The sequence below is a fragment of the Mobula hypostoma genome, chromosome 9, assembly GCF_963921235.1.
Source record: "Mobula hypostoma chromosome 9, sMobHyp1.1, whole genome shotgun sequence".
Classification (NCBI taxonomy): domain Eukaryota; kingdom Metazoa; phylum Chordata; class Chondrichthyes; order Myliobatiformes; family Myliobatidae; genus Mobula; species Mobula hypostoma.
In genome coordinates this window covers 113,418,466-113,541,462 of record NC_086105.1, presented here as the reverse complement: position 1 = coordinate 113,541,462, position 122,997 = coordinate 113,418,466, and the positions used below count along the sequence as shown (strand labels likewise).

The window sequence follows — 122,997 nt, the reverse complement described above, 5'->3', positions numbered from 1 at the left end:
TTTGTATTAGTGTTATTGGGCCTTTTATACTAAGGATAAAGCAACAGAGCTTTCTATTTATGACCTGGCAATCATCTGACCCAAAAAATGTTTTACCGGCTGAATCATAACTGTAACATGGTTGGGCCAATGGCCTGTCTCAACTTTGCACACTCTACATTATCGCACGTAAATTGATAACTAACATTATTATAACATCTGCTTTCTTATTTTCTCACTCCTAATATTTTTCCCTTCCACTCCCAGGATTTTTGGAACTGATTTCTTATTTGGGCTGGTGTTTACAGAGCCTCCTGTAAATGTTCTTTCATTTTTGACGCAAACAACAGGAATTCTGCAGATGCTGGAAATTCAAGCAACACACATCAAAGTTGCTGGTGAACGCAGCAGGCCAGGCAGCATCTGTAGGAAGAGGTGCAGTCGACGTTTCAGGCCGAGACCTGAAACGTCGACTGCACCTCTTCCTACAGATGCTGCCTGGCCTGCTGCGTTCACCAGCAACTTTGATGTGTGTTGCTTCATTTTTGACATTGTTTTTTTCATGTAAGTCACAGAGCAGAAATGAGAAAAACAATTAATAATATAACCAGCAGTGATAGTCAAGTGTCATAACGGATGAGTTGATGAACACATGTAAAATGTGACTCGTAATTGATACTCTCAGGTCAGAACATTGCCACACTAAATACAAAAACTAGGCAGATATTCTGTTGAGGTATTAAGAAGTGCTGCCGTGTTAAATGTTGAGATTTTAAAGCAAAATCCTGACTGTGATCACTGGTGGATGTAAATTTAGTATTGTAGCATTGTGATTAAGTTACCCGATAAGATACTAATGAAACAGTGGTGTGAATTTCAATCCCACAAGAGCTGCTAGAAAACTTACATTTAAGCAATTGAATAATTACTTGAAATCAAAGGTTGTATCACCAGTGCCGAACACAAAACAATTACAAATTCCAATAAATCCATCTGATGTCACTAATGCCCTTTGAGGAAATAAATCTGATGTCTTTACCTGGTCTCGCAAATGTGTGAATGCAATCCCATTTATGTGGTTGACTCTTAACTGGTCTCTGAAATGGTCAGTCAGGTCACTAAATTCACTGGGATTGCAAGAGGGAAAATAAATTCTGTTTTTTTAGGTGATGTCTGCATGCCATAAATACGGTAAATGAATACAAAGGTCGTAGGGCACTGTTCCAAGGTGATTAAGAGTGCTCTCCCCGAGGTCCATGCCAATATTTATCTCATGCCCAACAGTGGTTAAAAAAAATAATTTATTTCATCATTATCACTGCCCTCCTCCAGTTTCTCAATGGACTCTGTCTATATTTCTCACTACCTCAGTAAATCAGCCAGCATAATCAAAGACACCACCCATTCCAGACATTCTCTCTTCTCCCCTCTTCCATTGGGCAGAGGAAACAAAAACCTAAAAGCATGTACCACTAGTCTCAAGGACAGCTTCTATCCCTCTTATCAGACGTTTGAACACCTCTTGTACAATAAGATGTACTCGAGCTCACAATCTTACCTCGTTATGATCTTGCACTTGATTATTTACCAGCACTACACTTTCTCTTTTGCCTTTACGCTTTATTCTGCTTTATTATTGTTGTACCTTGTTCTTCCTCAATGCACAGGAATGATTTGATCTAAATGAACAGTTTTTAAGACAAACTTTTCACTGTGTTGTGGTATGTGTGAAAATAATAAAGTTAATAAAGTAATATCAATACCAATTCCTGTAGTATAATAGTAGCTCTCATTCCGAATACATTGGAGATGGCTTTCAGGAAAAAAACTAATTACTTTTCTGTAGTTTATGCCACTGATAATCATTGAAAATTGCTTGGGTAGATCTAACATGTGAAGACAGATCATTATCTGCTACATGTAATCCAAACACTGGTGATAAAAATCCTCTTCTTACTATGAATTCAAAGCAAAATGCAGGCATTAGCTAAATAGTCTACTCCAAAAACCAGTCTGGGCTGGCTTTATCTGTGGTGACAGCAGAGGAAGCATAGAACTATGCTAGTCTGAGTGCATTGGAACTGCTACATGGATCAGACTGATTGTCCACCACACTGCTATTCAAGTTGAATCAAACCCAAACAATTCAGAAGCCCGGTCTATTCCGCCAGTACAATCATGATGCAAATCAAAAGCTAATTAACAACAGGAAGGATGACTAAGCAACACGCACAAAGAGTACAGTCGATGTTTCAGGCTAAGACCCTCGATCAGGGCTGGAAAAAAATATGAGGAGACGAGTAAGAAAGTGGGGGAGGGGAGGAAGAAACACAAGGTGATAGGTGAAACTGTGGGGGGGGGGTTGAAATAAAGAGCTGGGAAGTTGATCGGTGAAAGAGATACAGAGCTGGAGAAGGGGGAATCTGATAGGAGAGGACAGAAGGTCATGGAAGAAAGAAAAGGGAGAGGAGCACCAGAGGGAGGTAATGGGCAGAAAAGGAAATAAGGTGAGAGAGGGAAATGGGAATGGTGAAGGGTGGGGAGGGGCATTACCAGAAGCTTGAGAAATCCCAGCTGGAATATAAGGTGTTGCTCGTCCAACCCGAGTGTGGCCTCATCGCGTCAGTAGAGGAGGCCATGGACTGCCATGTCGGAATGGGAACAGGAAGTGGAATTAAAATGGGCGGCTACTCGGAGATCCCACTCTTTCTGGCTGATGGAGCATAAGCGCTTGGTGAAGTGGTCTCCCAATCTGTGTTGGGTCTCACCGATATAAAGGAGGCCACACTGGGAGCAATGGATACAGTAGATGACCCCAACAGACTCACAGGTGAAATGTAACCTCACCTGGAAGGACTGTTTGGAGCCCCTGAATGGTAGTGAGGGAGGAGGTATAGGGGCATGTGTAGCCACTTGTTCCACTAGCAAAGATAGGCACCAGGAAGGAAATCAGTGAGGAGGGATGAAAGGACAAGTGAGTCACATAGGGAGCGATCCCTGCAGAAAGCAGAAAGTTGGTGGGGGCGGGGAGATGTGCTTGGTGGCAGGATCCTGCTGGAGATGGCGGAAGTCCCTCCCCACTGGAAAAGACATGTAGTAAGGGTAGTGATGCAGTTGTCATTGGAGACTTCAATATGCAAGGGGATTGGGAAAATCAAGTTGGTGTCAGATCACAAGAGAGGGAATTTGTTGAATGCCTATGAGATAGCTTTTTAGAGCAGCTTGTGCTTGAACCTACTCAGGGAAAGGCTATCTGAGATTGGATATTGTGTCATAACCCATTAGGGAGCTTGACGTAAAGGAACTCTTAGGATACAGTGATCATAATATGATTGATTTCATCCTACAATTTGAGAGGGAGAAGCATAAGTCATGTATCAGTATTGCAATGGAATAAAGGAATTACAGAAGCATGATTGAGGAGCTTGCCCAGGCAGATTGGAGGAGGATACTGGAAGGGATAATGGCAGAGCAGAAATGGCTTAAATTTCTGGAAATAGTTCACAAGGCACAGGATAGATATGTCCCACAGAGGAAGAAGTTCTCAAATAGCAGGGGTAGGCAACTGTAGCTGACAAAGGAAGTTTGGGACCTTCCAAAAGCCAAGGAAAGGGTAGCAAAAGTGAGTAGGAAGTTGGATAACTGGGAAGCTTTTAAAATCCAACAAAAGGCAACTGAGAAAGCTATAAGAAGGAAAAAGATGAAATATGAGGTCAGATTAGCCAATAATATAAAGCAGGATACCAAAAGTTTTTTCAATTATATAAAGAGTAAAAGGGAGGTGAGAGTTGATATTGGATCACTGGAAAATGATGCTGGTGAGGTGGTAACAGGGGATAAAGAAATAGCAGATGAATTTAATGGGTGCTATGCATCTGTCTTCACTGTGGAAGGCACTAGCAATGTGTCGAGAGCAGGAGTGAGTGCCATTGCTATTACAAAGGAAAAAGTGCTCAGCAAACTGAAAGGTCTTAAGGTGGATAGTCACCTGGGCCAGATGGACTACATCCCAGAGTCCTGAGAGAGGTTGCTGAAGAGATAATTGATGCATTGGTCATGATCTTTCAAGAATCACTTGATTCTGGCATGGTCCTGAAGGACTGGAAGATTGCAGATGTCACTCCAATCCTTAACAAGAGGGGAAGGCAAAATAAAGGAAATAACAGGCCAGCTAGCCTAATCTCACTGGTTGGGAAAGTGTTGGAGTCTATTATTAAGGATGAGGTTTCAAGGTACTTGGAGACTAATGATAAAATACGTCAAAGTCAGCATGGTTTCTGTGAAAGGAAATCTTGCCTGACAAATATGTTAGAGTTCTTCAAGGAAGTAACAAGCAGGTTGGACAAAGGAGAGGCAGTGGATATTATTTACTTGGAAGGCATTTGATAAGGTGCCACACATGAGGCTGCCTAACAAGATAAAATCTTATGGTGCTACAGGAAAGACACTGGCATGAATAGTGGAAAGGCTGACAGGCAGGAGGAAGCAAGTGAGAATAAAAGAGGCCTTTTCCAGTTGGCTGCCGGTAGCTAGTGGTGTTCCTCAGGGTCAGTATTGGGACCACTGCTTTTCATTTTGTTTGTCAATGACTTAGATAATGGAATTGATGGCCTTGTGGCAAAGTTTGCAGATGATGCGAAGATAGGTGGACAGGTAGGTAGTGGTGAGGAAGCAATGCGATTGCAGCACATCTTAGACAAATTGGAAGAATGGGCAAAAAAGTGGCAGATGGAATACAGTGTTGGGAAATGTATGATAATACATTTTGGTAAAAGGAACAACAGTGCAGACTATTATCTAAGTGGGAGAAGGTTCAAACATCAGAGGTGCGAGAGTCTTGGGAGTCCTTGTGCGTGGAGAGCATTCTGACCGGCTGCATCACTGTCTGGTAGGGAGGGGCTACTGCACAGGACCAAAAGAAGCTGCAGAAGGTTCTAAATCTAGTCAGCTCCATCTTGGGCACAAGCCTACAAAGTGCCTTGGACATCTTTGGGGAGCGGTGTCTCAGAAAGGCAACGTCCATTATTAAAGACCTCCAGCACCCAGGGCATGCACTTTTCTCACTGTTACCATCAGGTTGGAGATACAGAAGCCTGAAGGCACGCACTCAGTGATTCAGGAACAGCTTCTTCCCCTCTGCCATCCGATTCCGAAATGGACTTTGAAGCTTTGGACACTACCTCACTTTTTTAATATGTAGTATTTCTATTTTTGCACATTTTTAATAACCCACTCAATACTGTATACGTAATTGATTTACTTGTTTATTTATTATATTTTACTTTATTTTTTTTTCTTTCTGCTAGATCATGTATTGCATTGAACTGCTGCTGCTAAGTTAACAAATTTCATGTCACATGTTGGTGATAATAAACCTGATTCTGACTCCCAGAAGGTTAATTTACACTTTGAGACTGTGGTAAAGAAGGCAAATGTAATGTCGGTATTTATTTCAAGGGGAATAGCATATAAAAGCAAGGAGATAATACTGAGCCTTTATAAGACACTAGTCAGGCCACACTTAAGAGTATTGTCAACAGTTTTGGGCAACATATCTAAGAAAGAATGTGTTGTCATTGGAGAGAGTCCAGAGGATGATTCTGGGAATGAAAGTTTTAACATATGAGGAGCATTTGGCAGCTTTGGGCCTGTACCTACTGGAATTTAGAAGAATGCAGCGGGGGGTTGGGGGGTGGATGATCTCATTGAAACCTACCAAATGTTGAAAGGACTAGATAGGGTGGATGTGGTGAGGATGCTTCCTATGATAGGGGTATCCAGAACTAGAGGGCACAGCCTCAAAATTGAGGAGTAACCCTTTAGAACAGAGGTAAGGAGGAATTTTTTTAGCCAGAGAGTAGTAAATCTGTGGAATGCTCTGCCACAGACTACGATGGAAGGCAAGTCCGTGGGTATATTTAAGGTGCAAGTTGATTTTTTCCTGATTGGTCAGGGCATCAAAGGATATGGTGGGAAGGCAGGTGTATGAGGTTGAGTGGGATCTGGGATCAGCCATGATGGAATGGCGGTGCAAAGTCGATGGGCTGAATGGCCTAATTCTGTCTAATGGTTTTATGGTCCATGGTCTCCTCTACTGTTGCGATGAGGCCACACTCAGGCTGGAGGAACAACACCTTATTTTTTGCCTGGGTAGCCTCCAACCTGATGGCATGAACATGAAATTTTCAAACTTTCGGTAATGCCTATCTGCCTCTTCACCATTCACCATTACCATTTACCTCTCTCACCTTATCTCCTTATCACCTCCCTCTGGTGCTCCTCCCCCCTTTTCTTTCTTCCACGGTCTTCTGTCCTCTCCTATCAGATTCCCCTTTCTCCAGCCCTGTATCTCTTTCACCAATCAACTTCTTAGCTCTTTACTTATTCCTCCCCCAGCCTCCCAGTTTCACTTATCACCTTATGGTTCTTCCTCCCATCTCCCACATTTTCTTAGTCTGACTCCTCATCTTTCTTCCAGTCCTGATGAAGAGTTTCGGCCCAAAACGTCGACTTAGATTAGTCTTTCCATAGATGCTGCCTGGCCTACTGAGATCCTCCGGCATTTTGTGTGTGTTTCTTGGACGTCCAGCTTCTGCAGATTTTCTCTTGCTTGAGGAAGGATGACTATCTTGTTTATTGCACAACATCAATTTGCCTTAGAATGACCCAGAACCAGCACTATCTGAAAGCTTTACATTGGGAAGTAAAATAAATGCATGAAGCAGCATCATTTAGAAGCCATCAAATTAAGAATGAAGTCCATGCTCACCCACAGATAGTGCCTCCATTCTCACCTTATGTTTTCCAGTGTGCTCCCTCAGCATGGGAGCGTTCTGCTCATGCAAATTAAAAAAAAGTCACAGCTGAATGATACAGTCCCATGACAATGAACATTGATTGCTTGTACGTTCTTTCTGGTATCGTATAGCAGACGCCTGCAGAGTTGCAGGCATCAAAGGAAAGTGTAACCAGTAGAGAAAGGATCTAGAATGCTCTTTGCGTAGCCACGTTGCTACTGAAAAGTACTTGGTGTCGCATAGGATTTGCCTTGTGATAGTTTGTACTGCTGCTGCAACCACACTAACTGTGGCAGGTGCAACTTGCAGAGCTTAGCAGTGGGGTCAACAAGGATATTAGAGTGAGCAAACGGTTTCCTGCTAGGTGCAGGAGAAGTGGATGCCTCGTAGCATCCAAACTAACAACTCATCCAACTTGACCAGTCGGGTTTCAATATGGAGCAATGAGAGTACACTGCAGTAACTGGGATCTATGATTCTGGTGAGTGTCAGTCAATGCCACCATTTTTGGCCTATTCACTGCTTGAGGCCAGTTCCAGTATAGTTTGGGATCTTCCTGAGATCAGATTATGGGCTTTGCTGTGTACCACTGATGGAAAGAGAAAAAACTTTGGGTGGATTGGCAAAGAACAATGACTGCACTGCCTTGGTTATTAAGTGATTTAGGAGACCTGTTTCTTCTTGAAGGAACATCCCTTTGGGCTGAAAGTACTGTATATATTCTTCCCAAAGTATTACAAGCGTTAACTGAATGTTTTATAGGTACTCTAAGATACAATGACATAGTAATTCAATGTAAGTGTCATACTAGAAATACAACCTATCCTGGAAGGCTTGGTATGACCTTTGAGATTTTATACTTTTTAAAAATTCATTTATGAGATGTGGGTGTCACCATCTAAGCCAGCACTTATTGCCCATCCCTAGTTGCCCTTGAGAAGGTGGTGATGAGCTGCCTTCTTGAACTGCTGCCGTCCCTGAGATCCACAGTGCTGTTACGGAGGGAATTCCATGATTTTGACCTTGCGAGAATGAAGGAACGGTGATATGTTTCCAAGTCAGGATGGTGAGCAATTTGGAAGGGGATTTCCAAGTGGTGGTGTTCCGTGGTATCTGCTGTTCTCCTCCTAGGTGGTAGTGGTTGTGAGTCTGGAAGGTGCTGCCTTAGGACCTTTGGTGTGTTGTAGAAAGTACACACTGCTGCAACTGTTCATCGATGGTGGAGGTATTGAATGCTTGTGGAAGGGGTACCAATCAAGTGGCTGCCTTGTGCTGGATGGTGTCAAGCTTCTTGAGTGTTGATGGAGCTGCAGTCATCCAGGCAAGTGGTGAGTATTCCATTACACTCCTGACCTGAGTCTTGTAAATGATGGACAGGCTTTGGAGAGCCAGGAGGTGAATTACAGGCAGCAAAATTCCTAGCCTTTGACCTGTTCTGGTAGCCACGGTGTTTTTATGGCTAGACCAGTTCAGTTTCTTGTCAATGGTAACCCCCAGGATGTTGATAGTAAGGGATTCAGTGATGGTGATGCCACTGAATATCAAGGGACGATGGTTAGAGTCTCTCTTGTTGGAGATGGTCACTGCCTGGCACTTGCGTGGCTCGAATGTTATGCCATTTGTCAGCCCAAGCCTGGATATTGTCCAGGTCCTGCTGCAGGGCACCTTAACTAATTATACTTCTAAAACCAATTGGCTACACCAGTGATAATTTAGTGTGTCATATTAGAGGGGGTGAATACTTATGCAATTGATTATTTTGTGTTTTATATTTGTAATTAACTTAAATCACTGTGTAGAGATCTGTTTTTACTTTGATGCAAGTTTTTTTCTGTTGATCAGTGTCAAAAAAACCAAATTCATTATGATTCAATGTTGTAAAACAGTAAAACTTCTGGGGGGGGGGAGGGAGATACTTTTTTATAGGCACTGTAACTACAATGGATATGAAGACATGTTGAAGGTCATGAATGATGTGATGAGGAGGGCAGTTCTTTGTTTTCCATGGCCTCATTTAAGCAACAAAGACACAAAGACACTTAAGCATCTGCAGGCACAACTGAAGTAACATTGCAGAAAACTCCCTATTTCCTTCCGTGAATGAAGCTTTAAAGATATTAAAGGGATGAGGGGGTGCTAGTGCGCATGCCTATGGATTAGACACGTTTGGTTGGTGCTCCTCTCCAAGGCCTCGATAAAATTACTATTACACAGTGTTTTATTCATTCATAGGCCAACAGTGTATGTCTAAACTAAGTGTCTGGAAAAGTTTGACAATGCCGAAGGCAAATAAAGCCGGGACCGCCAACTGCCAAACTACCGAAGTTAGTGCTAACAATGGGTCGGTAAAGAACTTCTCCGTGTCTGAGATACTGCCGGATAAAACTTACGCCATGTGCAAGGAATTAGGTCAGGAGATATCAGAGTCAGTTCTGTGCGGCACTAACTACCGTTTTGATGTTTTTGAGACCAAGTTTGAGGCACTTGTGGCCTCCCAGGCTGACTTACAAGCCCGTGTGACTGATCAAGAACTAACCACCAGTGACCTTGAAGCATGCGTGCAAGAGCTTGAAGTTAAGTATTCAGAGCTAATGAGACAAAATAGCCAGCTTGAAGCTAAAGTGCATGACTTAGAGCAGCGGTCCCCAACCACCGGGCTGCAAATCATGTGCTACCGGGCCGTGATGAAACGATATGATTTGGCGATATGAAACAATATGAGTCAGCTGCACCTTTCCTCATTCCCTGTCATGCCCACTGTTGAACTTTAACGCACGCGAGGTCATCAGTGACGCAAGACGTGCAAAGGAATGGGTCCGTGACCCATTTGTGAATGTTTCCGGTGAATCTCCCATGTCAGCACGGGAAAAAGATCAACTCCTCGAGTTTGCAAATGATGGCGGGCTGAAAAGTATGTTTGACATAACATCTCTGCCGGCACTCTGGATCAAAGTCAAGGCTGAATATCCTGGGATAGCCACAAAAGCACTGAAAACGTTGCTTCCATTTCCAACATCATATCCCTGCGAAGCGAAGTTTTCTGCGATGAGTGCATCGAAAACTAAATTTTGGAATAGACTGGACATAAGGAACCCCCTTTGAGTATCACTGTCTCCCATCACCCCTCAATAGGACCATCTTGTTGCAGGGAAACAAGCCCAGGGCTCCCACTGATTCACCGATATTGGTGTGTTGCAATGGTTTTCTATGTTCATACGGGGAAAATATGCGCTGTGTGTTTAATATCCAAACGTTACTTAAAATGTTATGAAGCAATTGACTTATAAGTGACTTATAATACAGTGGTCCCCAACCTCCGGGCCACGAAGAATGCAGTGGTACAGCGGTAGCCAGAACGCACCCAGCACATCTTTAAGAAAAAAGCCGAAATAAACAAGCTAATTGATTAGGTTCCGCCCGGCACGTAAATGTCGGCCCAGATCAGAGGCGATTGCGCAGCCAGCTGCCGGCGGGAAACCGTGTACCATTTTGGCACGTATCCATCACTTTCAAGTGAAAGAGCTGATCCTGCGCCCCAGCAGACTACAACCCATGGAGTATAAGGGAAATAAGGTCTTGATCTTCCCGGATTATACTGAAGAAGTGATGACTCAATGTTGTGCCTTTTGTGATGTACTGCAAACTCTGCGTGATGGAGGAATCAAGTACACCCTGCGATATCCGGCTAGGCTGTATATTCATCATCAAGATGGAAGAGTGCCTAAAGTATACGACGACCCAATAGAAGCAGCACAATTCTTGGAAAGGAATAAATCACGAAAAAGGGAGTAGGTATATTGACACTGTTTATTCAGCTTATATTTGTGTCAGTTTCCATGTTGGAATATGGGGGGGGAACTGCTTGTTATACGTAATTTTGCAATGCTGTATGCCGCACTGGGATTTAATTGCAGAGAATGTTCTAAATATTTTTGTTATTATAAGGGTTAAATTTGAGTTGGTGTCATGAACGTTCAGCTTCAGGTGCGGACACTGGATAACTCTCCCCAGCCCTAATAGCATTTGTTTAATGGTATTATATAATTTATGTTATAAATTTTCTCGGAGAGGGGGTTTGATGATAATTGTGTAATGTTAGCTACCTGCCCAGCAGCTCCTTTTGGGATGGAAATGGGGAACTATGTGTCTGCTTTAGGGAGACAGGAAGGGGGGTGGGTTAGGGTGTGTGTTGTTTTTGTTAATAGCTCAGATATGCTTTTTTTGTGTACGTTGTGTTCTTATGAGGCTGCCAGTTATTTTGCATTGTTTGCTATGTTTGTGCTCAACTCTAATAATCTCTTTTTTATTCTCATATGCAGAGGCCTTGCGGTAGAACGCAGCTGGGGGGTAAAAATATTACAATAGTCTCGTGGAATGTTAAGGGCCTTAGTCATGTTGTTAAGAGGGATAAAGTTTTTAGACATCTCAAATCTCTATCTGCAGATGTGATTTTTCTACAGGAAACCTATATCAAATTAACTGAGCAATGCAGATTGAGGTCTAGCTGGATATCACAGGTTTACCAGTTACCATTTACTTTTCATGCCCGTGGTGTGGCTATCTTCTTTAGGAAAAATATTCCATTTCAACTCACTTCCATGACCACAGATCCTCTTGGCAGATTTATCATGATCTCTGGCACTATTAATTCATTTCCGCTAATCTTTCTTAATATTTGTGGTCCAAACACAGACGAGCCAAATTTTTTAAAGAAAGTTTTTGATTTTCTTCCGGATGCCAGTAATTCAAATATAATAATCGGCGGTGACTTGAATTGCTACCTGGATCCATATTTAGACAGATTGTCCTCCCGCCCGCCCTCAAATATCGTGTCAGTGCAGGTTCTAAATAATTTGATTAGATCTAGGCATTTAGCAGATATCTGCCACGTTCAACATCCCACCGACAAGGATTATTCTTATTATTCTCATGTACACAAATCTTATAGTAGAATAAACTATTTTTTGGTTGATTCTCATTTAATATGTCGTGTTACCAATACAAAATATCATAATAGATTAATTTCTGACCATAGCCCCTTGACAATATCCCTAAATCTCTCCCTTTCCAAACGAATCTATTCCTGGCATTTTAACCCCTCCCTACTCGCCGATAAGAAATTTATAGAATATATCACCACCAGATTAAAAGATTTTGTAGAAATTAACGATAATGGTGAGCTGTCAGATTCCACACTCTGGGAGACATTAAAAGTTGTAATTCATGGGTATATAATTTCATATGAATCCGCTGCCAAGAGGGAGAGAGAAGGGCAATTATTAGAGATTGAGAATACTCTCCCAACCCTCGAAGCGACATACCAGGCTTCAAAATCCTCTGAAGATTATAATAAAATAATGAAGCTTAAATATGAGTACAATTGTACCTTGGGTAGTCAAATAAATAACCTCCTCTTAAAATTAAGACAAAAGCATTTTGAAATGGGGGACAAGCCTGAGGGGCTCCTGGCGCGGCAGCTCAGGGGCTCCCAGGCCCTAAGGTCAATTCATTGCATTAGATCAAGGACAGGTACCCTGTTAACTAATCCCAAGGAGATAAATGACTGTTTTAAAGAATTTTACAGCGAACTCTACACCTCTAAATGCAATGCCACTCAATCTGATTTGAATTACTTCTTTGATTATTTTGTAATGCCGAAACTTAGTGACGCTGCTAGGGAGGACTTAGATTCTGACTTCACCTTGGAAGAATTAACTTCTGCCATTAAGTCATTTCCGTCCAGCAAGGCTGCTGGGCCTTATATAAGAAATTCTGTGATATCTTTGCCCCACTTCTCCTCAGAATGATATCTTGCTCTAAGAGAGATAAAGCCTTGCCTAGGACATTGCACGAGGCTAACATTTCCCTCATTTTAAAGAAAGATAAAGAGGAAACAGACCCGGTCAGCTATAGGCCTATTGCACTCCAGAATTTTGATAGAAAGGTAATTACTAAAATGCTGGCTAACCTACTAAATAAGCATTTGTCATCTATCATTCATCATGATCAGACAGGATTTGTCCCAGGTAGGTTCTCTTTTTTCAATGTCAGATGCCTCCTTAATACTATATATGCTGATCATGGGAAAGCTAATGGGGCAGCAATTTTATCCCTTGATGCACAAAAGGCTTTTGACCAGATTGAGTGGCCTTACATGTTTGAGTCACTGTACAGGTTTAGGTTTGGTGAGTCATTTGTGTCTTGGGTAAAACTGATATATGCCAGCCCAATGTGTTCTCTTATAACTAATGATGACAATTCAACTCTGTTTCCCCTATACCGTTCAGTCCAGCAGGGGTGCCCTCTCTCGCTGGCCCTTTTTGCCATTGCGGTTGAGCCCCTTGCCTTAAGAATAAGTCACCCAAATATTCTGGGTTTGATAGTGGGAAGATATTGAAACACTTATTAGTTTATGTGCTGACGATGTGATACTCTACTTACAAAACACAGAAAAGTCAGTCCCTCTTCTTCTAGATTTAATCACCTCTTTTGGCAGACTATCGGGATACTGAATCAATTGGACAAAAAGTGACTTTGTGCCCCTCTCCAACGACTACACACAGGGTTTTTTGGAAAGTGTCCCGTTCAAAGTAGTTAAAGATCACTTCACTTATCTCAGCTTGACAATCCCCAAAGATCCTAAATTAATATTCAAATTAAACTTTGCGGAGTTTATTTCAAAACTTAAACAGGATTTAGGAAGTTGGAAAACCCTACCTCTGTCCGTGATTGGTCATATAAATCAATTAAAATGGTTTCTCTATCTTTGTCAAAATCTCCCCATTTTTCTTACATCAGCTTTCTTTCAAGAGTTGGACTCCGTAATATTGTCTTATATCTGGAATTATAAGAATCACAGGATTTCGAAAATTCACTTACAAAAGCCCAAGTCTGAAGGAGGTCTGGTATTACCTGTATTTAGACACTGTTATTGGGCTGTCAATGCTTTAATGTGTTGGCAACAGGGGGCTCCGGATAACCTAGCCCCTGGGGCTCCCTTGTGGCTATGTATGGAGTCCAGCTCTGTTGTCAATTCCTCCTTGCCAGCCATGCTGTTCTCCAAGTTAGAGAAGCCTGGGACTTCAAAAAGTTTGAGTTTTGTTTTGAAAAATTCCATCAGAATTCTAAATCAGATTAGGAGCATTCTGAATTTATCAGAGACCTCTGTACAAACACCAATCTGTTTCAATCACTCCGTTCTACCCTCATGGTCAGATAAAACCTACCATGCTTGGAGGGAGAAGGGTCTAGTTTCTATTGAAGACCTGTACATAGAGGGATGGTTTGCAACATTTAGTCTGTTGAAAGATAAATTTAAGCTGGCTCATTCGCACTTTTTTCATTATTTACAAATTAGACACTACATTCAATCTAAGATTTGTAATTTTGAAATCCTTCCGGGAAACATATGTTTTTTTGATATTTTAAAGAACCCTCCTGACTCCAGGCATCTCATTTCTAAGTTTGTACGTTTGGTTGATAATTGCATTGTAGCATCTACTGTGAAGATTAGAGACGCCTGGAGAGAGAAGTTGGCCATTGAATTATCTGAAGCTGCCTGGGATAAGTGTTTGTCTATGATACAGGCTTGCTCTGTTAACAGCAGGCACCAACTGATCCAGTTTAAAGTTGTCCACCATCTCCATTACTCTAAAAATTGCACAGGATTTATCCTTCTGTCTCGCCAATGTGTGATAGATGCCAAGGGATGGAAGCCACGTTGTCGCACACCTTTTGGTTTTGCCCATTACTGACTGGATTTTGGTCCAAAATATTCGACTGGTACTCAAAGGCCTATGAAAGATCCTTCCCCTTGGAAGCTGGTCTTGCTATATTTGGCTGCTCGCAATTTACTATTTGTTTTCCTGCAGCCATACAACAGTCTCTGATGCTGGGGATGATTGTTGCCAAAAGACTTACCTTGATGGAATGGAAATCACCTTCTCTCCCTTCCTTTCGGAGATGGATGGCTGATTTGATCTCAGTCATACAGATGGAGAAACTTAGGTTCTTGAGAACCAATTCAACTAAAAACATTTCGGCTATCTGGGATCCATTTCTTGCCTACCTGGACGGGGCCGGGGGCAGATGAGCAATTTCCCCCCAGCTAATTTCTCACGGCCCTCATATGAGATTTAATGTTTAGTATTTTTGAGCACTTTGTACAATAGGCATCCCTCTAATTTTTTTTTTGCTTATTTCTTTTTTATACATGTCTGAGCTGGTATGTTTTTGTTGATTTCATTTTTTTTGAAAATTTTGAAAATAAAGTATTTAAAAAAAAGATATTAAAGGGATTTTTGTCTCATTCGTCAGAGAGCCACACCCATATGTACTCTGCTGCAATCCAAGAATGAAGTGTGTAGTACCTACCAAACAGGTAAAGGAAACTCATCAAAGCCTTTTCCCCACCACAAGGAAAAGTTGCAGTTGTTATTTGGGCATCCTAGCTGTATAAAATGACCCTTCAAGATTTGACAATATAATTTCCCCATTCGGTCTACTTATTCATTCAGTTTGTTGAATTTGCATCACCAAAGGAAATTTGGAGCTCCTCCACCACGAGCATTGCAGATCAGAAAGACTTTTCCATCCTGAGTAATAATTACAAATAAGTGTTAAATCTTGACTCTTTACAATGCTTACCTGTGGTACAAATGATAAAAGAGAAACAATATTGACACTGTTCTGTAAGCTATAGGAGCAGAATTAGGCCATTTGGCTCATCGAGTCTGCTTCACCATTTCATCATGGCTGATCTGTTTTCCCTCTAAACCCCAATCTCCTGCATACTCCCTGTATCCCTTCATGCCTTGACCAATCAAGAATCCTGTGTTGGTATCCCGGTAACTGATCATTCCTTCTGCACAAATAACAAAATACACAACCCGGCAAATGAGCTTGTCAAATATACAAGATCAAATTGCTTTAATATGCCTTCCGGATACCTCTGCATGGTCTAATCCTCTGATATTGTGCTCCCTTAATGATATAGTAAGACTAGTGCAAGGTTGTTTATTTTCATTGAAAGATGTTTCAGATCCCATGAAATGTAAATGAAAACTTACTGATCTTCTTGGCAATATTATAAAACTCTTGTTTTAATTTAATAATAAGGTTTACCTCTTTAGATAGCTACAAATGGATCATGTTCTTTGTTTAGATTTACTTCCAATGTTGGCCATTATTTATGTACCGTTACACGCTCTAAAGTAACCAGGCCATCTCTCATTGATATATAATTGGATTTATTTGTTCAAAATTCTAGATTCCAAATAATCTATTCATCTCTTGCAGAAAGAATGCAGATGAGGACTGCTCCATTTGCTGAAGAGTTTTAATAGGTGTCAATCAATGACTATCTTTGGTAAGAGCATGTTTAGCCACAAGCTCTTAACTTTCAATGGATTGCTGAGCCACCAGCATCTCAATATCTTTTGAGAGGGTCACCATTAACCAGCTGGATCAATCATACAAATACTGTGACTACAAATGATTTGGCAGTTGAATGTGCAGTTCTGGGGATGGGCTCCTTTGGCAAGTGATTTGCCACTCACCAGTCAGGGCGCCAAACGGTCACCATTCTGGTCTACAAAAATTCCTTCCGGGTGAAGAAATACTTCACCTGCAAGTCTGTCAGGGTCATCTACTGTAACTGATGTTCCCAGCATGGTATGCCTTACACCTCTGGATTGTTGCCTGTGCTATGCACCATTGAGGCTAAGAATAAGATGATTTGGTAGTTGAATGTGTGGCTGAAGAACTGGTGCAGAGGAAAGGGTTTCAGATTTGCAAATTATTGGGGTCCTTTCTGGGGAAGGTATAAACCTGTAAAAAAGGGACAGGTTACACCTGAACTTGAGGGGGACTAAAATCCTTGCAGGCAGGTTTAATAGTTTGTTAGGGGGATTGGAACAAGAGTGATGGTTCAGAGGATGGGCTAGTTGGCATAGAGGTAGATGCAGAATGAGAGAGGCTGTGAGGAAGGCCAGGCACGAGATGGGACATAGTTGCAGTCAGCAGCGGGAAGGGAGCAGCCTTTGGGGAGTATTTTGGTTAGTCCACACTCGGAGTATTGTGTTCTGTTCTGGTTGCCTCATTATAAGATGGATGTGGAAGCTTTAGAGAGGATGCAGCGGAGGTTTATCAGGTTGTTGCCTGGATAAGAGAGCATGTGCATGTCTTACAAGGAAAGGTTGAGTGAGTTAGGGCTTTTTCTCTTTGGACAAAAAGGTGACTTGATAGAGGTGTACAAGATGGTAAGACACATAGAGAGAGTGGACAGCCAGAGACTTTTTCCCAGGATGGAAATGGCTAATACAAAGGAGAATAAATTTAAGGTGATTGGAGGAAAGTATAAGGGATGTCAGAGGTAGTTTTTTACATAGGGAGTGGTGGGTGTGGAAAGTATTGCCAGGGATGGTGGTAGAGGCAGATACATTAGGCACATTTAAAAGACCCTTAGGTGGGAATGTGATTGAAAGAAAAATGGAGGGCTATGTGGGAGAGAAGTGTTAGTTTGATGTTAAAAGTTTGGCACAACATTGTGGGCTGAAGGGCCTGCACAGTTCGTTGTAACTGGATCTAAAACCAGGATCAACACCACAGTGAGAAAACCTTACCAGAAGGACTGCAATTGTTCAAAAGGGTGATTCGGTATCTATATTTCAAGGGCAATTGGGAATGGGAAGTAAATGATAGCTTTGCCAGGCAGGGCCATGATCCCAAATGTGAACATCTATTTCTCACCTGAGGAGCAAATTGGTAAAATGAATAGAGAAGAGAAGTCAGGTTCACTCAGAGTGGGATGGGGTCTGGAAACCACACACTGCCCAAAACGTGTTAGTGGCAAAAGCCTCCAATATACATAAATAATGAATAGACATACAGTAGTAATTAAAGAGTTGTGATTTGCAGGCATATTGATGTAATGTTAGAATCCGTGTAGCTTTGAATTACCTCCTCGTGCTTCATAATTCAATCACAGGGAACAGAATGTGGGTGGGGGGGTCGTTACGGGTTTGTACAGCTTTAAACCTGTTGTGTAACTGCTGTGTTGATGTCAATGTTGATGCTGTTTTGGTGAGGAGAGGAAGGCGGGGGGGAAGAGAAAAGGGAGCAGCGGCGCATGCGCAGTGCGGATGCTGTTGAACCAGCACCATGATGACGGCGGCTGCGATGTGCGAGATGCGGCGACTGGATCGTTAAGGAAACACAACAAAGCTCGGGACGATTAGAACTGGGACAACAGGAGAGAACCGAGTGGATTGGGCCGCCCTCCCTCCCTCCTTCCCGCCCCCCCGCTCTCCCCTCGGGGGGGAGCGAACAACTCGGACCGATGAACCTGGCCAGCCAGAGCGGGGAGGGTGGCAGCAGCCAGCTCCTCTTCGCCAACTTCAACCAGGACACCACGTAAGGAAGCCCCGAGGCCGGGAGCAGAGGCGGCGTGGAGGGAGCGCGGTTTTGGGAAGGCCCGGGATGTGCGGCCTGGGCTGCAGTGGAGTGCGGATAGGGGCCCTCTGCCGATCATGTCGCCGCGTCTGGTCACTTTTATAAGTTTGTCTTCTTCAAAATTTGTTCAAAAAAATTAGATTTGTTAAATGTCAATCCCTTGGTATGCGTTTTAAAAGCAGGCGCATCAGGGAAAAATGTTGAGCTTATTATGGAGTTCATAGATTTTGATGTGCATTGTCTAAGTGGATACTACCTTTTTTGAAATCATCTTTGGTTCTGCTGTGGTACAGTATTATGGAACGCAGGTGTTATGTTTGTGTTGACAACAGTTTACTGTTACTCCAAAAAATAAGTACAGATAGGGTCTTGATATTATGCTAATTTGTATTTCATCCAGTCAAATTACTTTGATTCAGGAATTAAAATCGAAATTAGGTTTAATGCTACTGGCATATGTTTGTGTAATCTGATGTTTTGCAGCAGCAGTACATTGCAATACATAATTTAAAAAACTAAAATTACAATATGTATATATAAAAAATTAAGTTAAATAGTGCACAAAGAGAGGAAAAATAGTGAGTAAGTGTTCATGGATTCATTGTATATTCAGAAAGGGAAGAGTCTGTTCCTGAAACGTTAAGTGTGTGTCTTCAGGCTCTTGTACCACCTCTTTGTTGGTAGCAAGGAGAAGAGGTTATGTCTTGGGTGGTAGATGACGTGTTTTTGAAACATTGCCTTTTGAAGGTGTCCTCGATGCTGGGGAGGCTAGTGCTCCTGATGGAGCTGGATGAGTTTACAACTTTCTTCAGCTTTTTCCGATCCTGTGCAATAGCCACCTCCATACCTGACAGTGATGCAGCCAGTTAGAATGCTCTCCGCGTACATCTGTAGAAATTTGCAAGAAACTGATGAAATATAGCCGCTGTTGTGCCTTCTTTGTAATTGCATCGATATGTTGGGCCCAGGATAGATCTTCAGAGATAGTGATAACTAGGAACTTGGAACTGCTCCCTGTTTCCACTGCTATCCTTCGATGACAACAGGTGTGTGTTCTCTTAACTTCCCCTTTCTGAAGTCCATAATCAGCTCCTTGGTCTTACTGATGTTGAGGCACGGTGGTGGTTATGACACCAATCAACCAGTTTATCTCTCTCTCTCCTGTATGCCTCCTCGTCGCTATTTGAAATTCTGCTAACAATAGTTGTCTTGTCTGCAGATTTATAGATGGCATTTGAGCTGTGCCTAGCCACACATAATTGTGGATGTAGAGAGAGTAGAGCAGTGGACTAAGCACCACTCTTGAACTGTGCTAGTGTTGATTGTCAGTGAGGAGATAATATTTTTGATCTGCACTGACTGTGGTCTCTCGGTAAGGAAGTCAGTGATCCAGTTGCAGAGGGAGGTACAGATGTTCAGATTTTCAGCTTGTTGATAGAACTTAGATTAAATGCTGAGCTGTGATCATAAACAACAGCCTGACATAGGTATTGCTATTGTCCAGGTGATCCATGGCCAACTGGAGAGCCAATGAGATTGTGGTGCAGGCAAATTGCAGCAGATCCAGGTCCTTACTTGGGCAGGAGTTGATTCTAGTCATGACCAACCTCTCAAAGTACTTCATCACAGTAGAAGTGAGAGCCACTGGACAATAGTTGAGGCAGCTCACCCTGCTTTTCATCCTCGGCACTGGTAAGATTGTTGCCCTTTTGAAGCAGGAGGGAACCCCGGACAGCAGCAGTGAGAGTTTGAAGATGACCTTGAACACTCCTGCCAGTTGGTTGGCATGGGTTTTGGAGCCCTATCAGGTACACCATTAAGGCCTGATGACTTGCGAGGGCTCACCCTCTTGAAGGATGTTCTGATGTCAGCCTCTGAGACAAAGGTCGCAGGTGCTGCAGGGATTTGCACAGGTGTAGTTTTATCCTCCCTTTCGAAGTGTGTGTAAGAGGCATTGAGCTCATCTTGGGAGTTTTCATTTCAGGAAGTAACCCTGATAGAGCTGTCGTGCACCTAATTCAGTCTGTAACCTCAGTTTGAATTGTTTTTTCATTCTTAAAAATAGCCTTCCAAAGATCATAACCTGGACTTCTTGTATAGTTCTAGATCACCAGTCGTGAATGCTACAGATCTAGTCCTCAGCACAATATGAATCTTCTGGTTCATCCACTGCTTTTGGTTTCGGTATGTCTGGTACGTCCTCAAAGGAACACACTCATTCACACACAAGTTGGTGATAACTGTGGCATATTCATTCATATTCATTGATGATTCCCTGAATATTGTCCAGTTGACCAACTGAAAGCAGTCCTGTAAGCTGCCCCTGACCATGCTTTCATGGTCCTCAGCATTAGTGCTACGGTTTTTAGTGTCTGTCTATATGCTGGGAATATAATTACAACTGAGTGATCAGACTTTTCAAAGTGTGGGCATGGGATGGCACGGTAAGCATTCCTAATGGTGGTATAGTAGTCATCAAAAGTATTGGCTGCTCTGACTCAAAAGAGGGGAAAAAAATCTGTGATGTATTTTCATTGTGGACATTCTTCCAAATGGACTGGTTTGTTTAGTACCTGTTCGAATGTCTGATATTTTATTTTCATTGAGAGCTACATTTGAGGCCTCTGCTTGTGTTATTAGATTATCCCATCAAAGGGTTTGATTGGTGTAACTGCCTTGGATTCAACACCTCAAGCATGAAGCATTTTTTGATTTAGGCCTGTTGTAATGAATCTAACCCAGATGCACTTGCAACCATGAGGTACATACCCAGTGATTAATTTGTTCCCGGAGACATTCTGGGGTAGTGGTGAATTTAATACAATTTCTTGCCAAAGGGCCCAAGTTTTGCTTTACATTTGTTTAAAACTGTTTGAATAGGGGAGGGCTTTGTTCTGAATATGCTCAAAGTTGAGTGATTATCATCAGCTGGGTGAGGTTTTAATATAGCTCACCCAGCTGATGATAATCACACAATTTTAATATGGCTCTGGAGGATACAGTATTCATCAAGAAACAAAGGCTAAAGTGCCTGTGCTTGTGTGGTATGCATCTTGATAGACTGCCACTTGAGGATTTTTTTTGTTATTTCTCATGGTGTATTCTCTAGTGACACCGTAGCTAAGTGTTAGTGGTGCTGACAGTATTTATGTGGAACTTGATGTAGGTAATGAAGGATAACAGTATTGATCTGCCTCCTTCTACACTTGGACTGTAGTAGCCCAAGGTTGGAGCCTCAGTAGGACTCGAGAAATTTGGCCTCCAGATCTGCCATGAATAGAAATGGAAACCCATTACTTTGCACTTGTGGAGCAAACACCCAGTGAGAAATTTTCTTTGGTCTTGTGTGTAAGTTGGGAGCCTTGTTTTTTTTTAGTTTTGTATATAATTCAAAGCAGACAATTTACAATCTCTTTCTGGCCTTTGGTTCAATCAAACCAGTGCTTTGCATGCCCTACCAGAATGGTTGTGGTGGAGTTGAGGGTGGGGAGTGAGTTGATGGTGGAATCACACAGGGATGTGGATATGGTCCCTGGTATTCAAATAAGAATCTTTCTGTTAAGTTTTGTTCAGTTATGGTCCTTGGAGAAGGTTACACCAGTCTCACTGTCAGTTAATTTCTAAATGAAGTATCAAGGGATTTATCCAGTTGTACAAAGAATTTATTGCAAGTCGGATTGAAACAGATTCAAAATTTATTTTCCTTCCACCTTTTGGGTGCCTAAATATTACTGGTAATTGCATTCTACCTACCAAAAATAATGTTGCTTTAAGTGTGCATGTTTAATTAATTATGAGTATAGTGTATTCTTTTGAATTAAAGAACCGTTATCATGAACTGTTTATGATCATGACAAACATTTTATTGTAACTTTAGGTTCATAGCATTGGCAAAGAGCAAATATAGCAAAAAGTCACTGAAATACTCTACATAAATAATATTGGAATTCGATGATATTAATTTGCTTAGAAGTTTTAAAGATATCTTGGTGAGGAGAAAGCTGAACAATATAAGGACTCTAAAGCTACCAATGGTGAAGTGATATATATGGTGGATGAGCAGCTCATGGATTATTGTCATATCTAATTGCACAGGTGAGTGGCATCTGGTTATGTTGTAGTGATTTGCGTCATATACAGTAGATTCTGGTTAATTGGGCCATTAGTTACTCAGGGCTGCCGCTTATTTGGGACAACTTTAAAAGAACAGAAACTAATTGAGAAACTAGCCAGGATTCCCGTTGTTTATTTGGAACATTATACAGTTTAATTGGTACATAAGAATTTTGATGAACAGTTTCTAACTGGCATCAGTCATGTGCACTTGCATGGCTGTTAAACATTACGCTGTGCTTCGAACAAAGTTTTTAAATACTGTCCATTGCATGTGTTTGTGTTCAAAAAGTAACTTTCTTTTGTCACTGATCATTCGCAAGAAGTATAGGCAGTAAGACATTTCAGAATTGTTTTGCTTGCTGCGGTTTCAAGCATTCAGGCTTGGAGATGGCAGAAACAGCCAGGCCTAAAAATGAATTGGTTTCATTACTTCAAGTTAGGAACTATGAAGAATTTGAAGGTATCAACAATCATTTTAAATGTTACAATGAAAATTAAGATTTGGAATATGCAGTTGTTGAAAACATTGTATGAAGGCGGTACATTATCTGCAGTAGGTGTCTGCGCTGATTTTGTTCATTTATAGTCAATCAAAAGAATGCAGCAGCATACACTGAATTCCTTTATCAATAACTATTACAAACTAATACAGTTTTATAGTACTGTAGTAGTATTGGTAGTAACTAGCTTGTTCTGTATTTCATTTAAATGCACAATTTGTTACTTAGTTAAATGGTAGTTTGTCTGTTTTATACCCTGTTAACTATTTTCATTAAACCGGCAAATTGGGGAAGCCGCTTAATTGGGCTAAAATGTACTGAGGTCAGTGACCAATGGTGTTCAGCAGAGATCTGTTCTGGGACCCCTGCTGTTTGTGATTTTTACACATGACCAGGTTGAAGAAGTAGAAGGGTGGGTTAGTAAGTTTGCTGATGACGCAAAGGTTGGGGGTGTTGTGGATAGTCTGGAGGGTTGTCAGAGGTTACAGTGGGACATCGATAGGATGCAGAACTGGGCTGAGAAGTGGCAAATGGACTTCAATGCAGATAAGTGTGAAGTGGTTCATTTGGGTAGGTCCAATTTGAAGACAATATATTAATGGTAAGACACTTGGCATTGTGGAGGATCTGAGAGACCTGGGGTCCGTCTCAATAGGACACTCAAAGTTGCTGCGCAGGTTGACAGTGCTATTAAGAAGCCATATGGTGTGTTAGCGTTCATCAACCATGGAATTGAGTTCAAGAGCCATGAGGTAATGTTACAGCTATACAAGACCTTGGTCGGACCCTACTTGGAGTACTGTGTTCATTTCTGGTTACCTCTCTACAGGAAGGATGTGGATAGTACAGGAAGGATGAAGAGAGTGCAGAGGAGATTTTCAAGGATGTTGCCTGGATTGGAGGGCATACCTTATGAAAATAGGTTGAGTGAACTTGACCTTTTCTCTTTGGAGTGACAGAGGATGAAAGGTGACCTGATAGAGGTGTATAAGATGATGAGGGGCATTGATTGTGTGGATAGCCAGAGGCTTTTTCCCAAGGCTGAAATGGCTAACATGAGGGGGCATGGTTTTAAGGTGCTTGGAAATGGGTACTGAGGGGATGTCAGAGGTAAGTTTTTCCACAGAGAGCTGGGGGTGTGTGGAATGCAGTGCCAGCGGCAGTGGAAGCGGATACAATAGGGTCTTTTAAGAGCCTCTTAGGTAGGTACATGGAGCTTAGAAAACTAGAGGGCTATGCACTAGGGAAATTCTAGACAGTTTCTAGAGTAGGTTACATGGTTGGCACAACATTGTGGGCCGAAGGGCCTGTAATGTGCTGTAGATTTCTATGTTCTATAACTTGGGGTAAAAAGCACATTTCTGAAAGTGTTCAGGGGCAAAGGCACCAGGGTATACTATATCTGCATAAATTCTTAAATGGCTTTGTTAGTTGAGAAAATGATTAAAAAAATGGAGAATATAGTTATGATAAACTTGTATAAAGTACTGGTTAGTTCAGAACTGGAATTTGATATCCAAATCAGGTCGTCACATTTTGGGAAGAACCTAGAGGGTGCAGAAAAGGTGTACTTAAAGGTTTCTAAGGATATTAAGTTTCAGCTGTAAGATTAGACTGGAAAATTTGCATATGTGTTTCTTGAAATGGAAAGGTTGAGGAAATTTTGGTCCACAAGATCGTGTTTGGTTTAGTTAGTTAACAGGATAGAGACAATATTGTTATTAGTGGATGATCTGGGACTGGAGGGGCATGTTATTAAAATTTTGGATAAGCGGAAAATTTCTACATGACTAGTTCCAATCTGTAAGTTTCTGTCTATGGAATCGTTCACCAGCAACTTTGATGTGTGTTACTGTACTGTGTGTGTGTGTTTGTGTGTATGGGAGTCAAATGCCTCCTTTTGTGTCATGATACTGTATTAGCATTCACTTACTTTTGATCTGCCTCTATTTTCTCAATAAGTTGTTTGCCTTTTCTGTTTTATCACACTTTTGCCTTGTGCATTGTGATTCCAAGGAACTGTGGCATTCTGTTCACTTGTGTTTTATTTGCTTGGAGAAGGAAAACTCGGATTTTTAAACCTCTGCTGCCTTGCAGCCATACCCACCCATGGGAAAGGCTTCCGGGGTAAACCCTGAGGAAGAAATCCAGAGTCGGGGTCACTAAGGCAGTTTGATGTTGTTTACAACTTTACTCTGGCAAACTCTGCGATGACGCTGGTGCCAAGCTGTTCCCTTGGACTACATCAGTGATGTGGAGAGGGGGAACCTGCTGCATGGGCAACAGCTGGTTCTTCAAATCTTCCCACCCAGGCTTGCACTCTGGAGAGGACACAGTCCACCAGAGGCACAAACCCGTGATCCCTGGGATCGATAGCTGTATACTATTTGCACTTCCTGTTCACGGGGGAGGCAGTTTTTCTTTTCCTTATGAACATTTTAACTTAAATTTTGGAGGGCAGGATGGTTATTTTGCATGTAAAATATAAGGTTATTATTGTTCATGTTCTCCTCTGCCAGATTTGTGCAGTGTTACGTTGCAAGGACAGAAATAATAAGGCAAAAATTTGTGTATGTGTAGCCCATTAGTCTTTCCAATGTGTTTTACAAGCAAAAAGATACCTTTGAGTTGGGTAAAGTATCAACTACTTTTCACACAGTGAGGTACCACAGACTGCACTGAAGCTGGGGAGTGGTGAAGGAGGGGATGGAGGTGGGAGAGGTATCAGTTAATCTGCTTTTGCTACAATCATGGCAGAAAAATGCAGTTTTGAAGCAGTTATTCGGATCATGCATGTTTGGGTGGAAAAAGGAAAAACTGGAAAAGTATCATTTTCCTATACAGAGTAGTAAATACTTGTAAGATTGCATGGAAATTTAGCCGGGTTTCCAAAATGTGGAGCAACTGCAAGTCCAGTTGATCATACTGGGTTTTAGTCAAATTTATTGTCATTCAACCATGCACGTCACCAAACGGAACAATGTACTTCCAGACCAAAGTGCACAGCAAAGTACATATAATTTACATACATAACACAATTTATTTGTGGTAATATTACTTTAGCAAATAATAAGGTGCATATACGATCCAAGTTAAAAAGTAAACAATAAAACATTACTGGTGCTTCATACGTGATGAGATCAGGGAGGTGGCAGGGAGTTCAATAGTCTTACAGCCTTGGGGAAGAAGCTGTTTCTCATCCTAACAGTTTTTGCCCTAATGCTACGGTACCTCCTCCCTGATGGGAGGGGGTCAAAGAGATTGTTGGATGGATGGGAGGGATCCCTGAAAATGCTAAGGGCCCTGTGTACGCAGTACACCTGATAACTATCTCTGATGGGTGGATGATCCCTGATGATCTCTCAGCAGTCCTCGCTGTTCATTGTATTTCCCATACCAGATGGAGATGTAGCTGTGCATAGCTTTCCACGATTTTGTAGATGTTGTCCTTTACCATCATGAAAATTCATCACAGAAATTTCTATGTGCCCAAGTTGCATTTTGACTGGAACTTCCTTAATTTCATGAAACAAACTAAACCTATTTCAGCAGAACTGGTGTGAAAACTGTTGATGTTTTCTGGAAATAATTTCAGTCATGCCTATTGATATGTTAGTTTGGTTTCATTCAAACATAAACCAAACTTCAAATTTCCTTTTGGTTTGGTTTATAAAATAGAATTTTGACCCAGACTTTATATCTGATCAAAACATGTTCACCTTCTTACTCCTTATAAGGACTTGTTCTAAATAATACATGTCCAATATCGCTTAGTGAATGTCTCGACCTGAAATGTCGACTCTTTATTCCTTTCCATAGATGCTGCCTGATCTGATGAGTTCCTCCAGCATTTTGTGTGTGTTATTCTGGATTTCCAGCATCTGCAGAATCTTGTGCTTAGACTTGGTGAATTTTCTGCTTTCAATATGCTTACTAAGTAGTCAACAAAATGATTTTGTTTGAAACTCAAATTGAATAATAATTAAGATTTTATTATTGCAGTTACTTGTACGCATTTACCGAAGTGTTGTATGTGTTCATATTATGGGCTGGAATTTGATGGGCAGTTCTGGTGTTTACCCCAACTAAAAGTTGAGGTTCAGGACAGGTAAAGTGACCCAGAAATGTTATTATAATATTCCATTTGATTTGGTCACTTCTCAGTCATGCTGAAAGTAAAGTATGATATTCAAATGAATTTCTAGCTTGTAAACTTTCATTACTAGGTTGTTCGTTAGGGAGTTGCAGATCTTCTCTTCCATACTTCCGGAATGAATGAAAGTTGGACAGCAGCTAATACTTTTTTCCTCTTGCCTTTTACCTTGTAGCAGCAACCCTTTAATCTTTTGTGTATTCCATTGACTGGACATGTCTCCGTATTTTCCAGTTCTGATGAAGGTTTAGAATTCTGGAGTGTTTTGTTTCTGTCTCAGCAGATGTTGCCTGTCAAATTGAGTAGATGCATCTGTGTTTGGTTTCAGCATACCAGCTCTGCAGTTCTTCACATTTGCGGGGGGAGAAAAGATCTTCCCTATTTCACGTGCTTTTTTTTTTACTATGTTTTGGAAGAAGGAATACGCAGATTTCAATAACATCAGAAGCAATAATTCTGGTTAGCAATATTTCATATTCTATATCTTTCAATCTAATTAAAGTCTATACATTTTACAGCAGCAACTGTTATTAGCACCACAACAGCATGTAAAGTCAAATGTATCAGTATTACAGTGGACTAAAGGGAATTACAGAGGCATGAGAGAGGAGTTGGCCAGAATTGATTGGAAAAGAACACTGACAGGGATGATGGCAGAGCAACAATGGCTGGAATTTCTGGAAGCAATTTGGAAGGCACAGGACATATACATTAGAGGAGTAAGTATTCTAAAGGAAAGATGACATAACAATGGCTAACAAGAGAAGTCAAAGCCACCATTAAAGCCAAAGAGAGGGCATATAATACAGGTTTCCCCTGCCATCCGAAGGTAGAGCGTTCCTACGGAAGGGTTGGTAAGCCAGAATGTCGTAAAGTGAAAAAGCAATCCCCATTTATTTATATGGGGAAAATTTGTGAGTGTTCGCAGACTCAAAAAATAACCTACCAAATCATGCCAAATAACACACACAACCTACAATGACAGTAACATATAGTAACAGCAGGAATGATATGATAAATACACAGCCTATATAAAGCAGAAATTCTTTTCTACAATCATTGCTGCACTGTTCTCTGTAGCGAAAATCTCGTGCAAGCGCTCTCGGCAGAAACACTCTCTCCAGTAACCTTTATGCTATGAAGCTGCCGAATCGTACCAAATAACACATAGAAATACAGCCTATATAAAGTAGAAATAACATATGTACAGTGTAGTATCACTTACTGGAATTGAAAAGTCAGTGCCAAGCACACTGATGATGGTGTGTTTGGCTGAGTCGTTGGAGGCTAGGGTGGTGCAGTGGTCCCCAACCTCCAAGTCGCCGACTGATACCGATCCGCAAAGAATGCAGCGGTAGCAGGGACGCACCCAGCACATCTTTAAGAAAAAAGCCGAAATAAACAAGGTAATTAATTAGGTGCCGCCCGGCACGTAAATGTCAGCCCAGATCAGAGGCAACGCAATTGGCAATCACCTCTGATCTGGGCTAACATTTACGTGCTAGGTGGCACCAAATTAATTAGCATGTTTATTTCGGCTTTTTTCTTAAAGGTGTGTTGGGTGTGTTCTGGCTACCACTGCATTCTCTGCGGCAATGTATCGGTCCGCGGTCTGGGGGTTGGGGTGGTGGGACACTGGGGTATCATCTCATCGTCGTCTGTTTCCATCAGGGTAGGCAGGTCATCTTCTTCTATGTCTGCCTGCCTTGATGTCGAAGGTCAAGGTTCGTCGTCTGCTATGGCTGATGTAGAAGGCTTGAAAAACAACAGTATGCTTGACTGCTTAGCCTCGTGCATTTTTCTATCATACAGTTCTTTGTAAGCACTCAAACCATCCTGCAAATATGCCCTAAGCCTGCATACCCTTTCAAGATTAAAGTCGTACTTTTCTGCAATCATTGTTGTCAACTGCAGTGAAAATCTCACAGAGTTGCTTCACGTTCAGTTCCTGGACGACTTCACTTTCGGTCTGTTTGCTACTGCATTCGGTTTCGATTGTTATCCTTTCCTCTTCCAATTGCATCAGCTCTTCATCTATCAGTTCTTGGTCATGGGATGCCAAAACCTCTTCAACATCATCTTCATCAGCTTCCACAGGCCAAACTCACTTCGTCCTTACTTTGTTCACCACGATCAAAACACTTAATTATGTCTAGTTTTACGCTAAGCGTAACACCCTTACGAACTGTTTTTAAGGCTTTTCTGATACCTTAGAACTCATCTTGCTAACGGCTGCTCACAGGCACGTGTTTAAGCAATGCCGGCTAGAATGCAGTTCTGGGGGAGGAGCTTGGCTGCTTGGGGCGTGCGCTGCCTTTTTTCGTAACAGTGAAAACACCTGTTAGCGAAATGGGTAACTAATGTAGGTGTTTCGTAACAGCGAGGTTTCGTAAAGCGAACGTTTGAAAAGCGGGGGACACCTGTAGAGCAAAAATTAGTGCGAAGTTAGAGGATTGGGAAGCTTTCAAAAACCAACAGAAAGGCAACAAAAAATTCATTAAGAATGTAAAGATGGAATATGAAAATAAGATAGCTAATATTAAAAATTATATCAAACATTTTTTAAGTTACATAAAGTGTAAAAGGGAGGTGAGCGTGGATATAGGACCGCTGGAAAATGATGCTAGAGACTTAGTAATAGGGGGAAGGAAATTGCAGGTGAACTGAATAAGTATTTTGTATCTGTCTTCACTGAGGATGACACGAGCAGTATGGTGGAAGTTTCAGGTATCAGGGGTCATGAATTGTGTGAAGTTACCATAACTAGAGAGAAGATTCTTGGGAAACTGAAAGGTCTGAAGGTAGGTAAGTCAACTGGACCAAATGGTGTACACCCCAGAGTTCTGAATGTGGTGGCTGAAAAGATTGTGGAGGAATTGGTAATGATCTTTCAAGAATCACTAGATTCTGGAATGGTTCTGGAAGACTGGAAAATTGCAAATATCACTCCACTCTTTAAGAAGGGAGAGGGGCAGAACAAAGGAAACCATAGGCCAGCTAGTCTGACATTGGTGTTTGGGAAGATGTTGGAGTCACTTATTTAGGATAAGGTCTCAGGGCACTTGGAGGCACATGATAAAATAGGCTGTAGTCAGCATGGCTTTCTCAAGGGAATATCTTGTCTAACAGACTGTTAGAATTCTTTGAAGAAATATAGAAGGACTTAGATTAGCATAATGGGCAAAACAGCGGCAGATGGAATGCAGTGTCGGGAAGTGCAGAGTCATGCACTTCGGTGGAAGAAATGAAAGGGTTGACTGTTTTCTAAATGGAGAGAAAATATGAAAAACAGGTGCAAAGGGACTCGGGCCCTTGTGCAGGATTCTTCAAAGGTTAATGTACAGTTGAATCTGTGGTGAGGAAGGCAAGTGCAATGTTAGCACTCATTTCAAGAGGATTAGAATATAGAAGTGAGGATGTAATGTTGAAACTTTATAAAGCACTGGTGAGGCCTCACTTGGAATATTGTGAGCAAGTTTGGGCCTCTTATCTTAGAAAGGATATGCTGAAACTGGAGGAAGTTCATGAAAATGATTGCAGGATTGAAAGGCTTGTCATACTAAGGGCATTTGATTGCTCTGGGTCTGGTATTCATTAAAATTATAAAGAATGAGGGGTTACCTAATTGAAACCCATCGGATGCTGGAAGGCCTTGATAGAGTGGATGTGGTGAATATGTTTCCTATGGTAGGAGAGTCCAGGACCAGAGGACGGAGCCTCAGAATAGAGGGACATCCTTTTAGAATGGAGATGAGGAGGAATTTCTTCAGTCCGAGAATGGTGAATCTGTGGAATTATTTGCCACAGGCAGCTGAGGAGCCAAAGTTTTTATGTATAGTTAAGGCCGAGTTTGATAGTTTCTTGATTGCTCATGGCACGAACAGATACAGGAAGAAGGTAGGGGATTGGGTATAAGAGGGAAAATTGCATCAGCCATGATAAAATGGCGGAGCAAATTCGATGGGCCAGATGGCCTAAATGGCCTAATTCTGCTGCTATATCTTATGGTCTTGTATTTGAAAGTTCTGATATATTCATATATTCAGTGCAAAGGAGGACAATCAATTGTGAATGATAGATTCAGAATTTTCAATGACATGAGACAGGGTTTCTAAAGTTTTGTGCACAGCTCTGAAATACAGTGGATTCTGGTTAATTTGGACATAAAGGAATGACTAGATTTTAGCCCAAATATGCTGTGGTACCAATTAGGCAAAGTTTCATGGAAATAACTAAAAATGCATTAAAAAGTCAAATTGTTGTTTAACTGAGTAACAAATGATGTATTGAACTGAAATACAAAACAAATTAAAACACTGCTGATGCTAATACAGTATTAGTTCCTAATTGTGTGTATGAGTTCCTAATTGTTATTGTTAGAGGAATTCATCCAGTGTATCTCTACACTGCCATGAGCTTTTGATTGACTGTAAATGACAGTCACCTAATGCAGATAATAGTCTGCCTTCATGCAATCCTAATGACAATTGCATCCTCTAAATCTTCATTTTCATTGTAACATTCAAGATGATTGTCAATTATGTAATTAAATGATATACGGAAATTAGAACACCACCAATACTTTTATAGTATTATAAAACTGTATTAGTTTATAATAGCTCTGATGGAAGAGTTTGTCCAGTGGAGGTGGCTGTGTTCCTTTGACTGTACATGAATATAATCAGCTCAGACTCCAGGTGCAGATAGTGGACTGCCTTCATACAATGCTTTCAATGATTGCATCCTTCAAATCTTCATTTTCATTGTAACATTCAAGACAATTGTCAATACCTTCAAATTTTTTGTTGTTCCAAACTTGAAGTAGTGAAATCGGTTAGTTTTCACTCCTGGCTGTTTCTGGCAGCTCCCAAGCCTGAATGCTTGAAACCGCAGTAAGCAAAGCAATTCTGAATTGTCTTGCTGTTTGATACTTGCCAACTATCAGTGAGAAAAATCACTGCTTTTTGAATACAAGCACTCAAGTGATATTATTTAAAAGATGTTCCCTCTAAGCATGGTGTAGTAGAAACTGTTTGGCAACAATCTCCTGTTCTAGTTGGCAGCATACTGTCCCAAATGAAGGGGAATCCTGACTATTTTCTCTATTAATTTTTGTTCTTTAAGAGTTGTCCAAAATAAGCAGCTGCCTGAATTGACCGATGGCCCAATTAATCGGAATCCACTGTACTGCTATTGAGGAAGGTGGATGTATTTTCTTATCTGCAGTTTTGTTGAGGCTGCCAGTACTCATTGAGATTGGGTTTGGGCTGGACTAATCTGTTGTCATCTGATAAAGCTATTGCGTTACTGATGCTAGTTTAAGAACCCTCAAGTCAAATATTATTTGTGAAAGAAGGATGTGGGTTGGAAACACTTTGGAAAAACTACTTGCACTGAATTTTGCCAGTAGGTAAGTAAGATCTCTTTAAAAATGTTTACAGTTATACACAATAGCTAGTCAAATTTGAAATGCTGTTTAAGTTTTAATGCTGTTTAATGGCAATGCAATGAGTCAGTTTTACAAAAGATTAGATTAGATTATGAGAACACAGTCCTCGTTTATTGTCATTTAGAAATGCATGCATTAAAGATTGATACAATGTTCCTCCAGAAAGATATCACAGAAACACAGGACAAACCAAGACTAAAACTGACAAAACCACATAATTATAACATAGTTACAACAGTGCAAAGCAATACTGTAATTTGATAAAGAACAGACCATGGGCACGGTAAAAAAAAAGTCTCAAGTCCCGATAGCCCCATCATTTCACACAGACAGTAGAAGGGAGAAACTCTCCCTACCATGAACTTGAAGCGCCGCAAACTTGCTGATGCATTGGAAACACCTGACCGCAGCCGACTCTGAGTCTGTATGAAAACTTCGAGCCTCCAACCAGCCCTCCGGCACCGAGCACCATCTCTGCCAAGCGCTTCGACCCCGCCCTGGCCGCTGAGCAACAAGCAAAGCCGAGGACTCGGGACCTTCCCCTCCGGAGATTCTGGATCGCACAGTAGCAGCGGCGGCGAAACAGGCATTTCAGAAGTTTCACCAGATGTTTCTCTGTGCTCTCATGTCTGTCTCCATCGAATCAGGATTGTGCACGGCACCCTACTTGACAGATAACAGATATCATTCAGCAGAGTGGCCGCTGCGAGCTGCATCGCGTGGCTACCTTCTGCTCCTCCACAAATTAAAAAATTTGTGATTTTTAAAAAAAAAAGTTGTGCTGGGATCAGTTGCAATGTTTCAGAAGTGAGTTCAATCTTAAAGTAATTTGTAACATTCATAGTCATACTTTATTAATCCCGGGGGAAATTGGTTTTCGTTACAGTTGCATCATAAATAATTAAATAGTAATAAAACCGTAAATAATTGAATAGTAATATGCAAATTATGCCAGGAAATAAGTCCAGGAATAGCCTATTGGCTCAGGGTGTCTGACCCTCCAAGGGAGGAGTTGTAAAGTTTGATGGCCACAGGCAGGAATGACTTCCTATGATGCTCTGTGTTGCATCTCGGTGGAATGAGTCTTTGGCTGAATGTACTCCTGTGCCCCACCAGTACATTATGTAGTGGATGGGAGACATTGTCCAAGATGGCATGCAACTTGGACAGCATCCTCTTTTCAGACACCACCGTCAGAGAGTCCAATTCACTCCCCACAACATCACTGGCCTTACGAATGAGTTTGTTGATTCTGTTGGTGTCTGCTACCCTCAGCCTGCTGCCCCAGCACACAACAGCAAACATGATCGCACTGGCCACTACAGACTCGTAGAACATCCTCAGCATCATCCAGCAGATGTTAAAGGACCTCAGTCTCCTCAGGAAATCAAGATGGCTCTGATCCTTCTTGTAGACAGCCTCAGTGTTCTTTGACCAGTCCAGTTTATTGTCAATTCGTATCCCCAGGTATTTGTAATCCTCCACCATGTCCACACTGACCCCCTGGATGGAAACAGGGGTCACTGGTACCTTAGCTCTCCTCAGGTCTACCACCAGCTCCTTAGTCTTTTCCACATTAAGCTGCAGATAATTCCGCTCACACCATGTGACAAAGTTTCCTACTGTAGCCCTGTACTCAACCTCATCTCCCTTGCTGATGCATCCAACTATGGCAGAGTCATCAGAAAACATCTGAAGATGACAAGACTCTGTGCAGTAGTTGAAGTCCGAGGTGTAAATGGTGAAGAGAAAGGGAGACAAGACAGTCCCCTGTGGAGCCTCAGTGCTGCTGATCACTCTGTCGGACACACAGTGTTGCAAGCTCACGTACTGTGGTCTGCCAGTCGGGTAATCAAGAATCCATGACACCAGGAAAGCATCCACCTGCATAGGACTTGATCTCAGATTTTTCATTATATGTAGCTAGTAGTATAAACTTAGACAACCCGGTGACCTGTTGGGGCACCCTTTGAGAGAAAGGTAGTGCAGTCTGATGTGATGTGATGTGCTTTGGAAATTAAAGAAGAAAAACTCATTAAAGAAGAAAGACGCGTAGCAAGACAAATATAGCTCCTCTTTGTTTAACAAAGGATACTTTTGATGACAATATTTCTGGTTGATCTGCCACCCTTCAAGAATACTCTAATGTTTTCATTTCTTTTTCCCCGGCTTAAAGCCACATACAGCTGACCATGCGGGAATACCGGTTGCTCCAGATAAATCAACACATTCTCCATGGTTTGGCCTTGGGCCTTATGTATAGTCATAGCAAAGCATGACGGTATCCGGAACTGGCTCCGCTGAAGAGGGACATCTTCCCCTTCTGATAAACTGAGAGTAATTCTTGGGATCATGACAATGTCTTTTTTGAACGCACCAATGTTTATCTTTGCTGCAATTAGATTGTTGTGCAGTTCTTCCACCATCATTCGCGTTCCATTGCAAAGCCTTGGTGGATCCAAGTTCCTCATTGAAATGATAGGAGATCCCCTCTTCAATTCCAGTTTATGTGGTGGCAATGCAGAGGGTTTGACCAAATCAAGGAATTCTGTAGGAAAATGAGTGGTGTTAGCTCCTTCACTTACGGCATTGAAGGAACAGTATTCCTTCATGATTCCGGGGAAGTGTGCATGTGTCGTGGTGTCGCTTCGCGGTTTCCCTGTAGGTGGAATCGGCTCAGTGAGCATCGTGAGGTGCTGCTGAGGCTGGCCGTGCGCATGCGCCGTGGTGTTGCGTTGCGGTTTCCATTAAAGCTGGAATCGGTTCGGGTTGTGGAAAGCGGGGCCTGTTGATTGACGAGTGAGCAATTTTATACGAATATATAACCCTGAATTTTGCATGCATTCTGTAAGTTAGCGCATTTTAAGTCGATTTAGTCAAAAAAAGTGTTGTTGTAATGCACTGTTTTGGCTAATTGGAGGTCACAGACAGATAGACAGACAAACAGAGCATGAGAATTTTAGTAGTATATAGATGTGAACCTACACTGTGGAATGAATACATGCAGATGACCTTTCATGAGAACTGGCAAGTTTGAGATAGAGGTTTTAACTTGAGGAAAGGTGAGATGAAGAAAAGCCTCTGATGTGGAATGCAGAAAAAAATAGCCTAATGAAAGGAATGCTGCTGCAAGTCAAAATATTTTCCGTTGTGCATTATTATGGACCCCTTTATTAGTTAACAAAAGTTTGTGTGCATGAATGAACAGGTTGTGTTGAGGTGGTAAGTGGATTACATCTTGTAATTCTTATCTAACTGGTTAAAATATGGAATTTACTAAACTTATGGATTGTTGCACTGAACAGTATAAATGCAGTTAAATGCAACTGGAAAGCAATAGGAGATTTAAGACCATAAGACATAGGAGCGGAATTGGATCATTCGGCCTTTGAGTCCAATCCACTATTCCATCATGGATGATTTATTATCCTTCTCAACCCTTTTCTCTGTAACCTTTGACACCTTTACTAATTAAGAACCTATCAACCTCCGGTTCAATATACCCAATAACTTGGCCTTCACAGCCACCTGTGGCAGTGAATTCCACAGATTCACCATTCTCTTAAAAAAAAATTCCTCCTCATCTCTGTTCTAAAGGAACATCCTCGTATTGTGAGGCTGTGCCATCTGGCTCTAGATTCCATCACAGATTCACCACCCTCTGGCTAAATATATTGTGTGTTAGATTAAGTAGATTGAGAAGAACTTTGAGGAGCATAAATGTTGTATTAATTGGGCTAAATGATTTCCTTCTGTAGCAACATACACAGACTGCTGGAGGAACTCAGCAGGTCAGGCAGCATCTGTGTAATTGAATAAACAGTCGACAATTCGGGCTGAAACCCTTCTTCAGGACTGGAAAGGAAAGGGAAAGATGCCAAAATAAAAAGTTGGGTTGAGTGGACAGAGGCTAGCTGGAAGGTGATGGGCGAAGCCAGGTGGGTGGGAAAAGTAAAGGGCTGGAGAAGAAGGAATTTGATAGGAGAGGAGAGTGGACCATAGGAGAAAGGGAAGGCTGTGGTAGAGGATCTGGGTGAGTACCTGGTTGAAGAGTCAGAGGGCAGCAGAGATCACAGAGAGGGACCAGTGAGACGGTTTTATTGAACTCCTGTTGAAGAGAAAATTTAAACTTCTTCAGGGTAAGCATCCCCTCGAAGAGACCTCGCAGTAGAGCAGCAAGTCATGAAGAACAGTGTTAACTGTTTCACACTGTTGTTGCAGTCCCTGCAGTAATATGTAGTACTTACGTAATTTTGAGGTAAGCCCTTCCTGTTGACAATAGTTTTGTGTTCATGTTTATTCATGGTTTCTAAATTGTGATTGGGCTCAGGAAATTCAGGTTTGGCCAAAGTACAGGGAAAGATAAGACAATGAAGAACTTTGGCATCCTGCCCTTCAATTGTCTTACTACGTTATAGCACTCATTTTCTATTTAAAGTTCAGTTTTCCAGCAAAATATGCGACTGAGTTCGCCTCAAGGCTGCTGTACCGTCCGAATGCATGATTTTTTAAATCATAATTACTCTAATGCATTGTCTGTCATTACAAATTAACCCTACACACATTTGGTAGTATAAAGTTGATCAGTGTAGGAGTAATTTCCTGTTGTTGGCACCAAAATGTCCTCATTTGAATATCATTGTTTAGAGATCTTCCCCACCTAATTGAATGCAGTAAACAGAAGTTAATTTTAAATAAAGTACTCCAAATGCACAGTAGGTCAGGCGGCAGCAGCAATGGAGAAAGAAACAGAAATAATATTTCAGGTTCATTACTTTTCATCTGATTTAATTTTGTTTATTATCATATTGGAATTGGTTTATTATTGTCATTACTGAGTTTCAGTGAAAACGTGTTTCGCACCCAGTTCATACAGATCAAATCTTGTTGTTCGTCTATCGTTGACGTCGATGAAGACTTCGACACCACAGTGATGGTGTCAAGACTAGCGCTTGATTTGGATTTAAATGAGGGAGAATTGCACAGTGTCAGCCTCACTCTCTCTTCTCAATTCCCATCTGTATCCAGTGGCAAGACAAAAGTCGAGAGGGCTGGAATCAAATCAAATCTTACGTGGTGCATTAAGACATAACAAGTTTAAACAATAATCATTATAAAGTGTAACAGCAATAGAGGAAATACAGATAGACAATAATGTGGAAAGTTGAGGTACACTAGGGTACAATGAAATTCTTTGCTCACTTTGAGCTCACTGAGTAAGAAGTATTCATGGTGACAATTATGAGTGCCAAGCAGCTGACTAGTGAAAAGGTTGTACTGCAGATCTGTATGGTGCAAAAAGAAATGATAAAGTGACAATAACAGAATAACTGAGAGGTGAACCTATGAGTATGCTGTATAATATGGCAACAGTAGAAGGCATTCTGAAGGTAATCAATGGTTCAGAAGACTGAAAGCAGCATAAAAGACTTTGACTTGAAACATTAACTCGATTTCTCTCATTTAAATGTAAGATGTTACACTTTGGGAGTTAATGGAGGAGGAGAAGATGGCGGCGCGATGGCAGCGCATGCGGCCACTTCGGTGGTGATGTCTGTTATCTGTCAAGTAGGGGACCGTACAGAATTCTGATTTGATGGAGACAGACGTGAGAGTACGGAGGAACATCTGGAAAACTTCTGAAATGCCCGCTTTGCTGCTGCTGCTACTGTGTGGTAACTGGAAGCTGCAGACCAGAAGGCCCCGAAATCCTTGGCTTTATGTGTTTCAGTGGCCGGGGTGAGGTCGAAGGTGCTCGGCAGAGGATGGCACTCGGGAGGCTGTATCGGAGGGGCTGGTCGGTAGCTCGAAGTTTTTGGACGGATGGACTCAGTGTCGACTGTGGTCGGCTGCTTCCAAGGCATCGGCAAGTTGATGGTGCCTGGAGGTTTATGGCAGGGAGTTTCTCCCTTTTACCTCCTGCTGTCAGGAACTCGAGAGTTGATCGACTCGGGGACTTCTGAGACTTTATTTACTGTGCCCATGGTTTGTTCTTCATCAAATTACGGTATTGCTTTGCACTGCTGTAACTATATGTTATAATTATGTGGTTCTGTCAGTGTTAGTCTTTGGTTTGTCCTGTTTTCTGTGATATCACTCCGGAGAAGCATTGTATCATTTCTTAATGCATGTATGCATTTCTAAATGACAATAAAAGAGGACTGAGTGTTCTCATAATCTAATCTAATCTAATGTGAAAAGGACAATACACTGTTAACAGCAAGACCTTAGCTGTGTGATATAAACAGAGATCTTGAGCTCCGTCGATATCTCCCTGAAAGTAGCTGCATGGTTGATAGGGTAGTAAAGAAGATCTATGGCATGCTTGCCTTTGTTAGTCGGCACTGAGTTCTACATTAGGTAGTTAGGATTCAGCTTTATGAAATTCTAGATGGGCTGTCTTTAGAGTTTTACATTCAGTTTTGGTCACCCCATTATAGGAAGGATGTGGAAGTTTTAGAGAAGAACTTTTTGTGTTGTACTGCTCCATGTTCTCACTCAAATGCTGCCTGACTTCTTCAATGTTTCTAGCATGGCCTCCGGACCTTCAGAAGGCCATCTTATATGCAAAATAACGATTCTGGACTACACTTGAATCACAGAGTAATGCTCGACAACTGTAGCAAAGCTTTAATGCCATCACTTCCTAGAAAACAAAACCAAGCTACGTAAATGGCAACATACATCAAAGTTGCTGGTGAACGCAGCAGGCCAGGCAGCATCTCTAGGAAGAGGTACAGTCGACGTTTCAGGCCGAGATCCTTCGTCAGGACTAACTGAAGGAAGAGTGAGTAAGAGATTTGAAAGGGGGAGGGGGAGATCCAAAATGATAGGAGAAGACAGGAGAGGGAGGGATGGAGCCAAGAGCTGGACAGGTGATTGGCAAAGGGGATATGAGAGGATCATGGGACAGGAGGCCCAGGGAGAAAGATGGGGTGGGGGGAACCCAGAGGATGGGCAAGGGGTATAGTCAGAGGGAGAAAAAGGAGAGTGCTTTTGGCTCCCAGATCAGCTCAATGTCTTTTGTGCTTGCTTTGATGAATAGAATTCAGAGGCTCCTTTACAAGCCCCTTAGTCCTTGAGACTGATATGAGTACATTCTTCAAGAGGGTGAACCCACGTTAAGAATCTGTCTCAAACAGTGTACCTGGCTGAGTACTGAAGACCTGTGCTAATCAACTGGCTGGAGCCTTTATGTACGTCTTCAGCTTCTTGCTTTGGCAGTCTGAGGTATCCACCAACTTCAAGCAGGCTTCAATCACACCAGTGCTCAAGAAGAGCTTGATAACCTGCCTCAATGACTTTTGTTCATTAGCTCTTAAATCCACCATGATGAAGTGCTTCATGATACTGATCATCACGCATATCAACTCCTTCCTGAGAGTAACATGGATGCACTCCAATTTGCCTATTGTCACAAGAGGTCAACAGCAGGGACCATTTCATTGGCTCTTCACTGAGCTCTGGAACATCTCGACAATAAAGATCCATACGTCAAGATGCTCCATTAACTACAACTCAGCATTCAACCCTATCATCCACTCAAGACCTCTCTGTGCAACTGGTTTCTCGATTTTTCTCACTGGCAGACCCAGTCAGTCAGATCCTGTGTAAGTTTGAATGACAACTTAACTTGAACTTGAACTCCACACATCATCAATACAGGTTCAATCAAGTGTATTTGTCACCATGTACAACCCTGAGATTCGTTTTCTTGCAGAAATAATAAATCCAATAACCATTATAAAATTAATGGAAGTCTGTACCAACTGGGTGGACAACCAGTGTGCAAAAGACAAAAAAACTGTGTAACTACAAAAGCTAATAATAATAATAGTAATAATAAATAAGTGAGTCGATAGTTTGTGGGAACAGTTCAGTGATGGAGCAAGTGAAGTTGAGTGGTTATCCCCTCTTGTTCAACTGTCTGATGGTTGGAGGGTAATAACTGTCCTGAAATTCGTGTGAGACCTGAAGCTCCGGTACTACCTTCCTGATGGCAGCAGTGAGAAGAGAGCATTACCTGGGTGGTTGGGCTCCCTGATGATGGGTGCTGCTTTTCTGTGACAACGCTGTGTGTAGATGTGCTCTGTGGTGTAGAGGGCTTTACCCATGATGGACTGGGCTATATCCACTTCTTTTTGTAGGATTTTCCTTTCAAGGGCATTGGTCTTTCCGTATCAGGCTGTGATGCAGTCAATCAATATACTGTCCACCATATGTCTGTAGAAGTTTGTCAAAAGTTAGATGTCATGCAGAATCTTCGCATACTCTTGAGGAAGTAGAGGCGCTGCTGTGCTTTCTTTGTAATTGCACTTGTATGCTTGGCCCAGGACAGGCCCTCTGAAATGATGACCAAAGGGCTACGTCCTTAGTTCCTGCTCTACTCTATACTTTGTGGTTAAGTTCAGCTCCAAAGGCGTATTTAAGTTTGCTGACAACACCACTGTTGGTGAAATCAAAGATGGTGTTGAATTGGCATATAGGAGGGCAATTCAAAAACAATCTTGTGTGCCACAACAACAACAACAAACTCTTTCATCATCAGCAAAACCAAAGAACTGATTATTGGCTGCAGAAGGAAGAAGCTGGTGGTCCATGTGCCAGTCTTTATTAGAGGAATGGAGTTGGAGAAGGTTAGTAGTTGTAAATTCTTCGGCATTGATATATCAGGGGATTGGTCCTGGGGTAATGTGTCATTATAATGAAGGAGTAACAGTGCCTCTACGTTCTGAGATGCTTGTGTAGATTTGGCATATCACCAAAAACTTTGATAAACTTTAATGGATGCACATTGGGGAGTATCGTGACTGGTTGTATCGTGGCCTGTTATAGGGGGAGAAAACAATACCCAGGGACAGAAAAATGGTAGATACAGCCTAGTCCATCAGAGGCAAAACCCATCCTGCCATTCAGAACATGATCCTCCTTTGAACATGGTTGGCAGAATCTCAGATGGTGATGAGAGTGCATTCAGGAGCGAGATATATCAGCTCATTGAGTGGTGTTGCAGCAACAGCCTTACAGCCTTGCACTCAGTGTCAGTAAAACCACAGAACTGACTGTGGACTTCAGAAAGCATAAGATGAGGGAACACACACCAGTCCTCATAAAGGGATCAGAAGTGGAAGGAGTGAGCAATTTCAAGATCCTGGGTGTCAATGTATCTCAGGACCTAACCTGGACTCAACTTATCAATGCAGCTATAAAGAAGGCAAGACGGTGAATGTATTTCATTTGGAGCTTGAGGAGATGTGGTATTACCAAAAACACTTCCAAATTTCTACAGGTGTACCATGAAGAGCATTCTAACTGGCTGCATCACCGTCTGTTACGGGGGGGGGCGGGGGGGCGGGGGCACTACTACGCAGGATCAAAGTAAGCTGCAGAGAGTTGTAAAGTTAATTAGTTCCATCATGAGAACTAGTCTCCATAGCATCGAGGACATCTTCAAGGAGCGGTGCCTCAAAAAGGCGGCGTCCATCATTAGGGAAGCCCATCACCCAGGACATGCCCTCTCCTTTCTACCACAGGAAGGTACAGAAAAGCCTGAAGGCGAGTGCACACACACTCAAGGATTCAGAAACAGCTTCTGCTCTGCCATCCAATATCCGAATGGACTTTGAACTAATGAACATGATCTCACTTTTTGCACTACTTGTTTAATTTAACTATTTTATTTTTATATTGTAATTCATAGTTTTTTTCCCTCTATCATTGTATAATGCATTGTACTGATGCTGCAAAGGTAACAAGTTTTATGACATATGCCGGTGATGTTAAACCTGGATTCTGGGTTTTATTTATATTTTCTCTGATCTCATGTCTTGTATTATGATTTTATCTCTGTGGCTTTCTGATAGGTAATGATTCTTTTACAGAGATGTAAAAATTTACCAACATGGTCTTTTGCTTGTGTTCTGCTTATGCTGGATCATCAGTATTTTGATCTGTTTCTTTAAATGTTATTTTCCCCATCCTGATGATCCCTTGATTTTTAAATAATTAAATAAACATTTTAAACATAATGGAATATTTTTTCATTATTAAAAGAAGTGGTAAGAAAAGGAACTTAGGAAATGTGTACTCTCAAATAATTTTGTGTTTGCTGGTAGACAGATTATAAACTCATTTTTCTGTTAATATGAGGATAGTAGAGTGGAGCAATAAGTTTTTGAACACTTTCAGGAATATAGTGTTCAGCGTTGAATATCGTGTCCTTTGCCATGGTTTGAAGTGTCCCTGGTCTTGAGCAGTAATGTAGGCTCTTATGTTTAAGCTCATGTTGCATTCCTGATAATTGAATTTGGGAATCTGAGCATGTAGTCTGTAATATTGTGTATAACCATGCCTTATGTGAACCTAAATTATTCCAAGCAATTTCCTAAAGGAACCTATAGAACTTTAATTCTAAAAGCACATGTTTTGTCAGTGTGTGGTCAGAGATATTCTTAGCAGAGTTTCTGCAATGTATTTCTAAATAAACACAACAGGTGTCAATTAATAAATACTTAGCTAGCAATTTGTATTAAGTAACCAAGCTATTACAGCTGCTGAACTGTTGCTAAATTTCCTGGTTGTAATCTGCTAGATTTAGAATGTAAGATTATTTCACTCTTGATGAATGGAATAAAATGCATGTACACTAGTGTGCATATAAAAAAACTGAGTGATCTTTTCTGCTTTTCATATTTATTTGGAGAGATTATTTGTGTCCAGTATAAAAGTAATCCACTAATCTTTTTTATATTTGTATTATAATCTTTATAATAGCTGTATTGATTTGACTTGGTGCTTATTTGCAGGGTTTGGAATTAGGCCCATGTTTGATTGCAACTGATGACATCTTTTGTATACAACAGGAATTCTGCAGATGCTGGAAATTCAAGCAACACACATCAAAGTTGCTGGTGAATGCAGCAGGCCAGGCAGCATCTGTAGGAAGAGGTGCAGTCGACGTTTCAGGCCGAGACCCTTCGTCAGGACTAACTGAAGGAAGAGTGAGTAAGGGATTTGAAAGTTGGAGGGGGAGGGGGAGATCAAGCTCTTGGCTCTATCCCTCCCCCTCCTGTCTTCTCCTATCATTTTGGATCTCCCCCTCCCCCTCCAACTTTCAAATCCCTTACTCACTCTTCCTTCAGTTAGTCCTGACGAAGGGTCTCGGCCTGAAACGTCGACTGCACCTCATCCTACATCTTGTGTATGTCTGATTATGCAACAGGTGAAAGAGCATAACTTCTCGATTTTTCTCTTGTGGGGAATGGGCCACTCTTGCATAATTCCAACTATATGCTATGGAATTGAGTGCCTTTTCTTCCAGCTATCAAATATGAAATAATATTAAGGTTATACCTATCAGCTAGTTTCAGGCCTAGAAATCAAGAAATAGACCAGCATCTACAGTAGGCTGGCTGGGAAATAGTTTCCAATTTTTCTTAGAAGCCAGGTGTTCAATTTTGTTTTGTTTATCGAATATGTAGAATGACACCTTTTCAAACTCACTTTTTTATGTTGTCTAAAAACTCTTGCACTCTTTCTCGAACTCAAAGGTGTAGCTAGGAGTACTGATGTGGGCCATAAATCTGTGGGTAATGACTACACCTGTCTTCATTTCATTCCTATTCAGCCCTCTCCCTTTCTTCTTCATTTGCATTAATGATTGTATTAGTGCTGTTTTCTACTGTCACACTTGTGTGTTCACTGTCACTCTTCCCTTTGATGTATTTAGGAGATGAGTTAGCTACCACTGCCCATTATAAGCCCAACTATTCCTCCAGCTATCCCTTCAGCTATCTTGACTACACCTCCCATATAGAGTTCTTGCAAGAAACTGGATTCCCTTTTCTCGGTTTCTCCATCTTTGTTGGATACACTATTGACTGCAATTCTAAAACCAGTGTTTTAAGATGGTTTTTCTTCTTTCTTCTCTGTGGCTTTTCTCTACCATAGCTGATGGGATTCTCGATAATGCCTTGCCTACTTCTTGCATATATGCTTAAACTCACTCACTCCTCTCAGGCAGCAATAGGGTTTCCCTTGACCTCAGCTTCTAGACCTCCATACTTTCTGTTACTTCTTAGGGGATTTCCACCATTGGTCATGTGTTCATTTCCATTCTGTTTTTAGCATTCTAAAGGGGCTTTACCTTTCTTGACCTTGATCCACTCTTGCATCTCATGGCACATTCCAGTGCAAATGCAGGATTTGCTGCACCTGCCCTTTTCCCTCTTCCTTCTCCACCATTCTGGGATGGCTGTTCCTGGAGAAGCACTGATTCAGCCTGCAAAGGTAATCCCAAGCTTCTTGATATTTAATTTTCCACCCCTCTCTGTCGTCTCGTGACTGTGTCATTCCAGTGATGTTCAATGTAAACCCAAGATAAAATAACCTTGTCTTCTGTCGAGATAAGTTACAACCCTTAATGTTGAGTTGGACTATTTTTTAATCTTCGCCGCCCCTCAATGCGTGGCTATATCTTCAACTGGTTATGTTTCAAACTGTTTCTGTATGATTTTTTGTTCCATTTCTAGTTTTTAAAGTAATTGTTATCTTAACAAATTTGACTGGCAATTTCTTAGAGATATTCCCTCTGTACTTTCTAAATTGCCCTCTGTACGACTTAAATTGCCCATGTTTTCTGATTTCCTTTTTTCAGTTCTGATGCAGGGCCCTTGATCTGAAACATCTGTTCTTGCCTCAGTGATGCTGGGTGCTTCCAGCATTCTCTTTTTGTTTTGGATCTCTAACATCTGCATCTTTTTTCTTTCTGTCCAGTTTCATTCTTGTTTCGAAATTGTATCAGTGTTTTGGTTTTTCCTTCTCTAAATTCCAATTACCCTGTTACTGTGCTATGTACCATATGCACCAATTGCTATCTCTCCATTACAGCTTATTAGCGTGTACATTGAGAGCAATTGTTGGTAAGCTGACTGTGGAGATATCCAACCTTGTGATTGTTGAGTATCTAAATAACTGCAGAGCTGTCTCTGGAGATGGAAATCATCTTATTATTTATGTTGGTCCTTCCCACTTATACTTTAAAATCAATTATTAGGCTTCTGTTATAGTAGGTGGCATCTGCTTGTTCAGTGCTTGTGTTTTCCAGTTTGCGTTGTTGAACACAGTAAATCATGTTGGCTTTGGCAAGCAATGTTGAAGAGAACAATCAGGATGATTAGGTCTTTGTATCTGTTACATGTTATGGGTACAGGAAGAACACAGTTATGTTGCGGTGGATGGGGTGGAAGTTGGAGAGTACCTGCAGACAGCAGGCTGCATGAAGTGTGATTCAGACCAATACTTTGTTAGGCCTTTATGAATAAACTATAGTGGAGGAGGAATTTCAAAACTTGAAGCTATTACTTTTAGTTTTACAATACTTTCGTTTTTGAGCATGTGACGAAATCAAAGAAATAGTCCCCTTTTAGCCTTGGAGGTATTTTTATTCAGACAATGCTTGATATAATAAACAACCAATTCATTCTCTGGAATGAATCTACTGAACATAGCTTGCACTGACTGCAAGACAAGTATATCTTCCCTTGGGTTCAGACAATAAAACTGCATAGGGGTTAATTTCCTTAAAATAAAGGTCCAGATACCATTTTCCTTACGTTGTACTTCCATTTTAACTTTATTTGTCTGGATCTGCACACTACGATCTTTCTGTATACAAAAATCACCAATGTTTGTGAATTGAATTGACTTTACTTCTTATGTCCTTCACATACAAGAGGAGTAAAAATCTTTACATTATGTCTCTGTCTAAATGTGCAATGTGTAATCATAGTAATTGCTAATAATTCATAATATAAGTAGAACAGTCAATGTAATATCGAAATACACTCAAATCAGCGTGAGTTAATATTGCAAATGTGAGCAATTGCATGCAAATTCAGATTTGGGATTTGTGTGGTAATGTTGGACAATTTTTTTTCCATTCCAGGAAGACCTCCTAACTTCTGGGATGATATTCATAGAGCTCAATTTGGGGTTGTTTAGTGGAGATTCAACTTGAAGATTGCTAAAGAGAGACCTCAGTGTAGTATATACCCTCAGTAACCTCTTTATTAGGTACCTCCACCTCATAAAATGGCCACTGAGTGTAAATTTGTGGTCTTCTGCTGCTGTAGCTTCAAGCTTTGATGTGTTGTGCATTCAGAGATGCTCTTCCGCACACAACTGTTGTAACACATGGTTGTTTGAGTTACTGTTGCCTTCCTGTCAGCTAGGGCCAGTCTGGCCATTGTCCTCTGATCTCTGTCATTACCAGAGCATTTTCACCTGCCGCTCACTGGATTTTTTTTCTCTAAGAATGGTATGAAGCAGAAAATCTGGAATCTGGTGTGTGTGTGGGAAAAACAACAACACCACCCCCCCCCCCCAACACCAACAGTTTCTGCCACACTCAAACCACCTCATCTGGCACCAACAATCATTCCATGATCAGAATCACTTAAATCACATTTTGTCCCCATTCTGATGTTTAGTCTGAACAACAACTGAACCTTTTGACCATGTTTTTAAGCATTGAGTTTCTGCCACATGATTGGCTGATGAGGTATTTGCATTAGTAAGCAAGTGTACAGGCATACCTAATAAAGTAGCCACTGAGTTTCCAGCTTGCCTATTAGAATGGAAGTTGTGCATACTTGTGTTACTTGGGGAGGAGAATTTTGGTCATTTACCTTGAGACCTTTTATATTTAACATTCAATTAACTGAATAGAAATATTTAACTCTTACCTATTACCACGGGAGAAGGCCTGTGGTACCAACAGAGCAATCCCTAATCCCATTCTCCCCTCCCCCCCTTATTTCCCTGTAGCCCTACAACTTGTAGTGTACTCTCCCATGCCCATCTTAGTGAGATAAATATAAGAACCTCAGGAATGGGAGCAGAAATAGGCCATGCCGCTCGTCAAGCTAGCACTGCCTTTGGGTAAGATCTTGAATAATTCTTTATTTTGTCCATTTTCCTAATCAGTTCTTTTGTCATGATTCTTGTGAAAATTCAACTGTGCCAGCCATTCACAACTTCATACAGAGAATTCTAGAGCCAGCTCCTTCTCCTGAGACTGTACGACTTAATCCTAGACTTTACAGTAGTGGTCACCAACCTTTTTAAGCCCAAGATCCCCTACCTCGACCTTGGTGAAAGGCAAGATCTACCTACTAAATCATTTAGAGAAAAAACAGCTCAGATTGTACTGCCAATTTGAGGCTTTTTATTTGGGCTAGCTGTATTTGAATTGCACAAAATACTTTTGTCAAACTTTCAAATTAATTCAAACAAGAAAACTACTAACTAGCATATCTTTAAGAATATTACAATACTTCACACCTTTAATTCTAAGATTCATTATTTAATTTTATTTCAACACAAAAATAAATGAATAAAAATTGACTGTGCACTCAGTGTGATGACTGGGGCTGAATACTTATTGCTAGTTCCCTGAAATTTGGCTCATAACTACAGACAGCCAGTCTAAGACAGTCTGTGAGGTGTCTGTCAGTAAGACAGCTCCTGTACTTAGATTTAATAATTTTTCATCTGTGAAAATGCAATTTCACATAGATAAGTTGACCCGAAGTAGGCACTGACTCTTGATGCTATAAAACCAATGCACACACTGCGCATTGCTGGGGCCCCATCAGTAGTAATTGCCACCAGTTTATGAATGGGGTTGTCATTTTCACGGGCATTTTTTTAAAACTCATTGTAAATATCCTCACCTCTCATTCTCTCCTTTAATTGCAAATGAGTAAGGAAGTCCTCCTTTGTTGTAAAATCCTGGAAAGCCATTCTGACAAATACAACAAACTGAGCTGTTTGCATTACATCCAGGGATTCATCGAATTGTAGTGAAAAATATCCACGTCCTCTGACAGTGACTCTACCCTCCTTGTCACTGTTGCAGGGCCAAGCGGTATATTATGTATTGCAGTTGTGATGTAGTTTTTGTTTTTAAAGTCATTGAAAACAGTCTCTGTGGTAATGGCCATTGCTTCCTTGAATAAATCGCCATCTGTAAAAGGCTTCTTGTGTTTAGCCAAAAGGTGACTTACACGAAATGATGCTTCAATAGCAGCCTTATTTTGAGCAGCATGTTTTATGAAAAACGATTGCTGGGCATTCAACCCTGATTTCAGCTCCTCAACTTTCCTGGCACGAATTGCGCTCTTTGGGGGGGTAGGTGTCTTTAAATTTCTGGTGGTTCTTTTAGTCAGTGCTTGTGTTTGGTGGCACAACATACATACACACTTGTCTTTCACCAAGGTAAATAGAAATTCCTGTTCCCATTCTGGATGGAATTTGTATGTTTTCACCTTCTTTTGTGGAGCCTCCACCATGCTATCAGGATATCACAAGCAAGTGATATTTGATGTTTGCGACAGTCTGTATTCTTATCCAGTGGTCCCCGACCTCCGGGCCGCGAAGAATGCAGCAGTACGGTGGTGGCCGGAATGCACCCAGCACATCTTTAAGAAAAAAGCCGAAATAAACAAGCTAATTAATTAGGTGCTGCCTGGCACATAAATGTCAGCCCAGATCAGAAGCGATCGCCAATTGTGGCGCCTCTGATCTGGGCTGCCCTTCTCAGCCGGAAACGTCGACTGTACCTCTTCCTAGAGATGCTGCCTGGCCTGCTGCGTTCACCAGCAACTTTGATGTGTGTTACCTAATTAATTAGCTTGTTTATTTCGGCTTTTTTCTTAAAGATGTGCTGGGTGCATTACGACTACTGCTGTACCGCTGCATTCTTTGCGGCCCGGAGGTTGGGGACCACTGCGTATCTAATTTTCCACGAGCTACCCTGAAAACGCAGTTCATGGCAGGGTGCTACACACATGTGCACTGGGCAGAAAGAACAGAACTAAAACCCCGCAACCCGGAAACAATCTCTCTTTGCAAACAGCTTTGTAGCAAAAGTATTGCTATATTACCATTATCCTAATTAGTGTTACTTATTTTTATAATGCTCACATTACAACTGTATTTGTGTATTTATTTTTGATTTTTTTCGGGATCTACTAGGAAAGTCTCAAAGATCGACCGGTCAATCGCGATCGACGGGTTGGTGACCCCTACTTTACAGTCAAAGGGTATATCTATCCATCTGTCCTCTCAATGACATTATCTCACTCAAATTTTTAAGGATTATTGGTTAGTTTTACTACATTTTATCTCCTAGCATTGTCCCCTCAATGCAAGAAATTAATCTAGTGTATGTAGTATGCACCAAAATAGTAATCTTCTTTTGGGTATAGAGACCAAAGCTCCTGTTAGAATGCTTGCTGGAATTATGTGCATTTGTAATGCAAATCCTTAATTGTAAATGGCAATCAAAAATCTAAGTATTAGAAATCTGAGATAAGAACAGAAAATGCTGGAGATACTTGGGTCAGCTAGCATTTGTGGAGAGTGAAATAATGTTTTCATATCAAGTTGATGAGGAAAAGGGGGCAACAAAAAACAATGTTAGAGCTTTGAGACCTTGTACACTCCTGTTGAAATAAAAGAAAATGGTGAAAGTGTTCAGCAGACCATACAGCATCTCTGGAGTGAGAAAAACAGATGACCTTTAATCGAACCTGACAAACTGGTTTTCTGAAATTGTTCTGCAGAGCAATCACGCAAACTGAATTTGGCTTCACTGGTTTATGGAACCTATGAACAGTGAAAGTAATTCACTGAATTGGAAGATAAACATGAATCACTAACTCATTTGGAAGGAATGTTTGGGTCCCCAAAGAGTAGATCATTCAGGAGGCAGAGGCAGTAATAGATCAGAGTTTCAGGGAGACAGTCACCCCTAAAATTCAGGAGACAGGTAACTGGGTGACTGTCAGGAGAGGGAAGGGGAATAGACAGAAAGAGCAGAGCACCCCTGTGGCCGTTCCCATCAACAATAAGTATACTGTTTTAGATATTGTTGGTGGGAACGACCTACCATGGACAAGTTGTAGTGGTTGTGCCTCTGGCACCGAGACTGGACCCTCAGCTCAGAAAGGAAGGAGGGAAAAGAGGAGAGCAGTAGTGATAGGGGATTCGATAGTTAGGGAGACAGATGAAGTTCTGTGGGAGAGATCGAGAATCCCAGATGGTCTGTTGCCTCCCTGGTTCCAGGGTCTGTGATATCTCGGATCAAGTTCTTGGTATTCTCAGGAGAGAGGGTGTGCAGCCAGATGTCGTGGTCCACGTGGGGACAAATGACATTGATAGGAGTAGGGATAAGGTCCTGAAGAAGGAATATAGGGAGTTAGGAAAGAAGATTAAAAAGCAGGACCTCAAGGGTGGTAATCTCAGGATTGCTGCCTGTGCCATGAGACAGAGAGGGTAGCAACAGGAAGTTATGGCAGATGAATGCGTGGCTGAAGAGTTGGTGCAGAGGGCAGGGGTTCAGATTTCTGGATCATTGGGATCTGTTCTGGGGAAGGTCTGACCTGTACAAAAAGGATGGGCTGCACCTGAACTGGAAAGGGAGCAATATCCTGGCGGGCAGGTTGGCTAGAGCCGTTGGGGAGGATTTAAACTAGTTTGGCAGGGGGTTGGGAATCAGAATGTGAGTGCAGAGATTAGGGTGGAAGGACAAGGGCATGATGTTATGTGTTCTGAGTTGATGAGAAAGGACAGGCAGGGGACAAAACATAATTGTACCCAGTTAGAGGGGTTGAAATGTGTCTATTTCAACACTAGGAGTATTAGGAATAAAGGGGATGAACTTAGAGCATGGATCAGTACGTGGAACTACAGTGTTGTGGCCGTTACTGAAACTTGGCTGGAGGAAGGGCAGGATTGCCTGATGCAGGTACCGGGGTTTAGGTGTTTTAAAGGGAATAGGATGGGAGGTAGAAAGGGGGGGGAGGGAGAGTAGCATTACTGGTCAGGGATAGTATCACGGCTGTAGGAAGGGAGGACACTGCAGAGGGAGTGTCCACTGATTCAGTGTGGGTGGAAGTCAGAAATAGGAAGGGATCAATCACTGTGCTGGGAGTAGTCCATAGGCCCCTAAATAGCCCTCAGGATACGGAGGAGCAGATAAGCAGGCAGATTTTAGAATGGTGCAGGAAATACAGGGTTGTAGTTATAGGTGATTTCAACTTCCCTCATATTGACTGGTACCTCCTGACTGCAAGGGGGATAGATGGGGCTGAATTTGTCAGGTGTGTTCAAGAAGGATTCCTGACATAGTATGTGGACTGGCCGACGAGAGGAGAGGCCATACTGGACCTAGTTCTGGGTAATGAACCTGGTCAGGTGGCAGACCTCTTGGTGGGGGAGCATTTTGATGAGAGTGACCACAACTCCCTTAGCTTCAGCATAGCTATGGAAAAGGATAAAAACAGACAAAATGGGAAAGTGTTTAACTGGGGAAGGGCTAACTATGAAGAGATGAGGCAGGAACTAACAAGAGTAAATTGGAAACAGATGTTCAAGAGTGAAAGCACAGAAGTAATGTGGAGGAAGTTTAGGGGCCACTTGTGCTGGGTTCAGGATAGGTTTGTCCCACTGAGACAAGGAAAAAATAGTAGGAAAAGGGAACCGTAGCTGACAAAACACGTGAGACAACTCGTCAAGAGGAAGAAGGAAGCATATGTTAGATATTAGAAGCATGAAGCAGGAGGGGCTCATGAGAAGTATAGGGTAACCAGGAAGGAACATAAGAAAGGACTTAGGAGAGCTTGAAGGGGGCGTGAGAAGGCTTTGGCATGTCATATTAAGGAGAACCCCAAGGCATTCTATGCATATGTGAAGAACAGAAGGATGAGAAGAATGAAGGTGGGGCTGCTAAAGGATAAAAAAGGCAACATGTACCTGGAGGTGGAGGAGGTTGGGGAGGCCCTAAATGAATACTTTGCTTCTGTATTCACAAGTGAAAAGGACCTTGATCAGGGTGAGGTCAAAGTAGAACAGGCCTGTGTGCTGGACAATGTGGAGATTAAGGAAGAAGTGTTGGATGATCTTAAAAACATCAAGATTGATAAGTCCCCAGGGCCGGATGTGATATACCCCAGGTTGCTGTGGGAAGTGAGAGAAGAGATCGCTGGAGCTGTAGCTGTGATCTTTGAATCCTCTTTTGCTGCAGAGGAGGTGTTGGAGGATTGGAGAATGGTAAATGTAGTTCCCTTGTTTAAAAAAGGTAATAGGGAGAATCCTGGGAACTATAGACCGGTGAGTCTTACATTGGTGGTCTGCAAACTATTGGATTCTTAAGGATAGGATCTACAAGCATTTGGAGAAGTACAGTCTACTCAAGGATAGTCAACATGGCTTTGTGAAGGGAAGGCCGTGCCTCACGAGCCTAATTGAGTTTTTTGAAGAGGTAACAAAAGAAATTGATGAGGGTAGGGTGATAGATGTGGTCCACATGGATTTTAGCAAGCTATTTGACAAGGTCCCTCACGAGAGACTCATCCAGAAAGTCATGAGGCATGGGATCAGTGGAACCTTGGCTGTTTGGATAAAAAAATTGGCTTAAAGGAAGAAAGCAGAAGGTAGTAGTGGAAGGAAAGTATTCTGCCTGGAGGTCAGTGACTAGTGGAGTGCCACAAGAATCTGTCCTGGGACCCCTGCTCTTCATGGTTTTTAAATAAATGACTTGGATGAAGAGGTGGAAGGATGGATGAGTAGATTTGTGGATGACACAAAGATTGGAGGAGTTGTGGATGGAGCTGTAGGTTGTCGAAGGTTACAAGAGGATATAGATAGGGTGCAGAGTTGGGCAGAAAAATGGCAGATGGAGTTCGGTCCGGATAAGTGTGAGGTGATGCATTTTGGAAGGACAAACCAGAAGGCGGAGTACAGAATGGTCAGTTACTTAAGAGTGTGGATGAACAGAGGGATGGGGTTCAAATCCATACATCCCTCAAGGTTGCTGCACAGGTTGATAGGATAGTTAAGAAGGCCTATGGGATGCTAGGCTTCATTAATAGGGGAATTGAGTTCAAGAGTAGAGAGGTCATGTTGCAAATCTACAGCTTTCTGGTGAGACCACACTTTGTATTGTGTTCAGTTCTGGTCACCTCATTATAGGAAGGATGTGGAAGCTATGGAGAGGGTGCAGAGGAGATTTACCAGGATGTTGCCTGGATTGGAAAACAAGTCTTATGAGGCAAGGTTGGCAGAGCTGGAACTTTTCTCTTTGGAGTGTAGAAGGGTGAGAGGGGACTTGACGGAGGTCTACAAGATTATGAGAGGCATAGATAGGGTGGATAGCCAGTACCTGTTTCCCGGGGCACAAATAGCAAACACCAGAGGGCATATGTACAAAGTTAAGGGAGGGAAGTTTAGGGGAGACATATGGGGTAAGTTTTTTACACAGAGGGTTGTGGGTGCCTGGAATGACTTGCCAGGGATGGTGGTGGAGGCTAAAACATTAGGGGTATTTAAGAGCCTCTTGGACAGGCACATGGATGAAAGAAAAATAGAGGGTTACGGGGTAGTGTGGGTTTAGTACTTTTTATTTAGGAATATAAGGATCGGCACAACATCGAGGGCTGAAGGGCCTGTACTGTGCTGTAGTATTCTAGTGTCTAGAAGACGTAAGGACAAGTATTAGAAGAAAAGGGGTTGTTAGCAGAAATGGAAAAGAGAATCAGAGAGGCAACAATTCCTTTGAAATAACAGAAGGTGAAGATGAGCATGGTGGTGGCATTGGGTTGAAAGTGGTGAAATTAAATAGGATGGTTCTGTTACGTGTTGTGGCAGGTAGGATAGGATGTTAGGATAGGAGGAAACCAGCACCTGGAGTCAGAGGAGGTAGGAGAGGTCCTTAATTAATACTTTGCTTTAGTATTCACCAGTGAGAGGGACCTTGACTAATGTAAAGAGCAAGCTAAAGTGCTGGAACTTGTCAAAGTTAAGAAAGAAGCTGTATTGGAACTTCTGAAAAACATTAGACTAGAGTAGTCCCTAGGCTAGACGAGATATTCCCCAGGTTACTTTGGGAAGTGAGGGATGAGATTGCAGGGGCACTGATAAGTGGTCAAGAGGAGGGAGAAAAATTGGTGGGACTAATGGTAAAGTTCTTAGCAGTGCAGAGGAACAGAGGGATTTTGAAGTCCATGTCCATAGGTCTTTCAAATTTGCTGCACAAGTTGATAGAATGGTTAAGAAGGTGGATGGTGTTTTGATCTTCATTAGTGGGGGGGGATTGAATTCAAGAGCCATAGATGATGATGTAGCTGTATGAATCTGGTTAGTTCACACTTGGAGTATTGTGTTCAGTTCTAGTCACGTCATTATAGGAAGGATGTGGAAGCTTTAGAGTGTTGGGCATGTATGTGGTCAAATGGTTAAGGCGCTCATCTAGTGATCTCAAGGTCGCTAGTTCGAGCCTCAGCTGTGGCAGCATGTTTGTGCCCTTGAGCAAGGCACTTAATCACACATTGCTCTAGTCTGTGCGAGGAGTGACGCCCCACACAGACTTCCAATCTGTGCCTTGTAAGGCATGAAAATGCCCAACGCAGGCCTCTCATGGTCTGAGTCGATGTTCCCCTAGAGGGGTGCCGCTGGGATTTACCAGGATTCTGCCTGGATTAGTGATTATGCTTTATAAAAACAGTTTGAGTGAACTAGGCCTTTTCACTTTGAAGTGAAGGAGGATGAGATGTGACTTGATAGAGATGTACAAGAATCTCAGATGAGTGGACAGCTTTTTTCCCAGTGCAGCAAGAAGGCTGTCAGAGGTAGTTTTTACACAGTGATGGTTGCATGGAAAGTACTGCTGGGGTTGGCAGATACATTAGTGATATTTAAGAGAATCTTAGATAGGCACATGGATGGAAGCAAAATGGAAGGCTATGTGGGAGTGAAGGGTTAGCTTTATGCTAGTATATGTTAGAAGATTGGTACAACATTATGGACTGAAGGGCTTGTATTGTGCTGTATTGTTCTGTATTCTACATCTGATTTAATAAGTCTTCAGTACCTCCTCTTCACTGCCCTGTCATTCATTCTGTTTGTCTCCATCCTATCATAGACATTTCCTTCTTTCTTGACACTTCTCTGAAACTGAAAAAAAGTTGGATTTCTAAATTTTTCTTTCTTTTTAAATCTTTTTATTGAGTAAGTATACAAAAAAGGTAAGCCATATAAACATTAATACAATGTTAAAGTATAATAAAATTCCAAAAGATAACAATACCAAAAAGAAAATACTACAAACAATGTAATTTAAGCATAAGAAACCAAGATAACATAATAGTATACTAAATTTTATATATATCAATGGAAAAAAAAGAAAAAAAAAACCCAAAAAAAAACCCACCGTGCAGCTAACTAAAAGCAAGGCAAAGCAATGGGCTAACTTGAAACCAAACAGAGTTAAACTTAAAATCACGTCCTCAATCCCGACCTCCATTAAAAACAGTGAAAAAAAAAACAAGAAGGGTAAATATTACATTAAATGAAAATATCGAATAAAAGGTCCCCAAATCTGTTCAAATTTAAATGAAGAATCATAAAGGTTAGTTCTAATTTTCTCCAAATTCAAACATAAAATCGTCTGAGAAAACCAAAAAAAGGTAGTTGGAGCATTAAGCTCTTTCCAATGTTGTAAAATACATCTTTTCGCCATTAAAGTAAGAAATGCAATCATTCTACGGGCTGAAGGGGAAAGATTACTAGAAATTTTAGGTAGTCCAAAGATAGCAGTAATAGGGTGAGGAGAGATATCTATATTTAATACCTTAAAAATAATATTGAAAATATCTCTCCAAAAAGTTTCCAAAGTAGGGCAAGACCAAAACATATGAGTTAAAGAGGCTATCTGCCCCGAACATCTATCACAGAAAGGATTAATATGCGAGTAAAAATGCGCTAACTTATCTTTGGACATATGTGCTCTATGAACCACTTTAAATTGAATTAGGGAATGTTTAGCACAAATAGAGGAAGTATTAACTAATTGTAAAATCTGCCCCCAATCATCCACAGAAATGGTAAGCCCCAATTCCTGTTCCCAATCTACCCTAATCTTATCAAATGAAGCTTTCCTAAGTTTCATAATAATATTATAAATCATAGCCGATGCACCTTTCTGACATGGATTAAGGTTAATTATCGAATCTAAAATATATATAGGAGGAAGCATTGGAAAGGAAGAAAGTATAGTACTTAGGAAATTTCTAACTTGTAAATATCTAAAAAAATGTATTCTTGATAAGTTATATTTATTAGATAATTGTTCAAAAGACATAAGGGAACCATCTAAAAATAAATCCAAAAACCGTAAAATACCCTTAGTCTTCCAAGTTTGAAAAGCGCGATCCGTAAAAGAGGGAGGAAAAAATATGTTACCTAAAATAGGAATCGCTAACCCGAATTGATTAAGATCAAAAAATTTTCTGAATTGAAACCAAATGCGCAAAGCATATTTAACTATCGGGTTAGAGACCTGCTTAAGGCGTTTCGAATCAAAAGGAAGAGAGGAACCTAAAATAGAACCAAGTGTATAACCCTGAACAGATTGTAATTCCAATGCTACCCATTTAGGAATAGATAGTATGTCCCGGTCAAGTAACCAAAATTTCATATGTCGAATATTAATAGCCCAATAATAAAATCTAAAGTTAGGTAATGCTAAACCTCCATCTCTCTTAGCTTTCTGTAAATGTATTTTACCCAGTCTCGGATTCTTATTCTGCCAAATAAATGAAGAAATTTTAGAGTCAACTTTATCAAAAAAAGATTTAGGAACGAAAATTGGTAATGCCTGAAACACATATAAAAATTTTGGCAAAAAAAACATCTTAACTGCATTAATACGACCAATCAAAGTTAAATATAAGGGAAACCATTTAGATGAAAGTTGAGTAATATGGTCTATTAATGGTAAAAAGTTAGTCTTAAATAAATCTTTATGTTTACAAGTAATTTTAATCCCAAGATATGAAAAGTAATTATTAATCAATTTAAATGGAAATTTATAATATAAGGGAAGATGTTTATTAATCGGAAAAAGTTCACTCTTACTAAGATTTAATTTATAACCTGAGAAAAGACCAAATTGTGCTAATAACTCTAAAACAGCAGGAATGGATCTCTCAGGATTAGAAATATATAAAAGTAAATCATCAGCATAGAGTGATAATTTATGGGACTTTAATCCCCGAGTTATCCCAGTAATATTTGAAGATTCTCGAATAGCAATTGCAAGAGGTTCTAATGCAATATCAAATAATAGGGGACTAAGAGGACAGCCTTGTCGAGTACCACGAAAGAGAGGAAAAAAAGGTGAGTTTAAAGAGTTAGTACGAACCGAGGCTACAGGGGAGTGATATAACAGTTTAATCCAGGATATAAATTTCAAGCTAAAATTAAACATTTCAAGCACCTTAAATAAATAAGGCCATTCTACTCTATCAAAAGCTTTCTCGGCATCTAAAGAAATAACACACTCAGGAACATTTTGTGAGGGAGTATAAACGATATTTAACAATGTACGAATATTATAAAAAGAGTAACGACCTTTAATAAAACCCGTTTGGTCTTCCGAAATAATAGAAGGAAGTACTTTTTCTAGTCTATTTGCTAATAACTTAGAAAAAACTTTAGAATCAACATTTAATAAAGATATTGGTCTATAAGATGCACATTGAGCAGGGTCTTTATCCTTCTTTAGTATTAGAGAAATTGATGCTCTATTAAAAGATTCCGGAAGTTTACCAAGTTTCAAAGAAGCCTCAAAAACCTTATAGAGCCAAGGAATCAATAAAGAAGCAAAACATTTATAAAATTCAACGGTAAACCCATCAGGGCCAGGAGCTTTCCCCAGATTCATAGAAAAAATAACATTCTTAATCTCATCCATTGTAATGCAAGTATCTAATAAAGAAGACATATCCTGTGAAATCTGAGGGAAGTCTAACTTATCTAAAAAATCATTCATATATTTAGAATCTCGAGGAGACTCTGATTGATATAAAGAAGAATAAAAATCACAAAAGGTTTGATTAATCCCCACATGATCCAATATCAATCGATCATTTTGGTTATAAATCTGATTGATTTGAGATTTAACATAATTAGATTTCAATTGATTAGCCAGCAGCTTGCCAATTTTATCACTGTGAACATAAAAATCACTTCTTGTTTTCTTTAATTGGTTTACAATCGAGGACGAGAGTAGTAAACTGTGTTCCATTTGAAGTTCAGTTCTTTGTTTGTATAACTCCTCAGAAGGAGCCATAACATATTTCTTATCAATTTCTTTAATCTTGTCCACAATTGCCATCTCCTCCTGCTTCTGTTTCTTCCTCAAAGCAACGGAATACGAAATAATCTGACCCCGAATATAGGCTTTAAAAGTGTCCCAAAGAGTGTTAACCGAAATATCTTCTGTATGGTTAATTGTAAAAAAAAGCTCAATCTGTTCATTCATAAAATTAACAAAGTCCGAGTCCTGAAGCAACAGCGAATTAAAACGCCATTGTCTATTGTTTGGTATATTGGCCATAATTTTAATAGAAAGCTTAAGTGGAGCATGATCCGAAATGGTTATAGAATCATAATCACATTTAATCACTGAAGGAATGAGACGAGAATCAATGAAAAAATAATCAATTCTTGAATAGGAATGATGAACATGTGAAAAGAAGGAAAAATCTTTTTCCTGAGGATGCAGAAAACGCCAAATGTCCGTCGACCCAGAATCAGAAAGGAAAAAATTAATCAAATTTGCAGATTTATTAGGTAAAGTCCGTAAAGGAGCCGAACGGTCCAAAGCTGGAGATAAACAGGTATTAAGATCTCCGCCCCAAATCAATGAAAACTCGTTCAAATTCGGAAACTGATCAAACAATGATTTATAAAATTCCGGACAATCCATATTAGGAGCATAAACATTAACCAAAACTACTTTTTTATTAAATAGTAAACCACTAACCAATAAAAATCTACCATTCGGATCAGAGATAATATCCTGTTGTGTAAAAGTAACTGAGGAATCTATAAAAATAGAGACGCCTCGAATCTTAGCATTGGAGTTCGAATGAAATTGTTGTCCCTTCCAGAATTTGAAAAAACGTAGTCTGTCCCCCCTCTGTACATGGGTCTCTTGTAAAAATAAAATTTGTGCTTTAAGTCTCCAGAACACTTTAAAAACTTTTTTCCTTTTAATAGGATGATTAAGACCATTAGTATTCCAGGAGACAAAATTAATAATAGACTCCATAAATCCTAAAGTCAACCCACAACAAGGAGGATTGACGATAGGCGCGACCCACAAACCCGGAGAGGAAACAGAACATACAAAAGATACCGGGGAAAAGGACGCAACCAGTACTTCAATAATGTATATAGCCCAAACAGAAACAAACTAAAACGTGAAGCCCCTCCCACCACCCCCCGCCCCAAGACCCCAAGGCAAAATCTAAAGCAGACCCGCCAGAAAGAAGCAAGCGCTAAAACTACCCCCATGACTTCCGGTATACGCTCCCTAAAAAAAAGGTATAAATATGAAAAGGATCAGCTAATTGTAAAACAGTAAAAAAATAAGTAAAAAAAAAGTTAACTCAATTAAAATACACACAGAACAGAACAAAAGCCGGAAAATATATATTAAAAAAAAACCCACAATAAACCTCAAACTCATGAATAGACACAGCAACAAAAAAAAATAGGATTATTAACATAAAGTGATTATAAAAAGCAAAACAGAATAAAATTTTAAAAAAACTACAAAATTTAAGGCCACACAGGAAATACGTAAGATGACAAAAGGGAAGTAACCACCCAGAATCCCCTGGGAAAAGAAAGAAATGACGCAGTTAAAAAGAAAGTTTAGCAGCCATATTAAGAAATCAAAAATAAACTTTTCTGCCCTGATAGGGCACAGAAAAGTTAAAACCAACCAATTCACAGCCTCCGATCAACGGAGATAATTAAAAAAAGGCAATTAAGATGTTGAAGATGAAAGTTGATCCAGATAACTCTGGGCATCCGATGGAGAATCAAAAAAACGAAGGGCTCCATCTAACATGCGAATCCTTAGACGTGCAGGGTACAGCAGCGCTGGTCTTAAATCCATCTTATAGAATTCCGACATCACGGATCTGTAACGGACCCGTTGGTCCCAGATTGGTTTACTGAAATCTTCCACGAATCGGAACTTAAGATCCGAAAAATCAATGAAACCTTTAGATCGAGCGAATCGAAACAGTCTCTCCTTGTCTTGAAAATAATGAAAACGTAAAATAACATGCCTAGGTCTATCTGACCTAGACAGGATTTCTAAATTTTTCTACGTCTGATCAAGGGTCATTTGCTTGAGAGTTTAAATCTGTTTCTGCACAGATGCTGGCTGATATCCAGCATTTTCTGTTTTATCTCCTTACTATAAAAGCCAAGTTAACATTTCTTTTCCTACTAACTTGTATATGTATATTGTCTTCTCACATCTGATGAAGCAATACACCAACATGCTTACATATACCAAAGATCACTAATTTCCCACCATTTAAAAATTGCTTTGTTTTTCTATTCATTCTATTAAAGTGAACAATTGCTAATTTTCTCACTTTATACACCATCTGCCACCTTTTTGGCCTTTTGCTTTCCTCTGTTTCCTTCCTTCATTTTTTTTGCACCCTCCCTTTTTCAACTAACTAAATCATAAAACTTCAAATTTTTTGAACTCTTTTCAGAATAGACTTCCCATTCTGACATGTCTATCCACGGCCTCCTCTACTGTAAAGATGAAGCCACACTCAGCTTGGAGGAACAACACCTTATATTCCGTCTGGTTAGCCTCCAACCTGATGGCATGAACATTGACTTCTCTAACTTCCGCTAATGCCCCACCTCCCCACCTCCCCCTCGTACCCCATCCGTTATTTATTTTTATACACACATTCTTTCTCTCACTTTCCTTTTTCTCCCTCTGTCCCTCTGACTATACCCCTTGCCCATCCTCTGGGTTTCCCCCCCTCCCCGCCCCCATCTTTCTCCTTGGGCCTCCTGTCCCATGATTCTCTCATATCCCCTTTGCCAATCACCTGTCCAGCTCTTGGCTCCATCCCTCCCCCTCCTGTCTTCTCCCATCATTTTGGATCTCCCCCTCCCCCTCCCACTTTCAAATCTCTTACTAACTCTTCCTTCAGTTAGTCCTGACGAAGGGTCTCGGCCTAAAACGTCGACTGTACCTCTTCCTAGAGATGCTGCCTGGCCTGCTGCGTTCACCAGCAACTTTGTGTGTTGCAATCTTCTCCTCCTTGTTTTCTGTCCTTTTAACCAATCTTATAAACATGCTGCCCCAACACCGTGAGCCTTTTGTAACAGTTTCTGGGTGATTCTTTGATCAAATGCCACTTGATAATCGAAATGAAAGAGGTAGCTGAAGAGATTGTGAAGTTCTTAGTAATGATAGTTCAAGAATCACTAGATTCGGAATGCTTCCAGAGGACTGAAAAATTTGCAAATGTTACCCCAGTCTTTAAGAAGGGAGTGAGGCATATTAAAGGAAGATGCAGGAGTTCATTATTAAAAATGAGGTTTCGGGGTACATGGAGGCATGTTAAAATATGCCAAAGTCAGTATGGTTTTCTTTAGGGGAAATCTTGCCTGACAAATCTCTTGGCATTCATTGAGGAAATAACAGGCAGGATAGACAAAGGAGAGTCAGTAGATCTTGTTTACTTGGATTTTCAGAAGCCCTTTGACAAGGTGCTGCACATGAGCCTGCTTAACAAGGTAAGAGCCCATGGTATTACAAGACAGGTACTGGAATGGAGAGAAGATTGGCTGGCCGACAGTAGGCATAGAGTGGGAATAAAGGGGGCCTTTTCTAGTTGGCTGCTGGTGACTGGTGATGTTCTGCAGTATTGGGGCTGCTCTTTTCATGTTATTTGGATGACAGAATTGACGGCTTTGTGGTCAGGTTTGCAGATAATACGAAGATAGATGGAGGGACAGGTAGTGTTGAAGCAGGGAGTGTGCAGAAGGATTGGATAGATTGGGGAAATGGGCAAAGAAGTGGTAGATGGAATATAGTGCAGGGAAGTGTATGATTGTGTACTTTAGAAGGAATAAAGATGTAAACTATTTTCTAAATGGGGAGAGAATTCAAAATTCAGAGGTGCAAAGGGACTTGGGAGGCCTTTTGCAGGGATTCCCTGAAGGTTATCTTAGGTGAGTCAATGGCAAGGATGGCAAACACAATGTCAACATTCTTTTCAAGAGGACTAGAAAATAAGAACAGGGATGTGATGCTGAGACTTTATAAGGCATTGGTCAGACTGCACTTGGAGTATTGTGAGCCGTGTTGGACCTCTTATGTAAGAAAAGATGTGCAGGCATTGGAGAGCATTCAGTGGAAGTTCACAAGAATGATTCTGGAAATGAAAGGGTAAATGAGTGTTTGGCTCTGGCACCTGCTGGAATTTAGAACAATGAGGAGGAATTTCATTGAAACCTATGGAATATTGAAAGGCCTAGATAGAGTGGATTTGGACAGGATGGTTCCTACAGTGGGTGAGTCTAGGACCAGAGTGCACTGCCTCAGAATAGAGGGACTTCTATTTAGAACAGAGATGAAAAGGAGTTTCATTGGCTAAAAGATGGAATTTATTGCCACAGACAGGCCAAATCACTGAGTATATTTAAAGCAGAAGTCGACAGATTCTTTGTTGATCAGGTGTCAGAGGTATCGGTGAGAAGGCAGGAGAATGGGGTTGAGAGGGATAATTAATCATTGTGATGGAATGGTGCAGCAGACTTGATGGGCTGAATGGTCTCATTCTACTTCTGTGTCTTATGGCCTTGTATTTGACAACAATTAGTTCTGCTAATGTATACTATTTGTTACATTTTGGAAGAACTTTCTTCTTAGAAACGTAGAAAATCTACAGCACAATACAGGCCCTTTGGCCCACAATGCTGTACCGAACATGTACTTTAGAAATTACCTCTGGTTACCCATAGCCCTCTATTTTTCTAAGCTCCATGTACCTATCCAGGAGTCTCTTAAAAGACCCTATTGTATCTGCCTCCACCACTGCCCCCGGCAGCCTATTCCAAGCACTCACCACTCTCTGCGTTTATATAAAAAAAATTACCTGTGACATTTCCTCTGTACCTACTTCCAAGCTACTTCCACCTCTCGTGTTAGCCATTCCAGCCCTGGGGCAAAACTTCTGACTATCCATGCGATCAGTGCCACTCACCATCTTATACACCTCTGTCAGGTCACCTCTCATCCTCTGTCACTCCAAGGAGAAAAGGCCAAGTTCACTTAATCTATTCTTGTAAGGCATGCTCCCCAATCCAGACAACAATCTATTCTGCACCCTTTCTATAGTTTCCATATCCTTCCTGTAGTGAGGCGACCAGAACTGATCACAGTACTCGAAGTGGGGCCTGCCCAGGGTCCCATATTGCTGTAACATTACCTCTTGGCTCTTAAACTCTATCTCACGGTTGATGAAGGCCAATGCACTGTATGCTGCCTTAACCACAGAGTCAACCTGCGCAGCAGCTTTGAGTGTTCTGTGGACTTAGACCCATTGGTCCCTCTGATCCTCCACACTGCCAAGAGTCTTCCCATTAATACTATATTCTGTCATCATATTTGACCTACCAAAGTGAACCACTTCACACTTACCTTGAACTCCATCTACCACCTCTCAGCCCAGTTTTGCATCCTATCGATGTCCTGCTGTACCCTCTGACCGCCCTCTACACTATCCACAACACCCCCAACCTTTGTGTCATCAGCAAATTTACTAACCCACCCCTCCGTTTCCTCATCCAGGTCATTTATAAAAATCGTGAAGAGAAGGGGTCCCAGAACAGATCCCTGAGGCACACCACTGGTCACTGACCTCAATGCAGAATATGACCCGTCTACAGCCACTCTTTGCCTTCTGTGGGCAATCCAGTTCTGGATTCACAAAGCAAGGTTCCCTTGGATCCCATGCCTCCTTACTTTTTCAGTAAGCCTTGCATGGGGTACCTTATCAAATGCCTTGTGAAATCTATATACACTATACCTACTGCTCTACCTTCATCAATGTGTTTAGTCACATCCTCAAAAAAAAATCCAATCAGGCTCGTAAGGCACGGTCTGCCTTTAACAAAGCCATGCTGATAAATCCTGCCTCTCAGGATCTTTTCCATGAATTTACCAACCACTGAAGTAAGACTCACTGGTCTATAATCTCCCTTTCTTGAATAAGAGAACAACATCTGCAACCCTCCAATCCTCCAGAACCTCCCCCATCACCATTGACGATGCAGTGATCATTGCCAGAGGCTCAGCAATCTCTTCCCTCGCCTCCCACAGTAGCCAGGGATACATATCGTCTGGTCCTGGAGACTTATACAACTTGATGCATTCCAAAAGCTCCAGCACATCCTCTTTCTGAATGTCTATATGTTCAAGTTTTTTCAAGCTGCTGTAAGTCGTCCCTACAATCGCCAAGATCCTTTTCCGTAGTGAATACTGAAGCAAAGTATTCATTAAGTACCTCAGCTAGCTCCTCCGGTTCTATACACACTTTTCCACAGCCACCCTTGATTAGTCCTATTCTCTCACTTCTTATCCTCTTGCTCTTCACATACTTGTAGAATGCCTTGGGGTTTTCTTTAATCCTGCTCGCCAAGGCCTTCTCATGGCCCCTCTGGGTCTCCTAATTTCTTCCTAAGCTCCTTCCTGCTAGCCTTATAATCTTCTAGATCTCTATCATTACCTAGTTTTTTGAACCTATCGTAAGCTTTTCTTTTCTTTTTGACTAGATTTTCAATAGCCTTTGTACACCACGGTTCCTGTACCCTACCATCCTTTCCCTGTCTCGTTGGAGCATACCTATGCAGAGCACCACACAAATATCTCTGGAACATTTGCCACTTTTCTGCTGTACATTTCCCTGAGAGCATCTGTTCCCAATTTATACTTCCAAGTTCCTGCCTGATGGCTTCTATTTCCCCTTACTCCAATTAAACGCTTTCCTAACTGCAGCTGTGGCAGTATCTCTGATGAGCAGTGCCACGCCCCCACCTCTTTTGCCTCCCTCCCTGTCCTTTCTGAAACATCTAAAGCCTGGCATTCTAAGGAACCATTCCTGCCTCTGAGCCATCCATGGCTCTGTAATGGCCACAACATCATAGCTCCAAGTACTGATCCATGGTCTAAGCTCATCCACTTGGTTCATGATGCTTCTTGCATTAAAATAGACTTATCTCAAGCCATGGGTCTGAGCATATCCCTTCTCTATCACCTGCCTGTCCTCCCTCTTGCACTGTCTCCAAGCTTTCTCTATATGTGAGCCAACCGCCCCTTCCTCCATCTCTTCAGTTTGGTTCCCACGCCCCCCCAGCAATTCTAGTTTAAACTCTCCTCAATACTCCTAGCAAACCTCCCTGCCAGGATATTGGTCCCCCTCGGATTCAAGTGCAACCCGACCTTTTTGTACAGGTCACGCCTGCACCAAAAGAGGACCCAGTGATCTAGAAATTTGAATCCCTGCTCCCTGCTCCAATCCCTCAGCCACACATTTATCCTCCACCTCACTCTATTCGTATACTCACTGTCGTGTGGCACAGGCAGTAATCCTGAGATTACTACCTTTGAGTTCCTGCTTCTCTAACTTCCTTCCTATCTCCCTGCAGTCCGTTTTCAGGACCTCCCTTTTCCTACCTATGTCGTTGGTACCAGTATGTTACACAGCCTCTGGCTGTTCACCTTCCCACTCCAGGATATCGTGGACACGATCAGAAACATCCTGAACCCTGGCACCTGGGAGGCAAACTACCATTAGTGTTTCTTTCTTACATCCACTGAATCACCTGTCTGACCCCCTAACTGTAGAGTCCCCTATTACTGCTGCCTTCCTTTCCCTACCCTTCTGAGTTACAGGGCCAGACTCTGTGCCAGAGGTGCAGCCACTGGTGCTTCCCCCAGGTAGGCCGTTCCCCCCCCCCACCCCCCAATAGTACTCAAACAGGAGTACTTATTGTTAAGGGGGCAGCCACAGGGGTACTCTCTAGTGTCAGACTCCTGCCCTTCCCCCTCCTGACTGTTACACTTATCTGCCTCCTGAGGCTTCAGTGTGACTACTTGCCTATAGCTCCTCTCTATCACCTCCTCACTTTCCCTGACCAGATTAAGGTCATTGAGCTGCATCTCTAGTTCCCTAACGCGGTTCCAAAGGAGCTGCAGCTCAACACACCTGAGCGCAGATGTCGCCGTCCGGGAGGCTGGGATTCTCCTGGACTTCCCACGTCTGACACCCAGCTCTTCTTGCGCAGTTGCTTAGAATTGAGGATGATTTGTGGACATCTGTGGTTTCTGAGTTGTCTGAGCCCAATGCGGCACCTGTAGATTGTTCCACTTCTCTTTCATTTGTGATTCCGATTACTAAATTTCATCACTTAGTTTCATGTCCGGTAATTGTTTTTTTTATTAGGTAAGATATGACGTACTGTTGCATCTTTTAACAAAGTAGGATGAGAAATTTATGAAGGCAAAGGATACCTTCAGAAACTGAAATAATCTCAGTGGCCACTATGAGAGTGAACTAAGATTGGAGTTGTGCATAATTTGTAGCAAAGACTATTATGTAACTGAAGTCCTCCTCATCTCAATTAATTTAAAACAGTTGTGTTTTTTTGTTTATGACGTTCATTGAAATTGACCGAGTCTTTATTCTCTATTTTGAAAGTAATCCTTTTTATTTTTATTTTTCATATAGGTCCCTTGCAGTTGGCACCAAATCTGGCTACAAGTTTTTTTCCCTTTCTTCGGTGGATAAATTAGAACAGATTTATGAATGCAGTAAGTTTCCCTATTTGAACTGCACCTCTACAAAGAGTTCTTTTGTGTTATATATGACTGTGGGACAGAAAATTAAATCCTTATATCCATTGTGTTTGTCAGCTTGTCTACCTCTATTCAGCAAAGCTTTGTTAACATTTGTCCTGATAACGTTTGTCATATTTGCCCATCTGCTTACTGTTCTACTCAACATTATCCAAATCCTTGTTCTCATCTTTATGAAAGAGACTGGATTTGAATATCTTTTAATTGTAACTTCAGTATCGTATTTCCTTGTAACCCAAGGGTTCCCAACCTTTTTTTATGCCATGGAGCCGTACCATAAATTGAGGGGTCCACAGACCCCAAGTTGGGAATCCCTGTATTAGCCTATTCTTGCCTACATGCATATTATCATCCCTGCTTCTCCTACCACATCAGGTGATTATTAACCAACTGCCCTATATGTGCTGCTGTTGTGACTCCCGTCTCCCCTTCCCCCACCACCACTCCGCAGCCCCGTCTTCCTCAGATCCCACCGTCAACTCCTGGGCCCTCAGAGGCTCCATCTTCCTCTCACCCCAACCCTCCCCTCTCCACTGACACCCCCAGCCTCCCCCCTCCCCCCCTGATCCCAGCTCTCATCCGTGCCAGGTCTTTACCATCCCCTCCGACCTTCAACTGTCGGAGGCAGAACGCTCTGTTCTCAGTAAGGGCCTCACCTTTGTCCCCCTTCGCCCACACCTCAGCGAGTTCTGTGTTCGCCATGATGCGGAACTTTTCTTCCGCCGTCTCCGTCTCCGAGCCTACTTCTTCGGCAAGGACTCTTCCACCCCCACCGATGACCCCTTCTCCCGTCTTCAACCCTCCTCTTCTTCATGGACACCCCGCTCTGGTCTTCTGCCTGCTCTGGATCTCTTTATTGCCAACTGCCGACGGGACATCAGCCGTCTCGACTTCACCGCACCTTGTCCCCATTCCAACCTCACTCCTTCGGAACGCTCTGCTCTCCACTCCCTCCGCACTAATCCTAACATTATTATTAAACCCGCTGATAAAGGGGGTGCTGTTGTAGTCTGGCGTACTGACCTCTACCTTGCCGAGGCACAGCGACAACTCGCGGATACCTCCTCTTATTTACCCCTCGATCGTGACCCCACTAAGGAGCACCAGGCCATTGTCTCCCACACTATCAACGACTTTATCCGCTCAGGGGATCTCCCATCCACTGCTACCAACCTTATAGTTCCCACACCCCGCACTTCCCGTTTCTACCTCCTACCCAAGATCCACAAACCTGCCTGTCCTGGCCGACCTATTGTCTCAGCTTGCTCCTGCCCCACCGAACTCGTTTCTGCATACCTCGACACTGTTTTATCACCCCTTGTTCAATCCCTTCCGACCTATGTTGGTGACACTTCTCACGCTCTTAAACTTTTCGATGATTTTAAGTTCCCTGGCCCCCACCGCTTTATTTTCACCATGGATGTCCAGTCCCTATATACTTCCATCCCCCATCAGGAAGGTCTCAAAGCTCTACGCTTCTTTTTGGATTCCAGACCTAATCAGTTCCCCTCTACCACCACTCTGCTCCGTCTAGCAGAATTAGTCCTTACTCTTAATAATTTCTCCTTTTGCTCCTCCCATTTCCTCCAAACTAAAGGTGTAGCTATGGGCACCCGTATGGGTCCTAGCTATGCCTGCCTTTTTGTTGGGTTTGTGGAACAATCTATGTTCCGTACCTATTCTGGTATCTGTCCCCCACTTTTCCTTCGCTACATCGACGACTGCATTGGCGCTGCTTCCTGCACGCATGCAGAACTCGTTGACTTTATTAACTTTGCCTCCAACTTTCACCCTGCCCTCAAGTTTACCTGGTCCATTTCCGACACCTCCCTCCCCTTTCTAGATCTTTCTGTCTCTGTCTCTGGAGACAGCTTATCCACTGATGTCTACTATAAGCCTACTGACTCTCACAGCTATCTGGACTATTCCTCTTCTCACCCTGTCTCTTGCAAAAACGCCATCCCCTTCTCGCAATTCCTCCGTCTCCGCCGCATCTGCTCTCAGGATGAGGCTTTTCATTCTAGGACGAGGGAGATGTCTTCATTTTTTAAAGAAAGGGGCTTCCCTTCCTCCACTATCAACTCTGCTCTTAAACGCATCTCCCCCATTTCACGTACATCTGCTCTCACTCCATCCTCCCACCACCTCACTAGGAATAGGGTTCCCCTGGTCCTCACCTACCACCCCACCAGCCTCCGGGTCCAACATATTATTCTCCGTAACTTTCGCCACCTCCAACGGGATCCCACCACTAAGCATACCTTTCCCTCCCCCCCCTCTCTGCATTCCGCAGGGATCGCTCCCTACACAACTCCCTTGTCCATTCGTCCCCTCCATTCCTCCCCACTGATCTCCCTCCTGGCACTTATCCGTGTAAGCGGAACAAGTGCTACACATGCCCTTACACTTCCTCCCTTACCACCATTCAGGGCCCCAAACAGTCCTTCCAGATGAGGCATCACTTCACCTGTGAGTCGACTGGGGTGATATACTGCGTCCGGTGCTCCCGATGTGGCCTTTTATATATTGGTGAGACCCGACGCAGACTGGGAGATCGCTTTGCTGAACATCTACGCTCTGTCCGCCAGAGAAAGCAGGATCTCCCAGTGGCCACACATTTTAATTCCACATCCCATTCCCATTCTGACATGTCTATCCACGGCTTCCTCTACTGTAAAGATGAAGCCACACTCAGGTTGGAGGAACAACACCTTATATTCCGTATGGGTAGCCTCCAACCTGATGGCATGAACATTGACTTCTCTAACTTCCGCTAGGCCCCACCTCCCCCTCGTACCCCATCTGTTACTCTTTTTTTATGCACACATTCTTTCTCTCACTCTCCTTTTTCTCCCTCTGTCCCTCTGAATATACCTCTTGCCCATCCTCTGGGTCACCCCCCCCCCCGTCTTTCTTCCCGGACCTCCTGTCCCATGATCCTCTGGTATCCCCTTCTGCCTATCACCTGTCCAGCTCTCGGCTCCATCCCTCCCCCTCCTGTCTTCTCCTATCATTTTGCATCTCCCCCTCCCCCTCCAGCTTTCAAATCCCTTACTCACTCTTCCTTCAGTTAGTCCTGACGAAGGTTCTCGGCCTGAAACGTCGACTGCGCCTCTTCCTATAGATGCTGCCTGGCCTGCTGCGTTCACCAGCAACTTTGATGTGTGTTGCTTGAATTTCCAGCATCTGCAGAATTCCTGTTGTTTGCCCTATATGTCTTTGGATGTGGGAGGAAGAGGTCTCCTTGGGGAAGCCCGTTTTGTCAAGGGCAGATGTGTAAAATTCATATTTACAAGGCAACCCAGGTACAATCTTGACTATATATGTCTTACACACGGAGCACCATAGTCAAGATTGAAGTTGCTGAAACTGTGAGGCAATAGCCATACATTTTGCAACACTGTCTTGCCCGGTCGTCGTTGCTTTGGAATCTTCCTATCTCACCAATTAAATATACAACTAAAGCAAAAAATTCTTCCACCTTTAGTGCAAGATGTCTAGCAATCCTTCACAGAGCAAAATCAGATAGAACTTGATGCTGGGCTACATCAGAAAGTGAGAAGAGAGGAACTGAAGAGCTTGATTAAAGAGAGAAGTATCCACGTATCAATTTGAGAGCTTTGAAACTTTGGCAGAAATTGAAGTAAAACAAATTGTAATATATGACGGATTAGATTTGGATGAATATAGAGATACAAGGATCGTAGTGCTGAAGAAGGTTATGTGAATGTGGAGAATAGCAGCACCAGATCAGAATTGAATACAAAGATGAGAAATTTTTAAATTTGAGGAAGTAACTGGGCCAGGAGCTGGTGGAGATCAGTGAGCATAAAGATGATGGACTCATGTCATTTTGTCTAAATGAAGATGCCATAAATATGATACGGTGAGAGCAAGTAGAGATGAGCAGATTATGAGAATGAGAAGATTGGCTGACTGGCAGGAGGCAAAGAGTGGGAATAAAGGGCGCCTTTTCTGGTTGGCTGTCGGTGACTAGTGGTGTTCAGGGATTATATGTCAGTGATTTGGATGACAGAATTGATGGCTTTTGGCCAAGTTTACGGATGGTTTGAAAGTAGGTGGAGGGGCAAGTAGTTGTGAGGAAGCAGGGAGTCTGCAGAAGAATTTAGATTAGGAGAATTGACAAAGAAGTTGCAGATGGAAAATAGTGCAGAGAAGTGTATGGTCCTACACTTTGGCAGAAGTAGTAAAGGTATAGAGTATTTTCTAAATGGGGAGAAAATTCAAAAATCAGAGGTGTACAAGGTCTTAGGAGTCCTTGTGCAGGGTTCACAAAAGATTAACTTGCAGGTTCAGTTGGTGGTAAGGAAGGCAAAGCAACATTAGCATTATATTTTGAGAGGACTGGAATATTAAAGCAAGGATGTAATGATGAGGCTGTGTAAGGCATTCGTCAGACCACACTTGGAGTATTGAGTAGTTTTGGACCCCTAATTTAAGAAAGGACATGCTAACGCTGGAGAGGGAATAGAGGGAGGTGCATAAGAATGATTCTGGAGATGAAAGGTTTAATGTATGTGGAGTGTTCAATGGCTCTGGACCTGTACTGGCTGGAGGTTAGAATAATGAGGTGGTGGGGGATCTCATTGAAAACAATTGCATATTGAAAGGCCTAGATAGGGTGGATGTGGAGAGGATGTTTCTTATAATGGGGGAGTCTAGGACCAGATGACACAACCTCAGAATAGAGGGACATCCATTTAGAATGTTGAGGCCAAGTCATTGGGTACATTTAAAACAGAGGTTAATAGTTTCCTGATAAGTAAGCATGTCAAATGTTACAGGAAGAAGGCAGGAGAATGGGGTTGAGAGGGATAATAAATTAGCCATGATGGAGCAGACTCAATGGGCTGAATAGCCTAATTCTGCTCTTATGTCTTATAGTATTCTATCACAACACTGTTTTAGATAACATAATTGAAAACAGTTTTTTTTTCTCTAAAAATAAAGGATATACCTAGTCTGCCAGGCATTTTCTTTCTGCTGAGTTTTGCATTTATGCTTACAATAGATTTCCCTCTGGCCTGTTAATTTAAATCTGAAAAGCATGAAAAGTTTGTGGATGCCACTCTGAACTTGGGTGTGCTTCTAACTATAATCTCCTAATTTACCTTAGAATGTTGAATATTGCAAATGCAGCATGGGAACCTTTGTAATAAATTCCCAGTATGTTAGAGCTCTAGAGAATAACTTGTGGGCACATGGCCAAGTGGTTATGTCATTGGACTAGCGACCTGAAGGTCGTGAGTTCGAGTCCCAGCCGAGGTAATGTGTTGTGTCCTTGAGCAAGGCACTTAATCACACATCGCTCTGCGACGACACCAGTGCCAAGCTGTATGAGTCCTAATGCCCTTCCCTTGGACAACATTGGTGTCGTGGAGAGGGGAGACTTGCAGCATGGGCAACTGCTGGTCTTCCATACAACCTTGCCCAGGCCTGTACCCTGGAGAGTGAAGACTTTCCAGGCGCAGATCCATGGTCTCGCAAGACTAACGGATGCCTTTACTTTTAGAGAATGACTTGCATTCAGTTGATAATCTGGCCTAGGCCTTTTATGATATTTAAGGTCTTGTGAAAATTCTTCAGATATTCGGAATCAGAATAAACATATCGATGTAGTTATAAAGAAGGCAAGATAGCGGCTATTGTGGAGTTATTAGGAGTTTGAAGAGATTTGGCATGTCAACAAATACACTCAAAAACTTATATTATTGTATTGTGGTGAGCGTTCTGACAGGCTGCATCACTGTCTGGTATGGAGAAGCTACTGCACAGGACCGAAAGAAGCCGCAGAAGGTTGTAAATCTAGTCAGCTCCATCTTGGGCACTAGCCCACAAAGTATCCAGGATATCTTTAGGGAGTGGTGTTTCAGAAAGGCAGCGTCCATTATTAAGGACTTCCAGCACCCAGGGCATGCCCTTTTCTCACTGTTACCATCAGGTAGGAGGTACAGAAGCCTGAAGGCACACACTCAGCGATTCAGGAATAGCTTCTTCCCCTCTACCATCCAATTCCTAAATGGACATTTGAAGCTTTGGACACTACCTCACTTTTTAAAAATATACGGTATTTTTTGCATGTTTTTTAAATCATTCAATATACATAATTGATTTACTTGTTAATTTATTATTATTGTTTTATTTTATTTATTATTATTTTTTCTCTCTCTGCTAGATTATGTATTGCATTGAACTGCTGCTGCTAAGTTAACAAATTTCACGTCACATGCCAGTGATGATAAATCTGATTCTGAAAGAAAATTGAGATGAACACATATTCAGAATAATAGGCAGCTTAATGTAAACCCGTGGTTTCAATGACCTGTATCAATTGTAATTGCCCAATAATAGTGACTATGCTAAAGATCTCCTGTCTCAGACTTTATTCTTGTGTGATAAAAGGCAAAAGTATGAGATGAGCCTGAGGTATTTGACTGTATTCTTCATCACTAAATGTACTTTTCCACTGTACAGTACTGTGCAAAAGTCTAAAGCACCCTCGTTTTTTTAATATAAATTTTGCTTTAGATGTTTATATTTTGTCTTCTGCATTAGTATGTAAGTAGGAAAGGACAAATTTTAGATTCCAAACATTCATTTTCCAGAAATTAAATCTTTCAGAGAAAGTTCAGTATTACATTAAAGAAAGTGACATATTAAGTAATAGACCACTTTTCTAATAGAACTTGATTATTTTGTAGGTGTATAGCCCAGTGTATAATTAAACAAAGATAACAAATAGGTGCTACTGATCAATGACAAAATGAGTGGAATGAACTAAATGGATAACCTAAAACAGAAACGGGTGTAGAAGGAATCAAACTGGGCGAAGGACAACCAAAAGAAAATGTGAGGGTGTGGCACATGTTGACAGTTTAACCATTAAATCATCAATTCGTACACCTTGACAAGAGTGGTCATAAAAACAAGGCACAAGATGGTGATCCTGCATCAGCAAAGTCTCTGTCAAACAGAAATTTCACGGCAGACAGGAATTTCAGCATATGCTGTCCAAGCTCTTCTGTACACTCATTTGAACGAGATCATGAGTTCAATGGAAAAAGGCAAGAGCTTGATCACTTAAATTATTTAATTGTTATTATTTTACTGTAATTTCAATTACATTTGTTTTGCTTTAAGAACTTTAAATCTTAAAACTTAAATTGAATTATGTTTAAATCTCTGTGATTGAAAACTCAATGTTCAACAATTTTTTGATTGTGGGTGGGCTGTCAAAGGCTATGATGATGGATGGGACTTTGGGATGTGATGCCCAAGGTTGACCGTTTGGAGCTTTGCTGGATGCCTCTTGGATGTGGAGGCTTGGCTTTTCTGGATTTGCACATCCAGGAAAATGGCAAATGATCGGGTCTTCAGGCAGCAAGTCAGGTAATGGCCGAGATCCTGGATGATCTGTAAGGTTCATAGAATGAACTTGGGCTGGGTTTCAGTATATTCCTCGAGCACTTGTTTTAACTGATTGGTTAAAACAAGTATGCCCCAATAAATAAAATACTTAGGATAGTGAGTCATGGAAAAGATTGTTATTTCATGAAAGCTGCTTGAGTTGCACTTAAATTGACCGAGTTGGATGTTTAATTTATTGGAAATTGTTAACTTGTTTTTCCCTGTTGTTTATAAACAGCTGACACAGAAGATGTATGTATTGTGGAACGACTGTTTTCCAGCAGTCTAGTAGCTATTGTGAGCCTTAAAGCACCCAGAAAATTGAAGGTCTGTCACTTTAAAAAAGGAACGGAGATCTGCAACTACAGTTACTCTAATACTATTCTGGCAGTCAAGCTAAACAGACAGGTGAGAAATGGCGGCATAGTGATTTATCTTCTCTCCAATTCCTCACAGACCTTTTCCTCAGATACCTGGGGACTATTTTCACTGTGATTCAGTGATGACCCTCCTCCCCTGTGCCTGCAGCACAAGATGTGCTCTCACATTATTGAGTTTGCCTTGGATTCTTATAATTATTATAGCTAGAAGTTTGTTCATAACACTTTTTATCACTCTGTCATAGCCTGCAGTTGATTCCTGATCTGTCCTCTGCAGCTGATTACTGTCACTTTTTCTTCCCCTATGGATTTTCCTGCATAATGGACTGATACTATGTATTAAGTTCCTGCCAGTGAATTGGGTCTTGATTTGTGGATATTGTAGAGAGGTTTAAGGTTATGATCTTGTGGAACTATCATCATGCAAAATAAGAATTAGAATAGTATTTTTTAAATCTGATTTCAATTAATGACAATAGTGTTTCCGGGATTTTTAAGGTTCTTTTTACTGTCAGTAGTAGTCCGAGTTCCACAGTACAGAAATGGGCTTGTAGGCATACTGCATCCTTTTTGCCCATCTACACTTTCAGTCAAAACGTCTCCTAAGTGCAGTGATTGCATTGATTCCACCACCTCTTTTGGCAGTGAGTTCTAGATATTAACCACATTTTGTGCTTTGTAAAGGAAAACATTTACCTTTTAAGACTCCTTCCTCTCACCTCCAACCTGTGCCCTCTTGCTTTTTGATACTCCTGCTCACGAGGAAAAATATTGACTATCTGTACCTCTTCATACTATATACTTCTAACACTTTGCCTCCTTCACTCCCAGGGAAACAAACACGGCCTATTCAATCTCTCTCTCTCTAACTAAGGTTTTCCCACTCCAAACAACATCCTCTTAAATCTCTTCTGCAACTGTAATTTAACTAGACTTTTGCACTAATGATCCAGATAATGTTTGGATATTGATAATGTCTACCTGACATTAATTTACTACATTTCTGTTGTTTGTCGAAAGTTGTTAAAAATTTGGTAAAGGGATTCAGTGCTGGTGTCACCTCAAAGTTGCTAGGTTTAGAGACCTGTAAAATGACACTGTCATGCTATCATTATTTATACAAAACTGCCAGTAGAGATTATTTTCTAATAAAAAATGTATTCTGTGGGACATTTATTGGATAATTATTTAGCTTTGGTAAAATTTGGCAGTGGTGTATTTAGTATTTTGGCTTTTAAAATGGTTAGTAGGAGAACACTATGCTGTATCCAAAATATTTTGTGGTTTCAAGGTTTTTAATACAAACAAGTAGTTTTTTTTTCATTTTCATTTATAGCATTGTATTATTCTGGTCTTCTAAGGTTAAAATTGACTTTCTTCCATACATGTAGAGATTGATAGTGTGCCTGGAAGAGAGTTTGTACATTCACAATATCCGAGATATGAAAGTACTGCATACCATCCGGGAAACACCACCAAACCCCACAGGTAAATCCTAATATTATCTCCTGCAATAAACACCAGCTATGGTGTGAAGTGATTATGAAGTGTTTTTTGTACAAGATTTTTCATAAGATAATCAGTGAATATTTTTGATTAATTAAAAATTGTGTCCAGAATGTACCTACAAAGTGTGGGGAGTTTATCCATTTTAACTGATTATTTTACAGGCAAAGTGCTACAAATCAGCAGCTCCAGACAGTACAGAAACTTGTATAAAACATGAGTGTGCATAATTTCAACTGCTCCTTTCATTGCACATTTTGATCTGAAGTATTATGACAATTGATTAACTTCAGTTATCTTCTTTTCAGGGTTGTGTGCACTTTCCATTAATAATGATAATTGCTATCTTGCTTACCCTGGTAGTGCAACCATTGGGGAAGTACAGGTGTTCGATACTATCAACCTGGTAAGAAGTTATCTGTTGAGTACAGAAATACTGTACAAAATGATAGTGCTTTACCTTTAACATTTGTGAGTATTTCAGATATTTGAATAAATGCATTACTTATTCTCAATTAACCAAAAATTTACCTTTGAAGAACCTAAACAAATATCCCAACATTATTTTGATTGCATCTGTCACAGGGAGAGCATGCAAACTCTTTATAGGGGCGGCACCTTTCCCTGTCAGCGGCACCTTTCCTCATTCCCTGCCGGGCCGCGAGGAAACCTTTCCTCATTCCCTGTTGCGGCCACTGTTGAGCCATTATGCATGCGAGGTCATTACCCACGAGTCATCCATGTCAGCATGGGAAGGAGATCAGCTCCTCAAGCTTGCAAATGACGGTGGGCTGAAAAGTATGTTTGACATAATATCTCTGCCGGTATTCTGGATCAAAGTCAAGGCTAAATATCCTGAGATAGCCACGAAAGCACTGAAAACGTTGCTTCCATTTCCAACATTTTTCTGCAAAGCAGAGTTTTCTGCAATGATTGCAATGAAAACTAAATTGCGGAATAGACTGGACATAAGGAACCCCCTTCGAGTATCACTGTCTCCAATCACCCCTCGATAGGACTGTCTTGTTGCGGGGAAACAAGCCCAGGGCTCCCACTGATTCAGCGATATTGGTGTGTTGCAATGATTTTATATGTTCATACGGGGAAAATATGTGCTGTGTGTTTAATGTCCAAACGTTACTTAAAATGTTATGATGCTATTGACTTACTTATATAACCATATAACAATTACAGCACGGAAACAGGCCATCTCGGCCCTTCTAGTCTGTGCCAAACGCTACTCTCACCTAGTCCCACCGACCTGCACTCAGCCCATAACCCTCCATTCCTTTCCTGTCCATATACCTATCCAATTTTTCTTTAAATGATAATATCGAACCTGCCTCTACCACTTCTACTGGAAGTTCGTTCAACACTTACTTCAAGCTCCCCTGTCCTCCCCTGATAATTGACTTATCACTATATTCATGCGAGGAAAATATGCGCTGTGTGTTTAATATTAAATTCGTTAGATAAACCCTTTTACAAATGAAATTGAGTGTATTAGCCACTCCTCACCTATATTCTGGTCGTGAATAACAACCCCCCACCTCCCCGAGCAGAATCGCCAAAAACGATTTGCAAGGGAAAAATCGGCAAGTACACACATGGGCAGGTCACGCATGCGCACTGGTGCCCGTGCAAGGCTTCATGGTCATTGTAGTCTTTCTCTGGGTAAACGCAACGTATTTGACTGCTACCCTTGTCCGTTGGCAACCCTACACTACCCACCCCCCCCCCCCACCCGGGTCAGCCGGTCTGCAAGAATATTGCCAGTATTAAACCGGTCCGCAGTGCAAAAAAGGTTGGGGACGCCTGGCTTAGGTCATTTATCATTGAATTAGTGAGTAATGAATCAGCATATTGGAGGGAGATAGAAAATCTAGCCGAGTAGTGTCCTAACAACCACCTGTTACTCAATGACAGCAAGTCCAAAGGGCTGATTATTGACTTCAGGAGAAGGAAACCAGAGGTCCATGGCCAATCCTCACTGGAAGATCAGAGGTGGAGAGGTTTAGCAACTTTAAATTCCTGGATATTATTATTTCAGAATACCTGTCCTCGACCCAGCACGTAAGTGCAATTACAAAAAAAGTGCAGCAGTGCCTCTATTTCCTTACGAGCTTGTGGAGATTCAGCATGACATCTAAAACTTTGACAAACTTCTGTAGATGTCTAGTGGAGAGTATATTGACTGGCTGCATCACAGCCTAGTATGGAGACACAAATGCGCTTGAATGGAAAATACTCCAAAATTGGTGGATATGGTCCAGTCCACACAGGCAAAGCCCTCCCAACCATTGAGCCCATCTAAATGAAGCACTGTCGCAGGAAACCAACATCCATCATCAGGAACCCCCACCACCACCACCACTTTCTTCTCGCTGCTTACATCAGGATGAAGATACAGAAGCCTCGGGACTCGCATCACCAGGTTCAGAAACAGTTACTACACCTCAGCCATCAGGCTCTCGAACCAAATGGGACAAGTTCACTCAATTTCACTTGCCCCATCATTGAAATGTTCCCACAACCAGTGGATTCACTTTCAAGGACTCTTCATATCATGTTCTTGATATTTATTGCTTATTTATTATTACTATTTCTTCTTCCATTTGCAGTTTGTTGTCTTCTGCTCTCTGGTTGAGTACTCTAGTTGGGCAGTCTTTTATTGATTCTGCTATGAATCTCAGGGTTGCATATGGTGCCTATAAAAAGTATCACCACCCCTCCACCCCCAGAGTTTTTAATGTTTTGTTTTACAACATTGAATCACAGTGGATTTAATTCAGCTATTTTTGATGCTGATCAACAGAAAAAGACACTTTTGTGTCAACATGAAACAGATCACTATAAAGTGATCTACATTAATTACAAATATAAATCACAAAATAATTGATTGAATAAGTATTCATCCCCCTTAATATGACACACCAAATCATCACTGGTGCAGCTAGTTGGTTTTGGAAGTTGCATAATTAGTTAAATGGAGATCACCTGTGCAGTCAAGTTGTTTCAATTGCGGTACTGCACCATTAAGCTGGATGCCAACCGCCGTAAAACAAGATATAGTTGTTTCAATTGATGGTAGTAAAAAATGCAGCTGTATCTGGAAGGTCCAACTGCTGCTGAGACAGTATCCTGGCAAAAACTACACCATAAAGACAAAAGAACACTCCAAAATTTCTAAGTCACTGCATATCCCATGGAGTACAGTTAAGTCAATCATCAAAAAATGAAAAGAATATGGCACAGCAGTGAAACTGCCTTGAGCAGGCTGTCCTCAAAAACTGAGTGACTGTTCAAGAAAGGGACTAGTGAGGGAGGCCACCAAGAGAACTTATGACATCTCTGGAGGAGTTACAAACTTCAGTGACTGAGATGGGAGAGACTGTGCAAGCAACTGTTGCCCACGAAATTCACATGAAATTTCTGTCGGAGTTTGCCAGAAGGCATGTGGGAGACTCTGAAGTCAGCTGGAAGAAGGTTCTATGGTTTTATGAACCCAAAATGGAGCTTTTTGGCCTTCAGACTAAACACTGTTTGGTGTAAGCCAAACACTGTACATCATCAAAAGCACGCCATTCCTACCATGAAGCATGGTGGTGGCTGCATCATGCTGTGGGGATGCTTCACTGTAGCAGGCTCTGGAAGGCTTGTGATGGTAGAAGGTAAAATGAATGCAGCAAAATACAGGGAAATCTTGGAAGAAAACCTGATGCAGTCTGCAAGAGAACTGTGACATAGGAGAAGATTTGTTTTCCAGCAAGACAATGACACCAAGAATAAAGCCAAAGCTGCACAGTAATGGCTTAAAAACAACAAAGTTAATGTCCTGGAGTGGTCAAGTCAGAGTCCAGACATCAATCCAATTGAGAATTTGTGGCTGGACTTGAAAAGGGCTGTTCACTCATGATCCCCATGCAATCTGACAGAGCTTGAGCAGTTTTGTAAAGAAGAATGGGGAAAAATTGCAGGGTCCAGATGTGCAAAGCTGACAGAGACCTATTCACAGTTTCAAGACTGTAATTGCTGCCAAAGGTGCGTCTGCTAAGTACTGATTTGAAGGGGGTGAATACTCATGCAATCAATTATTTTGTTTTTTTTTTATTTGTTATTAATTTAGATAACTTTGTGGCGATCGTTTTTCACTTTGACACAAAAGAGTCCTTTTCTGTTGATCGGTGTCAAAAAAAGCGAAATTAAATCCGTGTTTCAATGTCGTAAAACAATAAAACATGAAAACTTCCAAAGAGCGGTGAATACCTTTTATAGGCACTGTATATGTACTTCAATAATAAAATTTACTTCGAACTTTGTAGCATCTAATATACATTTCCAGTACTTTGTATAGTGGTAGTTGTGTAACTGTGGGACCAGGAGAAAAGCATGACCTGTACTAGTAATTAGGCAAAACACTAATCAAGAGGGTTTATTTATTTATTTATTTATTGAGATGCAGCATGGAATTAGCCCTTCGAGCCATGCCACCGAGCAATCCCCCGATTTAATCCGAGTCTAACTATGGGACAATTTACAATGACCAATTAACGTAGCAACTGGTATGATATAAGATTGTGGGAGGAAATCAAAGCACCGGGAAGAAATCCACACGATCATAAGACAACGTACAAATTCTTTACAGGCAGTGATGGGAATTGAACCCAGACCATCTGTACTGTAAAGCAGTGGTCCCCAACCTCCGGGCCGCGGACCGATACATTGCCACGAAGAATTCAGCGGTGCAGCAGTAGCCGTAACGCACCCAGCACATCTTTAAGAAAAAAGCCAAAATAAACAAGCTAATTAATTAGGTGCCGCCCGGCACGTAAATGTCGTCCCAGATCAGAGGCAACGCAATTGGCAATCGCCTCTGGCAACTGACCAGAAAAGGTCCCCTTTATTCCCACTCGCTGCCTCCCGCCTGTGAGCCATTCCTCTATCCATTGCCAGTATACTTTCTGTAACGCCATAGGATTTTATCTTGTAAACAGCCTCATGTGAGGCACCTTATCAGATGCCTTCTTAAAATCTAAATAAATGACATCCCTTGCCTCTCCTTTGTCCACCCAACTTGTTACTTCCTCGAAGAATTCTAACAGATTTGTCAGGCAAGGTTTCCCTTTACAGAAACCATGCTGTCTTTGACTTGTTTTGTTATTAGTTTCCAAGTGCCCTGAAACCTTGTCCTTCGTAATGGACTCCAACCCTTCCCCAACCATTGAGGTTAGGCCCTCTGGTCTATAATTTCCTCTCTTTTGTCTTCCTCCCTTCTTAAAGAGTGAACTCACATTTGCAATTTTCCGGTCCTCCAGGACCGTGCCAGAATCAAGTGATTCTTGAAAGATCATGACCAATGCATCCGTTAGCTCTCAGCAACCTCTCTCAGGACTCTGGGAAGTAGTCCATCTGGTTCAGTTTACTTATCCACCTTAAGACCTATCAGTTTGCCTTGCAGTTTTTCCTTTGTAATAGCAATAGCACTCACTTCTGTTCCCTGACACTCACGGACCTCTGGCATACAGCTGGTATCTTTGACAGTAAAGACTGAAGCAAAGTTACTTATTAAGTTCATCTGCCATTTCATTGACCCCCATTACCACCTCACCAGGATCATTTTCCAGTGGTCCAATATCAACTCTCACCTCCCTTTAACTCGTTTTAGAAATGAAAAATCTTTTGAGTATCCTGCTTTACATTTTTGGCTAGTTTAATAGAAGTTAATAGACTGGTGACAAGTGATTGTAACAGGAGGGGTCAAAGGATATAACTATAATGGTACAGCATAATAGTACAAGGTTTCAGGGAAGCCTTGCATAAAAATGATTATATCTACAGCTCACAGTACGTTTTGCATGATCAGTAAGTTGTAGATATAATAATCCAAAAATAATTGTCAGTGTTCATTTGAGAAGAAAATTAATTTTTAGCCATGTTTCTAGGAATAAAACTGGTAGTTAAGCTTAGCTTACCTTTCTTGAAATTAATCTCTTTCTTTCCCTTTCATAAATTTTAAAAACTCATAAGGTAAACATATTAACTTACTGTTAAATAACTGAAGTTGGGGGAGGTAGTTTGTGAGGGTGAGGCTGACATCACAGCCCAAGTTGGGCAGTCTAGTTAATGCTTGGAAAAACGCTCTTCACGCTCCTCATCAGCTTACCGTTCTTTTGTCCGTGCAATATAGTGCTCACCAATTATCAACGGTCTCCCCTGTCTTGCGTCAAAAACTGAGAATGGACTCAAAAATAAACACAATCCTGTTGTGCACTGCTACACTGGGCTGAGAGACCTCAAACGAGATTGCTGACAGGGCTGCTTGGTCACTGCCCACCAATGCAAGCCCTGGCAATTTCACAGTGCTGCTCCTAAAGCTTTTAGCAACTAGATAATGAATGCTAGCTGGCAAGAATTGAAGACCAATCTCACGGAAGTTTTCGATAAGGTACCTAACTGAAAGAAGTGAACAGTGGAATTCTCCTGAAATTTGTATTACGACGGTTTTTTTTTCTAATTGAAATGTCTCAGCCCAGTGTTCCTGAATCCAGTGTTCCTGGATACAGTTGCTGCATGTGTGATAGAGGTACAGATAGGTGAGGAGGGAGTGTTCCGTTTTTCATAAAGAAGCACACAACAGCAGTGCTTAGATGAGATTCTTGGGGGATGATTCAGTGAAGCCATAGGGGTAGAACTTAGAAACAGGAGGAGGGTGCCACTCTGGTGGGACTGTGTTATAGTTTCCTACCTTCACTCTGCCATGGTTAATGGGAACTTGAGGAACAAGTGTGTAGAAAAATTGCTCATGGTTGTAAGAATGAGTGGGATATCTTAATTTCCATGGAATTGACTTGGCTATCCAGAGTGTTTGGTGCCTTGATGGGGTGGAATTTGAAATGTGTCCAGTAAAGTCAATATACAGGGGGCCTTTCTCTGGAGGATGGAATACTGGACCTCCTGTTGGGGAACAAGGCAGAGCAAATAACTGAAGTGGCAGTCAGGGACCACATTGGCTTTGGTGACTGTAATTCCAGTAGTTTTAAGATAGTTCTGGAAAAGGATAGAAAGGTCCATAGGTTAGGGTCATAATTTTGGGGGGGGGGGTGATATTAGACAGATCTAGCAGAGTTCATGTGGGTGAACATGTTAGAAGGGGAACAAATAGCAAGTGGGAGGCTTTTAAGAGTGTGATATTAAAAGTCCAGGAGCAGCATGTTCTTGTTGGGGTAGAGGCTACAAATCTGGTAAATTTAGGGAATCCTAGTTGATGAGAGATATTGAGGATCTGATCAAGGAAAAGGAAGAATGCATTCAGTTTAGAACATCAGGGTTGTGAATCCTTTGACTTATAAAGAATAAGATAAAAATCCAGAGGAGTGAGTGTATGCAAAAAACTGCTATAGGATGCAGTTCAGGCAAGTACAGTAGTATTATTTAAGAAGCACTTGAATCAGTACATGGAAGTACAGGGCTTGGAGGGATATGTGCTGAACACAAGAAATTGGGACTAGATGGCTGGGCAGCATAGTCAGTATGGACTCACTGGGCTACAGGGCCTGTATTTGTGCTCTATTACTTTATGACTCTTATCTAAAATTAATATTACCAGGGAAAAAGTAATAGGTAAAGTTGTTGACAGAAGGATTAGCAAGTATGCTGGAACTGATGGCTGGATAAAATTTTTATGAGAAGTGGCTATCGAGAAGCTTCATTAATTTTGAAAACCATCTGGATTCTGCAAAATATGAGAAGTAGCATTACAGTTCAAATGAAGGAAAAGAGAAAATGGGGAGCTGTGGTTCATCAGAAGTCAACTAAGTGATAAAGGTGTACTCAGAAACTCAGAACATAATTAGAATGAATCAATGTAACCTTGTGGGAGGAAAAATATATTGCTTAACTAATGAGTCCTTTGTGAATATCAGCCTTGCTTGCAAGCCTTTGTTTTATACATCGAGTTCAAGATAATGGTTAGGCCATACTTAAGAATTTAAATGTGGTCTAAGTGTTGACTAACCAACCTAAGCATTGCTTAGGCCACGCTTCAGGAAAAAAATAGATAAGGAGGAGTAGAAAATATTTACAAGAATGTTGCTTGGATTGGAGGTTAAGTTTGGAATAAACATTCTCTTCAGTTACTTTTACCTTACACTACATATTTTTAAGGACAATATGTGTTATAATAGTTTGTGTGGAGTTTAAAGATCTCTTAAGTTCTTGTAATATGCTTGCAATTACTAATCTAAGCAAATGCTTGCTATTGATTTTATATCCATTAAGTGTTCGATTTTAGCAGTACGAAATTTTGGATTATTTCCTTCCTTTGTAAATATTTGATTTTAAGCCATCATATTTTGTATAACATACCCAAAAAAGATAGATTGATAGTGATCAATAAATAGAGTGAATATTTAAAGTATTTTTACTTTTGTTGTAAAGAGAGCTGCCAACATGATCCCAGCCCATGACAGTCCTCTTGCTGCTTTGGCATTTGATTCAAGTGGTACAAAACTGGCAACAGCCTCTGAAAAGGTAAGCTATTTGAGGCAGATGTATAATTCTTTATTATGTGTTTTGTAATTTGAATACAATCAAAATTATAAATACAAGTATCTCTCTGTCTGATGGGCTAAACATTCATCATGATCATCAATAATAGTACGTATAATGTAAAATTCCCCAATGCACTTTGCAGAAAAGTTACTAGATAAAATTTGGCATGAAGCCTCAAGAAGGTTATTGAATAGCTTATCAAAGGTTAAGCCAAAAAGGCAAATTTAAGAAGTATTATTAGAGAAGAGGGAGAGGAGGGTATTTAAGTTTCAGGAGCTTTGGACCTAGGTAGCCAAAATCACACAGTAAGAGACCAGAAATGGAAGAGTATTGAAATCTTGAAGGGTTGCAGAGAGTATGTATATTTCTTTATGCATTGCCTAATTTTAGTTAACAAAGGTAGAGGCAAGTCAGTTTATCCAAGTTGTATCAGGCTGGTTATGTTGTGTCGAATGTTTTGCTGGATACATTGGTTGATTTTCCACCCGAAATATTCTCAGTGACATATACGTTGTAATATGTTCATCAAATAACACTGTTCTATATCAACATATTAGCTTAAAATCAATTCAGGTTCTAGAAATTGCTGAACTAATTCCAATAAAAGCATAAAATACAATTGTCACCCGGCCCATCATTCCTTTTGACGGTTATTTATCTTTGGTGCATCTGTAACAGGAGATGAACAATGACCATAGACTGTAAATTAATTAAAAGGAGCATTCTTGTCTTACTAGCATACTGGATTTATTGCCTCTCACCAAGATGCTAATAAGGCCACAAGATAGAGGAGCAGTATCAGGCCATTCAGCCCATCAATTCTGCTCCGCCATTCAAATATAGCTGATTTATTTTCTCCCCCCCCCACCCCCATTCTCCTGCACTCTCCCTTTGACACCCTTACTAATCAAAAACCCATCATCTCCACTTTAAACATACCCAATGACTTGGCCTCCACAGCCATCTGTGACAATGAATTCTCTCTCTGTCTCTCATTCACTAGCTTCCCTTCATGTTTCATCTTCTCTGTCCTTTTTTCTTTTTTAATTGCCTCCCTTGGTTTTTAATCCCAATCTTATAGCTTCCCACTAATTTTTGTTATTTTGTATGCCCTTTCTTTTGCTTTTATGCTGCCTTTGACTTCCCTTATTAACCATGATTGCCTTGTCCACCCTTTAGAATGCTTCTTTGTCTTTGCGATGAATCGATCTTGAGCGCCTTCCCTGCTAATGCTCCTTCCTGTTAACTTTGGCCAGCTTCACTTCCATGCCTCTATTCTTTAGTTGCCTTTTCTCCACTGTAATAACAATGCATCTTTTGTTTTAAGCTTCTTCCTCACAAACTGCAGAGTGAATTCTCATAATATGATTGCAGTCTTCTAAGGGTTCCTTTATCTTAAACTCCCTAATGTAATCTGGTTAATTACACAACACCAAATCTAGAAATAACATTTCTGTAGTGGGCCCAACCACAAGTTGCTCTAAAAAGCCATCTCGCAGGCATTCTACAAAATCCTTCTCTTGGGATGCAGCACTAACCTGATTTTCCCAGTCTACCAGCATATTGAAATCCTGCATGTCCATCGTAACATTGCCTTTTTCACATGCCTTTTCCATCTCCATCTCCTGTTATAATTTGTGCCCCACATCCTGCCTTCTGTTCAGAGGCATATATATCCATATATCCCAACTCGATCTTTTTATCTTTTGAGGTGTATTAAACACTACCTACAAGGATTCTACATCTGATCCTATGTCACTCTTCCAAAGGATTTGATTGCATATTTTTTTTTAACCAGTAAATCCACCCCCCTCTGTCCACCTTCCTGTCCTTTCGATACGATGTGTATCCTTGGATATTAAGCTCCCAGATGTGATTATCTTTCTACCACAACTCATCGATCCCCACAATGTCATATCTGCCAATTTCTAACTACGTTACAAGATCATCTACTATATATTTTCTCAAATTTTGTCAATATTCTTTATAATAGAGACCTCTGTAACCTTCTCTGCATTCTTTTTCCTTTACTTTATTCATACTTTTCCAGACTTTGGTAACTGCCTCCCTGCTATCTAGTTTAAAGCCGTAGTCCTAATTATGCAGTTTGCTTGGACCCTGGACTCAACATGGTTCAGGTGGAGCCCATTGCATTGAAACAGCTCTGTCTTGCCCCACTACGGGTATCCTTGCCAAAGACTCTTGAGCCAAAGCCTCAGTTCTCAGGCTCTTTGACACATGCCCACTCACATAATGGCATGTCCAAAATGGCCTCCGGGACCCTGGCCTCTACCTCTTCTCCCCAAAGCCCCTCGAGGCAAAGCGTCAGTTGCCCACTCTGGCAACTCTAACCATGGCTGCTCCCACAATGGCCACTCCATTTACAACTGACTTTTTATTGCCCCAAGTGATATTCACACACAACAAGACTTTTACTTTGGAATGATGGTTCCTACTCTTGCATAGATCTTGCTTTCGCTGCTGCCGATTACTTTAGTAAATGTTTTCCTAAGTAAGTGGGCAACTTCCTGGACCTTTTCAGGGAATATTGGAAGTTGACCACGTATTATAGATAACAAGTTTTGTGTAGATTCTTAGGCTATCTTGGTGTTTTTTTTTATGGCCATTAATAAAGTAGATAGATTCCTGTAGATGTTAATCAGCTTTACTTGATTTGTTTAATCTTGTTTCATGGCACAGAAGGATGAAATTACAGTTTCAACTTCAGGGTTTGCTATGTTACTAAATGGTTGTACCAGCACCTGGAATTGTCTTGCTATTCTTTGGCCTAAAGATCTGGTTGTGAGGAATTATGTGATTTATGGGAGTGGCCTGTTATTGTTCTGCCAGTAAACTTCCCTTCCTTTTGGAAAAGTACTGTACCTTGCCTTTTTACAGCTTCAAGGCATAGAAGTTACCACAAATAATTGTAATTGCATGCTGATAGGGTGCCACTTTGCAATGCATTGCTGCATCAGCTTGTGGTCCAAGCACAAGGTAATCACACTATTAATGAAACCTGTGCTTTTAACATTGTTTTGCTCTTCATCTATTTATAAATACTACACAATAATCATTTCCTGATCTCAATTGTTATTGCTCAGAGTAACTTCTGATTTTATGCTTCATTCTTTGATTTTGATTCTACAGGGAACAGTAATCAGAGTATTTTCCATTCCCGAGGGGCAGAAACTCTTCGAATTCCGGAGGGGTGTTAAAAGGTAAATGAACGGGCAGAGTTAAACTTATGTATTTGTTACTAAAAGAACAGGGACAAACTGTCACTGATGACTTAGAAAAGCACAATCTAGTCTGAGGTCTGCCAGACTTCTGTAAGAAGTTTACAATTCACTTTGACTATAGTCTTTTACAAAGCATTTCATAAAATTGAATATAAGCAACAATAAACTATTAAAGCTGTAAGGCTTTGAGGTAAATACTGTACATTGATTTAAAAAAATTAAAATAAAGTTATTTCTTAAAAGAAGAATAATTTTGAGTTGTGAAGAGTCATTTTATAAACATTCTTAATGGGTAAGTGTATTTTTTTTCCCTAATGCAAACTAGAAAGGTCAGTGCATTGGAGGAAGAAAGCTCAAATTATTTAATTGGAGAAGTGTATTCGGTGATGTATATACTTAACGAAAAGTATTAAAGTTAAGGTGGAAAGTGAAAAATACTCATTAGTCTCAATAGATCAATTCTCAGCGTGCCCAAAGAATCAAATAGCCAAAACATTAGACTGCAGATCATATAGCTGTGATTCAGTTCTATATAGCCAAAGAAGTATTATCAAAGTGTATTGATTGCATTATAGAAATTGCAGCAATGCACAAAATGCTTGAGGAGCTCAGCAGGTTAGGCAGCATTTCTGGAAATGAAAGTTGATGTTTTGGGCTGAGACCCTTCTTTGGGACTGAAAAGGAAGGGGAAGATGCCAGAAATAAAAGGTGGTGGGGGGGAGGGGGAGCAGGATAGCGAACATGATAGATGAAGCCAGGTGGATTCGAAAGATAAAGAGCTGGAGAAGAAGGAATCTGATAGGAGAGGAGAGTGGACCATGGGAGAAAGGGATGGAGGAGGGGATCCAGGGGGAGGTGATCGGCAACAGAGAAGAAGTAAGAGACCAGAGTGGGGACTAGAAGAAGAGAGAAGGGGGAGGAAAAACTTTTTATACTGGAAGGAGAAATTGATATTCATGCCATCAGGTTGGAGGCTATCCAGACGGAATATAAGGTGTTGCTCCTCCACCCTGAGGGTGGCCTGATCTTGGCATAAGAGGAGGCCTTAAATTGACATGTTGGAATGGGAATGAGAGTTGGAATTAAAATGTTTTGCCACTGGGAAGTTCCACTTTTGGCAGATGGAGTGGAGGTGCTCGACGAAGCAGTATCCCAATTTACAACGGGTCTCACCAATAAAGAGGACCCTGCATGGAACACAATAGATGACCTCAGCAGACTTGCAAGTGGAGTGTTGCCTCACCTGGAAGGGCTGTTTGGAGCCCAGAATAGAGGTGAGGGAGGAGGTGAATGGGCAGGTATAGCACTTAGGTCACTTACAGGGATAAGTGCTGGGAGGGAGATAAGTGTGGAGGGATGAATGGAAGTGCAGCAGCTAATTTAAGCGTAGCAAACTCCCACAGGCAGCAGTGTTTTATGATTTTAATGGAGGCACACAAATTGATTGTAAAAACACCGTAAAACATAGAACAGTACAGCACAGGAACAGGCTCTTTGACCCACAATGTTGCACTGAACCAAATAGGTCATCAGTAAAACAGCCAACTAAGCTAGTACCTTATGCCTATACAATATCCATCGCCTTCATTTTCTTCACATTCATGTGCCTATCTAAATGTCTCTTAGAAGTCCCTAATGTATCTGCCTCTACCACCACTCCTGGTAGTGCATTCTGAGCACCCATTACTCTCTGTATTTAAAAAAAAACTTGCCTTTCCCACTTCCTTTAAAATTATTCCCTCTCACATTAAATGCCTGCCTGCTAGTATTAGACATTTCAACCCTGGGAAAAAGATAGTGTCTGTCTACTCTATCTGTGCCTCTCATAATCTGAGAAACTTCTATTAGATCTCCCCTCAGCTTCTGCCACTTCAGAGAAACCAACCCTAGTTTGTCCAACCTCTCATTATAGCACATGCCTTCTAATCCAGGCAGCATCCTCTTCTACACCTTCTCTGAAGCCTCAACGTCCTTCCTGTAATGGGGCGACCAGAACTGTATGTAATATTCCAGATACGGCCTAACTAGCATTTTCTAAAACTGCAACATAACTCATAGACCTTTGAATTCAATGCCTGGAATAATAAAGGCAAGCATACATATGCCTTCTTAACCACCCTATCAACCTGTTTAGCCACTTTCAGGGAGGTATGAACTTGGACCCCAAGATCGCTCTTACACTGTTAAGTGTCTTGCCCCTAACACTGCACTGTCTCTTTGCATTTTACCTAGTAAGGTGCAACACTTCACATTTGTTCTGGTTAAACTCCACCTGCCATTTCTCTGTCCATACCTGCATCTGATGTTATCCTTGTGTATTCTTTGCCAGTCCTTTTGCTAGCCACACCACCACCAAACTTGGCATCATCTGCAAACTTATTAAGCTACCTGTGTATGTTTTCATCCAGATCATTTATATACATCGCAAGCAGGTTCCAGTATAGATCCCCAGGGAACACCACTAATCACGGACCTCCAGCTAAAATAAGTCCCTTTGACCACCACTCTGTCTTCTATGGGCAAGCCAAACAGCCAATTCATCGTAAATCCCATGTATCATAATCTTCTGCATAGTTATCCTCATGTCTTCTGATGTATGTGTAGAATGTCTTGGGATTCTCTTTAATCCAACTTGCAAAGGACTTTCCTGACTTTCCTAATTCCCTTGTTAACTTTTCTGGCTTTATACTCCTCAAAGGCTCTGTTTGATTCTAGCTTCCTAAGATTTGCTTACTTTTTTTTGACTAAGTACATTACCTCGCTTGACATCCAAGGTTCTCTTACCTTGTCATTTTTGTGTTTCCATCTGACTGGAATGTACCTGTCTTGTATTCTGTGCAGTTGGTCTTTAAACATCCTCCACAAGTCGGACATGGACTTGCCCTAAAACCACTATTCCTAATTAACTCTCCCTAGTTTCTGCCCAATGCTCTTTTAATTTTCCCTGCTCCAATTTAATACTCTTCCCACAAGGTCTGCACTTATGCTTATCTAACATCGTTGTCGTTATGTGCCGCGAAATGCTTGCCTTTGGCTACCTTAGTACTTAAAGACCTGTGGTCACTCTTCCCTAACTGTTCACCCACTGGAAGGTCAGTCATTTGGCCAGGCTCATTACCCAACAGCAGATCCACTGCAGCCTTGTTGGAATATCTACATATTGATTTAAGAAGCCCTCCTGGATGTATCCAACAAATTCTGCCCCATCTAACCACTTGCACTAAGAAGGTCCCAGTTGATATTACGGTAGTTGAAGTCCCCCATCATAACACCCCTATTGTTTTTACACCTTTCCTTAATCTGCCAGTATATCTGTTCCTCAGTGTCCTGGTGGCTTTTGGTGGGGGTGGGGCGGCAGTTTGTAGTACTATCCCATCGAAGTTATTGCACCCTTTCTATTTCTATCATACAGATAGATGTGGAGGACAAGCCTTCCATTATGTCCCATCGAGTGCAACAGTGATATTGTCCCTGTTTAGTAGTGCAACCCCCCCACCTTCCTCTCTATCAAAAGGTCGAAAACCTGGGACATTAAGGACATATTCCAGTATGTGTGTGTGTGTGTGTATATATACATACACACACACACACACACACACACACACACACACACACACCTCCCTCTCCCTCCCACCCACAAAAGAAACAAGTTGCTGCAATGGCCACAATATCATAATTCCCTGTACTGATCTGTGCTCTTCAGTTCATTCCATTTACCCATAATATTCCCAGCATTAAATTACATACACTCAGTCAAACTATCTGTCCTATTGTACCTATTACTTTGCTCATAACTGCCTTCCTTTCCATCCCTCCACTTTCTGACGTGGTGCTCTGGTTCCCGTCCCCCTGTCAAACTAGTTTAAACCCTTTCGAGTAACACCAGCGAACGTCCCAGCCAGGATGCTGGCTCCCCTCCAGTTAGGTGCAGTCCACCCCTCTTATACAGGTCATCTCTGCCCCAGAAGAGTTTCCAGTGATCCAAGAACCTCAACCCTGCTCCCTACAGCAGTTTCTCAGCCAGTCATTTATCTGTGCTGTGATCCTATTTCTTAGGACTGGGAGTAATCCAGAGATCCTGCTCTTCAACCTTGTTCCTTACTCGCCTTTTCTCTCAGGTATTCTTCCCTCCTTTCCATCTATGCCAATGTGCCAAACCTTTTCTGCTTTTCCTCAAAATGTTGTAGCATCTTTCAGGACTCCCTGAGGAAGGAGATAGATGGGGGCTTTAAAGCAAGAGTCATTTGAAAGGCATCACTTTCTTAGCAATATATAGGAATGTTAATCTTGATTTTGCTATAATGGGACTTGAATCCACAACCCTCTGACTCGGAGGCTAGGAACTAGCAATTGCGCCAGCGCATGACTACATCATCACTAAGGTTGTATAAAGTTAAATTAACAAACGGAATTAAGTTACAGACAACTTTTCCTCTATCGTAATGGAAAAGGAATTTAGCAATTTCCTGTATTTAATGAATTGTTTTTGTTTCTTAATTGATAGTAATTTTGAGTCTTGCTGAGTGAGTTGAATAATCAGATTTTTTACCCATTTTCTTAGTAGGACTTGTTTCTTGTCATTTTAGGTGTGTGAGTATCTGTTCACTAGCATTCAGTATGGACGGAATGTTTCTGTCGGCCTCCAGTAACACAGAGACGGTACATATCTTCAAACTGGAGACACAAAAAGAAAAGTAGGTTAACACTGTAATAATTCTCAACAGGTAAAATTGATAAGCCTTCTAATCAAAAAATTCTCATGAAATACCTTCATAATAGCAATGTTCTGTTCTGCATACTACTTAAAAAAAGAACCCTTTTCCAACACATTCATAAATTATGCTTGTCTGAACAATTTTATCTGTGGTACTTATTTCTATGATCTGTAAGGCCTGCGTGCTTACGTGAACCACCTTGGTGCAGGAAATGAGGCTTGTACAGTGTTAAAACTGGGCAGATGTCCCACCCTGCAGTTTACCTTGTAGCAACTGATTTTGAAAATGCTTTGATATCATTTTGCCTATCTGACTCAGTTTGCACATGTGGAATGTTACAGGAAATTAATATATTTTTAATCAAAAGCAAAGCATGTTGCTGTGGGATTTGGAAGAAGGCTTTGTGCAGCAACACAGTCCTGAAAGGCGTGAGAAAGAGGGGACCAAGGAGGAGAATGATTCAATTGCTTTTTTATCTTTAAACATTTTGCTTTGTTCAGACCACAGGAAGAACCAACCACGTGGACTGGGTACTTTGGGAAAGTGCTCATGGCTTCCACTAGCTATCTGCCTTCACAGGTCACAGAAATGTTTAATCAGGGCAGGGCATTTGCAACAGTCAGATTGCCCTTCTCAGGACACAGAAACATCTGTGCGTTGGCAACGTGAGTATCCTGTTGATAAAAACTAAATACACCAGGAATTGTTTTACTTTTTAAAAAAAAAAATGGTGCACAGCAATATTGGACAGGCAAGCTAAATATTTAACTTTAAAATATTCAAGGTTCTAGTACACTGAATAAAGAATAAACTGTAACTTTTGACTGTTACTGTTTAATATCACCTTTCCATTATAGAAACATAGAAAACCTACAGCACAATTCAGGCCCTTCGACCCATGAAGTTGTGCTGAACATTTCCCTACCTTAGAAATTACTAGGCTTACCCAAAGCGCTGTATTTTTCTAAGCTCCATGTACCTATCGAAAAGTCTCTTAAAAGACCCTATTGTATCTGCCTCCACCACCGTTGCCGGCAGATATGACCCATCTACAACCACTCATTGCCTTCTGTGGGCAAGCCAGTTCTGGATCCACAAAGCAATGTCCACTTGGATCCCATGCCCCCTTACTTTCTCAATAAGCCTTGCATGGGGTACATTATCAGATGTCTTGCTGAAATCCATGTACAGGTTTCCCCCGCCATCCGATGGTAGAGTGTTCCTATGAAACGGTTCGTAAGCCGGAATGTTGTAAAGCGAAGAAGCAATTACCATTTATTTATATGGGAAAATTTTGTGAGCGTTCGCAGACCCAAAAATAACCTACCAAATCATGCCAATAATATATAAGACCTAAAATAACAGTAACATATAGTAAAAGCAGGAATGATATGATAAATACACGGCCTATATAAAGTAGAAATACTTTTCCACAATCATTGCTGCACTGTTCTCCGTAGCGAAAATCTCACGCAAGCGCTGTCGGCAGAAAATCTCACGCAAGCGCTGTTGGCAAAAATACTCTCTCAAGTAACCTTTAAGCTATGAAGCTGGCAATTCATACCAAATAACACGTAAAAGTACACAGCCTATATAAAGTAGAAATAATGTATGTACAGTGTAGTATCACTTACGGGAATTGGGAAGACAGCTTGCCGAGCACACTGATGACGGTGCTGTTAGACTGAGTCATCAGAGTTTAGGTGGTGCAGTGGTCCCCATCCTCTGGGCAGCAAAGCGATACTGATCCGCGAAGCATGCAGGGGTATAGCGGTAGCCGGGAGGCACACAGCAGATCTTTAAGAAAAAAGCTGAAATAAACATGCTAATTAATTAGGTGCCGCCGGGCACGTAATTGTCGGCCCAGATCAGAGGCGATGCAATCGGCAATACCTCGACTATACCCACTGACTCTCATAACTACCTCGACTATACCTCTTCCCACCCCGCCACATGCAGGAATGCCATTCCCTATTCCCAGTTCCTCCATCTCTGCCGCATCTGCTCCCAGGATGAGGCTTTCCGTTCCAGGACATCTCAAACGTCCTCTTTCCTTAAGGATCATGGTTTCCCTTCTACGGTGATCAATGATGCCCTCACCCGCATCTCCTCCATTTCCCGCACTTCGGCCCTCACTCCATCTTCCCGCCACCACAACAGGGACAGAGTTCCCCTTGTCCTCACCTACCACCCCACCAGCCTCCAGATCCAGCACATTATCCTCCGCAACTTCCGCTTCCTTCAACAGGACCCCACCACTAAGCACATCTTTCCCTCTCCACCCCTCTCCGCTTTCTGCAGGGATCGATCCCTCTGCGACTCACTTATCCACATGTCCATCCCCACGGATCTCCCACCCGGCACTTATCCTTGTAAGCGTAAGTGCTACACCTGTCCCTACACCTTCTCTCTTGCCACCATTCAGGGCCCCAAACAGTGCTTCCAGGTGAGGCAACACTTCACTTGCGAATCTGTTGGGGTCATCTATTGCATCCGGTGCTCCCGGTGCGGCCTCCTCTACATCGGTGAAACCCGACGCAGATTGGGGGACCACTTCGTTGAGCACCTCCACTCTGCCACAACAGACAGGATCTCCCGGTAGCCACCCACTTCAACTCTGCTTCCCATTCCCATTCAGATATGTCCATACATGACCTCCTCTACTGCCATGATGAGGCTAATCTCAAGTTGGAGGAGCAACACCTCATATACCATCTAGGTAGTCTCCAGCCCCTTGGTATGAACATAGAATTCTCCAACTTCTGGTAATTCCCTCCCCCTCCCTTCCACTATCCCTATTTCACATCACCTCCCTCATAGTTCCACCTCCTTCTAATACTGTGCATTGTTCCCCTGCCAATCATCTCCCTGCTTCCCCTTCCCCACCCCTTTGTCTTTCAAATTACTGTTTTTTTTCAACTACCAGCATTCTTCAAACCCTCCCCAAAGTTCTTCCTTCAGTCCTGACGAAGGGTTTCGGCCCGAAACGTCGACTAATCTTTTCAACTGATGCTGACTGACCTGCTGAGTTCCTCCAGCGCATTGTGAGTGTACCTAATTAACTAGCTTGTTTATTTCGGCTTTTTTCTTAAAGATGTGCTGTGTGCCTCCCAGCTACCGCTGCATTCTCCACGAATCGGTATCTGTCTGCGGCCTGGGGGTTGGGGTGGTGGGACACTAGGGCATCATCTCGTCGTCGTCTGTTTCCATTAGGGCAGGCAGCTCATCTTCTCCTATGACTGCCCGCCTTGAGGTTGAAGGTCGAGGTTTGTCGTCTGCTGTGGCTGATGTGGAAGGCTTGCTTGACTGCTGAGCCTCGCGCATTTTTCTATCACACAGTTCTTTAATAAGGACTCAAACCATCCTGCAAATATCCCCTAAACCAACGTACCCTTTCAGAATTAAAGTCGTACTTTATCATTGCAGCGAAAATCTCACGCATTGCTTCACGTTCAGTTCGCTACTGCATTCGGTTTTGATTATTATCCTTTCCTCTTCTAATTGCATCAGCTCTTCATCTATCAGTTCTTGGTGATGGGATGCCAAAACCTCTTCAATATCATCTTCGTCAACTTCCACAAGCCAAACTCACTTTGTCCTTACTTTGTTCACCACGATCAAAACGCTTAATTATGCCTAGTTTTAAGCTAAGTGTAACATCCTTACGAGCTCTTTCAGGTTTTTCCGATGCCCTGTACCTTAGAACTCATCTTGCTAACGGCTGCTCACAGGCACGTGTTTAAGCAATGCCGGCGAGAATGCCGTTCCGAATCCGGGGGAGAGCGGCTGCCCGGGGGACGTGCTGCCTTGTATCGCGCGCTGCTTTTTTCATGCGCTGTTTTTTTATCGCGCGCTGATTTTTCCGTGCGCTGATTTTTCTTTGTAACAGTGAAAACACCTTCTGTTAGCGAAAATAGGGAACTAATGTAGGTCTTTCGAAACAGTGAGGTTTCGTAAAGTGAATGTTCGAAAAGCGGGGGACACCCATACACTACATCTACAGCTCTACCTTCATCAATGTGTTTAGTCACATCCTCAAAATATTCCATCAGGCTCGTAAGGCACGACCTGCCCTTGACAAAGCCACGCTGACTATTCCTAATCATATAATACCTCTTCAAATGTTCATAAATCCTGCCTCTCAGGATCTTCTCCAAGAACTTACTGAAGTAAGACTCACTGGTCTGTGATTTCCCGGGCTATCCCTACTCCCTTTCTTGAATAAAGGAACAACATCCGCAACCCTCCAATCCTTCGGAACCTCTCCTGTACCCATTGATGATTCAAAGATAATCTCCAGAGGCTTGGCAGTCTCCTCCCTTGCCTCCCACTGTAGCCTGGGGTACATCGCGTCCAGTCCCGGCGACTTATCCAACTTGATGCTTTTCAAAAGCTCCAGCACATCCTCTTTCTTAATATCTACATGCTCAAGCTTTTCAGTCTGCTGCAAGTCATCACTACAATCACCAAGATCCTTTTCCATAGTGAATACTGAAGTAAAGTATTCATTAAGTACCTCTGCTGTTTCCTCCGGTTCCGTACGCACTTTCCCCACTGTCACTATTGATAGGTCCTATTCTTTCACGTCTTATCCTCTTGCTCTTCACATACTTGTAGAGAATGCCTTGGGATTTTCCTTAATCCTGCCTGCCAAGGCTTTCTCATGGTCCCCCAAGGCTTCTTCATGGCCCCCTTAGTACCGTGAACAGTTTTGGGCTCCTTAGCTTAGAGAGGAGAGGAATCACAGGAGGCTCACAAGGATGATTCCGGAAATGAAAGGGTTATTATACAAGGAACTTTTGATGGCTCTGGGTCTGTACTCGCTGGAATTTAGAAGGATGACGGGGGATCTCATTGAACCTTTCAAATGTTAAAAGGCCAGACAGAGTAGATGTGAAAAGGATGTTTCCCATGATATCAAGTTGTTCTTGGTATAATGTTTGTTGCTTTGACCTCAGATAAGAAAATAATTTCAAAAGTAAATAACAGAACAGCAAAAGAAACCAGTTAGCAGGAGAAAATTTGTAAAAACAATCTGAAAGGAAGAAATAGGAAATTAACAGTGGTAGGAAGAGCTAGGAATAGAAAAAAATGTGAGAAAGAAAGAGCAAGGGACATTTTATTTGAACAAATGTTGAGCAGTAAAAAGATGTTATGACCTTCCCCTCTTTGAAAGCAGAACAATAAACAATATCTCCTATTTGACAACTGCACATTTGGTTTTGATGTTCCAGAATTCAGAAGATTCCTCGGCTACTGGTTGCAGCAGCGGATGGTTATCTCTACATGTATAACCTGGACCCACAAGAAGGAGGCGAGTGCACACTAATGAAACAGCACAAGTAAGCAAAGTAGTGCCAGCAGGTTGAAAATACGCTCCAGAGCTCCAGAGTGTGAAATAATTACTTGGACTTTTCAGCTCTTAAGTTTAATCCCGTCTCTAGAGCAGAGTTCCCAACCTTTTTCGTGCCATGGATCTCTACCATTAACAAAGAGGTCCATGGACCCCAGGTTAGGAGCCTCTGTCCTAGATGTTTATGGATAGAATCACAATGGCCAATGCATGTTTTGTTTTGAATGCTCACCAGTGCAGTCCAGCTGCTGGAGGAACTCAGCTGGTCATGCAGCATCTATGGAGGGAAATGGACAGTTGACTTTGCGTTGAGACCCTTCAGTTTCTGCTGAATTCCTCCAGCATTTTTTGTGTGTTCCTCTAGATTTCCAGTATCTGCAATCTTGCGTCTCCTCACAATTCAACAGTCAAGGAATCGTAAGCCACTGAGCAGGCTTTGTGAATTCACTAGCCTTCAGTTCAGGTGAATTTTAACATTATATATCTCAAAAAAGAAAATTAGGTAAGTTTGTGTTGCAGTAGAGGCTGAGGAGGTTGTTGGGCATAGAAGAGAGAGGGTCAGAGTTTTGGATCAGTATGTGCACCTGTAATCAGGGTTAATGCTCAAAGGGTTGTTAGTGGATATTGGCAGTTGGTAGCTAAGTAGGCAGTTGGAGAATTTCAAGAGATTGGTGAGTGTATCACCAAATTAGTCGGAATAGGCCCTCAAACTCATTGAGATTGGGTGATGGAGTGGCAAGTAACCCAAGAGCTGCCAGAAGGGCCAGATATTAAGCAGGACCACTGGTGGTATGCTGGAAGTGGACTTCACTGAGATGTACCCTTAAATTCTATAGTGGGAATCGCAAGTTTTGGGAAGGCTGCAACTATTGTCCAACTTTTGTGATTGAAAAATATGTGAGTGGTCTATGATTAATGATAGCTTTGTCCCCAAAGGAAAATCTAAGACATTACAACACTAAGTCCCCATTTTCCACATTTGTATTTTAATTAAAATTGAATCACATGGTTCACAGATAAATGGCTGATATGATATGATCCAATTTATAAAGATTGATTTTCTAAAGCATAATTGGTGTGGCTGACTGAGAAATGATGTAACTGTATCTCAGGTTCAGTGAAAATAATATTGCATGACTTCTTGCTTTTCAAGGCTTGAAGCATCTTCCTTGGAATAACTATGCAGGAGGCAGCTTTGCAGTGTGTTGCATATACACTCACAAGATATCTGCATTTAAAATAAATGAAGCAATACTTTAAAAAAAAAAATCCTGATTGACAGGGAGAAACTGAAGAAACATTTGTGAAAACAGATCTAGATTGGGAGTCATGTTAACTGTGTAAAGCCATAGGTTTTGAGTGTGCCTGAATAATTTGATACTTGGCAGTATTTATTGAGTTATCCCACACGAGAGTTGAATTTTGATCTTCCAAGATGACCCATGCTAGAAGTTGTTAGTTTGTTGTTTTATACTAGAAATTGTCCTTAAGATCAGTTTCTTTTATCAAGGAGTATGATTAATGCTTAGAAATAATAGGACATAACTTGCTAGCTCTCCAGAATGCCACCATGCCCACAAATATAACACTATTAATTTATGTACAGTGGTGCTAGAAGGTTTGTGAACCCTGTAGAATTTTCTCTATTTCTGCATAAATATGACCTAAAATGTGATCAGATTTTCACACAGTTCCTGAAACTAGATAAAGAGAACCCAATTAAAAAACATTATATTTGTTCATTTATTTATTGAGGAACATAATCCAATATTACATGTATTTGTTGGAAAATGTATGTGAACCTTTGCTTTCAGTAACTGGTGTGACTCCCTTGTACAGCGGTAACTGTTGATCAGTCTTGCACATCGGCTTGGATGAATTTTAGGCCATTCCTCCTTACAAAACTGCTTTAACTCTGGGATGTTGGTGGACTTCCTTGCATGAACTGCTTACTTCAGGTCCCTCCACAACATTTCTATAGGATTAAGATCAGTACTTTAACTCAGCCATTTCAAAAACACAAATTTTCTTCTTTCTAAACCATTCTGTTGTAGATTTACTCTTCTCTTTCAATTCATTGTCTTGTTGCATTATCCAACTTCTATTTAGCTTCAGGTGATGGACTGCTACCCTGATATTCTCCTGTAAAATGTCTTCATACAATTTTGGATTCATTGTTCCGTCAATGATTACAAGCTGTCTAGGCTCCGAGGCAGCAAAGCAGCTCCAGACCATGATGCTCCTTCCACCATGCTTCACAGATGAGATATGGTTTTGGTGTTGGTGTGCAGTGCCCTTTTTCCTCCAAATATAGCAATGTGTATTCTTGTCAAACAGTTCAACTTTTGTTATAGCTGTCCACAGAGCATTGTCCTAGAAGCATTGTAGAAGATGGTCCTTTGCAAACTTGAGATGTGTTCTTGGAGAGCAGTGGTTTCTTCTGTGGTGTCCTTCCATGAGCACCATTCTTGTTCAGTGTTTTTTCTTATAGTGGACACATGAACAGAGACTTCAGCAAGTTCCAGAGATTTCTGCAGATCTTTTGCTGTTACCTTTGGGTTCCTTTTCACCTCCTTCAGCCTTGCACTTTGTGCACTTTGCAGGCTGCCCACTCCTAGGGAAAGTAGCAACAGTACTGAATTTCTTCCACATGTAGACAATTTCTCTTACTGTGGACTGATGAACATTCAGGTTTTTAGAAATGCTTTGGAGCCTTTTCCAGCTTCATGCATCTCTACAATTCTTCTTCTAAGGTCTCTTAAAAGTTGTTTTGATCGAAGCATGGATCACATAAACAGATCTTTCTTGAGAAAAGCAGGCTCTGTCAAGTAAACTGACTTTGTGTCTTTTTTTTAAAGAGGGCAGTGCACCTCCACAACCCACAGCTCCAATCTCATCTCATTGATTGGAAAACCTGAGTCCGAATAGCTTTTGTAGTAAGATTTACCCCAGAGGTTCACATACTTTTCCCACAAATGCATGTAATACTGGATCAATTTTCTCAATAAGTAAATGAAAAAGTACAGTATAATGTTTTATTTAATTGGGTTCTCTTTATCTAATTTTAGAAACTGTGTTAAGATCTGATTACATTTTAGGTCATCTTTATGCAGAAATAGAGAAAATTCTACAGGATACACAAACTTTCTAACACCACTGTATCTAATATCGATAATATTGTTGCAATCAACTTCATGTCAAAAGTTTCTCATGGGATTTTTTTAAGCTTTATTTGCCTCTAGTACTGAGGAAGCCACTCAAGTTAAATGTATTATGAGCTTCCAAATCAATCTGAACAGTTAACATGGGCAGAAATGAGAATATATGACACTTGCTTTATAAAATATACATACACAAGGGGATATAATATCTCATTAATAATGAGATATCATATAGTTGTGAGCAGATCGTTCACATGGAATTTGTATACCTGAAATTGGGTTAACCACGAGATATGTAACCCTAATTCATAATTGTATAACCCCCAATAAAATTAGAAATTGGCCAAAAAATGCGAGAAATAAAATAGCATTATGTTGGTGTGGACTCAAGTTCCTCTGCTAAAATTGGACATGTGTGATACAAGGTTGGGCTTAATTAAATACAGCTTTGATAATTTGCTGCACAACATTGGCGGGTACATGGGTACAAAAGGTTTAGAGGATTATGGGTCTACTACAGATAACAGGATTAGCTTAGCCGGGCATCTTGGTTGGTATGGACAAGTTGGGCTGAAGGCTCTGTTCCATGCTGTAATACTCTGACTAAACATCTGAGAAAAATTGAGCCCTTAAAGGCAAACTTTGAAGACAGCCAAGCAATAGCAACATTTGCAGTGGCCATCGTGGAGGAAAGGGGCAAGAGTGGTATGTGGAGGTGATCATGGATTTGATGAAAGAAATATGCCATTCACATTAGTGAGCTCAATCTCAGGAGGGCAGTCCTGTATGCCAGAGTGATGAAAACTTATTAAGGCCACCATAAGAAGAACCTTGCAGGAGAAGCACCGGTATCTGTCATTTGGGCTCTCTTGACTAACTACTGGTGAGCCATTAACAACCACTGAAGTGTGGATTTGGCACAATTATATAATCGGGGTCCTTTTGAAACTTTAATGTTTTATTCCTTCACTGTGCTGAAAGATGAGCCAGTGCTATTTTGCTGACATTTCCTTTTGGTTTCCTTTGTCATTGTCCCACTCCTGTTGCTCTTCAGCTTGCACTTCACATCCATCGGAATCTGTCTTCCACTTGAACCTGTTGCTTTCTTTGGATTGCTAGGTTTTACACTGTACACCATGTGACATTAAAGTCTTTGTACTGGTTGGCATTTCAATATGATTCTGATACCTGAGAATTGGAGGGCCGGGGGTTGGTGGAGGGTGTTAACAATGAGAAACAGAAATGGAAGACTGGAAAGAAAAAAACAATAAAATAATCAAAGAGCTATGGAGAGGAAGGAGCTTAAAGTTATTTTTATCATTTGATGAGTTCTGGCCAGCCAAACTAGATAACACATTCTTGGATCAAAACCCTTGCATCCTGGTGTCTTGAAGTGATTGCAAAGAAAGTGGATGTGGAATCAATTAAAATTTAATAGATTCGTGAGGAGTCACAGAGGATTGGAAAACTGCAAAGGAAATGTTACTATATAAAATAAAAAAGCAAAGTAAGAAATTGTGAGATGGTAAACCAATATCTATCGTTGGAGAAATTACTGGAATCAGTAATCCAGAAGGTAAAAGTGGGACATTTAGAAATCTAAAGACAAACAGATTCGGTATGGTTTCATGGAAGGGAAATTGTGTTTGACAAATTTATTTGAGTTCTTTAGGATGTAATATACATAATGGATAAAGGTAAACCACCAGATATAATGTAAGCAACACACTTCTAAAAGACATATGATAAGATTACTGCACAAAATAAGAACACATACAATTGTGGGTAATAGATTGAGAAAAGACTGTAGGACATATGAGCAAAATATGGCCATTTGGTCCATCAAGTCTGCTTCGCTATTCCATTACGGCTGAAGAGTGCAAGGTGCTTGGTAGACTTGAGATATGTGACAGGCAGGTTATGCCAGGTTGGTGAGGGGGAACAGAGGCAGAGGTGGGGGCACCAGCAGGAATGATTGATGAAGGCAAAGAGAGGAAGAGAGATAAAAGAAAACAAAAACTGATGGACCATGGTGGCCTAACATCGATTTTCACAATGGAAGTACATTTAAATACTAGTAAATGATAATTTAATAATAGTTGGAAAAATAACAACAAATTACTGTCGGGCTGAATCAAAACATTCAAGATCATGAATAAAAATAAAAATATCTGGGCTAGGAATCTACAACGGAGAATTTGCAGAGACTTCAAACAGCCAGAGACATCTCTCTCTGTGTAACACACGCAAAATGCTGGAGGAACTCAGCAGGTCAGGCAGCATCTCTGGAGTGGAATAATAGTCAGTGTTTCAGGCTGAGATCTTTCATCAGGAACTGACATCTGTATTGGTCGGAACTCCATGAAGAGGACATTTTTTTTGGATTATCAACTCATCATTTCACATTGAAGAAGATGCCACAATAGTGTAGCGATTAGTGTGATGCTATTACAGTTCAGGGTGTCGGAGTTCAGAATTCAGTTCTGGCATCCTCTATAAGAAGTTTGTATGTTCCTCCCTGAGAATGCGTGGGTTTCTTCCTGCAGCTCATTCGACCTGTTTGTCCTGTTTTTTGTTTGTCAGTTTCAGGTTATTAGTCATTAACTAGTGGGGTGCCACAGGATAAGTGCTGGGACCTCACCTATTTGCTATTAGTATTAATAACTTGAATGAGGTTCCCCTGTGTACTGATGTTGACCAGCCAAGTGTCCTAATGTGTACAATGCTAGTATAAATGGATATATTGTTTAAGATGTTTAAGTGATAATTCCATTAAGATTGTAGATTGCAAACTAACTTCTTATAAATATAAATATTTTGTTACCAATATATATTGTAATCAAGCAATGCACAGATTGTGACATCATTTGGTGCATGGCCAATCTAGGAGAAGCATCAGCCAGGCTTATATGAATTGGGTGTGGATGTGGCTGGGCTAGTTTACTGCTGGACACAACTTCAGCTGGGAATATTCAGGTTTATTAAGTTAAATTGATTTCATACACACAAAACAAAAAAGCACAGGTAATCATTTTCCAGACTGCAGTGATTTTTGTATATGTTGGTATGGAGTAAGGGAACTGCAGTTTAGAAGTGGTGTGCCAATGATCAGGAAAAAGAGAAGAGGAAGAATATATAACCATATAACAATTACAGCACGGAAACAGGCCATCTTGGCCCTTCTAGTCCGTGCCGAACTCTTACTCTCACCTAGTCCCACCAACCTGCACTCAGCCCATAACTCTCCATTCCTTTCCTGACCATATAACTGTCCAATTTAACTTTAAATGACAACATCGATCCTGCCTCAACCATTTCTGCTGGAAGCTCGTTCCATACATGAGTAAAGAAGTTCCCCCTCATGTTACCCCTAAATTTTGCCCTTTAACTCTCAACTCATGTCCTCTTGTTTGAATCTCCCCCACTCTCAATGGAAAAAGCCTATCCATGTCAACTCTATCTATCCCCCTCATAATTTTAAATACCTCTATCAAGTCTCCCCCTCAGCCTCCTACATTTCCAAAGAATAAAGACCCAACTTGTTCAATCTTTCTCTGTAACTTGGGTGATGAAACCCAGGTAACATTCTAGTAAATCTCCTCTGTACTCTCCCTATTTTGTTGACATCTTCCCTATAATTCGGTGACCGAAACTGTACACAACACTCCAAATTTGGCCTCACCAATGCCTTGTACAATTTCAACATTACGTCCGAACTCCTATACTCAATGCTCTAATTTATAATATAAAGAGGAATTTAGCAGATAAAAGGAACTGAAGATCAGAATGGTGTTCAGAAAAGAAACTCGACCTGCTTCTGTAGTTTAGATGGTACATGTTACAGTTTTGGTGCCGGGGGTGGGTGGGTGTGCTGTTGAAGAAATGTAAGGGAATTATTTTAATATTTGCTTTTTTTTTTAATAAAGATTTTCGATTTTTCCTCACAGGTTAGATGGTAGTGTAGAGCCTGCCAATGAAATTCTGGAGCCTTCACCACACGATCGTCCATTAGTATCTCAGACGTACAGTTCACCTGCTGCCAAAGTTAGCTATACTCCTTCATCACCAACACGGCATGGTAAGGAACTGCAGTTCTTGCACCTAGTTATAGTTAATACATTTAAAACTACATTAATTTATGAATAGATAAAAGAATAGGAGAATATGACAACGCGTTTGGATAAAGGAGGATTAAAGAAGATTCATTTGAAGCATAAAGCAATATGCAGTAAATGAAGGAAGAGCTCAGCAGGTCAGGCAGAGGACTAAACTTTCGATGTTTCAAGCCGAGACCTTTTTACTGGGCTGGAAAGGAAGGAGGCAGAAGCCAGAATAAAAAGGTGGGGGAGGGGAGTGAGGAGTACAAGCTAGCAAGTGATGGTAAGACCGTGTGAGGAGGAAAGGGGGAGGAGGATGATGTAAGAAGCTGAGAGGTGGTAGGTGGAAGAGGTAAAAAGCTGAAGTAATAATTTAGTTGGAGAGGGCAGCGGACCATGGAATAAAAGGAGGAGAATAGAAATTGTAAATATGACCACTTTCTAGTAAATGTGAATATGTGCTGAAAAGATTTGCTGCCAATTTGATATTGCTAATTCTGTTACCATTCAGGTAAGTGTCATAAAGATGGTGTCTTGTCCAAGTAGTGCTGCGCAACTACTAGGATAAAGCCAGATGTGGGTTGGTTTTATAATCTGTATGACCATGTGCATACCAAAAGCTTCATAAATTATACAAAGTGGAGTGATAAAGCAAGAAACAATGCCAGTCTTTGCAAGCCCTTATTGCTTAGGCTATTCAAATTATGGAGGTGAAATGCTATGATCAGTGGAAAATACTTATCTATTGATGTAATTGATAGGGCTAATGTAGAGATTCACTTTTGGCAGTGGAGTCACTTTTTAAATCAGAAGTTGTTGAAATAAGTTTTAAGTTTCAACCCAGCTTCTAATAGGCATGATCTCTTCAGACATGTATGTCATTGTTTGTCTTAAAGTTGGAAATGTCAGTCGAACTATTAGTCCCTGCATACTGAATGTGTAATCGTTTCAGCACTGGGTATTTGCAGGGGGAGCTTTAAATTCCTCGTTTGTAGCTTTGAAATTTTATTATGTAATGCTGAAAACGTGTTATGTAGGTCCCTCTGTTCCTCAGTACTCCCTAGGGCTCTATCATTCAGTGTGCATGTCCAACCCTTATTAGTGCTTTTATAGTGCCTCACTTCCTGCTTTAGGATTGAGTTGCAACTGGCAGTTTTTTGCCATGTTACTAACTGATCGATATTGTCACACAGCCTAAGGTTACTCTCATTATCAACAACAACAACTTTCATGTCATATGTTAACATATTTATCTTACATTCCTAACCAAATAATATGTATAACAAATAGTAAGGGTCCAAAAATCACAGGTCACAGGCTTTCAATCAAAAACAATCCTCCACCATCACCCTCTATCTCCGTATATCAAGCCAATTTTGTACCAATTTTTCCTTCTTGTCGTGGACCCCATGAGATCTAGTCTTTCAACTAGTTTCCCGTGGCCTTGCTAAAGTTATGTAGACTATACCAACTGCACTTCCTTCATCACTATATCTTGTTAGCTCTTTGAAATTTGGTCAGATTGGTTGGAGAAGATTTTCCCCAAACAAAGCCCTTCTGACTATCTTTATTTAAACCTTTTCAAGGGTAGACTAATCCTGTTCCTCAAGGATTTTTTCCAATAACTTCACCACCACTGATGTTACACTTGCATGCTTGTGATTCCCTGGCTTAGTTCTGAAGATTTAAGTCAGTCTAAGGACCCCTGTGGTCTCCCCACTTGTCTCCTATATCAGCCTGGGATACATTTCATCTGACCGTGAGGATTTATTTTTTAAACTTCTGGCATCTAATAATACCCTTTAACATGTTCAATATTTTCACCGTCAGTCTCCCTGAATTCTCCAATAACAACGTTCTCCTTAGTGGTTAATTTTGGTAGGTCCAATTTAAAGACTGAATATAATAATAATGGTAAGGCTCTTGGCAGTGTGGAGGATCTGAGAGACCTTGGGTCCGTGTCCACAGGATACTCAAAGCTGCTGCGCAGGTTGGCAGTGTTGTTAAGAAGACGTATGGTTTGTTGGCATTCATCAACCATGGGATTAAGTTCAAGATCCGTGAGGTAAAGTTACCTTGGTCAGACCCCACTTGGAGTACTGTGTTCATTACCTTAAACAGCTGTGATGTTTCTGCTGCTGGACCGTCGAGTCATCAGCCGGGTCCATCTGTCTTCAGGCGTTTCATCCCCTAACCCGGAACATCCTCGGGATGGTGGGACAGCAGAAGGTGGTCAGTCTTCTACCCTGGACAGTCAGACATCCAGCTACTCTCGTCCCTTCGCAGCCAAAGCCAACTGGACGCTCTCTTCGCTGCTTGGGCCATGGTGTTAATGGCTCTCTTCATGGTTCTCCCTTGTATCCCTAAAGCTGCCATCATCTTCCAGTTCTGGTCACCTCTCAGGAAGGATGTGGATACTATAGAGAGAGTGCAGAGGAGATTTACAAAGATGTTGCCTGGATTGAAGGGCATACCTTAGAAGAATAGGTTGAGTGAACTTTGCCTTTTCTCCTTGGAGTGATGGAGGATGAGAGGTGACCTGATAGAGGTGTATAAGATGATGAGGGGCATTGATTGTGTGGATAGCCAGAGGCTTTTTCCCATGGTTGAAAAGGGCTAACATGAGGGTGTTATGTACCCCTAGGGTTCATATTCTCTGTGGACTGTTACTTTAAAACATCGGGAGAATGAGACTGACTTTTGGACACTTTGAGCTCCTACAGAGAGAGAGAGTTATTTGATGGACAATCGATTTTATGGTTTCTCTGCAGTGTGTTTACATTTTACAAGGACAGTTGCAGACACAGGGAAACACATGCTCAGATTCAAGATGGATTCGGTCAATGGAAGACACCAGTGAGTCGGGTGCTGGTTTAAACTTTCAGTAGCCCAAAAGGGGTGAGTTAAGATTGATCCTGAGTATTGATAAATGACTCTCACAAGTTTTCTGCAACTAGAACAAGTTTGCAGGAAGAGAAGAGAGGAGAGAGAGGTTTGAAACAGAAGAAACCTAGTGACAAAGAGATTACTGTTTGGACTCTCTCTCTCTAAGTAGCCCGTGAGGGTGAATTTGTTTCCATTTGACTATGAAAGTGTGATTGTCACTTAGTTAATCCACAGGAGTGGGTTCTCTGGTGAGAGGAGTACCTTTGTGAATACCACTTGTGTTTTACCCTTGTTTGGGTGTGGTAGTTCACTGAAGAAAGGCACCCCTGTGGTAAAATCACTGTTGGAGTTATTTCATATGTCGTGGAACTGGATAATTGGCTATCACAGTTGTGTGTTTGGGATAACCTTGTGTAGAAACTACCTGTGTGTGATGATCCTTGCCTGGGTTGGTAGTTTTACCACTTGAAGATAGTACCTTAGTGATAAGCTACTGTTGGTGATAATCCATACGTGGATTCTGTTTGAGTATCCTGTGGCCACCACTTTGAGGTGTCCTGTAGCTGAATTCGGGTGTGGTACCGCTTGTGTTGAAAGGATATTCGTTGAAGATCACTGTCAGTGATGCTTCGTGTGTGGAGTGACACACGCACGGATTCGGACACTGGATGAGCTTTGTGTACCCACAGAAGGGTGAGTTTTGGAGGATCGATCAGTGGCCCTCGCAGTGTGGAACAGGGGTGACCGGTGGGAAGTTATCAGTGTGTCCAACCCTTGCCTGGGTCAATAGCTTTACCACAGAAGACGGTCTCCTTTTTGTGATCACATTCGGTGACTTTAAAGGATTTCCCAGGGCAGCGGAGGATCGATGGCATCGGCTTACCTGGAGAACTAAACACCTCTCTCTTTCTCTCCTCAATTCTACTCAACTAAATATCACGAACTGAACTGACTTTGTTTACCTACTATCGTAAGACTGTATCCAATTACCACCTAAGCTTGAAGAAGTTTGGGTTTTATATTTCCACACCTATTTATATGCATAATCTGATAACCTGTTTGATTTATCTGGTTTTATGTTACTGTATTGTGTAGTTACTAATAAAAATAGCTTTAGTTAAAAGCAAAACCAGACTCCAAGTATGTTCCATTTCTGCTGGTTCTTAAACCCGTTACGGGGTACATAACAAGGGGGCATAGTTTTAAGGTGTTTGGAAATGGGTACCGAGGGGATGTCAGGGGTAGGTTTTTCACACAGAGGGCAGTGGGTGCGTGGAATGCACTGCCAGTGGCAGTGGTGGAAGTGGTTACAGTAGGGTCTTTTAAGAGCCTCTTGATAGGTATGTGGAGCTTAGAAAAATAGAGGGCTATGTGCTAGGGAAATTCTAGGCAGTCTCTTGAGCCGGTTACATGGTCGACACAACATTGTGGACTGAAGGGCCTGTAATGTGCTGTCAATTTCTATTTTCAGATACATAAAGAATAAAAGTGAGGTGAGAGTAGATATTGGACTGCTGGGAAATGATGCTGAAGAGGTAGTAATATGGGACAAGAATTGGCAGAGGAACTTAATATAAGAATTCTGTGTCAATCAATGGAAGACACCAGCAGAATGTCTGAGATGTGAAAGTGTCAGGGAGCAGAATGTGTGTTGATAATAAATTTACTTTGAACATTGTAGGTATTGATAACAATCTTTACTCTGGAATGTTAAGTACCCAGTTCTACTCTTCTTTCACTAAGTTTTCGCCAAGATTCATTTGCTCTCTCAAATCAGATTTGTTAACTTTTTCAATATGGAATGATGTGCACTTAAACTATATCAATTAGAACTTTATTGCATTGACTGTATTCCAATGTATGCCGACATTAGTTGCTGAAATAACTGGAACTTGTATTTTAATATTATCTCTTCAATGTAGCCTACCCAGAGGACCAAGGAGCAGTGGGTGGAATTGACCCAGATGATGATTTGAATATTGGCACACTGCGAATGGATGAGGACAATGAAACTCCTCCCCTGATTCTCAAGAGCGAGTGACCGTTGAGTTGTACACTGGCACGTGCTGGGAGAGAACACTTGCAATAGATTGAATTGTGATGCTGCTGCAGACTTTTATTGTTGCAGGACAGTGAAGAAAAATATGGAAGGAACATTTTAAAGAATGAAAAAAAATTGTAGCTGTAGTTTAATTCTATAATATTGAAAACAAAATATATCGTTTTTCTTCCCCAGTGGCTTTTATTCATGTGAAGAATTTGATTAAATATAATGTATTTTTCCCCTTTTCAGCCAAAAACTGCCACCTCATGCAGCCTTGGAGCCTACTAGCTTTGCATGTTTACATGTGCCAAGATTTGAGAATATAGGAGTCACTTTAATATTGCCAGTCTGGTAGTTTTCCCAAGAACACATTTTGTCCCTCCATTCAGGGAAACTGGTTTCCAAAGTTTTAAGGTAGCAACCCTATCCCAACCCATTTTTTAAAATTAAAAAATCACTTCCAGCCTCCTGTAACTGTAATTTCCTGAGGTTTTGTCCATTTGCTAATATGGACTCAGCAGTATGAAGTTGTGGTCCTTCAAATTTCATTCCTTTGGGGAAATAACTATTGAGTTTTACTTTAAAACTTGCTCCAAAAGAGACTGTTCATTGAGTGTGACACTAAGAATGAATCTTAATCCAAAGGGTTTAAATATTGAGTGGATAATTGTAAGTTACTCTGAAAATAAAAGGTGGCATCCTATGTGTTTTTTTTTAAATCTTGTGATAGTTTTTTTTCAGAGAAGTGATATATAGGACATTACTCCTACACCTGACTCCTCGCATTTCTATATGTACAGCTAGGGGAGGGGGGAGTTACTATTTTGAATCCACTTGATTCTATAAAGATTTGGTATACTTTTGTTTTGATTTTGCATTTCCTTTCTCAGTGGCCAAGCTTCAGCTACCTGGTGCCCAGATGATACTGAAGTCTGTCAACAGCAAATTGTTTTTGAAATTTCTGTAGTGATTGGAATTTTTGCAATGGATGACTCTTTATTTTGACAATTGCTGCTACTGAATACACTTCAAATGCTAGTTATTAAAATTTGATAAGTAGATGGGACCATGGAATTAATGCTTCATCTTACAACTGTAAAGTGAACCTTGAGTGTTTTCATTTGAATGTTTTGAGTGACATATCGTATTGCAATATAAATTTTTTTTAAACTGCCAAGAAAAGTAATTTACAGCTACTGGTTTGCTGGAATTTGGCCATTTTCAATGTTAAGTGACATGGAGAGACCTTTTTTATTGTTTGTAGATAATTGGATCATCTCATATACAAACCCACCTGTTTAAGATAGAGGGGGAAAACTGGCTTATGGCACACTTCAAATCAGTTGTAATTCAAACAACAGGAATTCTGCAGATGCTGGAGATTCAAGCAACACACATCAAAGTTGCTGGTGAACGCAGCAGGCCAAGCAGCATCTATAGGAAGAGGCGCAGTCGACGTTTCAGGCCGAGACCCTTCGTCAGGACTAACTGAAGGAAGAGTGAGTAAGGGATTTGAAAGCTGGAGGGGGAGGGGGAGATGCAAAATGATAGGAGAAGACAGGAGGGGGAGGGATAGAGCCGAGAGCTGGACAGGTGATAGGCAAAAGGGGATACGAGAGGATCATGGGACAGGAGGTCCGGGAAGAAAGACGGGGGGGGGGGTGACCCAGAGGATGGGCAAGAGGTATATTCAGAGGGAGAAAAAGGAGAGTGAGAGAAAGAATGTGTGCATAAAAATGAGTAACAGATGGGGTACGAGGGGGAGGTGGGGCCTAGCGGAAGTTAGAGAAGTCAATGTTCATGCCATCAGGTTGGAGGCTACCCATACGGAATATAAGGTGTTGTTCCTCCAACCTGAGTGTGGCTTCATCTTTACAGTAGAGGAGGCCGTGGATAGACATGTCAGAATGGGAATGGGATGTGGAATTAAAATGTGTGGCCACTGGGAGATCCTGCTTTCTCTGGTGGACAGAGTGTAGATGTTCAGCAAAGCGGTCTCCCAGTCTGCGTCGGGTCTCACCAATATGTAAAAGGCCACATCGGGAGCACCGGACGCAGTATATCACCCCAGTCGACTCACAGGTGAAGTGATGCCTCACCTGGAAGGACTGTTTGGGGCCCTGAATGGTGGTAAGGGAGGAAGTGTAAGGGCATGTGTAGCACTTGTTCCGCTTACACGGATAAGTGCCAGGAGGGAGATCAGTGGGGAGGGATGGGGGGGACGAATGGACAAGGGAGTTGTGTAGGGAGCGATCCCTGCGGAATGCAGAGAGCGGGGGGGAGGGAAAGATGTGCTTAGTGGTGGGATCCCGTTGGAGGTGGCGGAAGTTACGGAGAATAATATGTTGGACCCGGAGGCTGGTGGGGTGGTAGGTGAGGACCAGGGGAACCCTATTCCTAGTGGGGTGGTGGGAGGATGGAGTGAGAGCAGATGTACGTGAAATGGGGGAGATGCGTTTAAGAGCAGAGTTGATAGTGGAGGAAGGGAAGCCCCTTTCTTTAAAAAATGAAGACATCTCCCTCGTCCTAGAATGAAAAGCCTCATCCTGAGAGCAGATGCGGCGGAGACGGAGGAATTGCGAGAAGGGGATGGCGTTTTTGCAAGAGACAGGGTGAGAAGAGGAATAGTCCAGATAGCTGTGAGAGTCAGTAGGCTTATAGTAGACATCAGTGGATAAGCTGTCTCCAGAGACAGAGACAGAAAGATCTAGAAAGGGGAGGGAGGTGTCGGAAATGGACCAGGTAAACTTGAGGGCAGGGTGAAAGTTGGAGGCAAAGTTAATAAAGTCAACGAGTTCTGCATGCGTGCAGGAAGCAGCGCCAATGCAGTCGTCGATGTAGCGAAGGAAAAGTGGGGGACAGATACCAGAATAGGCACGGAACATAGATTGTTCCACAAACCCAACAAAAAGGCAGGCATAGCTAGGACCCATACGGGTGCCCATAGCTACACCTTTAGTTTGGAGGAAATGGGAGGAGCAAAAGGAGAAATTATTAAGAGTAAGGACTAATTCCGCTAGACGGAGCAGAGTGGTGGTAGAGGGGAACTGATTAGGTCTGGAATCCAAAAAGAAGCGTAGAGCTTTGAGACCTTCCTGATGGGGGATGGAAGTATACAAGGACTGGACATCCATGGTGAAAATAAAGCGGTGGGGGCCAGGGAACTTAAAATCATCGAAAAGTTTAAGAGCGTGAGAAGTGTCACGAACATAGGTTGGAAGGGATTGAACAAGGGGTGATAAAACAGTGTCGAGGTATGCAGAAACGAGTTCGGTGGGGCAGGAGCAAGCTGAGACAATAGGTCGGCCAGGACAGGCAGGTTTGTGGATCTTGGGTAGGAGGTAGAAACGGGAAGTGCGGGGTGTGGGAACTATAAGGTTGGTAGCAGTGGATGGGAGATCCCCTGAGCGGATAAAGTCGTTGATAGTGTGGGAGACAATGGCCTGGTGCTCCTTAGTGGGGTCACGATCGAGGGGTATATAAGAGGAGGTATCTGCGAGTTGTCGCTGTGCCTCGGCAAGGTAGAGGTCAGTACGCCAGACTACAACAGCACCCCCTTTATCAGCGGGTTTAATAATAATGTTAGGATTAGTGCGGAGGGAGTGGAGAGCAGAGCGTTCCGAAGGAGTGAGGTTGGAATGGGGACAAGGTGCGGTGAAGTCGAGACGGTTGATGTCCCGTCGGCAGTTGGCAATAAAGAGATCCAGAGCAGGCAGAAGACCAGAGCGGGGTGTCCATGAAGAAGAGGAGGGTTGAAGACGAGAGAAGGGGTCATTGGTGGGGGTGGAAGAGTCCTTGCTGAAGAAGTAGGCTCGGAGACGGAGACGGCGGAAGAAAAGTTCCGCATCGTGGCGAACACGGAACTCGCTGAGGTGTGGGCGAAGGGGGACAAAGGTGAGGCCCTTACTGAGAACAGAGCGTTCTGCCTCCAACAGTTGAAGGTCGGAGGGGATGGTAAAGTGAACCTTGTAATTCAGTTGTAATTCTTCAGTTTGTATCATGATTTCAATTGATACAAACAATAGCTACTCAAAATATGGAATTTCCTTCGTCAATCCTGGTGGTTAGAGAAGTTTCGCCATTACTGTTCTAGTAATACTGCAGATCTGTTAGTTATGAAGTGCCAGTCATAATATTTCTGAGGTAGTGAATAATGGAAATTTCAATAACAAAGACATTGAGATAAATTAGTAACTATACTGCAGCTTTTCAGTCACATTTTTCTTTAAACTTTGCTTCCATGATCATGCTTAGGTGAAATGTGCATCCAGAGTTAGTCATTCTACCTGGTAACTACTGTAATACAAAAGTCCTGAAAGGTGCTTTGCATGACCTCTTACTGATATTATAATAAGAATTGTACAATAATGTGGTTGATAAAATATCTACAATTTTAATGTCAGTGTTGAAACGTTCCACTTTAAATGATTTTTTTTTTAAGACTGATGGAGCAAATTGAAAAATTGATTTTTCAGAAGTTGGATGGCAGATGATAGCACTGGTTCATTTTTCTCCCCTGAGCAACAAAGATGGAGTATTCAAACATGTCTTTGGAGGGGGCAGAAACCTCTCCCCTCCCTTAAGGAAACTATACCTGTTGAATGTTTTTATTCCTTTAATGGGATTGTGTAATTCTTGGCAGTGCTTTGAGTTGGGGGAGAAAAAGCCCTATAATTAGTCACATTGTTCTGAAAAGAGAAGCCACAAATGTTGCACATCCTGTGCTTATCTGTAGACTTTTTTCTGCAGTAAATTAAGAGCTGATATTTTCATTGAAGGGTTAGCGAACTGCAGAATTTTATCATTGGGAGGAGCTGGAAGAGACTGTACAGCGGAGATGTTTCAACCTGAAAAAGGCTCTTGTTTGATTGGACTAGATTACCTAATAATCATATTCAAGGAATTTGAGTGTAATCAGGTATTCTAGTCCAGTGCAAGAAATAATACTGCTGGGTTATTTTCATATATCTGATGCTATCCAAAAATTGCTTAGATGTAGCATAAAAATATTTGGTAAAGCCATGCTGCTGTTTGGCTCTAAATGTAAAAGTTTCACAAGTAAAAATGGCCAGTTGATTGTACTCCAGGAAAACTACTGTTTATGATAACCATCATTCAAGACTTGAGGGGTCGGGGAAATGTGAGATGGTGAAGAAAAGAGCAAGAGATGTTGGAAAAGACACAGACATGATGATTTGCAAATTCTGTTTGCACATTAGGGTCTATATGTTGTAAGCAAATTATGTATAGGACAGTAAAATACTATATTTTGTATGTTTTAATTAGTTTTGGACACTGACATTTTCCTTAGTTTATACACCCAAAAATTTTACTATCTAGACTAGAAGTATGAACCTAGAGTTGTAATTAACGTTTTCAGCATTAACTATTCCAGACTGGTTATGCACCACAGTTGTTACCAAAAATTTTTTTTAGCAATAACGCAGCAACCTATACCTGATAGCAAAGTTGTTGTTGAGGAAGCATTTGTTTTCTAATTCAGAAAAAAAAATCTTGAGGCATAGAGGAGGATTTTAACTTTGAGTCAATTGGATTTTTGAATAAAATAGGAAGTAGAAGTTGGAAAGAGACGTCTTCTATAAAAGAGGTCCTTTTCATTTCCGATATTTTTTCATCACCTGACTTTGATTAAAATTACGATATCAGTTTTAATGACTTTGCAAGTTGATTTTGAAGTGATAAATGGAATATTGTGTTTTGCACTGTGAAGACAATAAATTTGCACATTTTAGCACTGAATCTGTAATAAACATTTTCAACAGAAAATTATTAAAAAATAACAAAAAGTGCTAGATATTATCCACTTTGGTTTTCCTACCCTTTTAAGCTACCTCTCTACAGATAGATTATGGATGTTTAGTGAATTTCCCACTGAACATCTTATAATTTTGAAGCTGATTATCCTACAGAATAATCTTGAAGTTTATCACCGGTCAGTGATGACTGCAGTAGATGTCATGGAGTTAAAGGCAGTAATCAATGAAAAATTCAAGGAAATTCTTCATCAGCTGTAATTAAAAGTTAATTCTTTCTCCCTCCATAGATGATGTTTGACCTGCTAAGTATTTACAGCATTTTCATCTATTTGAAATCATTTTCTGGTTTTCTGATTGGTACCGGGATGTTCGGATGCAGCTAAGTTTCAGATGGTGCAGAACAATCTACTTTAGTCTTCTGCAGCAAGCTACTAGAAATATAAACCAACCTCCTGTTCAACCCTTCACAAAAGTTATAAAGTGCCTTAACAACTGGATGCCAAGTGAGACCTGGATTTGGTGCATCGCCTTTGATTGTTACTTTTAAATTCAGGGATACAAATAAGGGCAGGTAATAACTGCTTACTCCTGTATGTTTTAAAAATAAACGGAATTCGACCAGGAACTGATAAGCTTAGACAAAGAGCTTTTGAATGGAAATCCTATTATCTACCAGTTGGACTTGCTGTAAAACATCTGTTACTATCTTTTATGAGAGTAACATGTATTGATGTTGCTTTGGATAAATTGCAAGTTTGTCTCATTTGAGTTGGTTTCAGCAGCTTTTATACTTTCAGATTTTTATTTAGGGAAATGTGTACTTTTGAAACTTCAACTATTTACTGTGGATTTGCCTCAATATACCCTAATTTCATTGGATAAGTGGATTGATTTAGACTAGAGTAATGGAAATTTTCAAGGCCTTAATACAAACTTGACGTGAATTATCAAAGTTGTTGGTGAACACAGCAGGCCAGGCAGCATCTCTAGGAAGAGGTACAGTTGACGTTTCAGGCCGAGACAGGAGTCCTGACGAAGGGTCTCGGCCTGAAACATGGACTGTACCTCTTCCTAGAGATGCTGCCTGGCCTGCTGCGTTCACCAGCAACTTTAATGTGTTGCTTGAATTTCCAGCATCTGCAGAATTCCTGTTGTTGACGTGAATTAACTGTTTTAGGCTAACTGATATCACCGTCTATCCATAACGTATCCCTCATTTTGCCACTTTACACATTCTTTATTCCCCTCTTTTTGCACTACTTATTTTTTATATGAACTTATTGTAATTTATAGCTTTTATTATTGTGTATTGCAATGTACTGCTCTTACAAACAGGAAATTCCATGACATGTGCTAGTGCTATTAAAGCTGAACTGATCCTGATTCTATTTTGTTTATAGAATTTGCAGGTGAGTACGTACATGGGGTCATCTTGTTGGTGAAATTATTATCAGTATCATATGAACAGGAAGTCATGGAATCCAGTGCTGTACAATTCTATGATTCGTCTTCTGTTTCATCTGTTCACCAACCAACAATAGCCTCAACCCCCAGAGATTTGACTCCAGATACCAGGCATTCATTGACCTAAGACCACTGTTTCTGCTTTGTTTTTTCCCTGTCTCTTCGGCCAGTAGACATCATCTAAGCTGCCACATTCTCATCCTTAAGGTATGTTTACAAATGGTTATGGATGTCACTGCAATGGCAAGAAAGAAACTTCAGGGCACACTGCAATCTCTAAAGTATATCAGATAAAAGGCTTTACTGAAATCGATTAGGAAAAGCACTATGTTGCAACTAGTAGAGTTGCTGCCTTCACAATCGACATTCCATTGTGACTTCTGGTGAATTTAGCACGTTTTCCTGTGATTGAGAGAATTTTCGCCAGGAGCTTTAATTTCAATGTATATTTCATAACATTATAGTTCCATTACATTTATTTCCTTGTAGATTAAATTACAACCATTGTGAATATTCCCTAGTATGTAGGTGAGTGGCAGAGTCTGGGAGAAATTGATAGCCTAGTTTGATGGTCTAGGATTAGCATAAATGGATCTTGGATTCTGAGCTGAATGCACTGTATTACAACTCTCACTAACACCACAAGGTGGCACTAAAACACGTTATGGGTAATTATAAATACTGTAGCCAACGAAAAGAGCACAAAGGCACCAACATCTTGGAGGGGGGGGGCGGGGGGAGAGTTTCGGTTTAGACCTGTAGTAGGATCGATAAATACTTCTGAAAGATCTGACTAGAAAAACTAGAGTGGGCTAATGGACTCAGTGAACTAGACAACCAATCGAAACCTTTAGCTTTCCCTCTTCCTCCCCATCTATAAAGTACATTCCTGCTGAATCTGCTTCCACTTATGCAATGCATTCTAGATTATAATTACTGTATTAAGAAAAGTATTTCTGTTAGATGCCCCACTGTCTCTGTACACTATATGGACAGACAGATGACTTTCTCCCAATATTAGAGGTAGTCAAAATATGTTTAATGAAAACAATGGTTTCCTCAGCCAAGTCACAGAATCATTCACAAATGTATGAAGTAGTGCAAAACTACTGTTAACCCTCAATGGGGTGGGTTGACACCACAGTAAAAAGACTAAATGTTCTCACATGGCCATCTTCAACCCTCCTCTTCCTGGTCTTCTCCCTGCTCGGGATCTTTTTATTGCTAACTGCCAACATCTTGACTTCAACACGCCTCCCTTCAATTCAAACCTCACTCCTGAACTCGCAGCTTTCCACTCCGCACGAATCCTAACCTCACCATCAAACCTGCAGATGGGTAGGGGGGTTGCTGCAGTAGGCTGGCGGACTGACCTTTACCTTGCTGAGGCCAGGTAACTCATATCTCTTACGTACACCTCGAGCAGGACCCCACTAAGGAGCACTAGGCCATCGTCACCCGCTCCATCACTGACCTTGTTAACTCTAGGGATCTCCCTTCCTCCGCCACCAATCTCATAGTTCCATTACCCCGCACCTCCTGTTTCTACCTCCTACCCTAGATCCAAAATCTCCCTGTCCGGGTAGACCTATTTTTTCTGCCCCACCGAATTTATACCTGCGTACCTCGATCCTGTTATATCCCCCTTGGTTCAGTCCCTTCCTATCTACATCCAGACATGCCCTGGATCTTTTCAGTGACTTTTTAAGTTCGCTGGCGCGAATCGTCTTATTTAAATATGGACAACCAGACCCAATATAGTATCTCCCCAGGTGGGCCTTAAAGCTCTCCGCTTTTTTCTAGGCAACAGACCCAATCTATTTCACCGCCACCACCCCCACTGTCCTCCATCTCAAGAATTTCTCTTCCGGCTCTTACCACTTCCACTTCCTATCGAGGTGTACCCAATGATATTCGCATGGATCCCAGCTATGCCTTCCTTTGTGTCGGCTATGTAGATCAGTCTGTATTTGAAGCCTACAGCGGTATCAGCTCCCAACTTTTCCTACGCTACATCGACGACTGCATTGGTGCTGCTTCCTGCACCCATGCTGAGTTCATGAACTTTGCCTCCAACTTCCATTCTGCTTCATCTCCGACACCTCTCTCCCTTTTCTCGATCTCTCGGTCTGTATCTTTGGAGACAGTTCATCTACTGCTATCTCTTATAAACCCATTGATTCTCACAGCTACCTTTCACTTGTAAAAATGCCATCTACTCTCAGTTTCTCCGTGGGGGGTGGTGGGACTTAAATATGCAAGGGGGTTGCCGACAAGATGGCTTTTTAGAGTAGCTTGTGTTTGAGCCGACTCGGGGAAAGGCTATCTTAGATTGCGTGTTGTTAGCTTAACGTAAAGGAAGCCTTGTGCGTCAGTGATCATAATATGATTGAATTCATACTGCAGTTTGAGAGGGAGAAGCATAAGTCACATGTAGCACAATGGAATAAAGGGAATTACAGAGGCATGAAAGGGGAGCTTGCCCAGGTGGATTGGAGAGGGATACCCGGTGGAGATGACGGCTGAAGTTTTTGGGAATAGGTGCAGGATATGTCCCACAGAAGAAGTTTTCAAATGGCGGGGCTAGGCAACCGTGGCTGACAAGGGAAGTTAAGGACTGCATAAAAGCCAAGGAAAGGGCATATAAGGTAGCAAGAGTGAAGTTGGATGATTGGGAAGTTTTTGAAAGCCAACGAAAGGCAACTAAAAAAAACTATAAGGAAAATGATGAAATATGAGGGAAACTAGCCGATAATTTTTTCAGAAGTTATTTTCAGTTTTATAAAGAATAAAAGGGAGGTGAGAGTTAATATTGGACCATTGGAAAATGATGCTGGTAAAGTCATAATGAGGGACAAAGAAATAGCAAATGTACCTAAGTGCTTTGCTTCAGTCTTTACTCTGAAAGACACTAGCTGTATGCCAGAGGTCTGAGAGTGTCAGGGAGCAGGAGTGAGTGTCATTGCTATTACAAAGAAAATAGTACTAAGCCTACTAAAAGGTCATAAGGTGGATAAGTCATCAGGACCAGATGGACCACATCCCAGAGTCCTGAAAGAGATTATTGAAGAAATAATGGATTGGTCATGACCTTTCAAGAATTACTTGGAAGTTCTAAAGGACTGGAAAAATTGCAAATGTCACACTGCTCTTTAAGAAGGGAGGAAGACAAAAGAGAGGAAATTATAGATCAGTTAGCCTAACCTCAATGGTTGGGGAAGTGTTGGAGACTCATGATAAAATAAGTCGAAGTCAGCATGATTTCTGTTAAGGGAAGTCTTGCTTGACAAATCTAGAATTCTTCAAGGAAGTAACAAGCAGGGTAGACAAAGGAGAGGCAATGGATGTCATTTACTTAGATTTTCAGAAGACATTTGACAAGGTGCCTCACATGAGGCTACTTAACAAGATAAAATCCTATGGTGTTACAGAAAATGTACTGGCAATGGGTAGAGGAATGGCTGACAGGCAGGAGGCCGCAAGTGAGAATAAAGGGGGCCTTTTCTGGTTGGCTGCTAGTGACTAGTGATGTTCCTCAGGGGTCAGCACTGGGGCCGCTACTTTTCACATTGTCAATGATTTGGATAATGGAATAGAGGACTTTGTGGCAAAGTTTGTGGATGATACAAAGATAGGTGGTGGGGTAGGTAGTGCTGAGGAAGCAATGCAATTGCAGCAGGACCTGGACAAAAAAATGATACATGGAATATAGTGTTGGGAAATGTATGATAATGCATTTTGGTAAAAGGAACAATAGTGCAGACTGTTAACAAAATGGGGAGAACATTCAAACATCACAGGTACAGAGGGACTTAGGAGTCCTTGTGCAAGACTGCCAGAATGTTAATTCACAGGCTGAGTCTGGTAAAGGAGGCAAATTGAATGCTGGTGTTTATTTCAAGAGGAATAGAATACAAAAGCATGGAAAATGCTGAAGCTTTATAAGACACTAGTCAGGCAATCAGCCCCATATCTCGGAAAGGATGTATTGTTATTGGACAGAGTCTGGATAAGGTGCATAAGGCTCACTGGAATTTAGAAGAGTGTGTGAGGATCTCATTGAAGCCTACCGAATGTTGAAAAGACTAGATAGGGTGGATGTGAAGAGGATGTTTCCGCTGGTGGGGGTATCTGGAACTAGAGGGCACAGCCTCAAAATTGAGGGGTGATGTTTTAAAATAGAAGTAAGGAGGAATTTTTTTAGCCAATGGGTGGTGAATCTGTGGAATCCTCTGCCAGGCTGCAGTGAAGGCCAAGTCTGTGGGTATATTTAAAGTGGAAGTTGATGGATTCCTGATTGGTCAGGGCATTGAGGGATATGGTGAGAGGGCAGGTGTATGGGGTTGAATGGGAACTGGGATCAGCCATGATGAAATGGCTTAATTCTGCTCCAATGTCTTATGGTCGCATCTGCTCTCAGGATGAGGCTTTTCATTCCAGAACTAATGAGGTGTCCTCCTTCAAAGAAATCAGGTTTCCTTCCTCCACCATCAACACTGCCCTCACCTGCATTTTTTCCACTTCTCATCCCATCCTCTGGCCACCCCACCAAGGATATGATTCCTCTTGTCCTCATCTACCACCCCAGTAACCTCTGTGCCCAGCACATAATTCTCAGTAACTTCCACCATCTCCAACAGGATCCAACCACCAAACACATCTTTCCCTCCCCCGTCCCCACTTACTCGCCTTCCACAGTGATCGCTCCCTATGCGACTGCGGTGTCCATTCACCCCTCCCCACTGATCTCCCTCCTGGTACTTAACCTTACAAGAGGAGCAAGTGCCAAACTGCCTCTACACTACCTCCCTCAATACCATTCAGAGCCCCAAACAGTCCTTCCAGGTGAGGTGACACTTCAACTGTGAGGCTGTTGGGGTCATCCACAGTATCCGATGTGACCTCCTGTATATTGCTGAAACCCAACATAGATTAGGAGACCACTTCGCCAACACCTACTTTCTGTCCACCATTTCAAATCTACTTCCCTTCCCCATTCTGACATGTCAGTCCATGACCTTATCCACTGCCGCAATAAGGTCACACTTGGGTTGGAGGAGAAACACCTTGTATACCATCTAGCATGAACATTTGATTCTTCGAACTTCTGGTGATTGCCCCCCTCTCACT

General features: G+C 41.5%; 1 protein-coding gene across 1 annotated transcript; it reads left to right on the top strand.

Annotated features, from left to right (window-relative positions):
- The first annotated feature begins 17,897 nt into the window (after positions 1 to 17,897).
- Positions 17,898 to 112,118, top strand: wipi2 (WD repeat domain, phosphoinositide interacting 2). The gene is made up of 12 exons (XM_063058944.1): positions 17,898 to 18,188; positions 67,137 to 67,219; positions 74,931 to 75,100; positions 76,464 to 76,560; positions 76,887 to 76,984; positions 85,015 to 85,107; positions 88,279 to 88,349; positions 92,957 to 93,064; positions 93,586 to 93,750; positions 98,320 to 98,427; positions 105,547 to 105,677; positions 110,505 to 112,118. Exons 1-12 carry the CDS (start codon positions 18,115 to 18,117, stop codon positions 110,621 to 110,623), a joined length of 1,317 nt encoding a protein of 438 aa, XP_062915014.1. The 5' UTR covers positions 17,898 to 18,114; the 3' UTR covers positions 110,624 to 112,118.
- Positions 112,119 to 122,997: the final 10,879 nt, after the last annotated feature.

Excerpts from the sequence above, each read along its gene's own strand:
- wipi2 (XM_063058944.1), top strand. The coding sequence starts at position 18,115 with ATGAACCTGGCCAGCCAGAGCGGGGAGGGTGGCAGCAGCCAGCTCCTC. Across the intron at positions 18,189-67,136 it reads AACTTCAACCAGGACACCAC|GTCCCTTGCAGTTGGCACCA; the intron begins GTAAGGAAGCCC and ends TTTTTCATATAG. Across the intron at positions 76,561-76,886 it reads AACACCACCAAACCCCACAG|GGTTGTGTGCACTTTCCATT; the intron begins GTAAATCCTAAT and ends TCTTCTTTTCAG.